Raw genomic sequence first — 133211 nt, 5'->3', positions numbered from 1 at the left:
GCTGCTCTCTCGCTCAGAGGAGGAGGGTTTGCTTTCTAAGCTTTGGGGGTTTGTTTGGTCACCTACGAGGCCCATGGCGGGGGACAGAGGGGGCGCCTTCTGCTGATGAGCTCCCTTTCTCCACGCAGAAGCGAGGCCTGGCTGGCCCGGACGGAGCAATGAAGGACAGAGAGGCCAGGAAAGGCCCCTCGCCCCCGAACATCTCCACCCCCGCGGACGGGGGCCCCGTGGGCGGCAGGCGTCGGTCCCCGGGGCACCTGGCCAGCCCGGCTGCCACGACTCACCCCGGTCCGGCTCGAACAAAGATTTCTTTGACGCGAGCACTGTCCTCGGATCACCTCCCAGCTGCAGGCCCTCGGGCGGCGGGCTCGCTGCTGCTTTGAGAGCCGCGTGAGAGAGGAGACCGTGACAGCGCCTGCCGCTCTGCGCACCCACTCCGCAGGTGGCCTGGCCCACGTCCCGGCAGCCGAGACCTGCCCGCCCGCCCCGCCCCCCACCGGGGCTGACTGCTCCCCAGACGGAGGGAAGAAAGAACCCGGGAATCCCGTGGCCCGTGTTCCGGCCACATCAGCCCCTTCTCAAGCGCCACCAACACGTCCGGGGTTTTCCAGGGCCTGGATGTCACTTAGCATTTGACGGGCGTCTCTAGCGGAAGCTTGGCGGAAGATAAAACTGTCCCATGCCTGCTGGCTTCTAGGCCAGGAATGTGATTTAGCTCAGCATCCAGTGCGAGTCCTGCTGCCCGGTCCCCGCAGACGCCCCTCCGCACACAGCCCGTTGGCCTGCATCGTCCGTGGGCGCTGCGCGGCGACTGCCAGCGACGGCCGCCTCCTCCTCCGCCCCAGCTCTGCCGCCCTGTGCCCAGCATTTGCCCCCCCCGAACCCCGCTTGGAGACAGGCGATTTCCAGGCTGCGTCCTCGGCCCTCGGCTCCCCTCTGGCCAAACTCCCTTTCTGCCTGTCATTTGCTACTGGGCAGCCCTCGTCCCGACCCCGCCTGGCGGCCGAGCTCTAGGCCTGTGCTCTCCGGCCTGCGGCGCTGGGTAGATTCGTCACAGCTGAGCACACGGGCACGTGGCGAGTGGCCGCCCTCTGGGGCGGCGCGGCTCAGGAGACAGTTCTACCCCTGCGGAGAGCCCGACAGGACAGTGCTGGGCGCGGGCCGGGCCCTGACCGTCTCCCGAACACCCCTCCACTCGGTCACAAGCCCTTGAGCCCCCAGTTAACTACCCGTCCCCACCCTACCTGCCTCTCTTGCTGCTGACAACTCGGGGCCCAGGCCTGACACCCGGGAGCCATCGGACCCCCACCTCTGTTACCTCTAATTTGCCACCAACCCTCCCGGAGGTCTCCTCTCCACCCCCTCGGCCCCGCCCCCTCTCCCTTCTCAGCCCTCGGGGGGGTCCCCTCCCCTCTCCCGTCACCAGGGCAGCCTCCAACACTGCAGACCCGACCTGCACCCTGACCTGCACCCTCGGCTCGGGGTTCCCAGGAACCAGGAGAGAGTTTAAAGCCCAAGCACCGCCGTCCCCACCCCGGGGCACGTGCTTTTCACTCCGGCCACCTGGAGCCACTCGAAGTCCCCAGCGCACGCCACAGGGGCTCGGGCTCTGTGTCGCTCTCCCACTGCCTCCTCCCACGCCCCCCCCCCCCCCGGAAGCTTCCTCCCCAGCGCCCAGCTGCTCTGTGGGGGTCGGCTTCCCCTCTAGGCCCCCTCGCAGACCGGGAGGCCCCTGCAAACGCCGGCCGGGCCTCACTTCCCACGCGGCTCCGGGGCCTGGTGCCTGCGCTGGACTCAGCTCAGTGCCACACGCACCTCTCAGCCGTCCCCGAGGGGCAGAACCGCCGTCTGAGAGGGGAGGACTTGGGGCCCCGCACTCTCCACTATGGCCTCAAGCCAGTGAGTCCCCAGCCCTCTCTAGCTCAGGGCGGGGGTGGCATGGGGGCGCGGGAGGGGGCAGAGGGACCCCGATGCGGCCACCCAGCCGTGTTTTCCTCAAACGCTCCTCTTATCTACACTCAGAAGATCCAGTGCTGTGGTTACCACCCACCGCCCCCACGAGCCAAGGTTACAGACCACCTAAACACCCTCCGGAACCAGCTGAATCAAACAAATCAGGGCACATCCCCACGACAGGAAGCTGAGAAACCCAGGCGGCGGACCAGGGTGGCAGAAGCGAACGCCCTCCCCTCGGGGATTGTCCGATTGTCCGTGGGGTGGTGCAACCGAGCGAGGGAGGGGCGGGGAAGGCGGGGAACCCGGAAGAGCGCTGAACACATAAGCAAACCACGCTGGGGGGAGGGGACGGTCTCCCGGCAACGCCGCTGTGCGTCAAATGACTGACGGCTTACCCACAGGAGAGGCCTTCGCAGACGGCGACGCGTGAAGACGCAGGTCGCAAACACACACGTGCGAATGCGTGTCCACACACACGCGCACACACACGCGCACACACACACACACGCGCGCACACACACACTCTCCACCACCGCGCGCCCGGAGGCCACCCACCTGGCTGCTAATAGGCATTATCTCCGGGCAGTGAAAACACGGCCCTTTGCCATTTTCTCGTTTGGGCTTCTCCGGGGTTTTGGCCCCGTAACAGCCACACATTTTTCCCCATTAAGTGCACATTATTTTCCACTTCGAAACAAATGACAAGCGGCCCCACCCTGGGACTGAGGGAGCGTCTGTTTATTCACGCAGTTGGACTCCATGCATAGGAAAGCAGGGGGGAGGGGCTTCAGGGGGTGGAGGGGGGTCCGGGACGAATCTGTGGCTCGAATGGAACCGGGTGGGACACAAATTCACGGAGTGCTGACGCCCCACATCCTTTCACGGGTGTTTATTGAGTGTCTACTATGGACCGAGCGGAAGGCCGGCTTCTAGAGACACGCAGAACAGGAAGACAGGCCCGGGGCAGCGGAAGTCCTGGTGTCACTGTGGACACCGCTTAGGCTGGGGAAGGCCACCTCGCCTGGACTAGACCCTGGCCATCCAGAGAGAGCATGCTTTCTGGAAGGAGAGGCGTTTGTCCTGTCTCTGACACAGCGCTCGCCGGAGGCACTCGCTGCTGGAGGAGGGGCCTGCGGCCAGGAAACAAGGTCAGGACCCAAAGCCTTGACCCCGACACCAGGAATTCTGCATCATGGCTGCACGTTACAGCCCAGACCAGTGCCCCCGTGTGTCAGAGGCTCCTTCTGACCAACCGCTGGCTCTATGTTCCCTATTGAGCTTGAGCCCTGTGACGCACCTCAATTTCTCAGATGAGCAAACAAGCTCAGAGTGAAGGAGCCCCAACCCCGAGCCCCGCAGTGTGTGTGTGTGGGGAGTGAGACCCAGGGGTGCTGGACAGCAAAGTGTCGTCCACTTCACCTCAAAGGGTTCCAGAAAGATGGCAGGGAGGACAGGCTCACCCCGCCAGCCCGCGGTCCAGAGGGCCCTCCCGGCCGCTGGGCGTCCACCTGCCTGGCCCACCTGATTATACCTAGAACAGCAGCGGCAGCATTTGGCTCTGAGGGACTCACCCACCGGCCAGGTCCTCGCATGCATGCATGCATGCATCCATCCATCCATTCATTCATTCATTCATGCATCCATCCATCCATCCATCCATCCGTTCATTCAACAGATTGCTGAGTGCCGACTCTCTCCCAGGCATGGCCTGGGGCACTGGGGATCCCTGGGAACTGTCCTTGTTGAAGCAAGGTGCTAACAGCTCTCCAGGGGGCCAGGCTGCCGGCATCTTAAAACTCACCACTGGAGCTTAATTCCTTTGGATTGAGGCACGCCTCACACAGACACCCCCCACACCACAAAATGTAGGGGCTTGGTCGGTGTGGCTGCTGAATGTGCGTTTGGGGGGGCACTGCTTTCGCGGGGTGCAGAGAAACCCAAATTAGCGAGCTCTGAAGGAAGGGGGGGGTCGTCTGCATAGTGTGACGGCGGCAGTGGAGGTGACCCGACCCCAGCGCCCTCTGCTGGGTGGAAGCCAGTGGGGACACGGCCTGGGGGTCCGCTTAGGTGCACCCCCCAGGGGAGGACAGAAGGGGCAGACAGGCGGCGGCCGGATGCCGACTCTGGCCGCCCCCTGGGCAGCCCGGCCTGGCTCTGCCCGGCCCGCAGGTGTCCTCCGCAGAGTCCCCTCCAGCTGGGACCTACGCCGACTCGCGGAACTGGGGGTCCTGCTCTCACGGCTGCACCTTCCTGTGGGAGCGGCCGCCGGGTGCCAGAGCCCCGCAGCCACCCCCAAACCCTCCCAGATCCACCCCACCCCCACCAGAACCCACGTGAGACTCTTCCCAAAGAGAAAGGGCCCTAGCATTTCCAACCATAGCCCAGTCCCCAGCTCCGGGAGCCCGCGGAGCAGATTCGCAGGGCCCAGCCCCGCCCGGCTCCCCGCCCTCACTGCCTGCAAGTCCACCGGGGCTGACGGCTTCCCAGGGCAGGGGGTGGCTGGTAACCAGGTGTCCCCACTCGAGGTGGGGGTGGAACCCAAGATGAAGGCTTTGGGACATTCCACCAGGTGTGGCTTCACCGGCGGCCAGCCGCACCACTGGCCCCAGCACGAGGCACCAAGGACCTGCCTTCGCCATGCCCGCCCGCCTGTCTGCCTGTCTGCCTGCCTTCCCTGCCCGCAGCCTCCTGCTCGGCTCTCTGGTTTCAAGGAAAATTCCTGCACGAGCCAGGGAGATGGTCAGACACCGGCCCGGCCTGGCCCGCAGCCGTCCTGACAGCCGTCCCGGAGAGAGCAGACGCCCCAGGAAGACGGTGCCAGTCCCGTCCACGACTGGAGAGGGGGTTGATTCCAGGGCTCCCCAAGGCACGCCGTGGACACCCCCAGGCAGTTGGGGGCCTCCGGCACCCTTGCCCGCAGCCATCCTGCCCTGAGCCCAGGTAAGACTGAGACACTTCACAGCATGCCGGGAGCCACATGCCTCCCGTTCCCCAGGGGCCTCTTGGCTGCGGCCTTGATGAGGACCCACAGATAAAATGTCCTCCAAAGGGCTCGAAAGCCCACACTCCTGCTCGCATCACTGAGCTTGTCCCCGAGAGGCAGGGGGACAGGGGTCAGAGGGCACGGGCCGCATCCACGGGAGTTTCATTGTGAGGCTTGGGGAGGAGAGAAGGAACCCCACTTCTGCACATCTGCGGACCCCAACACAGAGCCCTGGGCAGGAGCCCAGGAATCCCCAGTCCCGGGCCTCATGGGACCCGCTCTCTGGGCTGCACTGTGAAAGGAAGCACCTCGTACAGGCTTCGATGGGTCTCTAAGTGGGCAGAGGGTTCCTCGCTGTGGAGGGCTCGGGTAGATGCCCCGGGCTCTTGTCCAGGGAGCCGCCTTGTCTCATTTGACTTTAAGGCGATTTCAGCCGGCAGAGACAGGAAAAATATAATAACACTCGGCCCACACAGTGGTGAGGCCACCAAGGTGCAGACCCCTGGAAGGCCCCAATGAAATGCCTCTGGGTGCCCAGGGCAGGGCACTGAGGCTGCTTCTTTCCCTGGCGGATGGCAGAGGCGCCCCGGGCAGTCAGCGGAGCTTGGTCCCTGGGACCACGCTGTTCTTCCTGAGCAGTCATCCCCGCCCCTCCCCCACGGCTCAGAGCCTCAGCCGCCCCCAGCTCTAGGAACGGAGACCTGCAGAAGGGGCCAGCCCTGGAAGGCAGACGTGCAGTGGCAACCTCATGTTCAAGGGAAGACGCCCCGCAGCACAACCGTATCTACGAAATTCTTTTCATCTTTGTTTTGATGGGTGAAGTTCGATGCCAGAATATTTGGTTTGTGAGTCATGCTAATTACAGCTGGGGGGGGGGGGGCGAGGGCGAGAGGCACCAGGAAGAACAAGAGAAAGAAGCTTGTCCAAAAAGTCCACGCCGTGCTGGGCGCCCTGCACAGGGAGCTTCTGTCCCCGAAGCGAGGCGCCCGGGCCCTCCCTGGGGCCGCGCCGGCCTTCTCAGCGCCCACCCGCGTCACACGCGAGACCTGCCCGGGGGCTCCGTGCCCCTGGCCTGATGTCCGGGAGCACCCTCCTTGCATCACGAGAGACTGAGATGGGAGAAGGAGGCGAGGAGGAGCAGGAGCAGAGGGCGAGGGTCCCCGGGGAACAGAACACGGCCCTTTCCCTGTGGGCAGCCGGGAAGTAGAAATGTGGGAGCGCGAGATGCTCGGGGCTCCGGCCGCAGCGTGGAGAGCTGTGCGACCTCGAGCGAGTCATGTCCCCTCTCGGGGCAGAGATGCAAGTCTGAGGCTCAGGTCCTCCATCTACTGCCTCTGAGCCTCTCCAAGCTTTTAAGGCCTGAAAGCGCCATTGACAGAATTGCTGAGAAGTAATGTTTTGGTCGGGGCCTGCCGTGCAGGGGACGCGCACACGCACACACACTCGTGGCTAAGCGCCACTCAGCTCCCGGGTCAAGGGGCAGAGTGGGAGGGGGCGCGGGGGACATGTGCCTCCCATGTCCCTTCACCCGGGTTTCGTCCCTCCTCTCTCGTCTGCTGGAATATTGAGCAGGCGTCAGAAAGAATGAGCTTCCTGGCCACAGCAAGACCCCCCTCCCCGCCTCCCGTAGCACACACAGCAGTCCAGTGCATCTGTTTGTGACCTTGCACATGGGGCCAGCTGTGAGCTTTCCTGCACTATAAAAAGCGAAGGCCAGCAGCCTCTGAGGACCTCACATCCTCCCCCGGGGACCCAGGATATAGATGGCAGTTGAGAAAACTCCCTTTCTCAGGATTTTCCTCATTTTCAAAGCCTGGAAGGAGGGGACTCCATCCTCAGACACTGAGAACAAGTCCCAGAAGGGTGGCTCTCTCTGTCTCTTCCAGAGGACCCGGAGGGCCCGGGACGGCCCATGGCAGGAGCTGCCCGGGGGTTGGCACGGTGAACACAGTACAGGTCGCCGGGACAGGCAGGGGACATGCCCATGACGTGGGCATGCCTGGAAGAGCTGGGTGGCACTTGGGGTGCCCACGCAGAGAGGCGTGGGCAGTCCAGGGGCTGGGCCCTGGACCTGGGGGTCACTCTCAGCAGTGTGGGCCAGCAGGAGGGTCCCCAGGAAAGGGCCATTTTCTTCCTCATCCAGGCCGGATCCCCTCAGGAACACCAAGGCCATTAGATCCCGGGGCCCAAGTCAGCATTTCCTGTTCCATGCAGGGCCTAGGGGGCCACAGGAGGGCTGGGCAGACCTGGCTCGCAGGTGGTCCGGGCGGTATCGGGGTGGGGGCTCCCCAGAGGTGCAGAGGGGACTTTTCCTCTCACTCCCTCAGAAAAGCACCAGAGAAGAGTAAAGCAAGGTAAACGCCACACGAAACACAGGCGGTCCAGCTGCTCCTGACCCCCTGCTCCCAAGTCACAGAGGAGTGGGGGCCGGCCCTCCCTGGCGCCCCCGCCGAGAAGGGAGCCCCGGGAACGGGCACCTTCGCCCCTCTGCGGCTCCCCTGCCCCTTCCCATAGCCGCCAGCCGGGCCCCTCCCCCTGGGCTCCCCGCCCCGCCCGGCCACAGCTAAGGTGTCCGCCTGGCTCCGCTGTGCATGGGACGGAGCCAGGACACCGCTGGGTCCCGCCCGCCCCGCGGCTGTGGCACCGCCCGGCCACCTACCTCCAGCCGGCGCCCTCCCCGCGGCCTCTGGGCTCCCCCGGCACCGCCTCTTAGAGCATCTCCCGGCAGCGGGGCGTCCTCCGGGCCAGGTCGGGGGAAGGAGAGACTTGTCGGAGGAGGAGAGAGCGGGGAAGACGGAGAAAGTCCTCCGGGAAGGCGGCGCGGAGGGGGGCGGCCGGCGCGGGCACCTCGATCTCCTGGGCTCCGAGGTCTCTCCGGCCAGAAGCGGAAACGCGGTTTCTCCAAAGTCGGGGCAGGCCGAGGAAAGCCGGACGGAGCGCGAAGCGCGAACCCCGGCCAGATGTGAGCGGCCGCGAGCCTCCCTCGAGCGCTCCCAGCACATTTTTATCCAAACAGCAGCCTCCGAGGATTAACTGTGTGTGTGCCCGCGGGCAGGGAAGCTGGGGCTGCCCTCCCCGCCCCCCCGCCCCCCCGGGGGCGGCCCAGGCTGGGACCGGGGTGGCCCCTCCGAGGGTCTGGAAGCCTGCCCGGGAGGGGGGGCAGCTGAGAGCCCAGGAGGAGGAAGAGCCTTGGGAACCCCGAGTTGCTTGGTGGTGGGGGGATGGGATTCAAGGGGCCGAGGGGCACCTGTAGCCAACTTCGCGGGAGCAAGTCCCCAGACGGTGGCAGACTTGAGACATGCCTTCCATCAGGGCCTCCACCTGGGGTCCGAGGAGCTCGGACGGATTTGGGGAAATCTGTGAACCCCCAAACCAGATTGAGAAATCGTGCCGTGTGCCCACATGTGTGCGCATGTGCGTTTGGGACAGTGACAGTCTGTCGCTTGGGTCAGATTCTCAGATGGCTTCGTGAGCCAAAGGCTGGGAAACTCTGGGGGAGATTTTCCAGGGGACAGTGAGAAGCCGGGCGGGGGGGCAGGAGGGACTTCAGCCCTTCTCCGTCTCATTCCTCGTTCCGAGAATGGGGCATTTTCTCTATCTTACACAGAAGTTCTCACTAGACGAGTCCCTTGGCCCCTGCGCACGCCCGGTCAGCGGCCCCAGGCTGGTCCCCACCCTCTGAGCCAGACCGGCGTGTTCTGGAACTTTATCATATCAGAGAAAGGAGGGATCTGGCCGAGGAGCAAATGCTGCTGTGATGAGGAGGCTTTCTTCTCTGCCCCTTTCTTTCCGGAACCCCTGCTCGGACATCCCACCGGCACCCCTTGTGTCCTCATCCCTCCCCCGAGCCCCCTCTCTCTGGCCACGCCTGGACAGAGCATGTAGGGGCCTGGGGTACTGGTTTGGGGCGCTCGGGGCCAAGCCTTGCCACGGAATTTTCTCCCCACCTCTGCTCCCCCTGTGTCTGAGGAATCAAAGGGGAGCCGGGCGTATGCACGCCGAGCACCCAACATGCCGGGCACCCACCAGACATGCCGGGCCTGCTGAGCACCCACCAGGCACACCAGGGCACCCACCAGGCACGCCGGGGCAGGCCGAGAGCGCGAGACGAAAGGAGAGGGAGGCTCTGGGCGGTGGCTCCGCGGAGACCCGGCCGCCACCCCCGCAGTGCAAGCAAAGGTCCTGAGTGGCCCCGGGGGGTTCGCAGGCACTCTGGCAAGGTGAAGCAACCACATCCCCCAGCGGAGAGGCTGTTTCAGCTGACGCTGGAGGCTCGGGAGCGGCTCACGGCCTCTGGCACGTGCCTGCGGCTTGGCCGGACTTACACAGGAAAACCCAGAGATAAGCCCGATGTCTCTGTTCCTGTGCATGACGTGAGGACCTTCCCGTCAGCCGGACCCAGGCCCGGCTCGGGGACTGACCGTCCCGCAGTGTTCTGTCTTCAGACGGCCTTCGCGGCAGGAGACCGAGGTCACCAAACAGGAGAAGCCGGGACGCAGGTCGGCTGCATCTTCACGCAGCCCCTGGGGGACCTTCGTCCAGGACGCCTGAGGGTCTGGGGGCCTGGGACCGATGCCAAAGTCCAGTGCACACGAAGCCGGGCACACGGCCTGGAAGAGAAACCATGTAGAGACGGCGTCACAACTAGAAGATGGTTAGGAGCTGGGAGGCCCAGGACGGAGCGGAGCCCTGGAAAGACAGCCGATAACGACCGTCTCTTCCGGCCGCAGGCGGCCCTGTCCAACGGGCGGCTCCAGGTCCTCGGCTCGAGGCTGCTGCTGCCCAGCCTTGGCGGGCCTGACGGTTCCCTAACCTGAAAAGCAGAGAGAGGGCCACGGCTCTCTGATCTGGACCCCGTGGGACCTGATGTGTCCGGAGTAAGATGCAAATCACACGTAGAGGATGCCTGGTCCGTGGCCCTGGGGGGTCACCCCGTCACCAGGCACCTGTACTGCCCACGGCGGGAAACACGAAGGCCACTCGTCGTCTCGCAGTTCAAGTCACATCGTTCTGTCAAACTCGTGTGTGCCGGATTCAGGGGGAAACTGGGCTGTGAGAGCTTTTTGTATTCAGGGGGTTTGGGGAAGGGGATTACGAAGCTGCAGTTTCTCACGCAGTCGGGAAAGGGTCGAGGGAGCACGTTCGAAGTGGCAGAATGTGCCACAGCGACCGCTAACGATTGCAAACGCCGTCTTTTCCCGTCTCTCCTCACGGGTTGGGCCCCCACACCTCCCAAGAGATGAGAAAAGGGATTACTCATTTTCCTTGAAGCAGAAACGAGGGGGGCTGTTCGATGTGGCAATAAGAGCCGGGGTTTCCCAAGGCGCTCGTGTGAAAGCGAGGCTCGGAGGCGTGGGAAGCGCAGGGGAGCGGGCGTGGAGGTCCACGTGCGGCTCGGGCACTGTCGCCCCGGCCCACGGCGTGAGCCAACAGGCAAACGGGCGAAGAGCCCCCAAGGCCAGGCCCCCAAACAATGAAGCCAGCCTTCAGGAAAGGAAAGGAAATATGTCACCGAAACACAGGCCGGGCCAGGTCCCCAGCGCCCTCTGTCATCGGCTTCATTTACCGCTTTGACATTTTGAGGGAGAAGGATGGGAAGTGTGGCAGGCGGGGGGTGGGGAGGTGGGCGCCCTTGCGGGCAGCTGCCTTCTCTTCTGCGGCCGCCATGGCGCCTCCCCCAAGCAGCCAAGGGCGGAATCTTCCCAGTTCAGCAAAGATCATCTCATTGGACAGAGTCCTCACAGCACTAGGACAGGAGTCCCGGGGAAAGAAAAAAAAAAAGAAAACTCCCAAAAAACAAAAACAAAACAACCTCCCCCCCTCCCAGCATTAACAAATCAGAACCCAAAGCGCCTGGGGGAGAGTTCCTCAGCCCCATGATGGGTCAGAGGCCAGGGCCAACCAGACGAGGCCCCCATCCCAAAGGCCCCCACTCCCAGGAGCCCGGCCCTGCCCTGAAATTCCCTAGGCGCTCACACCTCCTACACAAAGGATGTCTGGGCCAACCCTCCAAGGCTTCCCGAAGATTCCCACGTGGCTCAGTCTTCTCAGACTCTCAGGCAAGGGCAGCCGGTGGGACGCAGAGCCCGGAGGCCCAGGGAGCATACGCTCTGGGCTTGATGCCCAGGAGGCAGCTCATTGTGTCCTCCCAGGTGTGCCAGTGGCTTCTCTCCCCGGGCATGTCACCGCTACCCACGAGGCCTGTGTTCTCAGCATTGCGGAAAACCATGTGACCTCGGTTACAGTCTGTCAGACGCTTGGTTCCAGATAAGCACAGCCTGTCATTTAGTGGCGCTGTGATTTTTCCCACCGTGGCCCTAATGTTCTGCCTCTCCCGGCTATTTTGGGCCGGGCTGCCCAGTCGTCCCACAAGGGCAGAGACCAGTATTGCAGACTTTTGAATTCCATTCCAAAGGGTAGCCGCAGGCAGGCTCAGATGGCAGGGTCCCACTGCCAAGGGGTGGGGGCGGGAGAGTCCCTGTGGACGTGTGGAGAAGGAGCTGGGATGGAAACTTGGCAGCCGGACCCGGCCTCCTGGCTGCCTGCCCACGCTCGTTGCTCCTGGATGGCGGTGCCCGTGGACACGAGGGCTCTGGGCAGGTGGGGCTCGCAGCTGGCAGCTGCGAGGACAGAACAGGCTGACGATCTGCTGCCTGACGCTCCTCACGCCTGGAGGAGACCCCAGTCCGAGCAGGAGGCACCTTTCCGTGGAAGCCCCTCTGCAATCTTGACGCAAAGACGGGCAAGTAGAGAAGAGGGAACCACAACCGCCGTCTCTGTTTTCACCGTTTCTGTGCTTTCTGACTCTAATCGAGCCATTTCCTGCCCTGGGCCTCAGTTTCTCTGTCTCTCGGTGTGTACATCCCTGTTTTGGAGATTCCTTCTCAGGGCTCTCAGTGAGACACAGACAGCCATAGAAGGGACGATTAGGCAACGTTTTACTCAAAAAATAAAATGGGGGGGCCCCCTAGTGGACCGCACGATTGTAAGCACTTGACTCGAATGATCAAACGAACAAGTGAGCACGTGAATGAATGACTACGGTGAAGCGTTTCTAGTCTTGTCTGCAGAGCCACAGGAACACAGGGAGAGGGTTTCCAGCAGAAGGCCGTGGCAACGTGTCCGTGTGTCCGAGGGGGCGAAGACGACGAGGAAGGGGAGCCTGGCTGCTGACGACAAGGGGTCTGTCTGCTCCCCGGAGGACGCAAACGCCCTTAGACATGGCAGTCTTGCTCCTGGGACTTTGTCCTACAGTTCTATCTATTTACAGTTGTGCCCAAGTGAGTAAGCCCAGGGAGGCGCCCCGAAGCACTGCTGTAAAGCAGAAAGGCCACAGATACCCCGAAAGGCACCATCAGAAGCCCCGTCAGATAAACGACCGCCCACCTACGCGACTACGGAACAAGCAATGTCGTGCAGCGAGAACTGCAAAATGTTGAAAAACATTTTTCTCGGAGGCCAAAGGACATGGAAAGGCAAACCGTGTACTTGGGTAGAAGCGTACAAACATCTCAGTTCTCTCCCAGTTAATCTACAGATTCAAAGCAATTCCATTCGAAATCCCAGAAGGTCGAGTAGGGGAGAGCAGTGGGGGGAGGAGGTGGGGGAATCGTCCTTACTTTAAAGAGGTAATCATGAAGACAGTGGTACGGGAGCAGATATGAAATATTATACCCACACGACATACCAGAAAGAGCCTCGTGTCCGTAAAACTTGACCTTTGGCAAAACTGGCATTGCACGCATATCAAGGGGAAAGGATGGATTCTTTTCTAAAAACAGCACTGAGATGTTGGGGCGCGTGCAGAAAAGGAAATATAGATGGCCGAAAGTATAAGTAAGATACACAGCCTCTCAGGAATCGGGCAGTGAGGAGACATTTCACGCCATCAGACCGGTAAAAGTAACGCACCTGACACTGTGTGAGCGGCAACGGGGGCTCTCACCCGTTGACTACAGTTTTATTTCGTTTTGGTAAAAATTATAACAGGCATATATGTTGTTTAGGGATGCAGACCCATTTGCTAAAATTACAAAATAAAGAACAAGAATGATTAAGACAACATTCAAGGTTGCAGTTCGCTCTTGGGGTGGGCAGGGACTGGGAGCAGGAAGGAGTCCCCAGAGCGCCTGCAGGATGACAGGATTCTTATTTTATTTTATTTTATTTTATTTTATTTTATTTTATTTTATTATATTTTTAAGTTGGGAGGCATACATAGATATAGATATCTCAGTAAAAGAAATTTTGAATAATTTTTTAAAATCATAGCGATACATGGTATATGGTTGGGACAAAGTTGAGCATGATGGGAACCATAAATGAATTCAAGAAAGATTTGTTCGCCCTCCTCCCAAACGCCGAGGCTTGCGTGCAGCACAATTCCACTTGGTTTTTAAAAAGGTAGTTTAATGTATGTGTTTATATGTATGCCATAAAATATTTCTAAAATGACAAGAAACTAGTAGTAATGGTTGCCTCCGGGGAGGACACGCAGAGCCGGGTGAGGCGGTTGGGCAGGTTAACCTCCACTGTGCACCATATACGGAACGTGAAATCTCCCTTGCGCTTCTGATAGAAGGCGTTGGAGACCTGGGTTTGCGTGCGTGCACGCAGAGGCTGAATGAAGGTGCGGACCAGGAGAACCAGGGCACCCTCCTCGCCGCGACCGTGTGACGCTACGCTACCGGCAGGCTTTCAAAATTATTTTATTTTTTCAGAATTTCTAAAATGAGCTTCATTGCAGGACTTGGGGGTGAGGGGCAGGGATGCCTTTTAACATATTCCGTTAAAATAACTGGGGTGGGGTTGGGGCGCGCCTGGGGCGGGGACTGGAGAAACGGGATGAATCAGAGACCCTCCTTTGCGAAGGGGTTTGTCGATTGCAAGTCAGGGGAACCCCCGCCCAGGTCGCTCCAGCCTGCAGGCCTGTGTGCAGATCTCTGCTCTCGACATTCCAACGTGGGCGATTACAAGGGCCAAGGGGAGGGGCTCTCTGAGAAGGAGAGGGGTCCGCGCCCCGCCGCCTCCCGGGCAACCACAAGGGCCGAGAGGACCAGGCAAGGCGCCCTATAATCTCAGCTATAACCCCCCCACCCCAGTAGCCTTCGCCTCCGCTCCGCTCCCACTTCAGCTTGGCCTACGTTCCAGAATGAACGCGGCGGAACGGGCTGCGGGGCGGGCAGCAAACACCCCTCGACCCCCGTCCTTCCCGGGCCCGCCGCGCCTCCTCCAGGGCCAGCTAGTCGAGCATCCAAAACTACGACTCCCAGCAGGCCCCGCGCGCGTCCGGCGCGCGGCCGCAGAGCAGAGGCTGCCGGGAGCGTGTTGCCCGAAGGCGGGGCGAGCGCGCCGGGCGGAAGTCGGCCGCCCGCTCGGTCCCGGCTCTGCCCGCAGCGAGGCCCCGACACCCGCGGGCCCCGGAGCCAGCCCGCACCGGGTGAGTGACGGCTGCGCCCAGGCCGCCCGCGCTCCTCCTCCCCGGCCCCTCCAACCCCTCCGCGGCCCGCCCCCTGGCCCCGCAACTTCCCTGCCTACCCGACGCGTCCTCGCCCCCTGACCCGCAGTTCAGCGCTCCCCTCTGACTGGGGCGGGACGCCTCCCCGTGACTCTGAGAAACCGTCCCCTGCTTCCGACTGGTGGCGGACACCAGCCCCGCCGCCCCCGGCCGATAAGACTCGGTCTCAGACTCGGGGACGCCTACCCCCTGCGACCCTAATGGACACATTCCCTTCGCGACCCTCTTCGCTGAGGACAGCCCTTTCCTGGCCCCCTCTGACTTGAGTGCCCCACTCCGACCTGTGCCGGGCCTCTCCCGAGGGTGAGGGAGCCCTGCCATCCGACCTGCGCCTTGTCACAGCGACAGCAGGCCAGCCTGCCCTGGCGCAACCCAGGCCTTCCTCCCTTCCTCTCAGCCCAGCTCACTTTCCCTCCTTCCTCCCCACACTGCCCACCCTCCCCTGTGCCCCCACCCCCACCCACCACCCATCGCTTTCATCCCTGGGTACCAGGGCCTCCTTGCCCTCTGCCTTCCTAGGCTTGGCAGGCATCTAGCACTGTGATCAGTTTTCTGTCTGCCAAGCACCCTACTGTCCCCCAGGAAACCAGTGTCTCTTAGGGAACCGGCCCCATCTCATTCCCGCCTCCGGGTATGTGCTTGACAGCACTTCCTGCCACGTTTCCAACACAGTGTAACTTTGGGAACACACCTCTGCTGGTCTCGCCGGCTCTCCAGCGTGAGGGCCACGGAAGGGCCCGTGGGAGGGACGAGGTGCTGCAGTCCCTCCAGCCGTGGAGTCTCCGCAGCCTCTCGTTCCTCTCCCGATGAGCTCTGCGGAGACAGATCTTCCAGGGTGGGCTGCAGACCTTCCTGCAGCCCCCAGTCCCTCCCCACCAGCCTCTCAGTGCAGGGGGTTTCTTCCCGAGCAGCCAGTGCCGCCTGGTGGCCCTCCGTGCTGGCCCACGCCTCGTGCCCCCCACCGAAAGGCACGTCCACAGGCCAGACTTCCTCCCTCTGGACGTTGTAGGGGTGTCCCAGCCCCGAGTGTTACCTGGGAGAGCCCTCAGGAGGAGCGTGGGTTTGTTCAGGCACTGTCACGAGGCTACCACAGCGGTCCAGGGACAGAGGATTCTCAGTCTTACTCTTCCTCTTGTCCAGATCAACCTGATGAAAGAGGGGCGATGGAGGAGGTCACGTGTTGGCAGGCATGGAGGTGCCACTTCGTGTCACCACATGATCCCTCAGCCGAGGCGCAAATCTGATCGCTAGCTAGAGTCTCCTTTCTTCCCCGCGGAGCTGCACCCCAAACGCAGTCCGTGCCATGTTTTCACAGCCCGTAGCAGTGCGGTAAACGTTTGCTCGCCAGCCTGACCAGCACCCGTTCTGCCATGTCGCCCAGCCCCAGAGGGGTGCAGCGGAAGCCGGCCTTGCTCTAGGGGTGTGTTCACCCCCACTCCCCGAAGGTGGCCTTTGGGGTGAGCGTGTGCGGGCTCCCACAGATACACACAGCCCCTTTCATCCGAGTCCCAGGACTCCTGGCAGCAGCGTGGCCATCGTCATGGCAACCGGGCAGGGTAGGGGAGGTGTATAAATGCTCTAGTGTTTTCTCCTTCAAAAACAATGTCTCAGATCTGGGAACGTGGTCCAGAGTCCAGAGGTGGGTCAGGAGCATGAAGTTATTTCCTTGCTGTACAAACATCTGTAGAACGGTGCCCGGAATACTGGAAAAAAATTTTTTCCTTCAGTAATCCTCTGGACCGTGGAGATTTCTGGAAAACTCTTATTAAATGCCAACATGAAGGGAATGTAAAAGGTTTATACTGATTATTTAGGACTTTTATGTTGTTTCGTTAGACTAAGATAATTGCTTAGGGAAAAGCCCTGTGATTGGAAAAATCTGGGGAGACGTTCGGTTTTCTGTTTTTGTCTGCACGTCTTTCGAATCCCACTTGTTCATCTGCAGTTAGTGAGGTCGTTAACTGGAACTTAGAGTTCCGGGTTCCCAAGCAGAGGACCCCGCATCTGTGCTGAGCCAGGGGACCATGCGCGAGACACGAGACGGTGTGTGTGTGCGTGGGCGCGCTGGGTGCAGTCCGGGCGAGTGCGGGGGTGAGCGTGAGGTTGAAGCCTGTCCACCATGGCTCCGAGGGGGCCTGCAGCGCTGGCCACTGTGTCCTGGGGCCCAGCACTGAGGAGCAGGCGAGAAGGTGGGACAGGCAGGCGCGTCCACCCCGTGGGAGCTGCCCCGGTTGGGCTGATGGCGGGGTTATCACAGCCCCTTGTCTCGAGCTCGCGGGAAAACAAGCCCCATGACATGGAGCGTTACTTGGGACGACACTTTCAGCCGGGCAGCCTTTCTCTGCACGCCTTCCAAGTGTGACGCCAACGGAGCAGATGACCCGTGCACAGCTCTCTGCCGCACCCTGCAGACAGCTGCGCCGCGGGTGCGGACCCGCCCGCGCCCACGGGCAAAGTGCGTTCCAGGGAGCAGAGGGAACTCTGGGCGTAAAGCAGCTGACCTTGGAGTAGGGACACCATCCTGGGCTACCTGGTGGGGCCCAGCGTGACCACAGGGTCCTTCAAAGTGGAGGAGGGAGGCAGAGGAGCGCCAGAGGGCGCGCCGGCGGAGGGCGCAGAGATGCTCGAAAGGTGGGGGAAGGGGCCTCGAGTCCGGGGGTGTGGGCGGGCGCTGGAAGCCGGATGATTCTCCCCTTGAGCCCCTGAAAGGGCCCTGAAAGGGCCGGCGGCTGATTTTAGCACAGTGAGTGTCACGTGGGGCTTCGGTCCTGAGGGCCGTGCAGGCTGTCCGTGGCGTCTGAGCTGCCGCGACGTGGCAGGAGCAGTGGTGAGGGGTGGTCACCTTCCAAACAGGACGGAAGCACGTTGTCCCACCCCGGCTTCGGCTTGATGCGCGAGCCGGTGTGCGTGCGTGCTGCGTGGGGCGATGCGGAGCTCCGCGGGACGTGGCGCTGGCGCTGGAGGCCCTTGGCCTCCGTCTGGCCTCTGAAGAGTCTGCAAGGTCGGCGGGTTTAGCTCTGTGCTTTCCAGCGGGAAGCGAACTTTGCAGGGAGCCTGTCCTCGTCCTGCTCTTTGGGACGTGCTGGTGTTGGGGGAGGCAGCCGCCCTGCTGCCAAGGGCCTGGGGAGGAGAGTGGCCGCCTCAGCGGGGGGCAGGGAGCTGGGACGGGCCTCCCTGTGAGCACACCGTGCTGTCCTGCCCTCCCTGGATCCCGAGAGGGGGGAGTTTCGCCCAGGCAGCGGTGTGAACGGTGTGAACGGTGTGAACGTGTTTGCTCTGCCAGCTGCCCGGACCACTCCTGCGGGAAGCGGAGACAGCTTGGCCGGTCGGGACTGCGGCCCCCTGTGTGGCCCGGGGGACGGGCTGGCAGGCCTGAGGGGGGCCGTGAAGGCAGGGGCCCTGAGCCTGCTCTCAATCCTGGGCGTGCTCTGGGACACGTGCTGCCCCCCCCCCCAAGTCTGGGACAGCTCCCTGGGTAGTGGACAGACACAGCCCCACACCTCCCTGTCCTTGGCCTGTAGTAAGGAAATACCGGTTTGTCAGGAACCGCAAATGCAGGTGTGTCATCAGCCCCGTCTGGGTCTACCCTGAAGCGGGGAGGGAGTTAGGGTTCGAGGGGAAGGGACAGTGGAGGTGTGGCTTACCGGGCCACATCCCGGACGCCTAAGGGTGCCACGTGGTCAGAGGAGCCCAGCACCCCAGGGGGAGAAGCGCCGTGCGCAGGGTTTGGTGCGGGGAATGGGGGTGCGGGGCGGGGGCGGGCGGGACTGAGGCTTTCTCCGCAGGGAGGAGCTTGTGCTGCAGCAGGACACGGGGTCGAGTAAAGAGTTTTAATCCAGATTCACTTTCTAGAAACTGTCCTGTCGCGTGTGGAGGGCGGGCCCCAGCGGGTCCGTGCCCAGAAGCACGCGTGGCTGTCCTGGGGTGCAGGGGCGGCCAGGCTCGCGGGCTGCAGCCCGTGGCGCCGCGGCCATGCCCAGCCAGCCACTCCCCATGGACTTCCCGTGAAGCCGGGCCCTGCACGCGGGTGGGCAGTCAGACAGAACGGGGCGGCGTGGCCCCCAGAAGTCGGCACTAGCCGAACTCCGCACACGAGGGGACTGAGGCCCAGAGCAGCCGGGTCATTTGTCCGAGGTCACACAGCCGGTGAGTGGCGGAGCTCCGATCGGACGTGGCAGGGCCAGATCAGCGGAGGCCAAGGCGGCCGGGGCCGGGCCAGGCCGGGAGGGCGGCGGCCGCGTGGGATGGCAGAAGACGAGAGGGTGATGCTGGCGGGTGACGCTGGCGGGTGACGCTGGAGGGTGACGCTGGCGGCACTGTCCGTGGCCCCTGCAGCTCTGGCAGCTCGAGCCGGGGGCCGGCTCCAGCGCTGGGGCTTCGCAGTGGGACGAGGGGCCGGGAATCGGAGGGGCCGTCGAGGGAGTCGGTGTGTTTTTCATTCCTTCCGCAAAGTGGCACGCCCGGCTGTCAGGCAGGAGCGTGAGCCGGAGCGGGCCGGCCGCTGCCCAGGGAGTGAGACAGCGTGGGCCTCATGACAGACGCCGCAAGGTGGGGGGCCCTGCACCTGGGGCTGTTCGCACCTGGGGGCCGTCTCTGAGGAGCCGACGTTATAGAAAAACCCTGAAAGGTGACGGGGAGGCGGGCGGGCCCTGCCCTGGGTGGACAAGGGCCGGCGGCCCGCGCGGAGCGGCAGGCTCGTGGCGTTGGGGCGGCCGGCAGCAACGAGGTCCGACGGAGCCGCTGGAGGCACCGGTGTCGCCGGCTGCGGGGAGAGGGGAAGAGGGGGGCCGTCCGTGTGGCCTGGGCGGGAAGGGGCCGTGGAAGCGGAGGGAGCCACCGCGGTGGAGGCGGCTGGCGGCGTGGAGGTCGAGGCCCGGCCTCGGGGTCGAGGTGCTGGTGGTTCGTACGTCGCGCACAGAGGGTCACACTCATACAGGAGGGTCCATCTCTCCCAGGCTTTCCGTGAAGTTTTGACCTGGGCACCTGCAAATACGGCGGTCCCATCGCCACCGCTCTTCCTGAGGGAGGGTTCAGGGCTGCGAGGGTTGAGGCGAGAGCCGAGTGTGACTTAGGTGTGAGATACCGCGTCCGGGTGGAGGCCCGAGCAGGAGGTGGGAAGGAGAATGCGGTGCGCCCGGTGGGGACTGTGGTCTCCCAGGGTCTCGGCCACCAGCTCTGAGGCCTCACAGGGGCTGCGTCCTGGGGGAGGAGGGTGCCCTGGGGACATGGGCCCCACTGCCTCGCTGGCCCCGGGAAGGCCGCTTCCCTGCACCTGACCCCATGGCCAGAACGAAGAATCTCTGAACGCGAGGGCGGTAGGGCCGGCCTGTCCATCCTCGGAGCTGGGGCTGGGCTGCCTGCATGGGGTGGCCCTGGCGTGGCACGCAGCCCCGAGCCCACACCCCTGCCCACCGGCGATGTGGAACATCAGGCCCTGATGTCCCGGTCATTTTGGGAGAGGTGACAAGCACCCATGGTCCTGGGAGGGGAGTGTCTTAGGCTGGGACTTACGGCTGAAGGACAGAGACCAGGAGCCACAGCCGAGCCGAGTGCTCCGTGTGAGCCGGCCCAGTGAACATGAGCAGCAGCCCCTGGCAGCCGCCACCGTCGGGGCCGTGCCGGGGAGCGGGCGGGGCCTGAGGCCAAGCGAGGTTCCGGGTGAGCTGGGCTTCTTGGGGACCGACGCGCTGCCCCGCTGGCCTCCAGGTCATTCGCATCAACAGAAGGTGCCAAGGGACAGGTGTTGCCAAAAACAGTGCTATTCCTGTTCTGCTTGAGTCTGTTTGTGCTTATATTTGAATACCATGGAAGCCTCTTCCAGGAGGAAGTACGGACTCGAGCAGGCGTCTGCTCCGTGCAGCGTCACGGGAACTGGGGACACAAAGGGACAAGCTGGTCGCTGTACGACGTGACGCCGAGGAAGGGCACGGCGGGTGCTGTCGGGAGCAGAGCCCTCAGGGAGGACGTCTGCCCCTCCCCCCGCCGCTGCCCAGGGAACACACAGGGCATCCCTCGCGCTGAGCTGTCCGTCTCGCCAGCCGGGGCAGAGGAGATGGAACGATGTTGCGCTGGAAAGACTTCTCACTTGCTGAATGAGAGGACGCAGATTTTGCTAGAGTCAGGGTTTAATTAAGCCGAGCAGTAGGAGTGACCTCGGGTGGTGGCCGGTGTCTCCTTGGACAAGGCCGCGCACCCTCGAGCACATGGGGAGCCACGGTGTTTTCCAGGTGGTCACCTCTCTCCCCTCTCTCCCCAGGCTGCAGGTCCCGCCTGCCCTTCAGTCTGATGCCCGTCCAGCCCTCCGAACCCCTGGAATGGAATGAGTCCATGCACGCCCTCCGGATAAGTGTGGGGGGCCTTCCCGTGCTGGCGTCCATGACCAAGGCCGCGGACCCCCGCTTCCGCCCCCGCTGGAAGGTCATCCTGCCGTCCTTCGTGGGCGCCGCTGTGCTGTGGCTGCTCTACTCCCACCACCCGGCCCCAGGCAGGGCCCCCCCGCCCAGCGCCCACAACTGGAGGCTCAGCCAGGCCCCCGCCGCCCGGTGCAATGACACCTACCCGCTGTCCGCCCCGCAGAGGACGCCGGGCGGGACCCGGTACCGGATCGCCGTGATCGCCGACCTGGACACGGCCTCCAGGGCCCAGGCCGAGAACACTTGGTTCAGTTACCTGAAGAAGGGCTATCTGACCCTGTCCGACAGCGGGGACAAGGTGACCGTGGAGTGGGACAAAGGCCACGAGGTCCTGGAGTCCCACCTGGCAGAGAAGGGCCGGGGCATGGAGCTGTCCGACCTGGTGGTCTTCAACGGGAGGCTGTACTCCGTGGACGACCGCACGGGGGTCGTGTACCAGATCGAAGGCACCAAGGCCGTGCCCTGGGTCATCCTCCCCGACGGCGACGGGACCGTGGGCAAGGGTGAGTCCGCCCGCCTGCCTGCGGGCTCATGCGAGGTGCTGGGGTGCAGCCCCGGTCCGCTGTCCCTGGCTCGGTTGGCACACGCCCAGGGTCAAGGATCTGCATGTCCAGGAGGAGGGGATGTTGGGGAGAGCCCGACCCCTCTGCTCTGGCCACGGTGCCCCAGCCCAGGAGCACAAGCCTTGCGGGACCTCAGACCCGCAAGAGCAGCCTCTAGAGGCATAAGCCCCGTAATTGGGGACTGCCGAGAAGGGGGCTCCTCCCAGGATGACTTTTAGGGTGCCGTCCCGTGCTGCTCTCAGCACCTCTGGAACGTGTCCCTTTTCATGTCTTAAAAGGTATCTTAAGAGCATGTTGGGCTTACACCCTCCAAGCGCCTTACCTGGGAAGCCATGGCGTCAGATTATTGTCACTTTGAACTGAGACTTTGGTGCAGAGGGCCGCCCGAACCTCCTTCCTGAGAACCCAGCAGAAGGAGGGTCTGTGTGACCCCACTTGAGTGGGAGCGACCTGTGAGACTGGCCGTGACCCGTGGCTCTGCTCTTTGCCGGAGACGGGTCGCCGCCTCAGTGGGCGGGCGGCAGGTGGGGAGGGGCCTGGTGGCCAGAGCCTTCAGCCGAGGAAGTGGCAGGGAGGCGTGAGGCGCCGGGACCCGCAGGGGCCCGCACTCTCCCTGTGTCTGCGCCTTCTAGAAAGCCAGTCTCCACTGCAGGCTGCCTAAGGCAACGGGAGGATCCATGAGAAATGGGGGGTTTGGGGACCAGAGGAGGTTCAGGTGGGGGGCTGGGCCTTTCGGGGCCGCAGGGAGGTGAGGCAGCAGTCTCGGGAGCCTGCATCGGCTTGACGGGGCGTCCCAGCAGTGTGCCGGCTTTGGAGTTGCCGAGGGCCCACTAGTCGCCCTGGAGGGTGGGGAGAGGGGGGCGGGGCAGATCGGCAGGAGCCCTGCATGAGCTGTCATGGGGTCTGTTCTAAAGAGAGGTGCTCACCTGCCGACCCTCCAGACTGTACTGTCCCCACTCTGGTCGCCGCCTGCAGTGCAGTCCAACTCAGTGACCTCTGACGCCCCAGGCTGCCAGACCCCACAGGGCCAGGCGAGCAGAGGGCTGGCCGTGGTCTCAGTCCTGCCCCTCTCATGTCCTCGTCCCCAGGGTTCAAGGCCGAGTGGCTGGCTGTGAAGGACGAGCATCTGTATGTGGGCGGCCTGGGCAAGGAGTGGACCACCACCACGGGGGAGGTGCTGAACGAGAACCCCGAGTGGGTGAAGGTGGTGGGCTGCGGGGGCAGCGTGCGCCATGAGAGCTGGGTGTCCAGCTACGGCGCTCTGCGGGCCGCCACTGGGATCCGACCCCCAGGTAAGAGCCGCGGCCGGGGCCCAGGGGGTTGGGGCCCAGGGGCTTGGGGCTGCACGGGGCTTGCTCCGCGGGCCGGCGCCGGCGCTGGCTCCCAGCACGGCCGGTCCCGTCCTGCTCCACTGTGACAATTCTGCTGTCTCTGACGGCTGCTCCCCTCCCCTCCGGCCAGTGGATTCTGGGGGTGGATGAGCGGTTTCCGCTCACTCGCCAGGTGGACCCCTGCCGTCTCAGGCATGCCCCACCAAGCTGTTCCGGCTGTCTCCCTGGGCAGGGCCTCCCAGGCACCTGACGCTGGAGGCAGGGTGGGCCAGGCATTGTTTCTGTCTCTCGCCTTCCAAGAGTCCAAGTGGTTTGTGGTGGGGGTGGTCGTGATGCTCAGGGCGGCCTGGGCAGCTCTAGGCTTGAAGGGGCAAGACCAAGGACCCCCAGGTGGGCCCCGTTTCCCACCCTGCCACGTGGAAGGCCCGGAGTTTCCGGGCAGCCTCCCACCCCCGTCGTCTCTGGCACGGGTCCAGCTTGCTGTGCCCCTTGGCGGCCGCCGACCTGGAGAAAAGACGGCGGTGACGCCGCCGCAGCATCGGGCCGCGTGCCGGGAAGGAGGCCTCCGTGTCAGGCAGCCGGGGCCCCGCGCCCGGGCGAGGGGCCTGCCGGGGGCGGGGCGCAGCGTCCTGTGGGTGGGGCGGGGGGCAGGCACTGGCCGCGCTGACCGCGGCGTCGCATAGGTGGGGCGGGGCGGGCGCTGACCGCGGAGTCCCGTGGGCGGGGCGGGGCGGGCGCTGACCGCGGTGTCCAGTGCGCGGGGCTGACGCGCGTCCCTGCGCCCAGGCTACCTCATCCACGAGTCCGCCTGCTGGAGCGAGACGCTGCAGCGCTGGTTCTTCCTGCCGCGCCGCGCCAGCCACGAGCGGTACAGCGAGAAGGAGGACGAGCGCAAGGGCACCAACCTGCTGCTCAGCGCCGCGCAGGACTTCCGCGACGTGTCCGTGCGCCGCGTCGGCGAGCTCGTCCCCACGCACGGCTTCTCGTCCTTCAAGTTCGTCCCCAACACCGACGACCAGATCATCGTGGCCCTCAAGTCCGAGGAGGACGGCGGCCGCGTGGCCACCTACATCACGGCCTTCACGCTCGATGGGCGCCTGCTCCTGCCCGAGGCCAGGATCGGAAGCGTGAAGTTCGAGGGGATAGAATTCATCTAAGCCCGGGGCGCCGCGCGAGGCCCGGGGCGGCGCCGTCCTGCCGCGCCAGGACGCACGTGTGGTAAATCCCGGGGACTGCTCTTCTCTGTGGCGTTTCGTTTTGTCCTGTTTCTGTTCAAGACTCCGAGGTGTAGGTGAGACTTAGCGCTGCCCTCCGGAGCCGGGGTCAGCCGCAGCCAGGGGTCAGCCGCAGCCAGGGGTCAGACGGAGCAGGGGTCAGGCAGAGCTGGGGGCAGTCGCCGCCCAGAGCAGGGCTGCGGCCGCACCGCGGGCCTCTGCGCTGCCCTCTGCTGGTCGCTGCGGGCATCGGCGCGGGCCGGCCTGCGATGCGGCCACGCCCTTCCTGCCCTGGCCTCCCTTCCTATTCGTTCTCTTCTTCAATAAACGTTTCTGAGGCTCCGACTGCCGTCAAGCGCTGCGCCCCCGCTGGGGACGTGCCAGTGAGTCTGAAGTACACCTGTCCGTCAGCAACTCCCAGGCCACCCCGTTTATTCCTCCTGAACCTCAGACGTTAAAGCCACCTGCCAGGTCCTTGGAAAGAACCCAGTTGCCCTGCAGGACGTCACCGGCCCGGCCGCAGTGCTACAGGAAAGGGGGTGGCCCTGCGTTCGTCCCCAAGCCTCAGCCCAGCAGTCTGCATTGCACGTGACCAGCTTCTTTTCCTCCCTTCAGGAAAATGCCGTGGCTACATAGCACTTTGAAGTTTTCATTATTAACTTATTTTAATTAAAGCGACTCCATTTCCGACAGAAGGGACCGCCCGTCTTATCACAGAGTCACAACCCCCAGGTCCCAGCCATTCTGGGCCCTGAGAGGGTGGTAACTGGCCCTTACAGAGGGCGAGGCCTTGGCCTGGAGGAAGCAAAGATAAAGGAAAGATGCCTCTGGCAGGAGAACTTGCCGTGCCTTAGGAGACCTCCTTGAACGACTTGAATCTCATTTCCCCTTGGAGGGACCTTGGCATCCACCCCTGGGCCCTCTGCGCTCCGGCCGCGGTGGGGGCTTCGGACAAGGGCAGCCTGGCCCTGCGCTGTCCCTGGCCCTTTTTCTCTCCTCTTCCCTCCGGGAGTTCTGCAGCCTCTTCCTCGTGGAAACTCTCCACGCAGACTGTGGCTTGTCTTAGTCCCTGTGGTCACATCTCCACGCTCCGGGGTTAAAGGCAGAGGGTTTGGGACACGGGTCAGCCAGGACCTCAGCTGGGAGGACCCCTCGCCCAGAAGCTACCTCGCCCTCGGGAGAACCAGAGGGAGCCACGACGGCCCGTGCAGGGCCGTCCTTTTGGCTCTGGCAGTTGCTGTGTGGACCCCGTCTCACAGACTCACCCTGCCATGAGGAGGCACCCCAGCGAGCACCCCCTCTTCCCTGCGCCGCTCGTCTGACAGACGGCGAGGCAGGGGAGAATGCTGGTACCTGTGACGCATCTCTAGAACCCGGCTCCTGCCGGCCTGGCCTTGTCCGGCCTTGCCCGCTGGGCTCCCTGCCCCGCCGCCCACAGACGGCACTGACCTGAGGGCGGTGTGATCTCAGAAGCACAGACATAAATAGGAAGGTCAGAGGACCGGGGACAGTCACCGAGGAGCGGGCTTTCCGAGGGCTAATGCTGGGGCCTCAGCTGTGGCCTGGGGACCCAGAGGTGGCATGTTCACATAATGGGGGGGGGGTCCCAAATATTTCAAAGCTAGACTTTGTCTCCTCTGTGTCTGCTGCTGTAAGCAAAATGATTGTGTCCTTGCTACGGGAGCCTTTGTTTTATAAACAATAAAGTGCCAGAGGGACTGTGAGTTCTTTGTCTCCTGGTGTTTGTCGGCTCCTCTCTGGGATGCTGGGGATGCTGGAAGGGGATTCGCACACCTGCCCCTCTGAAGGGTGCGCTCTGCACTGTCAGGTGGGGGAGAGGTTGGTCCTGGCAGAGAGCAAACAGGAAGAGCTCTTGGGACGGGATGGCCCATGCGCCCTGGAGTTCTGGGACAGGCCCCTCCCCAGGCGGGAAGACTTTCTGGAGGGCGGATCGGCCTGCCGCTCTGTAGGGGTGCTCCCGCCACCGTGGCTAAGCGTCGAGGCATGGACGTCCCTCCCAGGGTCCCGTCCTGGCCCTGGCCCTTTCACACTGCGTGGCCTTGGCCGGACTGTCTGACCTCTGCGCTTCAGGAAGGAAGGTAACGAGAGAGAATGAGTCCACACCGGTAGGGGCCCCAGGAAGCCAGCCCTGCTCAGCCCCGGGGCCGATCTCCCGAAGGTGGGCCTGGGACGGTCTGCCGAGTCCGCAGGAGCTCCGGGGCCACTGGGAGCACACGCAGAGTCCTGGACAGAGCCTCAGGGACACGGGGGACGGGTAAGGCAGGGGCCCGAGCCGGAGGAGGAGTGGCCGTCAGAGGTGGAGACCAGGAGAGTGCAGTGTCCCCCTCCCTCGTCTCTGCAGAGCCCCCCCTCCCCCCGGCGCCTTACGTCCCCAGAGGCCGACCTGAGTGAGGGAACCTCCACAGCGCCTCTGAGAGGGAAGAGAGGAGCGGGGAGCTAGGATCCCCGATTCCCACATGCACAGGGCAGCGCCCTCGACACCCTGTCCCCTGGCCTGGGCTCTGGTCACTGCTGCTGCCCTTGTCCCTTCTGGCCTGACGGTGGTCATAGCTCCAGATGCCACACCTTGTAAACAGTGCCCCTCTTAGAATATCTGCATTTAGGGCCATCAGTTTCCTGCTGGGAACCTAACCAGACCAGCGGGACGAGAGGGCAGGAGAGTCACTGTCCAGCGCTGCAGGGAGGTCAAGGAAGAAGGCCTGGAGGGCGTCCAGGGGCTGGGTGAGGAGGACGTGCTGTTCTTGGCAGTTCCCGGAGAGGGAGGCGGGGCGGGGCGGAGGCGGGACAGGAAGGGGACCGCAGATGAAGCCCCAGGGCACGGGAAGCAGCCTTGACCACCTCGGGACACCCTCATACGCTGACTCACACGGGAACGCGCGCCCACCTGGCACTCGTGTGTCCGGCGTGCAGGTCACCAGCAAAAAGAAAACCAAAAGTCATCTCGAAAGTAGGTGGAAAAAAGTAAGATTGATTTCTTTCCAAATGTTTACCCTGTCTTCTTGTGCACTTTAAATAGATAAAATTCAAGGTAAATTTATACCTTAATTAAATTGTTAAAAGGTTTAAGTAAACCAAAAATAAAAGATCTTCACACAAAGAAAATTCTAAGTCCAAATGGCTTTTACTGGCGAATTATACAAAACATTTAAGGAAGAAGAGACACCAAGCCCACGTGAAAACTTCCATGATCTGGGGGACTGGGGGCACTTCCCAGCTGAGGAAGCCACTGCCTCGATCCCCAAACCAGACAGACTTGTTACGAGAAAAGAAAAATACAGACCAGCTCCCCTCGTGAACACCAGTGCAGAACTCCGTGGCAAAATGCAGCCAGTCGAAACCAGCAACGTGGAAAAATGAAAATGGGTAACAACAAAGTCCGGTTTATTCCAGGAATACAAGGTTGGTTTAATATTCTGAAACCAATGTAATTCAGCAGGCGAAACGGGGAGAACCACATGATAATCTCAAAAGATACAGAAAAAGCGTCTGACAAAATCCAACACCCACTCATGACTTCGAAACAAAGAAACGAACAAAAAAAGCTCTTAACAAACTAGAAATAAAAGGAATTTCTCTACCCCGATAAAGAGCGCCTGTAAAGAACTCACGGCGAACTTCACACTTCACCGTGAAAGACTGTTTTCCTCCCAAAGCTGGGACCAAGGCAAGAGTGTCCGCCCGGCCCGCCGTGTGAGCTTTAACTCTGAAGTTGTTTTAAACCACGCGGAAGCCGTGCAGCTGGCGCAGCTGCGTCCCCTTCAGTGATAATGTCTTCCGGAAGCACTGCGCGGCCGTCAAACCCAGGAGAGTGACATCCCTTCCCCCCGGAACCAGTCTGCCTCCTGGAGGTAGGTAGAAAAGCCTAGGAAATCTTTTTTTTTTTTTTTTTTTTTTTAAAAAAGGCATTGGAATGCAGCGGTTGAGTTGAGCTGGGCCGCAGGAAACACAGCCACAAACAGAAACTACTTTCAATTCAACACACACCGAAGATGCAATTCCAGCGAACAATTGGAAAATTTCTAAAACAATTTTATTTAAAATAGCACCAAGAAATCACGAAGTAGGTATGAATCTAACAAAAAAATATGTGCAAGATCTATCTATATGCCGAAACCATAGAACACGGACGAAAGAAATCGAAGAAGGTCCCAATAAATGGAACACAACATGCAGGCTTCCCTGCCGGGAGACCCCGTTTCGAGAGAGTTGGAGGACTTACATGATCTGGCTTCTAGACGTGGCCTAAGGCCGTGGGTAGTCAGAGCCGTGTGGTGTTTGTTGGTCTAGGACTGGACGTGTGAATCAGTGGAACAGAAACGGCCCAGGAGACCCACGTGTGTGTAGACAATTGATTTTTCACAGAAGTTCCAGGGCCATTCGGTGGGGGGAAAGACTCTTTCCATAAGGGTTGGGACGTCTCTATTCGACGTGGAAGCAAACGCTGAACGCTCGCTCCCCCACTGTCCCCACGGTTCGTCCAGACTAGATCGTGGGCCTGCACGTAAGAGCTAAAGCCACAAAACTCCTAGAAGGGCACGTAGGGCGAAATCTTTGTGACCCGGAGTGAGGCAAAGGTTTCTGAGCCATAAAATCGGAAGAACTGCGCTTTATCCGAATGCGAAACCTTTGCCCTTTCAGAAAACACTGTTAAGAAAACGAAAGGGCAAGCTTTTCATTCAAAAAAGAATAATAATAATAATAATAATAATTGTGAATCATGTATCTGCCCAAGGACTTGTAACCAGAATGTATGACGAAGGGAGACGACTCAGTGGTAAGACGGTGGAAAGTGTGCGTGAGATCCACACACCCCGAAGATGCCGGGATGGCGGTGAGCGCGCGAGAAGACGCCCGACCTCGCCGGTCATTGAGACCACAGCGAGACCCCGCTCCGTACCCCTCGGGGGGGCACAAAGGGAAAGACCGACAGTCCCGAGTGCCGGCGAGGACGTGGAGCCAGCGAACAGTACAGGGACGCCGAAGGGTTCAGCCACCTTGGAAAACGGCCTCCTAAACTTAAATGCGTTCCCCTTACGACCCAGTAATCCTGTTCCTAGGCACGTCCATAAGATAAATAAAAATGTTCGTGCGCACAGAGACTGTCTCCAGATGTTCCCGCAGCTTTATTCAGAGCAGTCGGAAACGGAGTGACCCGGAGGTCCCCCCATGCGCTGGGCAGTCCCCGCAGTGGCCCCCGTGCAGCGGAAGGTGACGGGTGGCCGATCGCAGTGACATCAATGAACTTCAGAAGCTCCGTGCTGAGAGCAGCCAGATACAAGGTCACCGCCTGCACGTTTCCGTTCTGCGAGAAGTTCCGGGACAGGCAAAGCTGCAGTGGCAGGAAGCGGGTCTGCGGCTGCCTAGGGGCGGGGGGTGCGGAGGACGACTGCAGAGCCGTCGAGAACATCCGGGGACCTCGGAACTGTGCTGTATGCTGTGGCTGTGGCCGTGGGTACCGTCTGATCATTGGTCAAAGCTCATTAAATCAATACGTTCCATCGTGCACAAATTGCATCTCAAGCCAGTTTTTTAAACAGGAAAAGGCGGCCGCGGGTTTGACTCCCAGCTCTCCCCTTCAGCTCCACTGTCACAGCCGGGCCCAACCTTGGTGTGGCCTTTCCCAGCCTCCTTGTCACACTGTCACAGCCGGGCCACTCCTCTCTGGACCAGGCTGACAAGCTCTTGGCCCACATCCCTTTACAGGCTACAGGCTGAACGTCCTGCAGAGCCCTGGGGGGGGGGGGGAGGGGGGCGGAGCTTTGATCCCCGGATGGGGCCACAGTGCATTTTTCTCGCCTGGACACAAAGGACTTCCCGAGACTCTGGGCTGAAGTTTCGGCCAGTCGGGTTTTGAGCATTTGCACCAACAGCCCCCACAGCACCGCCTCTGCGTGTCTGTCCCGAGCCGGGCACTTGGGCAGTGGGGACACGGAGAGCCTTGCGTCCTGAGGTGGCGGTGCTGGAACTCGCCATGGTCCCATTCCCTTCAGCCACGTCCCCCCTGGGTCTTTACAGCCCGGGCAGGGAACTGGGTGGGCTGCGTGGTCCCCTCAGAGCTCACGTCCGGGCAGTCGTTGGCCCTCCGTCCTCGGGGCTGGCTTTCTTGGCCACAGGCTGCCCGGGAAATGGGGCGTCTCGCCCAGGGGCCTCCACCCCGGCTGCACCTTCGAGCCCCGTGGAGGGCTTCGAGATGCCAGCGTCAGTCCCCAATGCAGAGGCTGCGGCTCCGCGGTCTGGACCCGGGGAGTTCGCGAAGCTCCCAGGTGCTGCTCAGGCACAGACCAGGGTGAGAAGCGCTGGGCTGGGGACCGGGGCCTCTCCGGGGGGATAACTCTCATCCCAGCCCTCGGGGGGCAAGTGGGAGAAGCACGAGAGAGCGTTAACGGCCTCACCGACCACGAATCCCAGGGCTCGACCTTGACCGCAGGCCAGTGGCACCCGGAGGCTCGCGCCACAGCGTCGGGACCTGGCGTCCTCCGTCCCTCGGCGCTGCCCTCACCTCGGGTCAGCTGGGCTTCCTTCAGGGCCCCGGCTGGGGCTCCACGGGCACCAGCAGCTCGAGGCCACCTGCTCCCGACAGGGCCCCCTCTGTGAGGCTGGGGCTGACTCCTGGCTGCCGGGATCATGGGCCCTCCCTGACACCCTCCGTGTGGCCCAAGGGCCCGGCCTGCAGCGCCTGCTGCCCTCGGGCCCGCTCAGTGAGAGAGAGCTGCTTCCCCGGGGAGAAGTCGGGGTGCTGGTCGTTTGCCGGAGGAGAGGGAACGGGGTGAGGTGGGCAGAACAACTTACGCTCACTCCAGAGGTCCCGTCCGCCGCGTCACAGGGGGTGAGACTCTGGGAGAATGACCATTATTGGAGGCTGGCGGCCTACTCTGGTGACAAGCATCGGCTTGTTCAAGTCATTGCTGCGTGTGGGGTCCAGTGCTTCCACTCACCGGCTTCATACCTGGGCATGTCTGGGCGTGTCGGGGCCCAATGGGTCCGTGCGGCCTTATGGGGCGGAGCCCTCGGTCCAGGCAGGCATGTCAGAATCTTAAGCAAGGTGGACGCGTACCTGAGCGACCACCCCAGCTGGCCCGCTTGCTGGTCCAGGAAAAGGCCCAAGTTGCTCAGCAGGAGCCCCCCGGGGCACAGTCCGATGCAGACCCCACCTCCCCTGCGCCCTGCCCTGCCCTGTCCACGCCCTGGGCGGGCCCGGCTTGGATGTTTGTTTAAGCCCAGTGTCTCTATCAGCCACCTTGCTCTGGTTGTCGTCAGCTAGATGGCCTCCTTGGGCAGCTGTCGTCCCCAACGCCCACAGTCAGAGCCAAGAGAAAGGAGGGGGTTCTCCAGGAGCCTGTGGGGAGCCAATCCCAGAAGAAGTTTGCATCATGTGATTTCTGAAAATCGAAATTTCTGAAGCATTATCTGGGACCAGCCTGACCACGCTCCACCCTGGGAGTAGGTTCTCTGGCCTGAACTCAGTCTGCAGAGGGCCCTGCAGCAGGAAGCCAGGAAGCCGGAGGCCCCAGGGCCATTTTCAGGATCGTGTCAGGCAGGTAAGCTCTACGGCGTGCCCTCAAGTGCGTCCCTCTCATGTGGTGGGGCCCAGCCTCCCTGTTTGCACCCAGCTGGGCATTGGTGCTCCCCCGGGCCCAGGGGCCGTCACGGCTGCTCCCAGGTCCTCAGGGCTCTGTGGACAGTGGGCAAGGACACCGGGCGAAGGGGCGAGCAGGCTGAGAATTCGCCCAGGCCCCTCGCTCTGGTCCGTGTGCACCTGTCCCGGCCTGAACCCACCCGGAGGAGGAGCACCTTTTTCTGACTTGCACAAAGGCACCATACGGGCCACGGGCGGGCGGCCCTGTCCCAACTTCCCATGTGAGGGAGCCCGGCAAAAGCAGGCAGCCATGGTGACCCCAAGGGCAGCGACATTTGTATACCTGCACCGGGTGCGCGACTGGCCATTTCTCCAGGGCCTGAGCTCCTGTCCTGGGGCGAGGCTGTGGCTTCCTAAGGAGTACAAAGGCTGACCTACCGTCCTGGTTTGCCTGGGACTGGGGGTGTCTGTCCCAGGACGCAGGCCTGCCAGTGCCAAAACCCAGGCAGGACCCGGCACGCAGGGCTCTTGGTCGCCCGTCTCCAGAATTGCCTGGGGTGGGCACAGTGGAGAGAGGGCTGCCAACCTGCACCTGCCCTCACCAGGCGTGTGACAGGCCAGGGTCCCCGGGCTTCTGGGCATGTGACGGGCCAGGGCCCCTGGGCTTCCAGGCTCCTGTGCCCGCAAGGTGTTTCCTGAGACTCGGGCGAGGCGTCCGGAGCTGTGCATGTGGGCCTCCTGCACGGAAGCCATTCAGCCCCGGCTCCCCCAGCCAGTGTGCCCAGGAGCCCCGGGGGCATCAGTGCAGAGCCGGGGTGCTGCCTCGGGGTCGCCGGGCTCTGACCAGTAGGGGTGCCCACCACAGCGGCCTGTCCCCACACGCTGGCCCCCCGGGAGTGCTGCCGGGTCACGGGTTCCTACTAAGGGAGAAGAACAGGGGCTGCAGGATGTTGGGGGGGAGGGCGGGGGCGGGGGCGGGGGGTGGAGCCGGCAGCCCGAGTTGCACAGAGGGAAGCGCTCCAGGCAAAAGCTGTGAGGCTGCCCCCTGCTCCCCGCCCCAGGAAATCCTGACTGGCCGAGCGGCCTTGGTGACCCCAGCTTCTCCGAGCCTCTCAGGCACTGAGCTCCGAGGTGTCAGCACCAGGTGGGCACCGAGCCTGCTTAGCGCGTCCTCCCCACCCCCACCCAGCTGCACGGCCTGCCTCCCAGGGCTCTCCCTGGGCTGCCCAGGAGATGGAGCCCCGCCCTCAGGCCCTCTGCCCTCCCTCCCTCCTCCCTCCTCCCTCCTCCCTCCCCCCTCCCCTCTGCAGGCAGAGTCTGAAGAGTGCGGGGCAGACAGCCCTGGGCCTGTCAGGCTGGGCTCCCTGGCTCACTGATCCCTCCTTCTGCTGCAGGCCGAGGGGCTGCTGAGCCGGCCATGGCCCTCCCCGGGCTGCTTTGGATGTGGCTGCTATTCGCAGGGACTCGCGGTGAGCTGAGCCCCGGGATTGGCGGGCGTCCCGAAGGCAGCGTCAGGGTGGCTGTGGCCCCCGTGCCCTGCAGGCTGGACCCTGCCTCACGGGGACGCGGGCAGGGCCTTGTCCGGCGCAGGGCCGCCAGGGTGAGCTCTGGTTTCCTCTCCAGCTTGAAGCCCCGGTCGTCCCAAGTCCCGTGACCTTAGGTCCTAGGGGAGTACTAAGGGAGTCTCCATCCTGTCCAGTCCCAGAGGGCTGAGCTCCAGGGCCTTCAGGGGCCACTCGCTGGCACCCCCTAGGCATGGCCCAACTTCCAGAGTTTCTGACGCCTGTCCCTCTGCTCTATACCCCTCGGGGCCCAGGAGGCCTTCCTCTTCCCGGTGACCCCACAGAAACCTGCTGCGCCCCAACTGAGGATTGCCCGCTGCGCTGTCAGCTCTGGCAGGGGCTGGGCCAGGGGAGTCGGCGGGCTGAGTCCCTGCTCCCTCTCTGCACCTGGCGTAGTTGGCCTGTGTTTCTGGGGGTCCCTGAGCCCACTGCCCCAGGCGTTGCCTGCACTCCTCCCAGGGGTCCTCGCTGGGGTGCACAGGCTGCCCCCAGTGCAGACATGCTCAGGCGGCGTCTCTGGCCTCACCCCTCTCCTGTCCTTCCCTCTCTCAGGTGCTGGGGTCCCTCAGCGTTCCCCGCCCCTTCTCCGTGAATGGAGCGAAGGGCTCCAGCGTGAGGGGCAAGAACAGGCCCGTTTGCCTCTGGCTGCGGGGCAGTGGCGGGGAGGGGGGGGCGGGGGGGAGCGGGGGCGGGCTCTGTGTGCATCTCCCGCCCCTCCCCAGCGGGCAGCCCCGGGGGGATGGAGGGGGTGGTTCAGGGTGTTTATCCAGAAGTCACCCCTACTTGGGCGAGCTTGACTGACTGCCCCCACTTGAGCACATGGCTCCGGAGAAGTGTGGGGCTGTCGGGGCTGCTGCCCCGGGTGCAGGCCCAGGTACCGGCCCAGGTGCCCGACCCGCGCCCCTGCTCACTCTGTGTTCGCCCGGGAGCCCTGCAGGCGTGCAAGATGGGGACATGCGGCTGGCCGACGGGGACGCCGCCAACCAGGGCCGCGTGGAGATCTTCTACGGAGGCCAGTGGGGGACGGTGTGTGACAACCTGTGGGACCTGCTGGACGCCAGCGTCGTCTGCCGGGGCCTGGGGTTCAAGAACGCCACCGAGGCTCTGGGCGGAGCTGCCTTTGGGCCAGGTAGGCCTGCGGGTCCCCACCCCGGCCAGCCCCAGGAGGGGACTGTCGCCTGAGAGGTGTGCACGGCGTGCCCTCTGCCTCGTCCTGAGCGGCGCTGCAGCCTGTGCCGGCCGGCCAGGCTCTGCTGGCCCAGCTCACTCACGCAGGGCTGGGCGCGGTGAGCGGCCCCTGGGCCTGTGTCCCATGGAGGGAACACCCAGATTCTCAGCAGCTCGGCCCCGAAGCACAGGCCTTGTGGGAAGGCGGGCCAGTTCAGGGGACGAAGCTGCAATAATAAACCCGAGCCCCCACCCGAGAAGCCAGCCGATCGCATCTGGTTGCAGACACACACGCGCACCCACGCGGGAACACCCCCGGGGGGGCCGTGCGGAGCGAAGCCGCGCCAGGCAGGGCTGCCAGCCACAACGCCGGCCGTCCTCGCCGGCTCCTCGCGGGACAGCCCTGTTCGCAGCGCCGGCTCGCTGCGGCTGAGAGCCCCCGCCGCCCCCGCCCCAGTCTCCGGCCTCCCTGTCGTCCCTCCAGGATCGGGCCCTGTCATGCTGGACGAGGTGGAGTGCACGGGGACGGAGCCCTCGCTGGCCAACTGCACGTCCCTGGGCTGGCTGAAGAGCAACTGCAGACACAATCAGGACGCCGGCGTCGTCTGCAGCAACGGTGGGTGGGGCGTGTCCCGCCCCGGAGCCCCCGCCCTGCCCTGGCGCCAAGGTCCTGGGGTCCTGGGGGCCGATCCCCACGGGCCGGGCGGTAGTCACGCCCGCCCCCGGCCCCTCCCGGCGCACAAGCAGGTGACACACCTGAGCACAGGCGCGCAGGTGATGCACGCCGTTCGCCCCAACGACGGGCGCCGAGCCGCGCTCCGAACGCTCGCCGCAGCCGCAGGCTTCTCTCAGCTGCCCACGCCCTGTCGCTGCTCATCCCCCCCGCCCCCCCAACACAGTGCCCCACGTGCTCCGAGCGGACGTGCCGGGGGCGTTTCTCGATGGCAGGGGGGCCTGGTGACCAGCAGCCCAGCCCTCCCCTCGCCGCCGACCGAAGCCCGGCAGCTCTGGCCCTTCGGTCCTGCGTCCAGTGTTCCTGCTGTCCTTTGCTCTCACGTCCACTTCTGGTTTCTTCCTGGCCTCGCACAGAGGGCCTGGGCTGCGCCGGGGAATCAGGGGCTCGCACAAGGACAGCAGCGTGCGAAGGGCGTGTGCTGCGGAGGCTGGGTGCACCTGGGCTGGGGGTGGGGTGCAGGGCCGGGGCCGGGGTGCAGGGCCGGGGGTGGGGTGCAGGGCCGGGGCTGGGGTGCAGGGCCAGGTGCAGGGTTGGGGGCCCGGGTGCAGGGCCGGGGCCGGGGTGCAGGGCCGGGGCCCGGGTGCAGGGTCAGGAGCGGGGTGCAGGGCTGAGGTGCCTCTGGCAGGAGCCCGGTGGAGACGGTAGAGGCCCAGGAGGCTCCCGAGTCTGGGCTGGAACGGATGGGTTTAGTCCCCAGCGTGGCTTTGGGAGGGGGCAGAGGAGGGAATGTGTGTCCCTGTGAACCACCCCCATCACCTGAGAGGTCGCCGAGAACCCAGAGCTTAGCATTGCGTTGCCACAGCTCCCTCAATGCAGGGCGAAGGCTCGGGGTACAAAAGGCAGCATCTGGGTGATCAATCAATTGATTGTTCAGAATTTTAGAAGGACGGGGCCTCAGGCCCAGCAAGCCAGCGTCTCCAAACTCCTACCTGGAGTTGTTTCCTGAGTTTGGTAGAACCAATGAGCTAACCAGGGTTGCCTGATCGGTGTGGATTTGTGGGGGGGGCCCTCTGGGCCACGGAAGGACCAGGACACCCTGTCTTCCAGGGTAGTTCTTCCCTCGTCTTCCCAGGGGGCTTTCCGAGTAGATAAGGCAAGAACAGAGGCCATAATTTAAGGGAAGAAACTGACTCCAGGGAAAGAAAGTACTTCCGGGTCACAGCAAGTGAGCGGCTGGCCTGATGCAGGCCCATGAGCCTTGTCCCTCAATGTGGTGCCTCCCTCCGCCCCTTCTTAGAAACCAGAGGCGTCTACACCCTTGACCTGTCCAGCGAGATCCCCATGGCTCTCGAGCAGATCTTTGACAGCCAGAAGGGCTGTGACCTGTCCATCAGGGTGAAGGCGAAAGACAACGAGGACCTGAGCATCTGCAGCCACAGCCTGATCCTGTCCAGCAACCCCGAGGCCCAGGCCCTGTGGAGGGAGCCGGGCAGCACAGTCACCCTGGAGACGGACGCCGAGTGCCTGCCGCTTGTCAGAGACGTGATCAGGTGAGCATCCTCGGGGCCGGGGACTGGGGACTAGGCAGCATCCCCAGAGCTCGGTGCCAGACGGCCTGCCGGGGGTGTCCACCGAGTCACCACAGGGCCCCGGGGGGCTGGTGTTCTGAGAGCATCGGCGTAAGGAAAGAAAGTCGCGTGCTGGGAACTTCTTCATCATTCTCACGGCCCGGAGCTTTATCCCCCCGCGGGGACACTCGGGAGCACAGACGGCAATTAAAACAGATTAAAACGGTTTCTGTCCAGCCAAGTAGAAGAACCTGGCCGCTAGCCTGTGCCGTCCAGGTAGAGTTAGTTTCTGGGACGCGTCCTGGAGCGAGGCGGGTGCCCGGTCAGCCCCCCCGGCCCCGGCAAAGCCCAAGGTTGCGCCGGAGTGTCCACCTCGCGCTGGCTCGCGCTGTCTCTCTGTCTCTCTGTGTGGGCAGAGAGGCTGCCCCGAGCGGGGAGTCCTGGGCTCCTGCCCCCCGCCCCCAGGAGGCCTCAGGAGACCCCGCCCCATTGGAGCCACCCACCCCACAGTCCCTCCGCCCTCCCTCTGCCCGCCCGGGGGCCACAGGCAGCGCCTGCTGTCCGTCAGCCGCCGCCTGCTCCGCCGTTCCCGCGGCTTCTCTGGACCAGTAACTCCGGGCCTCCCTGACCGGCCGTTGGTCCTTTTCTCCACCTTTCAGGGTGTTTTCTCCCCTGAAGGTAGGCAGGGCCGAAGGACGATTGTGACCCCTGTTCCCACCCACTCGGGTGCCTGCCTGAGGTGGGAGGCGGGAGACCTGGCTGGGGTGGGGGCTGCACAGCCAGCAGCAGCCTGGAAACCTGACATGAGAATTAACAGCCGGTGACAGCATTCCACAGGACCCTCCCTCCTCCCGTCAGCCGCCACCTGCAGCCCTTGGCGCTGTGTCCCGGGGCGAGCCTCCCGGGCAAGCCTCCCGTGGTCAGTGGAAACGGACCCAGTGGGCAGCAGGCCGGAGGGCAGAGGTGCCCTTCATGTCCCCGAGTTCACGACTGACAGCGGGCGTCCCAGACGCGAGGGTTGGCTTCTGCGCGGCCGCTGAGGCCGCGGGGCAGGGTCCTGGCTCCGCTTCCGGACGGTCGTGGTGGGCGGCAGGCCCGGCACTCGAGGCGCCCCCGGCTCCGAGGCCCTGTGGCCGAGGGGAGGCTTCGGGTCCCTGACGGCGGACCCCTCCCCCCCCCGGGAGATGGCGGCCGGCCGGCTCCCGCCACACGCGTGTTCACGCAGCGGAGCCGTGCCTGGCGGTGTGCGGTCTCACGCGGCGAGCGACACAGACCGGGTGTCACCCGCATGGGCTCGGAGGGCAGGGGAGGCAGACAGGAAGTGGTGCTGGCACGGGACAGACGCTGAGGCTGCAGGGGCACCCGTGAGCACCCCGCAGGCGACCGAGGGGTCTGTCCAGGGGTGCGGTGGCGGGAAGGAGGGACCCGGCAGGTCCTGCAGCCCAGGCAGCAGGGGTTGGGCTCAGACACCAGCGAAGGCGAAGGCGATGACAATGACGACGATGATGATGACGACGATGACGGTGACGGTGACAGAGCTGGCGGGGCCCCCGCCCCCTGGCTGAGCGAGGAGCTGACCTCCGCGACCCTGGGACCCGCCTGGTTGTCGTCAGTGCATGTGGCTCTTGGCGAACTCGAGGTTGGATTGTGGGTTGACCAAAGATAAATTGGGGGTGGACGGCGTGTGACCGGACGCCCGGCTCTCGCCCTGGCCCCAGGTACTTCTACTCGCGAAGGATCGACATCTCGCTGTCGTCGGTGAAGTGTCTCCACAAGCTGGCCTCCGCCTACGGGGCCGAGCGGCTGCAGGGCTACTGCGCACACCTCTTTGCCATGCTCATCCCCCAGGACCTGTCCTTCCAGACGGCCCTGGACCTCCACGCCTACGCGCTGGCCACGCAGGACCCCAGGCTGGAGGCCATCTGCCTGCAGTTCCTGGCCTGGAACTTCGAGGCCCTGACGGGGGCCACGGCCTGGCCGAGCGTCACCCCCACCCTGCTCCAGGCCCTGCTGTCCAGGAGCGACCTGGCCGTGTCCAGCGAGCTGGTGCTGCTGAAGGCCGTGGAGGCCTGGAGCTGGGAGGAGCTCGCCACCCACAAGGAGATGGAGGGCTTGGTGGGGGCGGTCCGGTTCCCCATGATCCTGCCTGAGGACCTCTTCCAGCTGCAGTTCAACCTGTCTCTGTACCGGAGCCACCGGGCGCTCTTCCAGGAGAAGATCCTGCAGGCCCTGGAGTTCCACACTGTGCCCGCCCAGCTGCTGGCCCGGCACGGAGCCGTGAACTTCACCGAGGACGCCTACCAGCCCCGGCTCTACACTGCGCCGACCTGGAGCGCCTCCGTGACCAGGGACTATCGGGCCTCCTCCTACTACTGGTATGACCCCCGCCAGTCCTTCCAGACCCCGGCGCACCCCAGCTTCCTCTTCCAGGCCAAGCTGGTGTCCTGGACTCTCGCCTACCTGTCCTCCGTCCAGAGCTGCTGGAACTCTGGCTTCTCGTGCTCCTCGGACGAGCTCCCCATCCTGGGCCTCTCTAAGTCCGGCTACTCGGATGGCACCCTCGGCTACGAGAACAAAGCCCTGATGATCTGCGGGGGGCGCTTCGTGGCCCACGTGGCCACTTTCCGGGGCCCGAAGGCCATCATTCCCAGCGCCCTGGAAACCAACGGTTCCCGGAGCGCCTCCTTCTTCCCGTGCCCGGTGGGGTCCTTCGGCAGCTTCCGCGCGGTCATCCGCCCCTTCTACCTGACCAACTCCTCAGGCGTGGACTAGCCAGGAGGCTGGGGGGCCACGGCGGCAGGAGCACGGGGGAGGAAGGGGGCGCCTCCCCGCCAGCGGGAGCTGAGCCTCCCACGGCCGGCCACCAGATGTCCCCGCTGCTCCCATGGATCTCTCGAGCCCGAAGAAGCTGCTGGAAGGTTTCAGCGAGTGCTCACCCCGAGGCTGCGCAGCCCCGGCCGCCTCCCCCACCCAGCTGGCTCTGTCGGCCGTGAGCACAGCGGCCGCTGAGCTTCCCGAGCCGCCTCTCGCCTTCCCAGGCCTCTGTTGTCCCTTGTCGGAGATCATTAAAATTGCATTGTGGTTCCCCAGTCCCCTCGTTCATGCAGAAGGGGTGACTTAGCCCATTCTGAGGTCGGACGTCGGGTGGGCTGGGCCCTGAGCTCTGGCGGCCGAGCAGACACAGTCCCTGCCTGTCCCCACCAAGCCACAGTCTAACGGGCGGGACGGTGATCGCAAGTCAACACACACTGGGCGATTAAAACTGGGAGAGCGGGGGAGGGAGCCAGAGGCCGTGTGGGGGGGCGCACAGGCGGGAACGCCTCCAGCCGGGGCTCTGCGGGGAATGGAGACCGGGGCGCACAGGCCTGTGGCAGATGGGAGGGGGGCGTGTTCCGGGGGGGCAGGAGGAGCAGGTGAGCCTTGGACCTGCGCACAGGGACGGGGCAGATCGTCACGGCGGCGCCGCTCGTGAGAACGAGTCCTCGGAAGCAAGCTGATGCCCCGCCAGCAAGGTGCTCGACCACAAAAGACACCCACAGTGTCTTTCCAGGGAGAAGGCGAGTGTGCCAGAAGGATGCTCGGTGACCCACAGAACTGAGGCAGAGGCAGGAGGACCAAGCCTGGGGTCCCATGGGGACGCCCTGTAGGAAGGGCTCCCCCACCGAGGGCAGGGGCTGGAGTCAGCCGGCCTTGCTCCTCTGGATACACGATACACGCCCAGGCGCAGGGTCCCGGCAGAGGCGTCTGGTTGGCCGAGCGCAGGCCACGTGCCTGCCGCTCCTGGCCCTGGGCTGAGAGAACAAGCATCTGGACTGTTTTGGCCTCGGGCAGGGGAGGCGGCACAAGGCCGACCCGATGGGAGGGAGGTTCAGGCGCCGGGTGGCCCGGGCGGCAGCGGCCCGGCCACACACGCTTCTTCCCGCCCCCACTGCGGAAACAAAAGCCGGGACGGGAACCCTCCGCCCGACCCGGCCCAGCGTCGCCCCGTCCCGGAGGGAGCCCCAGGCCCCCCAGCCCCACACTCCACACCCGCCCCAGGCCCGGCCTCGCGCCTCTTCTGTGGGTGAAGGAAGAAAGCGAAAGGGTGTGTTCGCCCTGTTCAGAGATGCCGCAGACACCGCGAAGGCGACATCGCCGTCTCGCCGAAGCACGCAGTGTCCCTCCCGCCTGCTCCGAGGTCCCCGGCCCGCGGCACAGGCCCGGGGCCTGGCCAGAGAGCCAGCACCTTCCTTCCCGAGAGCCCGGGCCCTGCGCCCCCTGCCCAAGAGGGAGCTGTGCGGAGACGCCCCGAGGGACCGCTCGAGCGCCTTCCGTCCATCCTTCCATCCTTCCGCCCACCTGCACCTTCGAGCAGCAGCCCTGTCCCCCGACAGTCGGGGCCGGCCCGCCCACGCGGCCCTCACCCTTCCTTCTCTGCCCAGGGGCTTGGCCAAGGGTGCGGGACGCCCGACGGGCTAGCTGCCGGTCTCGGCCTCCGGTCTCGGCCTCCGGTCTCGGCCTCCAGCCGGCGGGCCGTGCAGGTGCCTCTTAGTGTAAAACCTCTTGGGTGTGCAACCTCTAAACCAGCAGGGCCCAGAGGGCCAGGCGCCGGAAGCGTGACGCCTGTCCCTGAGCGCCCGGACGTGCTGCCCGGCCTCCGCCCGCCCTGCTCTGCGTCCCGGCAGAGGAGGCCCACGCGAGCCTCGGGCGGAGGGCGGGGTTGGCTGGGCTACTGTTTGTCTGGGTCGTTTTGGGGGAGAGGGCATTAAACGGTTTATTAAGGACTCTGGAAATGGGGTGGTTCCAGGATTGCCTAATAGTCCATTGATGCAGGTCATTGTCAGCCAGGGCCGTAGGGTTCGTCCTATACGCAAGCCGCCCAGGTGTCGTGAGCTACGCAGTGAAGTCCGGGGCCTCGGCGCCTGCACGAGCTGGGGGCGGCCACCGTGAGTAGCATTGGGAGCCGGAGGGCGCCCGGCGAGGGCCACCCAAATCCACAGTAAGCGTCGATTCCTTGGGCAGAAGGCGTCACCACGAGCCACTGCCGTTGGGAGCCGCCTGCTCCCCCTGGGCGCCTCGAAGGGCCAGAGAAGGGCTCTTGAGGAGATGTCGGCTCACGTCGGCCTCGCAAAGCCGCCCTCCCCGCCACCAAGGCCCCCGGAGCTGGAGAGGGGCCAGAGTGACACTCCAGAGCAGCCTCCCTGACCCCCGCAGGGTGAGAGCCTGTGCTGCCGGGGGCTCCCTGGCGGACAGTCACGGGACCTCGGTGTCCTGGTCCACAGCGAGCATTCCAAGACGCCCATCTCGTCCTCTCCCCGAGTCTCGCTGTCACTCCTCCTCCGTCTGACCCCTTCCGTCCACGGCTCCCCCTCCTGCCCCAGTCACTCCTGTGCCCTTGTGCATTTTGAGCACCCCTGGGGGATCCCAGGGAGGCGCCAGGGGCCCCATCCTCTCTGCCACCGTTACTGTTTGGGGTGCACTTGGCTGGGGGCGAGGAGCCTGTGACCCGAGTCAGGGCTCCTGTTGGGGGAGGGAATTCGTGGGGGCCCTCACACACTGGAATCACTGTCCCTCGGGCCACGTGAGGTCTCCAGTGCCACTCCGCTCCCCGCCGCTCCGGTCCCCACGGCACCAACACGCCCCTGCCTCCCTGAAGTGCCGGTGACTCCAGGGGACCTCCTTGCACCCCACCCACGTGGCCCCAGCGAAGGTGGCCAGCCCTGGGCCTCAGTGAGAGCTGGACAGAGGAGGTCTGACATGGCAGCCGCTGACCTTCCGATCTGAAAGGATGTTTCTGGGGTGGGGGGTGGGGAGTGCCAGGAGCTCAGAGCCAAGCCTGTGGCGGCCCCAAAATGCAGGAAAGGTCGAGGACCTGGCCCCGCAGCTCCCAGCCCTGCGTGCGCCCTCGCCGGAGGCGTGCATCAGAGTTCACAGCCTCACGTGATCAGCTAAGTCACTGGCCACCCACTGGGGTCGCGGTGGGGCGGAGAGGTCCAAGATCCCAGCCGCGTGGGTGAGTCCTCTGGCCGCCAGCCCCCACCCAACAAGAGCCACGGCGTTAGCATGGCCAGGAGGGGTCATTACGCAAAGACGCCCATGTCACCCCAGTCACCCCAGTCACCGGGGAAGCCCGGAGGTTTCAGAGGCTCCCGTGCCGGGGACCAGGGAGAAAACCTCACACAGGCGTCTGAGGTGGCCCAGTCCGGGTGCCACAGCTCCATGCTGGCTCCCTGGACCCTGTCCCCTCTGGGCTGCGGTGGGGGTGGGGGGCGAGCGGGGGCTGGGCGGGAGAAGGCAGGCGTCTGAGCGGGTGGTCGCCACCGCTGGGGGCGGAGGCGGCCTGGCCTGCTTCTCGGGGACCTCGCCCGCAGGCAGGCGGGCCGGGCAGGGGTGCCGAGCGTGGGCGACTCATCGCGACCCTGTGTGTGTGGTGTGCAGAGCGGCCGTCCCGCATCACGCCAGCTCGAGCCCCTCCTACGAAGCCACGTGCAGGAGGCCTCGCCGCAGCCCCAGCAGACCCCGTGCAGGGCCGGGTAGCCGGAGCGTTGCCCTGGCAACACAAAGACTCAGGGGGCGTGATGGTGTGGCCAGGGCTGCCTCTGACCTCCGTCATCTCCTGGCGCTGGTGGCTCTCTCCTCTCCCTGCTTCGCCACTGGGGCCCTTTCCAAGCCTGGGAAGAGACGCGATTCTCAGGGGAGGCCTTCGTCGGCCTCCCTCGCACCCCCTCGTCGTGGAGGGCGGTTTGCCTACGAAATAAATTTCCCCAGGGGGCGCAGGGGAACCCCTTGCCCGGTGGAAAGCTCTTAAACCGACCGGGCCCTGCTCGCCCTGGGCTTACCCTGGAGCCCCCTCACCTGCTGGGCGCGCACAGCTACCGCCAGATAAGCAAGGGGACCGCAGCTCCAGGTGGATCTGACTCAAAAGGTGGTTCAGAGGGGACGGGAGGAGAACAGGGCCCGCCCACCGAGCCCAGCTACAGCCGGGCAGGCCCCAGCCGGGGCGGGACCGCACTGTCCTCCTCTGCAGCCTGGGACCTAGCCAGGAGGGCTTGCCGCTGACCACACAATCGGCTGGGCAGCTTCCCCTGACCTTGGCGGGTCTCTTGGGCAGCCTGCCTGGCCTCATGCAAAGTCAGAGGGTTTCTGAAATGCTGAGAAGCCTCAGCTCTTTCAGGAAGATTTTCTTCATTTTGGCACGGGGGCGGGGGGTGTTTCTGGGCTGTGGGGCGCCTGCGTGTGTTCACGCGGAGGGGACCCGGCCGGGAGGGCCTTGGCATGGTGCACCCTGAGAAGGCGGTCTCGGCATCTTCTCCAAGGAGGAAGAGGAGGCCAGCTAGGTATCCCCTCCACCAGAAAGTCAGGGTGGCCTGGCCACCACGACCCCAGAGCTGACCACCGAGGCAGTCCTCGGCCGGCTGGCCCTCGCCGTCCCTACCCCGACACCTGCCCTCCGCACTGGGGAGGCATCCAGGGGAGAGGCCCCCCCAGGCCCGGCAGGAGGGGTCCAGTGGCGCCCCTTTAAGAATCTGCACTGCTGGAGGAGAGAAATCGCAGCCCAGACCAGTGGTAAACATCCGGGGGCCGAGTAACGACTACCAGCTGTGCGAAGGGGCGCGGTGGGGAGGGCGTCCTTGCTTCCGAGGGTGGGACGGGCTGAGGTCAGCCTGGGTGGGGACCGGCCAAGAGGGAATGTAGGAAGGACAGCGGGCCCGAGCAGGGAGGGTCGTTGATGCAGAGGCAGTGGACAGTGGGCGAGCTGTGTGGCCACTGGGCCGAGAGGCTGCCACCTCCCCGGGGGGCCTTTTCTGAATCCGTGCGCGCTCCAGCCCCCACCGCAGCCGGACGGTGAGCACGCAGGAGAAGGAGGGTCCAGTCCCCGTGGCAGTGGAGCTGGGGAGAGGGACAGCCTGGAGTCGCGTCCGGCAGTGAATCGCGCATCCCGTTCATCACCCAGCCGAGGCCGCGTTAGTACCACCTGTCATACCGAGTGTGGCACCTGCGAACGGGCCCTCGGCCGTGCCCGACTCCAGACCGGCCGCCTGGACCCTCCCCTCCTCCTGCCCGGAAGTTTCGCTGCAGCCTCCTGAACGAATGGCCTCTGCGCCTCCCAGCTCTCCCCGGGCCTGTCCCGCGGAGCCACCAGCCTCGTGCTAAGCACCACCTCATCGAGACACTGTCCTCTGCTCGACACCGGACGGTGACTCCCTGTTAGTGGCAGTGGATGTATTAGCGAGGGTGCTTTTGGTCGTGAGTGACAAATCCGACTCAGAAAGGCTGCGGGTCTGGAGAGGGTGATTTCGTGCATGTCGCCTGGGAGTGCAGAAGCGGGCAGGCTGCGTGGACGGCCGAGCCAGCGGCCCGGCCGCGGCCCGAGGACCAGGTTCAGGGCCGCCCCTCCTTCCCACCTTCGGAAGCAGCCACTTTATCCTCGCGCAGGCTTGCCTCATGGCGCCAAGGCAGCTGCCGCGGCTCCGACCACCCGCCGTGACGTCTCGACGGCAGAGCGAACCTCTTTTCCAGAACTCCTGCTCTCGGGACCTACTTCTGTAGAACAAACCGCCCCCACACTTAGCGACTGCACCTTCTATGTTGCTTATAAATCTGCGATTTGGGCAGGATTCAGCAAGCACGGTTTATCCCTGCTCCACATGGCCTCACCAGCCGGGCCATCTCGCCTGGGGCCTGGAGGACCCATTTCAAGACGGCTACTCTACTGACCGCTCCGTAGCAAAGTTCAGGACTCCTGGTCCGCGGCGGAAGAAAGAAACTCGGCTGTGGAAACGCGTAGCCCGTTCGTCCTGGTTGCATTCCCAGCTGTGTCGTGTGCACGCGGCAATCCGATTGGAGGAAGGAGCAGAGGCACGAAGGCCCGGACCGGACATGGCCACGTCCGCTCTCGCCGGGGAGTCTGCAGTACGGGAGGCCAGTGGATCGACGTTGCCGCTTAAGACTGCGTGGGTTTGGTGCACAGTCACGTATAACGGCTTACCCGGTAGCAGGAGGCTATTGTGATAGTTTTCCCATTTCCTCATGGGGATCGTCTCTATGTCTGTCTACTTGATTAGACAACTTCGGAGCAGGGACCAGGCCTCGCGCCTTTCTCTGTCCCCGGGGCCTGGCACAAGCGATGGTCCATTTTTGTGGTCATTTGTTTTGAATCATACTTGGAGAGAAAAATGAACGAGACCAGGTGTAGCCGTTCTTCGATAACTCGTGGGTGTTTATACCATAAACCCCTCTCTCCTCTGCCGTCTTCCCTGGTGGCATTCATTCACCCCCTGATTTCAAAGCCCAAACGCAGAATCCACGTGCATCCCCCAAGATGCAGGTCTGTTGAAAGAAAGACAGGGAGAGAGGCAGGCGAGTCACTTTTTGCTGGAGCAGCCGGGCCGCGGCGGGGCCCCTGCGAGCCTTGGGGCCTTCGTGGCAAGCAGCGGTCCAGCCTCCGGCCGGAAGGAGGCGCACCTCGGGGCTTTATGCCATCAGCACATTTCACGGCGATGAACTCAGCCTCGTTCCTGCAAAAGCCTCAGCCCAGACACGCAGCCTTTCTCGTCTTCTTTGTTCAAGGTTAATTTTCCACAAGCACGATACCTCCCACGCGCCCAGTCCCGTGCGGGAGGCTCGGCACGTGCCGCTTTGCCGAGCACGATGAAAGACCCCCTCCAAAGAGCAGTAGATGTGCGTTCAGGAGTGTTTCCGGGGAAAGTGAGCCGGCCAGCTCGCTCCGCGCGGCCTTCCCGCCACGTCTGGCCCCTGGGCCCAGAGCCCTTTCTTCGGAGCAGCGGGCTGCAGCCCTAGTCCTAAGGCCAGTGCCCCCCAACGGTGGTGGGCACCCCTCCTCCCCTGTCTGTGAGAAAGGGGCAAAATGAGGGTGACGTAGTGACTTTTCTGGAAAGCTGGCCCGTGTTCTGACGTGGGATCTCTGCTGGATTTGCTTCCACTGCACCTGAAACACCAGCTTGACAGGTGTGAGGGAGGGAGGGATACGGTTTAAACGTCTCATCCCTGGGACCCGAGGCAGATCCCCGGGGCGTGCCGGCTCGGGGGTGCGGGGGGCCGCGCGGCCATCGGCAGGGGAGGCGGCTTCCTTGCTCACTGGCGCCCACGGTCTCCGGGATGTTCTCACCATCCTAGAACCTTCTTTACATTTCTCCTGGCTCTTGCGTCTGTCCCGGGCTGCCTCGCCAGAAAGCAACAGGGGTCGTCAGCCCGGATTCCGGTGATTCCTCTAGATGCTAAGCAGTGTCAGCAGACACGATTGCTGCACCTGGTACCTGTTCCTCTGAGGTGGTCGCCACGATACAGATCAATGCGGACAAACTGCTTGGCAAGAAGTTAAAAGCTTAACCCAAACTAAGCAGTGACTGTGATTTCTATAGAAGTAAAATCGTCTTTTCAAAAACGACTGGACAGGGTTTTGGGATGTGGGGTTGTGCGTTTAGGATGGTATGACCACAGATAGAGCCTGGCAGAGGGAGTCCCCAGCGCTAGCAGGTAGGGCTGAGGTCCGCGTGGGGGGAGCGCCCAGGAGGGGACACCTGGGAGGTGGCGCTGGTGACTCTCCGGTTCTCGCTGTGGACAGCGGGGGTGCGAGTGTGTTCACTTTTCAAGGCCGTATCGAGCTCGACCCTTAAGATTTGTGTTTGTGTTGAGCAAAAAGCGACTTCCGGCGTCTCTCTCGCAGGGTACCCGCGGTGGTCCCTTTAGGGGGTGGGTCCGCGCTGGGCACTCCTCCCCCAAGCAGCTGGGGCCTGGGGGTGGCCTGTCAGAGGAAGGAGTCAGTGTCACATCAAGGAGATCAACAGAGGTTTTGGACCTGCGTCCCAAGAGGAAGTCTGGGGACCACGGCGCTGATCTGTGGGTGAGCTCCTCAGCGCGGTGCAGCTCCGCGTGCGTGCGGGCAGGGGGCATGGGGTGCTCCTGCGTGGTACTGGGGTGGCCCGTTGTGAGGTCACGTCTCGGGGCGGCCATCTGTGTGCCCTCCTCTGGAACTTGGGCTGGCCCTGGAGCTCTCCGCCTTTGAGAGGCCGTCACTTCCTGTGTGGGACTTGCCGCCATCACACCAAGCTTCAGTAGATGCCTTATGGGGCAGAGTCAAACCGAGTGCTTCCTTCTATTTTTTGGTGGCCAAATCATGTGGATACAGCACATTTAGCTACAGTGAAGTGGCCGTTCACATCGGAGCCTTTACCAAGCTGCAGCAGGGCCGTGCATCATGATCTCTCCCTTTTCCCCACAAATACTACTACTAACTACCATCCGCCAAGCACCCACTATGTGCCACCCAAGCACCTACTATGTGCCAGGCTCCAAAGTGGGCTCTTGGGTCAACAGATGGACTTCTCGCTCACCGTGTATAGTTGATATTACTATCCGGTTTGGTGGATGTTGGCACTCAAGTCCAGAGAAGTGCAGAGACTGGCCAAGGTCACGTTGGAAATGGCCCTCGAACCCAGGTCTGTCTTGCAACAAAGTCCTCCCACCGTGTTTGCCTCATTTTTGGCACATAGCCCTTCTTTAACTGGGTTTTGCCTGTGTCGGGGTCTCCCCCAAATCGTTAGCCTCTTCAGGGAAGGGCCACACTTCACAGTTCATTAGTCTTGGCTCCACTCCCTGAGTAGACATTCCCTCTGCACCTATCTGTAGAGTTCCTGTTGGTTTGCGGTCGGGGGGTGGGGGGTGGGGCTCGATGCTTCTAGTCTGCTCAGCATCCCTTCCTTCAGCCTCCCCCTGGCTACAGGATGGGCATGTGGCTCAGACCTGGCCAATCAAAGCCCTCAATCCTGCCGGTCGCAGCGACTGGCTCGAGGATGGGCTATCCGCGCCTGGCCAATCAGAGCCGTCTTCGAGTGTTTTGCCATAGTAACGGCTGAGATCACCTGCTTGCTCTTTGGGACCGGGAGCTGTGAGGACCATCCAGGCTGGAGCTGCCATTGGCAACCGTTCTCCTGCCTCCTGGGGACCGCTTGCGCCAGGAACGCCATGCAGATGTTAAAAGCGGCGTTGCCAGAAGCGATGTAATGACATGGACAAGATGTGCATGACGCCTCCCTGAGTCAGAGGGAGCAAGCTACAAAACAGCCTTGCAAAATTATCTGCGTGTGTGTGTGTGTGTGTGTGTGTGCGTGCGTGCGTGCGTGCGTGCGTGTGTGTGTGCATGTGTGCGATTATACAAATTAAAAAACGGAGGCTGGATGCACATTATGAGTATGATTCTCTCTGTAGGAATATCGGTTATGTATTTTTTCTCCTCGTTTATCTGAACTTTCCAAACCTAACCTGGATTCTGTACTTTCAGAAGTTTTCGTTGTTTTTCTGTTTGTTTATTTTAAGCTAGAGCTCATGCCGTCTGCCTTAGGAGCTCGTTTCTAGCACATTCCTTTCGGGGAGTACGTCAGTTCAGCCTGAGTCATCTCGTCTGCCTTTTAAGAGCCTACACGTTTCCAACAACCCCATGGTCTGCCCCCCGGCCCAGGCCTCGCCCACCCTTGGCTCCTCTGCTCACCTGGCCCCGTCTTGGCCACCGGGGACCGGTCGCCCCACTGTGCCTGAGTGACGTCATCCCCAAGTACCTTCTGGGCTCTTGGAGGAAGGCAGGCCTCCCTCCCCTCACTCATCCTGCTGGGGGTTGTGTTTTCATTCTCAGCTCACAAGAAACCTACCAAAAATATTTTCTTTGGCAGCCGATTAGAGAGTAGCAGCCCCAGACATGCCTTCCGGGCGACGTCCAAGCCTGGAGTGGCCGCTTCCCTCCGCAGCTGCCAACAGACATGGGCATGGAGAAGGCCAGAGCTCGGGCTGCGTCCTCTCGATGCGGGCTCCTTCCCCCGTCGAGGTCTGAGAGGTCACAAGGGCTGGGGGTGGGCCCTACGGGACCCTTCGGGTGGACCGAGCCTCCCCAAAGCCGATGGCGCATGGCCATCACACCGGGGCGGGTGGCGGGCCCTCCGGAGGCCCGGACCCGGACTGCCTCCCCCCATTGCGGAGGGGCTCAAAGCGTACGAAGTTCTCATGGTCAGGCAGTCAAGGGCCCTACTGCCCCCCTACTCCACGGGACTCCTTGCGGGGACTCCGCCCTCCATCCCCTTCTGTGCCGGCCTGTCCTTCACACCCCAGGCCCTGACTATCCAGCTGGTGCCGCTGACCACGGCCGTGGATAGTCCCCTCCTCCCGACTGGCCCGTCATGTCTGCGCTCACGAGGATGTGGCCCCAGAGAAGGGTGACCTGGCGGAGGGGGCGTCTGAGCTAAGAGGGCTGGCAGGGGGCACGGCCAGGCTGGGCTGCGCAGACACGCAGAAAGCGTGAAGAGGAAGACAGAGAGAGGCGCGTGGCGGAGGCCAGACGTGCGGACGAGTCGGGGCAGCGCAAGGAGCTCGGGGAAGGCCGCCCGCGACTCTCCACTCCTGGCGCCCAGCCGCGCCTCGTGGGCGTCAGTCACGCGACATTCCCCAAATCCTTCGAGTGACACCCACTTTAAACCGCCTTGTCTGGGTGTTCACTCCCCTCAACTCAAAGACCCAGACGGGCTTACACCAACGGTACCTGTCCCCAGGTGGGAAGATCCGCCCTTACCTGCCTCGGCTCGTCCTCTCGCCTCCCGTTGGGTGGGAGACCCCCCTCTGCTGCTGCTCCTCATGGGCCTTGAGTTATTGAAGGAAATACTTTCCTGGGACCGGACATGTCTCCTGTGCTGATGTCCCAGGGGTGGGTTCAGGGCCGGGGACCCTCCGGATCACGACCGGAAGCCGCCGGGCAGCAGAGGTTGGGTGCCCCCTAAAACACATGCCGATTAGACACGTGGCTGCTGGGAAATGGTCACTGGTTGGGGGGCCGGCGCTGGGGGTTTGACTCCTGGCTCCGGCTGCTTCCTCGCCGTGCCACCTGCCGGGTTTCTTGGCCCCTCCGTAGCCACCATCGTCCGGCACCTGCCATGCGCTGCGCCCCTGCCTGCAAGTTCCCCTGGATCGCACCACGAGTGGGACCCTGTTTTACAAACAAGGAGGCCGAGCTATCACGCGCGAGAGACGCAGCTGGTGATGGGCGTCAGACCCCGGTTATCGGATCCTGGAGACTGGGTTTTTCCCTAAGGAAAAGGTCACGTGCTCAGATAAACCCTCATAAAATAAGGAACATCCTTCTGTACCCAGAAGAGGGTAAACCTTCAAAAAAAAAAAAACTGTTAGTTCAATATTTACATGGAACTTTGAGGTCTGGGATTTGCTTCAGAATAACCTGTTAGGGGCAGGAGTGGGTGAGACAGACTTACATGAGCCCACTGTTCTAGAAGTCGGACTCATAGGTGCACGAGTGAGCATCATTCTGTTCCCTCTCCCTGCAAATATGTGGACGTCTTCATAATAAAAAGTTGTTTTCAAAGTAGCGAGTAGGAACATGGCCAGAGTTGAGGAGCTCAAGGTGCAGACAGTGACAGGGTCCCCGGGGGGCCCGCCGCTGACCGCGCCCCACGCTGCTCCCCGGCAACAACCCCTCGGCTCTGAGTACCGGACCCACGCGGACATGTGTTCCCAATCACGCCGCCAGCAGTGAGTCACCGCCAGACAGCTGCGGCCTGTCTCGGTCCCCGCCACTCACCTTCGGATCCGCCAGGGCGTCGGCCGGGCCCCAATGCCCCGATGTGAGGAGTCAGAGGCGTCCAGGCAGCGCCCGGGGGGTGGGGTGCCATCTCGCCCCTCTTCAGGTGACCCCAGCTGGGAGCCTCCTAGGATGGAAATCAACCGTGAGCCAGCTGCAGCTGGCTGGCGGCTGCCTGGGGCAAGGTGAGGGGGGATCTGAGCCGAGCAGGCCCCGGGCGAGGGAGTGCTGGAGTGTGACCTGTCCTGTGGGGGGCGGGGGGGGGCTGCCAGCCGTCAGGCCACGTCGGGACACCCCCCGCCTGCGCCCAGGAGTCAGACCGCGGTCCGAGGAGATGGGGAGCACTGCGGGGCCCTCCACACCTGTGGGCAGCCAGGTGACAGCTGGGGCAGGAGGCTGAGCGGGAACTGGAGGGTACAGGGACAGCCATTGGCTTCGTTCCTGGGTCAGGGACAGAACCTGGGTTGTGCAGGACGAGCGAAGCCGTGGACCGGGCTAGGGCTGCTCACAGGGCCCCACTTCTCCCTGGGGGGCTGGGCGGGCCCAGGGGGACGCGGGCCCCCGGAGGGCACTGCCACCTTCCAGCCCTCCCGTGTGGAGCCGGGCAGCTGACTCCCAGCAGAGGAGAGGGAGCGAGGCCAAAACAGAGAGTCTGTGAGTCAGGCCGCAGGCTCCAAGGCCATCTGAGATGGCCGCAGGACTGATGGGTCCCTTGAGGGGGAGCCGAGCTTCCCCGGCCTTCCCGCGGCCCCGGTGCCTCCTGGTCTCTGCGTCCGTGACCGCAGCCCCCTACACCCTCCTCTTTCTGCTGCCTGGCATTTCAGCTCCAGGTCGAATGAGGGCCTTGAGGAACCCTGTCCCCTTACCCTCAGCCCGGACCCCCCCGGATGACGTCCGGGGACTGGGACCTGTTCCTCAGGCTCCACAGCTGGTCACAGAGCTGGGCTGGCATCTGAAGGTGACGAGAACCCCGCCCGGGGACCGAAGGAGCCTGGTGCTGCTGCCTGCAGGGCTGACCCCAGGGAACCGGAAACATCCCCAGAGAAGAGAGAGCCGGGGAGAGAGAAAGAGGGACGGAGAGGAGGCAGGGGCGGAGAGGGGAGCACAGGGCCGGGCGAGGGGGGAGAGCGAGCACATTCTCGGGCACAGTCCTAATCACAGGCTTGAAATGAAACGTCCTGCTGCGCTCAGCGTGGGCCTCCAGCCAGCGCCGCCAAACCAGCCCCCTTCTGTTTGGATTAGGGCGATGACATCATGCCCGTGGGCCCGTCACTCCCAACACTCAGGGAAGAGAATGGGCCGCGGGAAACCCGAGCCTCCTGCCGCTGGGCTTCCAGGGACGGGAACCTGAAACCTCGAAAACTCAGCCTCGACGAAGCCCTGCCGAGCTGGGCAGCCGGGACCCCCACGCCCCCCACCCCGGCGTCCCTCGCCCCTCGCTCCTGGCCAGGCCTGGGTCCCCGGAACGCAGCCGAGGCTGCTTCCTGGAAGCTGGGGACGGAGGAGCTAGGTCTCCCTCTCTGCTCCCTGGCCCTGCTCCCTAACCCACCCTTGAAAGGAAGCACATGACCACATGCCCAGGGCCAAGAGGAAACAGGCCGGGCATGAGAAGACGCACAGCGGCAGCCCGAAAGGGGCCGCTGCGCGCTCGTCTCTCATTGCTGTTTCTCCGAGGGGTGAAGGAGGCCCAGCGCGGGGAGACGCGGGAGGCAGACAGGTGGGGCAGCGGGAGCTGGCGGAGGGAGGCAGAGTCAGGTGTGCGTCCTCCTGGGAGTCGCGGAAGGGGTGGGGGCGCGTGCAGGGCAGAACCCTCTGAGTCACGGGGAGGCAGCCAGGGGAGGAGGGCAGCAAAGGCTTGCTCCCGGGGCCGGACCCGGCTGGGACCCGGCCGCGACCCCCGCTGCGACCCTGGCTGAGATCTCGGCTGGGACCCCGGCCACGACCCGGCTGAGATCCCAGCTGAGACCCCGGCCAAGACCCCGGCCGCAACTCCAGCCAAGACCCTGGCCGCAACCCAGGCTGAGATCCCCGCGGAGACCCGGCTGTCCCCGGGCCGCCTCCCTGGAGGTGTTTTGGCACTTTCAGTCTGGGCTGTCTGCTCCCAGATGTTTTAGATGCGGCCGTCTCTGCAGGCCGACTTCGTGGGCCTCCTGCATCCCCCAGGACAGCCTCCCTCCCTCCCTTCCTTCCGGGGCCACTCTAGACTGGAGCAGGGCAGCATGGGTGGCGTTGGGACTTTAGCCCAGCCTCCGATCACTGTGCTCCTCGTACTGTGGAGCCGGGCTGGGTATCCAAACAGGTTTGCAAGGTGGGGGCTCTGGCTCAAGGCTACCTTTGCCCCAGGGGTGCCTTCCTGGGAGGAGAGGAAGGGGTAGGTGACAGGTGCGTAGGCAGAGAGTGGCAGAGAGAGGCCAAGCCCCGCCTTCTTAAAAGTACGCTATGGGATGACAAATATGGCCATGGACGCAGCAAAAGAAACCCCGAAGGGAGGCGTGAGCCACGAGCAGCGTGGACGAGGGAATGAGGTCATTTGAAAGTCAACGCCAGGACAGACTTCACTAGCGCTAGACGGAAAGTATAGAGGGGCGGCCGCATTTCTGCCCCGGAGCGGTTTATTTTAGGGTCGAACCCGCGTCTGGAATGGTTTTCCCTGCAGGGAGGAGCAGGACGTGACCTGCGTCCTGCCGCTACGTTCCTGCCGCCCGCGGCCGCCGCACCGTCCGGTGGACACCTCTTAATACACGTTCGTATCTGTGCACGGCTAATGTCACCCAGATAAGCTATTACGCACACCACTTTTAAAACGCAGTTTTTAAAACGTTCCTTGCCTTTCCTCCCTCCCCTGAGAACAGAGGCGGACGGGTGGGTGCGCGCAGGCCACCCGCCGGTCCACGCACCCTCCCGAGTGCATTCACATCGGTCCGACCTCGCGACAGGAAATGGAACCGTGTTTACGCCTCTGCGTTCTGCATCTCTCAACGGTTCTGATCAGCGTCCCTCAGCGAGGGCTTGTCGGCCGGGGTGGTTTTGCCCCCCGCCGCTGGCCCACCCCCAGACGCGTTGGGCAACCTCTGGACACATGTGGAGTTGTCGCCACTTGGCATCCCGAGGGCGGAGGCCAGGGACGTTGCTCAACAGCCCTGTGGAGCGGTCGGGCCGAAGGGTCAGCCGAGGCTGAGGAGCCGGCCCTTGCTGGGGAGGATGAATGACGAAATTCACGAAGGGAAATGCAAATTGAAATGCGTGCTCTGCCTGGGGTGTCCACCGCCTGTGTGGACGGGGAGTGAACGGCGGCCCTGTGGGTGGGCCGGTCATTCCTGACTCCTGGTCACCTTCAGGATGTCCTGTGGTAAACAGCCCCGCCAGAGAACACTGGGGACAGATATCTGGGGTGGGCGGCACCATTTGTCTGCCGTGGCCTTGAGTCTGACGCCCAGAGTTGATGGTGGGTGGGGGAGATTGTGACCCCGAAGCCAGACGTCCATTCCTCTCGGAGGACCATGTATCACAAGCCACAGAAACCTCCGCACAGCCGGGCACGGGCACACCCCACCGCCCCCCACAGCCGCCCTCTCCCCGCCGCCCCCAGACCTGCCAGGACGTCCCCGCCAGCTTCCTGCGCGTGGGGCCAGCTTTCACGCCCGCACACCACAGAGCATCTGACCTGGCTCTCCGGAACCCGCCAGGAGGAAGGAGCGCGGGGCTCCAGCTCCACTCCGGCTGCCTCTAGGGCAGGAGCACCAGGAGGAAGTGGGCCTCTCCAGACTGGGGAGCGAGTCCGCCGGGAGGGGCTGTGCAGTGGAGCCGGGTCACTGGGGCCTCTTGCCCAGACCTATGCGGTCATCCGGCCTCTGTCTGCCCATGCAACTTTGCTCCAAGTCGCACACACACACAGGAGACGGTTTTTCACTATTTCCACACTGTCCAGTCCCATCTCTCAAGTCGGCACCACACGGTTTAGCGGGTAACGATTCTTCAGCTGCGACATTTTCCTCCCTTTACGTCTCTGGAGCTGGAGTGTAAGCATCCCGCAGGCAAGAGGGCAGTTCCGGCCATAAAGGCGCCCGCCCACCCCGGAGGGCGGGGCAGGCTCGGTGACAGGTAGCCGCGCTTCACCTGCCGGACACGCCTCTGGGATCCTCGCCCTTCCTGGAACGCTGGGTTGTTTTGGGGAGAGTCCTTCAGCTCCCACGTTTGTAGACTAAGGGAGGGAACCGCGAGCAGAGCCCAGTAAACGCCCTGATCCAATCCTGCCGCTTCCTGGGCTCCCGGGCCCACCCCCTGGCTCTCGACGGCCGCTCAAAATTACGGCCAGTTTATATAAAATCCTGTTTTGTTCGTAGTAGCCACTCCCCCTCCCATACCAACCAAAGTGACTAAGCGCACTTAAAATTCTAACGCCTCCATTTGAAAAAGGCATCCTTAGTAAGTTTCAAGAGGCCTCCCGCCCACAGGGGGCATGGGGGGGGGCCGCAGGGAGCGACCGCCGCCCCGGGGCACACGCCTCTTTTGCTCCACGCCTGGCTAGAATCGAAGGGACCCGGGAGGTGGGGGGACTCGTGCAGTATACGTCTCCAGTACCGAGCTGGTGGGTGGGCTGCCTGGTGCCCTGGGGGGGCGGGCTTCGAGCCCCAGTGCTGAGTCAGGGCTCTCTGGGCGCTGTCCGCTGCGCATCGCCCTCCGCCCCGACCTCTGGACATCTGGGAGGCTGCGGGGTGCGGTCCCGGGCGGTGGGAAGCCAGGTGCGCAGCGGCAGGCCCCCTAGGGTACAACAAAAGCCGGGTTCGGGGTACGGCGGGGGAGGCGCGGGCCGCGCGGGGGCGGGGCCGCCCGAGCTCCCGGAGCCCCATTGGCCGCCGGCCCCCCGGAGGCGGAGCCCGACGCCCGCGGCGGGCGATAAAGGGCGCGCCGGGGCCGGGGCCGCGGCGCACACAGCCGTGGAAGGCAGCGGAGGAGCCGGGCCGGCCGCGCGCGCGCGCCTCGCCGCCCCCCACCGCCTCCCTCTGCGCGCGTCAGCGGCTCCCCCGCCCCCGCCGCCGCCACCGCCATCGCCGCCGCGGTCCCCGTGCTGCCCCCGGACGCAGGCCACACAAAGTTTGTGCGGCCGAGTGCCGGCGGGTGCGCAGGGCGCGCGCCCCAGCCCGCGCAGAGGGGAGCGCCCCGAGCCCAGGCGTCGGCGGCCGCGCCCCGAGCCCGCGCCCCCGGCCCGCGCCCCCCGCCCGCCATGGGCGCCGCGGCCCGCAGCCTGCGGCTCGCGCTCGGCCTCCTGCTGCTGGGGGCGCTGCTCCGCCGGGCCGACGCCTGCAGCTGCTCCCCGGTGCACCCGCAACAGGCGTTTTGCAATGCAGATGTAGGTAAGGACGAGGACCCGCCCCGGCCCCCCGGTGCCCACCTCCCCCCCCGCGGGGCGCGGGCACCCCCGAGGGTGCGCACGCGCCCCGCCGGGCCGCGTCCTGCCGAGCGACCCAGCGCCTGCCGCCGGGCCCTCAGCGCCTTCTCGAATCCTGCAAGTTGACGCCAAAATCGCACTTTCTTTCCCCCCTTCCTCCTCTCCCTTTCTTTCCCTCTCCGCCGAGATGCTTCTCAACCTCAAAATTCCACCGAAATTCCGCTGCAGCTCCAGCCCCAGAGAAGGGAGCCAGGGAGCGGAGTGGGGTTTGGCAGGCGGAGGGCCCTGGGATGCCAGCGCGGGGGGGCGGGGAGAGTGGGGGACACGGCGTGTGTGCGCGCGGCGGGTGGGGTGGGGGGAGTCGGCCTGGTGGGCTGAGGGCTGGGGACCCCAGGAAGAAACTTTCACAGGTGAGACCCGCAGTTGGGCTCCTCTGGCCTTAGGGCTGGGCGGGGAAGGGCTTCTCTGTCTGGACCTCGCCCATCAGCCCCATTTGGGGGCTCACCAGATTGGGGGCTGACGAGATTGGAGGGGCAGGATGGAAGCTTCCTTTTCCTAGGCAGGCTCCCTGGCCCCGGAGAAAGGCCCGCAGAGCCCCAGGGCCAGCTCTGCCCCACAGGCAGCGCACACAGGGCGGGACAGGAAAGGAGGGTCCTTGTTAGGTTTGCTGCTGGTGACGACTTTTTCACTCAGGGAAACGCGAGACTTTGGTGACTGGAGGGGGCAGGTGGGGTCGTGGGGCTGCTTAGGTTCTCCAGAAATATCTACCACCCTCAGGACTTCTTGCTCCCCCTCCCCCCAAGGTGAGAGCTAGTGAGGGGCGAGGAACCCAGCGGTTGGTTCTGTCCACGATGGGGCTGCAGGAAGGGCTGGAACCAGCGGGGCCCCAGACACTTGCAGGCCTCCGCAGCCCGGGGGAAGGTCAGCCAGGTTGTCCTGGGCAGGTTCAGTTTAACTGGAAGGGCGGGTGCACCGCAGGGGGGCCTCGGTAGCCCCCCTCTGGCTTCTCAGCGGGTTTATTTTCTGCTCCTCTTCTCAGAAGAGCACCCTGTTCCCAGGCCAGAGGCGATGAGGCGGGCTGCGCTCACCTGTGCAGGCTCCTAGCCGGGGTTTCTGGGTTTCCCCTGTTGTCAGCCATGCTGCCTGGCTCTGCACCCCGCTGTGGTCCCGCGCCCCACTTGGCTCTTAAGCTGCCTCTGTTGCCGAGCCTGGGGGTCCTCAGGCGCGGCTACCTGTGGGCGTCACATGGCTCTGGCCACCTGGGCTTGCAGCTTGCTTGGGGAGTAGATTCTACAAAGCTCCAGTTGGGGGAAGCAAGGTCTATGCTGTGATTTGGTTTGGGGGCTCGGCAGGATTTAAGCGGGGTGTCCACGGGCCCCGGGCCTGCCCAGGCCCCTTTGCCGAGAGAGAAGCTATGCTTCTGACCAGCGAGTCGTGGGGCAGATTCAGGCCGAGGCCCAGAAGCACTGTGGCTCTTGAGACCCCGGGTGGGCAGGGTTCGGGCCTCGGGACCCCCGCACGCGCGCCCTGCGCCGGCTGGGGCTGCGGCTGCCCTGGGTTTGGGTCGGGTTAGGGTCGGGGGCTCCTTCCCGCTTCGTTTCACTCTCCTCCATCCGGACCCCCTGGCGTTTGTGTCCAGATGATTGCATCGAAATCATCACGGAGTCAAACCCCTTAACCCCCCGTCACAGTGCCGGCAGGACCCCAGATGCCGGAGGCGCAGGGCACAGCCCAGAGCGGGGGACCCCAGGGGGCTAAGAGCAGCAGGAAGCGATCCTCTCACAGTTAGGAGGTCTGGAGCCCGAAATCAAGGTGGGCAGGGCTGGCTCCCTCGCCGTCCACCACGGCCTCACCCTGCCTTCTGGTGGCTCCAGTGCCTCCTGGCCGTCCCTGCTCCTGTATGTGTCCACGGTCCCTCTTCCCATGAGGACCCCGGCCGCTGGCTCTGGGGCCCACCCACAGCCAGCGTGACCTCATCTTAACTGATCACATCTGCAAAGGCCTCATTCCCAAATAAGGCCCCATCCCGAGGGTCTAGGCGGACATGACTCTTGGGGGCGGGGGGGGGGGCTGCCATCTGAGCCAGGCCGTCCAGTCCCGTTCCACAGCCAGCCCTTCCATCTCTGGTTGGCTCGGGCGGGGTACAAAGCCGAGGCATTGTGGAGCAGGCCCCGGGTGGCCCGGCGTAAACCTCACGGGGAGGGCAGGACCGTCCCATGTCACTTCTCCCACGATGCAGGTTCATGGCTCCCTCTGACTCCCCAGTCTGGCTGAGGGCGGAATTTCCCGGGGTCTTTTAATGACCACTCAGGTCTTGGTCCCTTTGCAAATGTGGAGTCCGGCTCAGAGCTTGGCTTTTGTGGTTTAAAATCCCCACAGGTGATTTTGTGCCATCAGGACTATGGCCCTGGGTTCCGGCCTTTGGGGGATACTAGAGTCCGATCTTTAATGCAATGTGCTGGCCTTTAATTGCTGGCCGGATGCAGGTTTGTTAAGTGGCTGAGTGTCTGCAAGAGGCAATTGGCCTAAACATTTCTGCCTGCCTGAGCAGGGGCTTCTGGGAGGGGTCTCTCAGCCCTTGCGGCCACTGGGATTGGAACTGTGGTCTGCAAAGCGAGTGTACCCATGAGGTTATGAGATTTAGGACGAGAGGGGTGGTAAGAGGCGACTGGGCTCCTGGGAGTCTCTGCTCCCAGCCTTTCCTGGAAAGCGGGGACGAGCGGGCAGGCCTCTGTGTCTCAGGGCACGGCTCCTCCCTCTGTGTGATGGAGTCCCTCGCCGTCCACGCAGCTCCAGCCACCAACTGTGGGCTCCTCTTCGGGCCCCGCGGTTACTCAGCCCCATGGGCACCCCAGGCTGCTCGGACCTATTCCTGGACCCCTCCCCGCCTCCAGTCTGGGTAGTGATGCCCAAAGCCACATCGTCCCAGAAGGGCGCCTGTGACGCCGTCTTTCTCAGCACGTCTCTGTCTCCAGATGCTGCCTTCAGCAAACCCTCCGATGGTCGCCAGCGCCGGGGGAGAAGGGCTGGCAGCCAAGGCCACGTGCTGGCGCTGATGGGGCGAGCGCTCAGCAGTGGCTTTGTCCTCTGTCCCCAGACGTGTGGTCGGGAAGAGCAGGGCGGATGAGGGTCCTGGGGGTGGGTCCGGCCCTGGCGCACAGAGGCTGGGCGGGGCTGGCGACTGCTGCTGAGCGCACGGTTCATCTGTTTTGTGCGTCCTGGGTTTCGTATCGGGCTTCGTGTCCACAGCGGTTACTGGGGTGCTGACTGCCCCCCAAGTGACGTAAGGAACAAGCAGGGTGCCTTCCTTGCCCTCGAGAGGCAAGCGTTAGACACCAGTGCCAGGCGGTGGGGGGCCAGGTGGCAGGAGCCCTGCAGGGCCCCGCTTCCTGCCAGGTGTGGTATAAAGTAAGTCAGATCCAATGTGTTTTGGGCAAATCCTTAACAAAGTAGCTATGTGCCAAAGCGACATGCGTTCACGGGATCTGCATGCACGGGGTTCGGAGGGGAGACTGGGAAGGGGCCGTGGGGGGCTGGGCTGCCGAGGCTCAGCTTTGGACAGTATCCCTGGAAGGATGGCTCCTCCCCCGGGAGTGACTGGAACGTGAGTCACTGGCAGCTCTCGGGGTTGGGAGAGGGGACGTGGGGAGAGCCGTGTGCAGGGCACAGAGGCGTGTGGCGGGCGTGGCAGGTGGGTGCAAGGGGGCTCTCCCAATGCCACACGGCCTTCCCTATCTGTGACTGAGGACGCGGTGCCGGCCTGGGACCCACTCTGTCCTCCAGAATTTGCAGTCCGGTCCTGGCCAGTAGTCCACGAGCTGCAGATGGGCGTCCTCACCTGCCTTGTCTGTCCTCAGCTGGGTTGCTGGGCAGATCCCACTGGCATGGGCCACGTGGCCCAAATGTCACCCTTTGGTGACATTTGAGCACGTGGACAGCAGCGTGTAGGTGGCTCCCAGGTTTATGGAGCGGGGTGGGGGTGGGGGCTCAAAGCCACCCAAGTCCTGATGCAGCGTCACTGATCTGATGATGCCCAAGGGGCTGTGGATAGGGGCGAACCCCTTGGGATCAAAAATAGCTAAGAGATGACCTTGGAGCAGCACCCAGGGCAGCCCGGAGGATGGAAAAAAGAAGAAGGAAAAAAACCATCAGGAGAAGGGATAGGCATGGGGGGAGGTAAGGAGAGGGAAGGAGACAGGAACAGGAGGGCTAGAACGTGCCGGGTGCAAATGCCACACGTCTCCGCTGCCCTGCGCCCCCCGACGTGCACACACGCGCGCGCCCCAGCGGGGGCCCAAGGGCAGGTGGTCCCACGGCGAGGGACGTGGTTCTGGACATGGTTCTGGAGAGCAGAGCTGGGGAGGAAGGCCAGGCGCGTGAAGAACCCAGAGCTGGGGACAGAGCTGGGGAAACGTGTGCCAGACGTGGCTCGAGGCCACCGCTGACTGGCGGGAGCGCGGGGACGTGCACAGGCCAAGCGGGAGAGAGCTCTGGGTCCAGGGCCGGCCTGAGTGGGGGCCGGGGCCAGGGGGAAGGGAGATTTGGACCAAACGCTGCCGCTCTGGCTTATCGTGTGCCCGTCCCAGGGGCTCAAAGCGAGCCGTCGTGAGTCGGTCGCAGGTGACCACAGCGGGACTCGCCCGGGGGGTTTGCTGAAGTGCAGATTCCTGAACTGGGGTTCCAGATTGGGGCCTCGGGGCCCAGGGGCTGGGCCTCGGCATTTCACGGACCGTCCAGGTGATTCCGACGCGGGCCAAAGCTTGCCCTGAGCCGTCGTCTCCGAGGACAGCCTGGTGTTCCAGGTGTTTAGTACACAGGTGGACAGCTACGGTTGCGCCCACTTTTAAATGAACAGGGAGACGTTGAGAGCGCTTGGCCAGGCTTTCGTTTTGGTACTTAGAAGGTCTGCACATGAAGCGTGTACCCTGCAGGGACCACAGGGTGTCGCGGTGGGGGAGGGGACAGGCGAAACGCCCCAATGCAGGAAGAGAGGCAGCCAGTGGAAGGAGGCGGGCGGCTCCCCGAGGGGGGCTGGTGGGGAGCACCGGTGTCTCAGCAGGGGCTGGTGGGGAGGACTGACCCCCGGCCCGGACCTGGGACCCCCCCCACCGGGCCCACCCTCCTGGATCTTGGGCGCTTTGGTGTCCCCATCACGGCAAAGATGTGTGGCTCCAATATGCGGACACTCAAGGGAACCCCAGTTTGTAGCTGACAAAATCGAGCTGCTCCTGGGTCAGCTATGTCCAAATAGCTCAACCCTAGGTTAAGCCTCTGGGGATCCCCAGCAAGACAGGCCGGGCAGATATTTGCTCTGAAAAGCAAACCGGAGTGTCATCGTCATGAAGAAGGTTCTTAACCAGGGTGTAATGACTTCTGTGCAGAGATGGGGGTGGGGCGGGGTGGGGGAGGGGAGCCCTGAAACTGTAAGCAAAGCTGTATTCGCGTGCGTGCGTGTGTGTGCGCACGCGTGTGTGCCCATGTGCTCCTGTGGACAGGGCCTGTGGCTTCCACCAGCTTCTCAAAGGGGTATGAGAGCTCCTAGAAGAGTCGTCACCGCCGTTCAAAGTCTTCCTCAGGCCTGTAGGGCGGAGTGGAGGACTCCGTTACGGGAGCCAGGCCCCGGGGTCCTGGCAGCGGGACCCATGGGCGGCTTCGTGGCTCCTGCCATCTGTTGGCCGTGGGGCGGGGCGGGGCGGGGAACCAAGCCGCAGGGAGGCGAGCGGTTTTAAGAGGTTCTAGTCCAGGTGAGGCCGGCAGGTGCCTGCACTGGGGAGGGCTCGGGACAGAGGGCAGTTCTTGCAGCTGGGCTCGGGGGAGGCGAAGGGGTCCTGGACGCACTGGGGGTTTGACCTCAGTGCCGGGGGCCAAGTGTCCCCCAACGTGGCCCAGCGGTCCGGCAGGGTCGCATTCTCTGTTGAGTTCTGATGACATTGGAGTCTGAGCAAGAGGTTTCCGGCTGTGTGTGAGGGGACCTGAGAGGAAAGGGGGAGTGGAGGGTCTCGGGGGGACAGCGTCAGCGGGGAGCAGGGGGACCGACATTCATGGCCGGCGTGGTTAGGAGGCCGCGCTGCAGCCCCGGGCTCGGTCCAGGGGAGAGGTCACGGGCAAGGGCCCCCTGCCTCAATTCTGCCTCCTGCAAAAAGGCGACAATTTGCCTCCCCCCTCGGGTTGTGGGCAGAGAAGGGGCGGAGGGAAGAGGCTGCGGAGGGGCCACGGAGGCTGTGGAGGCTGGCGTGGGCAGTGGCTCCTTCCGTGCCAGACTCTGTGCTCCTCACCCAGCCCCGGGGCTGGCATGGTTTGCACACAGCTGGGACGTGTGGGGACATGCAAGCGGTGTCCCGGTGCCTCTGAGAGGTCGCCAGGGGCCAGGAGGGACTTGGGGGCAGTTCCGGGCAGGGAAAATGGTGGCAGCTGGCGTCGTTCCGTGCCAAGCACTTGGGACGGTCTTCCTGGCATTGACTCCGTTACTTCTCTGACATCATTCCCCATTCCGTAGACGATCAGACTGAGACGCCACGAGTAACTTGCTGAGGGTCGAGCTGTTGGTGAACAGTTGTAAAACGAGTGGAAGTGTTGACAGAGGCAGCAGCCCGTCCCCATTGGCTTGGAGGGGGTGGTCCCCGGGGAGCAGTGGTCGCCGCTCAGACGCATGAAGGACGGGGGGCGCGGAGCGAGAGACGCCCCAGAAGGCCGGCCCTGTCCGCAAGGCAGGGATGAGCTGAGTCGATGCAGTCATTTTGTTACATTTTGTTACAGTATCAGCGATCCGTGTTTATGACCTAGAAAAATGTTCGGAATGTATTCATTTAAAAAGCCTGTCAGAGTCAGGACACTTCTACATTTTAAACATTGTCTCTCTCCTAGTCTTAGTCCTGGGGCGGGGAGCACAGAGCCTGAGTGTACATTTTGAGAAAAAGTTGCCAAGGGGAGAGGGAGGTCAGGGAACTGTTACCACCAAACCTCCTGGTCCCAGCCCCCCATTTTCCTTAGAGGTAACCGTCGTCCCGGTTTGTATAACGACGGACAATCCCCTGGCCTTCCTCTATGTAGTTTTACTACTTCCATCTGAATCTACCTTTTTTTTTTTTTTTTTTTTAAGTACACACATTTACATGCATAAAGCAAGCTCCAGGAAGATGTCTGTCGGAATTCTAGGCAGTGGATGAGATCAGGGTGAATTTCATTTCTGTTTCTCATCCGCATTTCCTCAGTTTTCTGCGACGAACACGTATTCGTTCTGTCAGGATTTTCACGTTCGGACGCGTTGAGACTGGGACGGCATGGGAGACGGGCCGCCGTGCGTTCTGTCGGCTTCGTGGAGGTGTCACTCACCTGCGGTTGGTTCGCCCATCTCAGGCGTACAATCCAGGGCTTTGCAGCAGGTTCACGGAACCGGGCAACCGTCGTCACCCTGACTTTGCAGCATCCAGGGCTCCCCCGGGCGAGGTCCATCCGATGTATTCAAGACGAGACTCGGTGCATTTCTGCCTGGTCTTTAGCCGCCAGCCTGTGTCCTTCATGACGGGAGGCACACGATGGCCGTCGGCCTCCGAGACTTCGCCGGCCCTTCAGGGCTTGGCTGACGACGCCCAGGTCACGGGTCGCCTGTTGCCGTGGGCGCGGTTTAACCGGTGCGCAGCCGCTAGTCCGTGATGCAGTGTTTGACTTAGCCCGGGCCACATGTCTCACTCTCCGGCCCGTTGGGAAAACTTGTCCCGACCCCTGGGCTAAGCCGCGAGGACAGGTGTGCGCTTCCTGCTGCCGGCTCACCTCTCACCTGCTGCTGACTTTCCAGAGCAGGGCGACTCGAGAGGAGATGACGCCTGTGGGGGGGACCAGTCTCCAAACTGACCCCGAAGATGCCGTGATTCCACCCGCCTTTTCTGGGCCCTTGAGCCTGTGAGCAAAGTGGCCAAGAAGTGGGTTTCCTGGCCGCCCGTGAGGGTCGGGGCACCTTCTCAGACTCGGCTCAGCACGTGGGGGCTGCACCAGGCGGCGCGGTGATAACGGGAGGCCCCGGGGAGAGAGCCTGGGGACGGCCGGTTTCTTAACCCAGGACGGAACGAGAAACTGGACTGTAGCGAACAAAGACGAACCGGAAGGTTTGGGAGAAGCGGCCTGGGCTTCGGAGCCAGCCGGAGCTGGTCCTGAATCCAGACTCGCTGAGCCTCGGTTTCCCCTCCCGTCACAGCAGGGTGAAGCTTCTCGGGGTCATGCCGTAGTCAGCGCTGGGTGGGTGAGGTCCGCATCGCAGGCAGGGGGCTCGGCAGGTGCCGTCCCTCCCACCCCCACCACCCACCCCACGGCTAGAATTCTGAGCCCAGACGACACCTCTGAGGCTGCGGCTTAGCAACGAGTCTCCGCTTTGGTCAAGCATCTCTGCATCCAGGACTTTTTTCAGAGAGCAATGAGGACCCCAGCAAGCGTTCACCACAAGGACGGCCACCGCGGTCTTGTTCATCCCAGGGACATGTCATGCATGGCGGCAGCGGAGTGTTAGGGGTCGCGGAAGTCGCAGCCTCGGGTGCTCTGCCGGAACAGATGGCGTGGAGTTTTTCGATTGAGATGTAGAATGTTTCGGGTCAACGAGGGGAAATTAGACTTCTCTTTTGCAAGTGCGTGTTGTTTAAATTTTCCTGTGGCGAACCGGAATGGGAGGCATCGTGGTTCCGGTCAGCCTGCTGAAGTGCGCGTGGCCAGCAGCGCGGGCCCAGACATCGACAGCCAGGTTGGCCCCGCGTCGGTGGGGGGACCCGGGGGGGAAGCACTGTCGAGCAGAGCAGGTCATCGCAGAGGCGGCGGCTGCGTTCTGGGAGTCCCAGAGGCCGTGTCAGGAGGGCCTGGGCTCGGGACAAATGTCTTCGATCCACAACCAACCTGGAGAGGATGGAACATTCCGGAAGGCCATCAAAGGCCCGATGAGATGTAGATTTTGGCTGCCATGTTGTGCCCATCCCTTTGAACTTGGCCCTCGCTGGAGCGCGGGTGCACAAGAGCATGCTGACAGGCTGGTCTCCTTCCTGCCCGTGCCGGCTCAGGGACAGGGTGACCGCGCCAAGGGCCCGTCCGCCCCCACCAGCTCGTCTGAAACCCGCCTCCCCGAGACCCCCACGCGCCAGCCGAGGCCCCGCTGTCGGCTTTCCCGGGAAACCGACCCCGAGATCGGTTGCTTTGACTTCTTGGGGCCAGCACGCTCCCGCAAGCGACGTTTCTTCCTGGCCAGATTTGTGGAGGGCGCCGGAGGCCTGGACACGGGGCTGGGCATGTTTCTCATTTTACGTGGGTGGGTGGGTGACAGAGGGGCCCAGGCCGGGGCGCCGCTGCCTCCGCCGCACCTCCCGGCGGCCCCCGGAGGAGCACAGGTCGCTGGCTGGCTCGCGTGTGAGAGGATGGGTGGCAGACGTCGCCGGGGGTCCCTGACCTACAAATACGGCAGCTCAGGAGGCTGACGCCCTGGCTGGGGAAGGCAGGACCTTCCCACGGCCAGGCCCGGGCCCGGCCCTTTGCAGCGGCCCCTGTGCCGGCGGCCCCCGGCTCGCTGCCCCAGCTGCCCAAGCCGAGTGTCTGTGGTCGGTGGACCCGCCCCCGGCGCCCGGCCGGTGCTCACCCTCTGGCTGGCTCGTCGCTGCCCCTGACGTCACCCCTGTTCTGATGTCACAGCAGGCCTGGTTCCCGCGGCAGCGGCCCGGCCCCTTCACCAGCGGGCACTCCGGCCGCGGGGGAGGTGGGAGCTGCCGTTCCAGCCAGCTTGGTCAGTGCGCCCCGGGGCACCCCATGCGCACCGGCCAGGGCCGAGGTTCTCGCTGGGTCCGCCCCCAGCTCTGCCATGGCGGGGGGGGGGGGCTGGTTCTGTGCCTGGCCGGTGGGCGAGGCTCATGAGAGGGCCCTGGGGCGCGGGCCACCCGGGCCTTCATCCTCACGTCCAGAGGCTGGTGCGCAAGCCCCTGCTCCCTGGGGAGCTCCATACACGCTTTAATCTGGAAGGATGCTCCGTGGAAGCGGGGGTACGGGGTCGGGTGTGGATGGGGTCGCTCGGGGGGAGGCCATCGTGCAGCAGGACAGCCGTTGGCAGTGGGGACCCCAGCCTGTGCTGGCTACCTACCTGGGTCTGTGAGGTCTGAGGTGGCCGACATGGTCAAGAGACATTTAGGGAGCCGCTGGTTGGGTCAGGAGTGAGGGGCCCAGCCCGTAGGCCGGTGTCTCCCGTGAGTGTGGAGGAGCCTGTGCCTCAGTGTGTCTTTGTGAAGCTGGCCGAGGAGGCAGTGGCCACACGGTGAGGCCGAGCTGGTCCCCCAAGGCTGGCCGTGCACCTCAGCCTTCTAGATCTGTCGCGGTCCCAGCTGTGTGTCAGGAGATTCACCCAGGATGTTGGCGGAAACTGGCCAAGGGGCCTGGCCAGGACTCACGTCCTGCCGTGGCCGCCACCCTCCCCCAGGTGACCCTGATGCAGCCTGTCCAGCCGGCTTCAGAAACCACGACTCTGGAACTTAGCCGAGTCTGGACGTGGCCCAAAGCTCTGGGCAGCTCGCTGGGCATCCCAGAGTACAGTTTTAGAGGCTAAAATTCAGAGAAATGGAGCTTAAACTGTTTTTTGATGTTTGTTTTATCTGGGCGTGGCTTGCATGCCTCCAGTGATGGGTGTCTCACTATCTACCGGGTCAGCTCCATGATTTCAAGACACTCCCTCCCATAAGAGGTGCTTCTTTCCACCCGGCCAGTGTCCGCCACCCCGTGATATGCGCTCAGTGGTCTCGTTCAGTCATCTAGAGACGCACACAGTAAGTACCCCCGTCGCCCCCAGACGGTTCGCCGAGCGTGGGGCGTTTCCAGCAGCGAGGCTATTATCATTCCCACTCGACAGGTGAGCAAACTGAGGCTCCCGGAGCGAAGGAACTTGAGCCAGGTCACACGGTCAGTTAAGGCTCTTTCACGGCCACAGTCCGCTGTTCCGGACTTCCCTGTTACCTGCAAGGCCCCGCTCCCAACGTTCCCGGTTCCTGAGGCCGTTTCTCCCTCCGACGGGCTTTGTCTCTTCATCCGCTGAGCTCCGAGCTGCAGCTCCTCCTCTCCGGCCCCCGCACGGCACCGTTTCTGATTCCTGTCTGGGAAGACGCGTCCCTCCCTGGCTCAGACGGTCTCCTCATCTGTTGACGTTGCTGTCCTCGTTGGGAGTGCCTGTCTTGCTAGGTTAATTCCTGCGCATTTCAGTAGTTCCATTGGGAGGGTGGCACTTTCTTCCCACGACGCGGCCTCGTGGGGCATTGCCGGGTGTGGACGCCTGTCACCTTTTTCGGGTCACCTCGACACGCGTCTCACTGCCAGCCCGTTGCGCGTGGGCCCCGTCCGTCCTCCGTCGTCATGGTGCTGAGACCCTCGCTGAGCCTCCCTGTGAGGCCGGCGACGTTCCGAGTGCTTCCCGGGCCACGTGTGACGCTGACGGCGTCCCGTGGGGTGGGAGCCGGCGGGTGCTCCCCAGATGCTGCGGGTGCTCCCCGGATGCTGGCACACCTTGTCCAGCCCGGAAGGGCCAGGCGAGGTCTGACCAGCGCAGGGCCGGACCGGGCCAGACGTTGCCCATTCGTTCCAGGCGTTTCTGTCGATGCAGAGATCGCCTGGCTCTTTCGCTGACCCCGCCTCGGGGCCGCTGGTCTCCTCACTCCTTCGGACTTTGCACTGGAACGGTTGGCCTTGGGGCCCGCGTGTGAGCCATGGGTGTGTTTCCGTTGCGTTGGTCTCGTGAGAGTCGGCCGGGCAGTCGAGCCTGTTAAACATCCAAGCCCGGGGGTCACCTGTCACGCCTCCGCGGGGGGCCTGCGGGTGTCGCCTCTAGAACCGATGATGAGCTTCGATTCCATGGCTCACGGACTCGCCTCGCGGGAGGGCCCCTCGGCACCCCGCCTCCGTTTACTCGTACGTCAGGTGCAGTTTCAGCGAGCGGCTGTGTGTGGGCGCAGCCAGTCTGGGGCAGTTCAGAAGCTGTGTGAGGAAGGGGTGGGGTGCCATCGGACCTGCACGCGGGCGGACGGTCACAGCCGGGGAGGAGGACGCAGGAAGCTACAGAAGGTCGACTCACGAGCCCCGAGTTACATTCTGAGGTCATTCCGTTTAGAGGGACTCTGGTCCTATACATATCTTCCCCACCTCCCAACATCTTAAAAGCCTTTAGAAATTTCTTAAAGAGAGTCCTAAAGATAATCCAGTGTTTTCCAGAAAAGGTCAAATTATATCTATTCTACGTGCTCTCCGAGGACAGAGAAATAATTAACTTTACACACGAAAGCGTAAGCTTTAATTACCCGGACTGCCTTCTCTCTCGCCATGCCAGCTAAAGGGAGCCCTCCTATGTCTATTTTTAAGTTCCAAAGGAAAAACATGCTAAACCCTGTCACCCTTTGGAGCAAGGCCAGAGCAGCTTCCTTGTGGCTGCAGAGGTCAGGGGGCGTCCTGGGAGGAAGGAGGAACCGGACCTGGGCCGGGGAGAGGGGGCGGGGTTGGGGGAAGGCGTTCATTTGAGGAAGAAGAACCTCTGTGAGCACAGTTATGGCCCCGGACCCGGGTGGGGGCACCGGGTGGCGGGGAGCCATGCGGGAGTGGGGGCTGCCGGCTGTCGCCCCGCCTGCAGCGGAGGGGCCGGGCCTCGGGCATCTGTCTGCCCAGGGGTGCATCTTCGCTGCTCTGCTTGTGAGCTTGCGTGGCCTTAGGCGAGTCGTCTAACCTCTCTGAGACTCAGCTTCCCCATCAGAAGGTGCGGGGAGGAGCCGGGCTCGGCCCTGGCGCTGAGGTGGCCAGACAGCGTGAGGGCGTGCGCAGAGGGCGCGGACTGCGGGGGTGCGCGCCGCCCGCCAGAGCCCGTGGTTGTCAGCGCCACGTCCACAGCCAAGCCCTGCGGGGCCCTGTTTTCTTCGCTTCTTACCTTGCTCGGTTAAATGTCTCCGAAGTCACACATCGTCCCGGGACGCAAGTCGCGTTGTGGTGGGTTCCGGCCAAGAGCGTGGTGCGTGCGAGGCTGTCGGAGGCCTGGTCGGGGGACAAAAGCCGGTCGCTGCCCGCCGAGGCCCCAGCTCATGACCTGAGGAGGGGCGGCTTTGAGTCCCGTCGCCCCCGGAGGCCGGCGGGCTCGCCGACGCGACCCGTGTCTCGAGGGGTGTGACGTCTGTGTGCCGGTGACCGGTGAATCACGTGTGCTAGGCTAGGCGCGTGCACATCCTCCTGACTCCACCACGGGCGCCGCGATGTCTAGGGGATCCGCGACACCCTCGCAGCAAAGCCCCGTGACCGGAGGGCCCGGGTCATTGTCGCGGCCACCTCTGCGTGACCGTCCGCTGCAGGGAGGCCCGTGCTCCAGCCGTGTCATGCCTCAGTGGCCCTGGGTGGGCAGTGTGATGCCTCTTGCACAGCGAAGGAGCCAGAGGGCACTCGGGGTGACTGCCTGTCTGACGTGGAGCCCCAGGTGTGGGCGCTCCCCCTCCCGGGGTGAAGGGTGCCCTGGAGTCTCCTCTAAGGGGTGAGAAGGCAGGAGGACCCCGTGGGCCTGGCACTTCCTGCTCCCCATGGTGGGGGGGCCTTTCTCCAGCAGCCAGGGAGGGGGGTCTGCCATTGCTGACCCCCACCCGGGGCTTGCTCTGCGTGCTGGGGCCACAGAGGGCGGGAGACGACGGGCCTGGTGTCCGCTAGGTGCTGTGGGAGGCCCGATGGTGTCCACCCCACTGTTCCTGTCTGCTGCCCCGTGGGGCTTCTGCGGGGCCGGGGTGACTGTGGTTCCCCCGAGTGCTGGAAGCAGCTGCCACGGGGCCGCCCGCCCAGCTCTGGGAGCAGGATCTGAGGCTCAGGACACTCAGAACCCTGATCTCCCGCTAGCAAGGGGGCGGGGGTTAGAGGGGGCAGCAGAGGAGCGGGCTGGGGCGTCGAGGACTCACTGCCAGTTGTTGCAAGGACTTGGGCTCCTGAGCTGTGGCGCTGAAGGTGATTTCCTGGCCTTATCCTCAAGGTCTCTGTTTTCACGCTGGCTCTCGCATGTCTCCAGGAGGAACTGCCCAGCAGCACCATGGGGGTGGGGCCTGCCCCGGTGGGCCCGGCTCAGGAGGGACTGGGTGCTCGGGTGGGGGAGACTCATCCAGGGGTTACTAATGATCGCTGGTTATCAGATGGTGTGAGCCAGTGTCTCCGGGCCCAAAAACAGATCTTGGGGTGTGATTTGCCCCATTCCTCTTCTCGTATCTTTCAAGACAGACAGAAGGAGAGTCATGGCTGCTCAGATCTCTCCCCACCTGCTGGGACGCCCCTGTGGCCATCCCCAGGGGCGGGAAGAGCTCGGCCGGTGGCCTTTGCGATCCAGGCTCAGACCCAGCTCGTCGCTGGGAAGCACGGAGTTCATTCGCGCCCTCTGCGTCCGGTCGCTTTGTGTGACACGGGCTTGCTCTTCTCTAGGGTGGGTCGTGTGGTAGCGCTGCCTTCACCCCTTAGGGAGACCGCCGAGCTCTGTCCCCGCCAGCAGCGTGCGAGGGCTCGTGCCTCCACGTGCTCCCCAGCGCTGGCCGTTGCCCGTTTCGCGGTGGCCGTCTGACGTGGGCCGAGCGGGGGACGCCTGCCGCTTTGACTTGCATTTCCCCGATGACCGTTGGTGCCGAGCATCTTTACGTGCTTTGTCGGCCGTACGTGGACCTTCTCCGGTGAAGGTCACTTCCATTGTTTGCCCATGTTTAAATCGGATCACTTGTCTTCTAATCAGGTGGTAAGAGCTGTTTGTATATTCTGGATTCAAGTCTTTTGTTGGATATATGATTAGTTGATATTTCCTCCTGGTTTCTGCTTTGCGCTTTCACTTACGATGTCCTCGGAACTGCAAAGGTTTTCATTTCAATGATGCCCAGTTTATGGTTTTTTTTTTTATTATTGTTTCTGCTTTGGGTGTTGTCTACGAAATCTTTGTTTAATGCCACGTCTTGAAGCTACACTTCTTTTTCCTTCTAGGTATCTATAGTTTTAGACCTTATGGAAAGGCCTACGATCCGTTTTGAGCTAAGTTTTGTTGTCTATGGTGCGGTTAGGGTCTAAATTCATCTTCTTTGCACGGTTTGTTAGGGGGACAGTCCTACACTTCCCCCCGCCGCGTTGCCACGGCACCTTTGTCAAAAGTCTCACCCCTTATGTTCGATGTGCTGACTTTCCTCTCTCCTCGTGTCCATCGGTGGGGGGCAGACCACTCAAGTAGAATGTTAAACACCATTCCAAGCACGTAACTGCAAGGTCAGATTTACCGGAAGTGGCGGAGCACCAGCCGAGGTTGGTCACGGTCTCTGGGGTTGGCCTGAACAGCTGTGTGATCTGGGTCAAGGTTCTTTAACACAAAACAAAACAAAACAAAACAAAAAACCTTCCTGCCTCAGTTTCCCCACCTGTGACCCCAGGGCGATAATAGCTTCTTACCTCTAAGGTACTGTGAAAAGTGGCCGTCGTGCGGTTTGCTGATGGCCCCCGGCACCTGGGCTTCCGCAGCTCCGCCAGGCTCCGCCCAGACTAACGGGGGAGCAGGGAGGGGGCGCAGGTGAGGGGCCCACGGCGGAGCAGACGGCAGCTGTGCGGGAAGCAGCGCCACGGCCCACGGTCTGGCCGCCTCTGACGTCAGCTGTGAGTGGCAGCAGACGGGACGCCACACTCCCTGGTGCAGAGGCGCCTCCTCGCCCAGGCGGGCCTGGCAGGCGCGGGTCCGTCCCGATGCCAGAGCCTCCGCCTCTGATGACTGCACGAGGGAAGAGCTGGGAGTCGCGAAAGGGAAGCAAAACCAGCTCATCCGCCTCTCTGGTCGGCGTTGGATCCTAGCACTAAACATGCGCACCTGCAGACTCACCTGCGCACACGCATGTGCGTGCATGCTCGTGCACACATACACACACACCTCCCCTCTGCTCGCCCCTTCCCTGGCCCCCTGCCTGGCAGGCCCCTCCTCCACCCCCTCTCCCCCCTTTGTAAGCAGCCCTCCCTCCCCGCCTCCAGACGGCCAGTCCTTCGCACCTGTCCACAGCCACCTGAATCCTATTCTGTCCCTTGGGGCAGGGTCTCAGCCTTGGCACTGTAGACGTTTGGGTGGGGCCACTTCGTCAGGTCGCAGGCCTAGGCCGTCCCATGTGTAGCGGGGTGTCCAGCCGCATCCCTGGCCTCCCCCCCCACACACACACTAGATGCCAGTAGCACCTCCAGTTGTGACAGTGAAAAGTGTCTCCAGACACGGCCACGAGTTCCCTGGGAAGCAAAGCGCACCCCACCGAGAGGGGCTGCCCGGCTGGAGCATGGCGATGGTGCGGGACAGAAGTCGGGAGACGGACGGGCCCTGGGGGGCGGGAGGAGGGAGCGAGCGGAGGGACACGCGGGGGCCCGTCCACCCGTGCGCCTCGTCTCCAGGCTCTGGCCCGTGTCCTCCTGCTCTCGTAGGCTTGACGTGGCGTAGCGGTGGCACCTCGGCCCCCGGTCCCCCGACCCTCCGCTCCCGGCTCCCACGCGCGTCCCTCCGAAGCCCCGTCCACAGAGGTCTCCAGCATGAAAAGAAACGAGAGAGCCTCTCGCCTGTGTCCTGGTCCCGACGACGAAGCCTTGCTTTTGAGGCAGAAACACAGATTGCTGCAAGTCAGAGGGAAAGGGGACCTCCCCCTGCAGAGCAGACCGGACCCCCGGCAGTGGGACAACCCACAGCTCCAGCTCCTGGCTGAGGACTTGTGGGCCGAGTGGCGGGAGGCCCCGAGGCAGCAAGCCCAGGCCCTGGGGAGGCTGTACTTGACCCATCTGTTAGGTGTGGGAGGAGGACGGGCCCAGGACCAGGAACCCGGCTCGGAGGGGCCGGCTTGGCGAGCAGCGGCCTGGCCGCCTCGGGCCGGGGGGAAGCAGAGAGCAGTGGGCAGAGAGGACAAGAGTCGCAAAGAAGATCTGGTCAGACTGCAGACCTTGTGCGCCAAGGCCCAGCGGGGAGCGGCGGGCCCCGAGAAGAAGGGGTTCGGCAAAGCCGTGGGCCCTCCGCATCCTCCCTCGAGCCCCCCGGAGAAGAGCAAAGGCAAACGAGGGCCTTCGAGGAAGACCAGCGGTGGCCGCCGTCCCGCCGACCCTCGGGCGGGCAGGAGCCTGGACGTGGGGAAGCCCTGTGCGCCGGAGAGACCTGTGGCGGGGGAGACGGCGCCCGCGGAGGGCAGCGGGGAGGACGTCGGCCGGGGCGGGCGGCGGCAGCTGGGGCGCAGGACGGCTCGCCTCGTCCAGGGACTGAAAAACAACGGTCCAGGTCCGAGTCCCGGGGGCCAAGCCGATGACCCGGAACAGCCGCGGCCGGCCGGCTCGAGCCGCACGGAGGAAGCCGCGCCCCCGGAGTCGCCCCGCCAGCGCGGCAACAGGAGCCAGTGGAAGAGGGAGCTGGAGGTCGCCTTCGAAGAGCTGTTTGACACAAACAGGAGGCTGAAGAGTCACCTGAGCCTACACCTGGAGCCCCGGCCGGCGACGGGCGCGTGCCCCGGCGGAGAGCAGGACTGCTCGGAGGGGCAGGCGCGCAGAGGCCCCGCCTGCAGGGAGAAGGGGGCGGCGGACGCGGACATGGAGGTGCTGCCCTCCGGGGAGGCCGCGGGCCCGGTGGCGGTGGGCGCCCTCCCGGCGCCGCCCGAAACCAGCCTGCAGAAGCTGCTGAGCAGGCTCGAGAGCCAGAAGTGCCCGAGGGTGGGCAAGTCCACGTTCAGGGACGTGAGCAGACTGGCGTCGCCCGAGGCGGGGACGTGCGTGGATGAGCAGCTCGGCCCGTGCGGCGCAGACTGCGGCAGACCCGAGGCACCCGGGCCGGACACACTGTCCCGACTGCATCGCCCGCCTGCCCAGGCCGACAGAGCTGGCTCGATGGCACCAAGGCAGAAGCAGAGACCGGGGCTCGCGCGGGGGAGTCTCACGCAGCTGGAGCTGCTCGCGCTGGCCCGACCCCCGGAGACGAGCTCGGAAGCCCGCGGCCAGCCCGGGCCGACGGAGGAGACGGCGGAGCCCGCGAGAGCCCGCTGGGCTCCTTCCGACGCCTCCTGCTCAGACCAGGAGGAAGGAGGGTGTGATCTCAGTCCCTCGTCCCCCACGGCCGCCAGCATCTCCGACGACGACGGGCACAGTCAGATGATCCGTAACCTTCAGCAGCAGATTTTAGAGCAAAACAGGTTGCACAAGCAGTTCCTCGAAGAAGCCAGGAAACGCTTGCAGGAGTTTCAGAAGATATGAAAAATGCGCGCGTATCACCCGTGATAAATACACCGCCGATGAGTGGGCGTGATGCCGGCACTGGCACCGAAGTCTGAGGCCTGTGTGTGTGTGTGTGTGTCGTCTGCTCGGAAACCAGCCGGCCCCTTCGCTCCCCCCACCCCCCCCGCCCCCCCCAATCGTGCCTTTAGGACGAAGTCCTACTCGGGGAGGCGCCTTCGCACAGCACCCATGTGGGTGCGGCGACGGGGCTGGCCAGCGCCGCACAGAGGCGTCCCCCACGAGCGAAGACGGGACGTCCAGGTGAATTCAGCCCTTCACACGTCTTGGGCGGGTAAACCCTGGGCCCTCAGGGGCGCCCAGGGTCAGACAGGCACGGTTTCAAAAGATACCTCATCAGTCGTGTAGCTGCTGGGTGAGTCTTTGAGACGGACAAAACCAGCATCACTTAGTAGACATCACTTAGTAATGTTCTTGTAATGTCTATATTAACAAGTGGGGGAGGGGGAGAGAGAAGGGAAAAGGCTCCCAGGCACCGAGCCACAGCAGGGACCCTCTGCAGCTGGCAGCGGTGGGTGGTCCTAGGTGTCCGGTTAGTCTCCTACCTCCAGCTCTACCTCTGACCCAGCAGCCTCGACAGCTGCGGTGACCCCACACCGGGTAGAGTTTTATCCGCCAGTGGCATCCTTGGGGACTGGACAAAGCTTTTCTGCAAAGAGCCACATAGTAAATATTTTATTGGCTCTGCAGGCTGCAGTCTCCGTGACAACTGCTCAGCCCCTGTGTAGACAACACTGTGAACGGGTGTGGCCGGGTTCCAATAAGACTTTATTTATAAAAGCAGTTGGGGGCTGGACTTGGCCCTGAGCCACAGTCAGCTGACCGCTGGGCCAGCGTGGTTCTCCCCCGCCCCCTTCCAGGGACCTCAGACATGCTGGGCTGGGTCAGCCACCCGCAGTCATGGGACATTCGCATTGCTGGTGCATGAATGACCTTTTTTATCTTAGGGCGCATTTTGTAAACAGTATGAGGAACCACCGTGACCCCAGACCGGCCACGTTTGCTGAAAACCGCCTTCTGTCTGTCCCTTCCCTTTCCCGTGCACTGCTCCCCCTTAACTCTGCGCCTGCTGGCCGTGGGGTCAGCTCTGCATTTCATTACACCGGTACAGACGCTCTGAACGCTGTGGCTCAGCTTGAGCTTTATGAAGAGGACGCTACAGGGCGTGTGCTTCTGGAAGCTCGTCAGGGACCCAGCACGCTGGGCGCATCCGTGTCGCAGACGGGCGCCATTCACGTCGCCGCAGTGTCACGTCACGTGACTCGGCGAGCCTTCTTCCTGGGCTCGTAGCTGCTTCTCTGGTTTGTATCTGTTCCCGGAAAGGGAGCCACATCCCTAATTCTGGATCAAAGGACCGGGTATCAAAATGTGCTTCTGGAAGCCTCGAACACCACGCTGCGACAGGGGTGTGGGAAAGGCCCTATTAGTCCTTTTCTTCCCGTTTTCACCTCTCTTTTTTTTTTTTTTCCCCCTGGAAAATGTTGACTTGAAATTACAGTGTTTTTCCTTGACAAACACTGAGGGACAGACATTGCCCCGGTTACTGGAGATGAACAGTGAGTGAGGCACGTGGGAGTCATGGGGTTTAGGGCCCAGTGGAGGACGCAGGTAAGAAGTAAACGTCCCCTGAGACGACGGGATGGGATGTGCAGGGGGCCCTGGGTGACAGCGGTGGCAGGCACGTCCCCGAGGAACCCAGGCCCGGCGTCCCTGAGGGCACCTGCCCCCGGGAGCCGCAGACGGGCCGTGCGGGAGGCGCAGTGGCAGCCGCCTCCCGAGAGGTTTTCTGGGTTTCGTTTTTAAATCCATAGCTCGGGTGAAGAATCTTCCATCATCTCGAGTGTTTATCGTGCGAGTCCTCGCAGTCTGTGGCTTTCCCACCTGACGCGGAGAGAAACATTTGCTCCCAGCCCGGTGTCTTTCTGGCACCTGCTTCTGAATGGCGTGGGGCCGGGCTGCACACGCGCCCAGCAGTTTGGTCTAAGCCCGGCGTGATGAAGAAGCAGGTCCTGGCCACAGGAGGGCCGTTACACGAGCATTACCTGCGGGGGAGGATGCCGGCTTTTGTGGGTGTTCTCAGCCTTCTGTGTGCTCCGACATCGCCCGCAGCTGCTGCAGGAGAGGGCCCCGTGGGATCCCCGGGTTTGCAGCCGTGGCCGCGGTAGGACCCACACGTCGGGGAACGAGGCCGCCCCGACTCGGCCTGGAGGGTACAGTCTAGTGAGTGGACGAGTCCGCCACTGCGTGGGTTACCTTTGTGTCTGGTTTCAGAGGCGGAATTCGGGGCCCCTGCGCTCTAGGTGAGGAACTGCCCCTTCCTGGCAATACTCAAGCTAAAAGTAGGCGTGAGGGCCGGGCCCGCGAGACACAGTGCAGGGTGACTCATCTCTGCCCGGACAGTCACACCTACACTGTCCCCTGCAGCAGGGCGAGAGGCACCCTGCCCTTTGCCCAGGCCAGTGGGAGAGGGGGTGACACGGCCCTCCAGGACCCCTGCCCCGCCAACACGGCCCTCCAGATAGTCCCTGTGGACGTGCCTCAGGTGACGTCCATCTCGCAGTGTCACGTCACATGACCCTGCCTTGGTCACTTCTGCGTAGCTCGACCACGGTGCCCGGGGCCCTGGGCAGCATGGCTAGGTGACAGTGGGGACCCCTGACCCTGGCCGCGTGCGTCCTCATCCTCCCAAAGCACTTCGCAGGCCCTCCCCCACAAGCCCTCCCTCCTGTGTCTTCTGGAACTTTCCATGTGTTTCCTTTGTTTTTCTCTTCTGCTTCTGCATTCGGGGGCAGCTGGCCAGTTCCTGTCTCACTCTGCATTTGCTAGAACCTTTGTCGTGCGGTCACTCCCTTGCAGCCCTGCCCGTGAGCCTCCTCCCCAGATCCCAGGGACTCGGGAAGGCCTCCGTGGCCCACGGGTGGGGACAGGTCGCCCTGATGGTCCCAGGGGTTTGCAGGGAGCGGTGGTGTCGGGTGTGGGTGCTTCCGAGGCCCACTCACCGTAAGCAGGTGCAGGGCGGCGGGGTTGCCAGGCGGCTGGACGGGTCCAGCGGTGGACCCTGGGACGCAGTTCCACACCGCCCCCCCGCCCTCGCCAGGCCAGCGGGTCTCGGTGGTTTCAGACAGGACCCTGCACTCCGTGTGAGCCGCCCCATGTGCGGGTCCTCACACCCGTCCCCTCTCCTGCCATAACGTGTGTGACAACGTCCGGAACCTCCGAATTGTACGACAGTGGGAACAACAAGATTTTCAAAGCTGGGGGGAGACGGGGGTCCTCCCTGGCCTGCTGGAGTTCTCCCCGCGAGCGGGCGGCGGCCACCAGGCGTGGGCAGCCTCCGGCCTTCGCCCGCTCCGTCTGTAACGCGAGGACGAGCTGACTTCGAAGAGCAGTCACGGGTCCTGTCACGGCCCCGGCCACAGGCCGCGTCGCCCCCGGAGACGGTGACGGCGACGGCGAGGACTCGTGCGTGGCACCCCACGCCACCGGCTCCGGGGGCCGCGCTTGCGAGGCCGCACTAACGAACGCGGGGGAGCCACGGGGCTCGTCCCCTCCAGCGCGCCCGCACTGGGTTCCTTCCACGTCGAGACGCTGGGGTTCCTGCCTTCGCGCCCCCGCTTCCTGAGAAACGCAGCGGGTCGGGGGAGCCCACCGGCTCAGAGGCCCAGCCGCGTGTGCTGACGAGGCCTGAGCCACGGGCCTGGAACCTCGTGTGTCCACTCCCCAAAGCGAGGCACCCTGGAGAGGAGCAGAGACCGGCCTGAGGTCCCAGCCCGCCAGCCGCAGTGCGGGGACAGGCCCCTGGCCTGCTGGCCCTCGGTTCCGAGCCGTCTGCCCAGCCCGTCTGGGCCCCATCCTCGGCCTGTCGGGTGGGGAGGGCTGGCAGGGGGTGGCCGAGGAACCCCCCCCCGCCCCCCGGCGCCTCCTCGGCCCCGCGCCCTCCCTGCCCCGTCCTGCTCCGGCCCGCCGGGCTCCGGGCTCCGGGCTTGGCGTTCGCAGCGCTCAGCGCGGCTCCTCCCGGGGGTCTTGGCGGAGAAAGTGCCGAGCAGCAGTTCCCTCCACAAAGCCGCTCTGTTCTCAGCAAACCCTCCCGGCCGGCTGCATTTTTTTCAAATGATTCAGCAGCACGTGAATGGGAAGGGCTGAGCCCGGGGCTTGGGGAACGTGACCAAGGCCGCTGGCACGAGATCCCGCGGGGCCCGCATGGCGGAGGGCGGCGGGCGGCGGCACTGGGGTCGGGGTGGTGCCCGGGGCCTGGGGGGTCAGGGAGGGCAGCCGGCAGCTGGGCGGTGGTGCCGTAGCGTTTCTCTGCACAGTGCGGCTCAGAGGGAGACAGTTCCCTCCTGCGCCAGAGGGAGGGGCGGCAAAGCGAAGGGACAGGAAGTGGAGATGGGAGAGCCGGTCTCCATGGAGACGGGCATCCAGTGGACAGCGGCTCACGCGCATGCTGCACAGCACTGGGCGGACCTGGCAAAGCCCCAGGTGCCAGGCCCAGGGCCAGCGGGGGCTGGGGCTGCGCCGCCGCTTCCTGTTCTCCGTCCTGCACCCCATCACCCCCCCGCCCCACGCTCAGGCCCCCAAGACACATCTGCCCTGAGTAGTCGTCACTCCAGGCATTTCCAGCCCTGGCCCGAGTCACGCTGGCCAAGTCTGGCTCTCACCCTGGACAGGCACAGCCCCGCTGCCCCAGGGCTGGGGACATCTGTGGATCCTGGGGCTGGGGCGGCTTGGAGGGACTCAGAGGTGGAGCTGGGCTCTCACAGCTGCTGCAAAACACGCGAGCAGCCCTGGGCGCCCCCAGCAGCACAGGGCTGTTTTTAATTACTAAACGACGGCCCCCTTTTCTTCTTATTTCCCTAAAAGGAGCAGACTTGGAGGACGGCTGCTCCACTGCTGACCGAAAGGGGCCGGGCACTGAGGCCAGGGAGGGCAGGGCCAGGCGCTGGGACCGGCTGCCGAGGCGGGGGCTGGGCGGGCGGCGGGGCCGGATGCTCGCTCCCTCGGACTTCTAGACGCTGAGTCCGCGCTGACGCCGTGCATTCCTCCGACATCTGCAGGCCGCTCAGCCGTACCCCCTTTCCACGCTCAGTTCAGGGGCATGGCCTCAAAACTGGGGGCGTCCCAGCTGGTCTGCAGCCTGTGTGTGCAGGACCCCCTTTCTAGGTCACTCTCCAGCGTCGTCCCCCCCCCCGCAGCTGGGGAGGTCAGCCCACCCCCGGAGGAGACAGATGCAGTCCAATTGGAGAGGTGCAAAGGTATCTTTATGATGCCCCCCGAAGCCCCTGAGACAACTGAGTTACACAGAGGCCCTTAAAGACCCTCAGTAATCGTGGGGCCAGCCCCCCCTCCCCCGTCACCCCGAGTGGCAGGCATGTGTGAGGACTTTGGTGGCCCTGTGACTTGAGGGTGGAAGTGTCTAAATTCGCTGTGCCCCTTTTCTGGGGAGTGGAGACAAGTGTGGAACCCCCAGCCCTCCCCAAGCACCCCAGTAGAGTGGGGCACACGTGGAGAGCTTGGCCTGGAGCGAGGTGGGGGGCTGGGTTTCATCTGGGAGAAAATCACTTTTTCTGGATTCCTTGGAAATGGTTGGTGTGCAGATTCTGCCCAGAGACAAAAAAAATGGACCGAGTGACCCGGGGAGGACGTTCACCACTCCAGCTGGTCACGCCATTTGCATCTCAGAAACGCAGAGTCCTCTCCGCGGCCGGCCCCCCGCGACCGCACGCAGCTGTGTCGGCCTGGTGCCCACGGTGCGCTCGGCCCACTGCCACGCCGGCCACGGCACCGCCACCCGCCCGCTCTCGACCGGGGCCAAGGAGGGCCCTCGGCAAGTGTGCTCGCCAGCCGAAGGCCCCCGACTGCCCCTCCCCGCAGTGAGGGGTGCCAGGGGCATGTGTCAGTCCCCGGAAGGTCCCGAGGGCTGTGAGCAAGCTCCAAGAGCAGAGTGGCTCCGTCCCCGCTGACACCCGCCTCCCTGGGCACCCCTCCCAGGTCCGAGCGGGGCAGTGCAGTGGGTGGGCTGGGCTGACACTGAGCCAACCCTGCCGGTCTGAGTCAGTGCACACGGAAGGCTCAGGTGACCCGGGGCCGGATTTTGACCTTGTATCAGGCAGACGTTTTTCCGAATCCTGAGATTCTCACACCTCTTCCGGCCAAACGCGTGGTTTCTCCCTCCGCCAGTGCTCTGCTCAGCAGGGCTGGGGGCTGGGGGCTCAGAGTGTGTTGAGTGCCTGGGGACAAGGCCACGAACGACTGCAAGGCACGGCTGCGTCTCGGCAGGCGCACCCGTGCTCCGGGGCCGGGCGCCCGTGCCCCGCAGGGCCCACGCATGCACGTGGCGTTTGGGGTCTCCCTCCCGAGCGCGGGCGGCCCCACGGCAGGATGATACAGGAGGATTCAACGTGTGGGGAGCAGAGGAACTTCTTAGGGCGGTTCTCTTGTGGGGTCTGGTTCTCTCAGAGCCGGCGCTCACAGAAGTTCCCTGGGAACTTCCACAGACACCGCGGGACCCACAGGCGATGTGGATCTCAGCCTGGGCGGAGTGTGCCGGGCACCCCCCCCCCTCCACCGCCGCAGGCCGCAAGCCCCCTTCCGCCCCCGGTGGTGGGACCGGCCTCCGCCGGCCTCCCTGGGTGAGTGTCATTGCTCCCCGTCTGCATGTGGCCTGTGTTCTCTGGATCCTCGTCTGTGACCTTGACTTTCCACCCGCCTGGTTCTTTTCCATCCCGAATCGGGAGGCTGAGCCAGGGATTGTTTTTGCTGGCTCCGGTCAGGGGGAAGTGACATCATGCGGTGTCCGAGGCCCGGGGCGGGGGCGGGGCTCTGCGGTTGCGTGTGCTTTGAGTTAAGGGGACGGTTGTGCATTCCAGTAGCCAACATCTGGCGGTGAATTCGTCAGCCAGTGTGTCACCCTTGATCTCAAACCCAGATGTCGTGTGAGCGGCCGAGGGAAAGAAGGAAAAACAGCGTCCAAGCGGCCCAGGGAGAGGCCGTCGTCTTTGGGGAGCAAAACACTTAGAACGGGAGTCTTAATGGAGACTCTCCCTCCTCCTGCTGGTGCCCCGGTTCCTGCGGCCAGGGCGGGCGCTGGGGTGGAGCAGCCCGTTCCTGCGGGGAGGGGCAGGACAGGGCGAGCCCCTGCCCGGGCTGGCGCGTAGTAGGTGTTCAGGAAACCGGATTTTAATTTCTTCCCAGGCTCTTTGGGTCTGGTTTCTTTTCCCCGGCCCTGCTCCTTAAGTGGCCTGGGACCCAGGGAGGCCCATCCTCCACTTGGAGGGGCCTGGACTCTGGAGCTCACGGTGGTAGCCGTGACCTTGGGTGCAGGACGTGCGTTTCGGGAGGACTCTCCTCACCCTCCCTCCCTGCCTGCCGCTGGCGGTGCCGCTCGTCGTCCTGTCCCTCGTCCCTGTCCTCGCCCGGGCTGCGTGCTCCTCGAAGGCGAGGTCTGTTATGGAAGACCCGCCCCCATGGGGCCCACCTGTCCAGTTTCCCCTCAGGCCTCCGCCTGTCTTCACCGGGCCGGTGGGATCCTCTGGCTGTGATGAATCCATCTGCCAAAGCTTTGCGTGTGCTGTTCCCGCCCTCCCCCCTCCCCCGACGGTCCCTGCTGCCCTGGGCAGGTCGGCGGTGTTGACCCTGGCATCTTCGGGACAGGTGTGTGCCCAGCATCTCTTCTTCACGTTGATGCTTTGGGGAAGGTGTGCCTGGAACCTCCCGTGTCTGCCTCTTGAGCCTCGTTAGCTTTTGTTTTGCAAAGCAAGTAGCACATTCCCACCTAGAAGTCAGAGGAATTCAGGGAATCCTTCCCTGAAGGATCTGAATTCTCGTTCTGTGCAGACCAGCCCAGTGGGGGACCCTCCCGGTCCTCCCCGACTTCCGTGCAGGCCGCGCGGGTGGCCTCGGAGCCAGTTAGCGGTCTAGTCTTAGCCCCACGAGCCGCCCGGGCCTGGGACACCCCCAGTCTCTCCTGTCCAGACCAGGAGTGTGTTCCGTAGCTCCAAAGCAAAGCAAATGCATCAGAAAGGGGCATCGCACCCAGACTTGGGGTTCGCGGCCCCCCGGGACGGGCTCTCTGGCCTGAGCAGGGAGCGTGACGTAGCCTCACCCACGGGACGGGGAGCGGTCACACCAGCCCCCGCGGCACAGCCGTCTCGCGCGCTCGTCCCGAGCTGGACGTGTGCCGTGTGCCGTGTGCCTGGCACTGAGCCGCACACGCCACGGCTCCTGGTCCCCCGCACCGCCCGGTGGAGGCAGGCCCTGGTGCTGGTTTCTGCGTTTCAGGCCTGAGCGCTGTGTCTCCGTGAGGCCGGGGGACCTCCCCGAGACCACACAGCAGGGAGAGGGCTAAAGCAGACCCTGGCCTGGCTCAGCCCCTTTCGGATGAGGACTCCGGCCCCCGGGAGCCTCGGCGGCCTTCGTGGGAGAGACACACGGACCTCAGCGTGCGGAACGGAATGGGGCCTTTCGCCTGCTTCACGGTGGTTTTTGCTTATTTTTCTGAGCGTGGCTGGTGTGCTCATTGAGCACCTATTGTGTGTTGAGCAGTGTGCAGGTGAATGCCCCTCTGAAAAGCAGTTCCATAAAGTTCCAAAAAGCACGCGACATCAGGTGTGCCGTGGTGACATCTGGCAGCTTTGCCCCTTCCAGGCCGTTGTGTCCTTGAACATTTCTGGTCCATTTGACACGGTGAGCCGATGACGATGCTCAGAAGAGCAAACTTACAGCGATTAGCCGTGTACAATTACTGACTGGCGTGCGCCCTGTTCTGAGTAGTGTCACCTTAAAGCCTAGATCAGGCTGGCAGCGAGCGGGCCGGAGACAGACCCTCCTCGGCTGCCACCCCAAGTGTCTCCGTTCAGCTCAGCGAACATCTACTGATGTCTGAGCACTGCCTTCTGTGGTTACAATATAACCTCTGCCTGTTAGAAGCTGTCGTTACAATGTAACTTCTACCTGTTCTGCGAAGCCCGAGCAGACACGCGGCAAGATGTTTACTGAGCGTGGACCAGGGATGAGGGAAAGGGGGGTTTCCCAGAGGAAGACAAGAAAGCGCTGCTTTAGCTGGGTCTTGAAGGATGAATAGAAGTTCTCCAGGCAGGAAGGGGAGGATGACATTTGGGGCACCCCCAGGCAGGTAGGTTCAGGCTTAGGGGAATAGCGAGAGTGGGGACCGCCCAGGCGGCTGGAATAGCCGCCGACTGGCACCGGGTTGCAAAGCATTTTCTATTTCAGCCGAGGGTGGTGGGCAGCCAAGATAGGTGTTTAAGCGGGGAGCGGACAGCTGGTACCGGAGGCGGGCGGGTGGGTGGGGGTGAGAGGAGACGCTGGAGACTGGGCGACCCGTTACCGAGGGCAAAGCCCTCTCCTGGGAGGGGCCCCCTGGTGGCATTTCCTAGATGTGGCTTTGCACGTTGGGGCCCGGCTCAGCCTGGGAGACAGGAACCTACGGCCCGGACCCGTCATGACTCAGCTCCAACAGCAGAAGAAATAAGATGGGGTTTTGGACCGTGGTGGGGCCATGAGGCGGCGGGGGCGGGGCCTCTGGTACCAGACCAGATCTAGACAGTACTTCTGGGGTCCCGGGAGACGGGCCCCCTGCCCTGTGGGAGAAGACAGCCCTGGGCGGCCGTCTCTGAGGCCCGAGCCGCCCGCCCAGGGGCGGCAGTGGGAGGTGGCGTGACACTACCTGCTCCTTTTTCCTGTTTTGTTCACATCCGCGCTAATGTGACACCCAGAGCGACCCCGCACAGCCGCGCTAATGTGACACCCAGAGCGACCCCGCACAGCCGCGCTAATGTGACACCCAGAGCGACCCCGCACAGCCGCGCTAATGTGACACCCAGAGCGACCCCGCACAGCCGCGCTAATGTGACACCCAGAGCGACCCCGCACAGCCGCGCTAATGTGACACCCAGAGTGACCCCGCACAGCCGCGTTTCAGAGGGCAAAGCTTTTAAAGCCATTAAAACAGTTCGTGCCACCAGCCGATAAGCCTCAAAATGAAAAAAGGGAGGGCCCTGCCCAAGCGACAGCACTAAGTGCTGACCCGCGACATGTCAGGCTACGAGGCGGAGCCGCGTTTAGGCCTAATTGCTCGCAGCAAGCCCCGGGTGCCTGACTCAGGAGCAACCTTGGGCTCTGGGGAACGTTCCGGAGCCTTTTCAGCCTGCCCTCTTCCCCTACCCATCGTCTCGCAGCCTAGTCCACAATCATCTTCCTTCCCGTGTGGCCTCCCTCCTCGGCGTCTGTCCCTTAGGACTCCATGCGAACGCCACCTCGCCCGACACGATGTCCTTTGGGTTAAAACGCTCTGACCCTTGCTCTGCCGTGACCCGGAAAGAATTTGTGTTCTTTCCAAGACTCATTCTCAGGACGTTTTCCGGGGACACTTTTAGGACAGTTGAGGACTGCAGCAGGATGGACCTTTGAGATGCAGGACTCCCCAGACCCAAGCCTGATGGGCCTTTTCCCTCTGCCTTCGGCCGGAACCGGCGTTTGCCAGGGGGCTGGGGGTGGAGGGCGCGTGGGGCGGATGCCAGCGTCCTTAACCGCGTCGTCGGGATCGAGGCCACCCAGTCGCTCGTCGGCTCTCCCGGCCACCGCACAGGCACCGTGGAGAGGAGGGAAGAGGAGTTCCGAGGCCTCAGCACTCCGTTCGGACCGGGGGCTGCCGAGTGCCGGTCCCCGGGGGCTGGTGCTGCTCCGCCCTGGCTCCGGTCCACAGAGGGTTCTCTTTGAAGAGCCCTGGAACCAGGACTCTCGGTGTCACCTCGCTGCCTGCACCCCAACTTGCGTGGGGTCCAGGCGCGGCTGGAGTCTGGGGTCCCCTCGCCTGCCTCCTCGCCGCCGCCCCTTCCCCATCCTCGGCGCCTGAAGGTGCCGCGGGGACTCTGCTCACCTCCGTGTCTTTGTGTTTCGCAGTGATCAGGGCCAAAGTGGTCAGTGAGAAGGAGGTGGACTCCGGGAACGACATCTACGGCAACCCCATCAAGAGGATCCAGTACGAGATCAAGCAGATAAAGGTGGGGTGACCGTCGCCGGGCCACTCCACGGGGCAGAGCGCTGGGAGGGCTGGGAATGAGACGGGGTCCCCCAGAGGCGGGAGACCACACAGAGGCATCCCGTCTTCTCGAAGTGCCTCTGGGTCCCTGGACAAAGTCCGGCCGTCCGTGGAGTAGGCACGTGGGGCCTCAAGCCACAAGTCGATGGCTGGCAGGTCGCGTGGACCGGTACGGTCCCATCGGCTGGGTTCGTTCAGAGATGTGTTCTCTTCGTTTCGGTGGGTGACGACTCTGGGGCGCAGCCTCGGGTTCAGTCACCGAGTCCACTGCAGGTCTGTGGGACGTTCCTGTCCGTGCCTGCGCTGTGTGGGGTTCAAAGGCAGCGAGCGCTCGGCAGCCCCAAGTCCCCCAAACCGGCGTGGGGTCTAGCTTGCCTGCTTAGCCCCGAGTTCTCAGAGGAGGGGGATTTGGAGGAAGGTGGATTCCTGTGGCAGGTGGGGTGGGCAGGGCGGCTCCTGAAGCCGGAGGAGGTGACGGTGACAGTGCCGGGGAAGGTCCGCCAGGTGGCAGAGGGACGGGCGGCGTCCGGAGCTGCGGGCCGAGGGGCGGGAGGTGGGGTGTTAGATTTTCTTGAACGTCCGTGTTCAAGGGCACATGGCAAGGAGCCCACGTTTGGGAGGGAGGGAGGAGGAACTTGGGGGTCAGGGGGCACAGGACCAGCTCTGGCGGACAGTTACCATGAGCGCTAACTTGATCTACAAGAAGAAGGTTCTAGGCTCCGGCCGCAGGCACAGCTTTGTGGTGGGGTTTGTCGTGTTTAGCGGAAGGTCAGTGAAACACCTCGTGGCCGCATCCGCGTCACGCACGGGGGTGACCCGGTCTCTCAGGGCCCAGGCCTGTCTGTGACGGCGGGGGGGGGGGGGAGGGGACACCTGTGCCCCGCCGACCTCGGCGAGGGCTGAGGAGAGGCTGCTGCCGGCCCCCAGGCCTGCTGCCAGCTCTGGGGCGAGAGACGGCACTCGGGACGGCATGGCGTCGCCGCCGTCGTCACCTTCCTGGCGAGGGCTGGTGTGTCGCTCTTGCAGAGCTGGTTGTCGTGACGCGGGGGAGGACCCTGTCCCTGTGGGTTTGCTGGTCGAGGCGCCACGAGACCCGGAACACAGAGCAGTGCTCACATGCGGCTCGGCCACGGCAGGGGGCCCCGTGGGGCTCGCACGGAAGCGCAAAGCCCGCGTGTGCACGCTCTGCAGCCCAGTGCAGCCCCCTGTCCCGTGGGGTCACGCGGCGTGTGTGCCGTCCCCTCTCCATACACTCAGCTTCCATCGGCCAGCACCCCAAAACCGGGTGGAGCGCCAGGAACTCCCGGGCAGTGGGAACTCCCGGGCTGGGGGTTTCTCACTTCCTGCTGGGGTCCGGGAACAAACCCCCTTCTCCTGGGCGGTAGGTGTGTCCCAAAGGCTGTAAGTAAATCAGAGGTCGAGACGTCACACCCCAGAGCTACACCCTAACCATGGGCGCCCCTCTGCCCTGCGTCAAGTCAAGTCGCTGGTGCCGGATACACTTCCTGGAAGCGTACATGGGGGGCGGCCCCCCACGACGGGTCAGCTCGGGCGGGAGACTCTGAAACGACCTCGCGGGGGCCGGGAGAGCGCTGGCGTTGTCCCAGACGGGTCCCTCCGGGTGACAGGGTTCTGCCTGCCGACCCCCGCCACACTGAGCAATGCGCGAGCGACGCCCAAGAGTCACTTTGCGTCAGGAACGGTCGTCTTCTCCCAGTCTCCCTGGGACACTTCTGTCCCCCGTCCGCGCTGGCGGGACCCCTGGGGCAGGTCGGGCTGCCCACGTGTTCCCGGCCGGATCGGGATTCGCCGGCTGTGCAGCCGCCCCTGACATTTCCTCACCCTCGTTTTTTCCAGATGTTCAAAGGACCCGACAAGGACATAGAGTTTATCTACACGGCCCCCTCCTCGGCCATATGCGGGGTCTCGCTGGACGTCGGAGGAAAGAAGGAGTATCTCATCGCAGGTGTGTGCGCGGGTGTGGACGCGAACGCTCTTAGAGACTTGTCAGGGCTGTGTGTCCGGGGGCGGGCAGGCGGGGCGGAGGCTTACCGAGAAGAAACAAAGTCAACCAATAGTCATAGGAAATTCAAGGTCAGGCGACACACGGAGGTGAGAACTTTTGCCCTTGGATCCTGAAAGGGAGGCTTGGGCAAGGCTGGTCGGGAGGCGGGAAGGAGGCTAGAAACCTTGTTTTAAACCCGTTGATACTGTCAGCCCCTCTCCCTGGTTCCGCATCTCTTTTTCCGCTGAGGCAAAACACACATAACACAGACTCTGCCACCGTGACCATTGCTAAGTGCGCGGCTCTGTGACACTGAGAACAGTCACGGTGTTGTGCAGCCGTCACCACCACCCCCTCCCGGACTCTCTCGTCTTCCCAAGCTGAGCCTCCGCCCCATCGAACAGAGTCCCCGGCTCCCGCCCCAGCCCCCGGCGACCTCCGCTCCACTTTCCGTCTCTACAAATGTGACTGTTCCAGAGCCCTCATGGGAGTGGAATCGTAGAGTATTTGTGCTTTCGCGTAGTGTGATGATCTCTAGATCCATCCACATTGTAGCAGGCGTCAGAATTTCTTTTTTTTTAAGGCTGAATAATGTTCCGGTGTCTGGACGGACCGCGTTGTGTTTCTTGTTGGATCTCTCCTTTTGAACTGCGTTTGTAAATGAAGCATCTTCCTTTACTTCTTGCTCCTGCCTCTGTGGCCTGCCCAGCCGGGCGGCACCGCGGGAGTCCAGAGCCCGGTTCCTCGGCCTCAGTGCCGGTGACATTTGAGACGAGGTCATTTTTTGTCACGGGGGGGCTTTTCTACACATTGCGGGACATTTAGCTGCATTCCCGGCCTCTACCCACTCATCGCCAGAACATCCTCCCCACCAGCTGTGGGGTCTCTAGCCGTCACCTAACGTCCCCTTAGAGGGCAGAACTGCCCAGCCTCGAGACTGGCCCGGTGACCGTGGGAGTGCCCGACGCCTGTGTCGTCTAGCGTGACAGCCACACGAGGCCGTTGAGCCCAGGAGCCTGTGACTGCGGCTGATGCCGCCGAGACACTGGAGCTTTCCTTTTCCTTCATTTCAGTTGGTTTACGTGTAAATGTGGCCCGTCGTGCGGCTGGTGCCCACTGGACTGGGCAGCGCTTGTCGGTCAGCAGGGACGCTGCTGCCCTCTGTGTAGGGGAGGCGGGTGGGGGTCAGATCACAGACTCACAGGAAGAGTTGTCAGGAGGGACTGCTCCCCTAGACAGACCGTGTATTTTGCTCCACGGCCCAAATTTAATCGTGAAATTAAGTCCGAATCCAAACCTCCATGATTGGGGGGGATTTCCTTCTGGTGAGGTCATCTGTACCTTTTCCCCCTCCACTGAGAATATTCCAAAATCAACACATCTAGCAGGTGCCCGTGAGTGCCCAGCCGTGTGCTTGGTGCTTTGGGAGCTCAGGGGTTGGGGGCGGGGAGGCCCTGAGAAGCAAGCATGTGTTCCCACTGCGGGGCTGGGGGGGGGGGGACGAGGAGACAGGCTTTGTGTGGGAGCGGACGGAGTGGAGTGGGTGCTTAGAGGGTGCACAGAGAGAGAGGGGCCCTCGAAGGTGCAAGGATCCAGGCCGCGTGTCCAGAAAAGATGCCGACCTCGGCGTCGGGTGGGAGGCCCCTGCAGCGAGGACGGTGCCCTGGGCAGTGAGAGGGACGCGGAGACTTCGCGACCTCTCCTGGGTCATGCCGCCCTCCTCTCTCAGGTGCACGGCCACGCCCAGCGCCCGGTCCCTGGTTTCCTTGTCCCTCATTGAGACTTTTGTTCTCTCCTTGGGGATGAGGCGTTTTTTTCCTTCTTTCATAGGCACTTCTGAGCATCCTAAATTTTTCATTAAGAGCATCTGTTATTTTTAACAGTTTTGTTGTGACATAATTCATACACCATACAATTCACACACCGAAAGCGTAGAACTGGATGGTTCTGGAGAACTGGCAGAGGCGAGCACCCATCAGGGCAGTCCGGCCGCCAGCCCTCAGCCGCTCCCCTGCCGCCCCCGTTCTCCGCCCGCCCCTGGCTCTTAGCGACCCCTCCTCTCCTTCCTGACCCCTGGTCCACGCTTTCACGTTAGCGCCGTGTGGTCCTTCGTCCGGACCCCTCTTGCCCGCGCCGTTCCCCAGAGGACGCGCCACGGTTCTGCTCCGCGCGGTCACGTCTTGGCCCCCGGGGCCGGGTGCGCCGTTCGCCTGTTATGATGACGCCGCTGCGCCCGCTCGCGGACGAGGCCTCGCTTCCCCCGCACGGGCGCCCGGGAGCGAAGTCGCAGGACACACGGCGGCTCTGTGTTTAATCGTTGGAGGAGCTGCCAGACGGCTTCCCGAGGCGGCGGCGCCGTTTTTCCGTGCCCAGCACCCACTATTTTTGTAAGAAAAACTGCATCACACGGAGAGAGGGGTTCGCGGGCAGCGGCAAAGGTGGAGGGCTGCTGGGGGGGAGTGCGCGGGGCGCAGGGGCGGGGGGCGCAGGGGCGGGGGGCGGGGCAGGAGGGGCTTGGGCGCACGCGAAACAGGACGGAAGGAAGTCGTTGGCGTTAATTATGTCGCCTTTTTTCCTGCTTTCCTGTATTTGCTAAGTTCTGCAAATTATGACATCTGTTACTTCTATGATCCAAAAAATAAGCTCTGCAGGGAAGAGAAAGGAGCTGAAACCTCCCGTGGTGCAAGGACCTCGCAGCCCTGAGGAGCCAGCGGCCTCTGACTTTCTGTCCTCTTTTGGAGGGGCGGTTAGGGAGCCCCAGAAAGTGAGAGCTCGGGCTCCTCACATCGCCCCCTAGGGGCGATCTGGCCAAACTGCAGAGCTGCAGAGGCACTGTTTAAAGGAGTGCGGGGTGGGGGCCCCTCGGGGTGGGCGCTTCTCGCCACACCTCGGCCTGCAGCTCGCCGCGAGGGGGTAGTGCAGCCAGCACGTGACCCTGGTCTTCCCGACTGCCAGTCTCCTACACGCCCCTGTGGCTCCTTCGGTCCTGGCTTTACAAGCCCTGGTGCCCAAGCTCCAGCCCAGCGGCTCTCCGCCCGCTCTGCTCACTGCCCTGCCGCAGGGAGTTAGTTCGCAAGCATCCCGGGGCTCAGGCCAACCCCCGACCTAGTCCAGTGGTATCTCTGGGGCTGGGGCCTGGGCATCAGCATGTTTAAAGCTCCCCCAGGAAAGTCTGGCGTGCAGCCAGGACTGACAGCCTGCTTCTAGCGAGAACATTCCATGCTCTGGGTCAGAGGTAGACCTTTCATCTGAGAGGTGCCGAGCAGCCGGTGAGCTCGTACTCAGGAAGGCTGTGCCCAGCGGCCGAGGTCAGTCAGCTCCCTTGCAAAGGGGCTCTCTCGACGTCACCTTAATTTTCTGTGGCCCTTCGTGGTCAGTCACACCTGCCCCTCTCACACCCAGAGACCCTAAGGACCTTGGCACTGCCCTTGTTCCGTGAGATGGACGGTCCAGACGTCCAGGTTCCACAGTGGGACATCCCAGGAGACGGATTACGTCCAGTGGTCAGGAGCCCCGGCGTGCAGCACCTCTGTTGAGTGTGGGGCTCAAGTCCTATCCTCATCCCACGTACCCCAAAGAGCGTGGGGGAACTGCGGGGCTGCTCGGGAAGTGGGGGTCCGGGACGAGTGCGGAGGGCAGAGTTTGCACCACGGCTTCGTGGTGACCATTTCGCTGGTGGCTGCTGTGCTAGGAGAATCCGTTTGGCTCGACCTCTTGTCCGGAAGGGAGGGGCTTCCTTGTCCGGACGTAGCTCCGGGCATCTAGCGCAGAAAGCCTCATCGTTTTCGGTGCTCTCTGTGAGCGTCGATGTTTTCTCTCATACGGAAGCGTAATCGCTCACGTTTGCCATCAAAGGTTGCTTACCGTGTAACTCGTATGTGTCCTGTGCTGTTCCTGCACACGGGTCCATTAAACTGTCCCTAATCTGAATGGGAAGACAGTTCACTGTGCCAGTACCAGCAACGCCCAGTGGATGAGCTTGCTACAACTGAATCATCTAAATCGTAACTCCACGTGTAATAACATTTAAAGACGTTTAAAGGTACATTCGCTTGGTAACTGTGTGTCCATCATCTCAGCCTACCTCACATTTAACAGCAGCCGTGAGCAAGCAACATGGGGCGCATTTCGGTACCCTAACTGGGCACAGATAAGATCAGCGAAAGGCACTTCCCACGGTGGCCGGCTCACCCGCCACAGAGGAACCTGCCTGATCCGGCTTCTTCCCCAGGCTCAATGCCAGTAGCTCGGGTCCGATCTGGTGCTGACTTTCTGGAGTCGGGATGGGCTAACCAGAAATCACGGGGTGCAGTAAACCTCCCTGCCAGCACTGGCTGCCGCCCTGCGAGCGACCACACGGCCCGGGGCAGCCCACTCTTCTCGGGCTGATGACTCAGCGTCACATGCTGAGTTGGCCCCAGGAGACACTTGCGTGTTCAGGAATCTTTATGGAATTGGCCCTGTGGATTTATTCTACAGTCTTCTCTGCCAAAAGGGAACATAAACATACACTCTCAGTTTCAAATGTTAGTGAAATCCTATTTTTCCGTACCTAAGAACGACTTTGCTTTCTTTCCGAGGCAGACATGAGTAGAATGTTGAGACAGACGCTCACACTGAGTCTTAATTGTCTCCTAATGTTCCAAGATGCTACTCCATTTACGCGTGACGCCCGAAGTCCACGTGCGCCCGGGAACTAGGGCCGTGGACAAGGTGCGGCTTGCTGTTCATCGCCGCGTACCCACCTTTGCTTCCTCTCTGCGGGAGCTCGAACTGGCGGCGAAAAGGTCAGAAGCGAAGACAGCGGAGAAAGACGGATCGTGAAGCAGATTCTTAGAACGAATCCCTAGGTCATCGTCGGGGACCTTTTACTGAGCAGTTGCTGCTGCGAGTGAGGACTGTGGCCGAAGCAGGACAAAGACACGGCCCCCCTCCCCTTGTGCACATGAAGGGGCGAGATGCCTCAGGACTACGAGCAGGAGAAAGGGGGGGGGGGCCGAGGCCAGATGAGGGTACAGCAGACGTCGCTCGAGAAGGGCAGAGGGCAGAACCGGAACGGAGCTCAGCCCGTCTGCGCGGAATGTGAAGGCTGGGCACGGGGAGGGCAGCAAGACACCTGCACAGGTAGTGCATGCCGGAGGAATCCAGGATGTAGCAGCGAGTGACTTGCCATCTGAGCTCCTTCCTTAGCTGCCCTGAAGTCCCAGAAAATGGCTACAGGTCTGGAAGAAAAAGCCGAAGGTCTGTTTTTGACGTGTCGAAGGCCACGTAAACTTGTTAGTTCTTAGGATTCAGGTTCTCGTTAGTTCTTAGGATTCAGCATGAGTGCTGTGGTCGTAATCCCGCCCCTCCGTCCGTCGAATCCGTTTCCTCCCCGGAGTGTTGTACTAGCCCGGTCCAAGGAAAAACAGATCCGGGGAAGACTTCCTGCCGCCCGCCCGGCGCACACGACGTCACCCGTGCCCGACGCAGCCTCAGGCGGGCCGGTCTGTGTCTTCCAGCGACAGACCACGGTGCCGTCTGTGCGCGGCGGGGGCACGGGGCACGGGCCGTGTGGTGACTTCTCCAAGTGCGGGTCCCTCGGCGGATTCTCCTCTCCGGCGCGTTGCCTGAGGCCGGCCGGCTGGGTGCACTGAAGCCGCGTCACATTGGCGGGGTGGTGCTCGGGGGGCGGCCCAGGCTCCTGTCTGCCTCTGGGGTGCCTGGCGCCCCTCGCTCGCTGCCGGGCCCTGGTGCTCATCGCTAGCATTCGTGCCATCCTGGCAGGAAGGATGCGGCCGTGCACGACCTCCGTGGCCCTCGTCAGGTTCCGTCGCCCACCGGAACACACTCGTCCGTCTCATTCTCCTGCCGAGCTAATGACAAGGCTGTCACCAGCGTGAGCACTTCAGCAAAGGCGGGGCGGGGGGTGGGGTGGGCCAGGGAGCTAAGGTGGGAGAGATGATAGCACCTCGGCGTCCCCACGAATTCAGATCAGGTTTCCAGTTTTATAAAATTCCACGTTTTTGCTATTCGTAATGGAAAAACCCCAGAATGGAGAGTTTCTTCAACATCGAATGCAGGAAATGCTTGTGAATAAATACTTGATGAAAAATCATACAGGTAACAGTACAATCCACGCACAACGTGATCTTCCGCGTGTCGGTACAAGTGCATAAAAGAATATTAGGAAGTAGATCTAAGCGTCAGCTGCGGGTAAGGTAAACAGGGAGTTTTTTAAAGTTAACTTTGCTGCCTCTACGTTTCCTATGGTGAGCGTGCATTCTCTTAGGCTCAGAATAAACAGTCCGTGGTGTGTTGGTGAGCGTGGGCTCCTGTAACGAGACACCACGGACCGGGCGGCTTAAACCACAGCCGCTTCCGTCGCCACGGTCTGCAGGCCGGAAGTCCGAGGTCGCAGCGTCGGCAGGGTCGGCCCGCGGCGGCCTCTCGCCTCGGCTTGCAGACGGCCGTCTCCTGCCCGCGTCCGCACGGGGTCGTCCCGCCGTGTATCTGTGTCCTCGTCGCCTCGTAAGGGCACCTGGATCGGAGCTCACCCACCCCGACGACCGTATTTTAACTTAATCACCTCTTTAAAGGCCTTCTCCGCAAATACCAGCACGTCACGTGCTGGGCGCTCGGGCTTCATTATATGAATTTGGGGGAGACACAGCTCAGCCCGCAGCACACCGTATTGTCAGAATTAACCTCCGTCTGCTTGAGATGCACCACAATGTGGGAGGTGGGCAGAGTAGGGGAGGAACTTGTCACTTACTCTGAGCTTGGTGACCCCTGTCTCTCCTCAGGAAAGGCCGAAGGGAATGGCAAGATGTACATTACCCTCTGTGACTTCATCGTGCCCTGGGACACCCTGAGCACCACCCAGAAGAAGAGCCTGAACCACAGGTACCAGATGGGCTGCGAGTGCAAGGTAAGCTGGCATCGCCTCCTTCCAGGCTTCCCCTCATCACCGCCGCCTCCAGGGGGGCTGCCTGGGTTTATCCCCGGCCTTCCAAGGCCTCTCACTCCACAGGGTCCTGGCTTAGGACGGGGACAGAGCCTTCGGGCCCTGGTCCCTGCAGAGCCCTGAGGCGCGCCTCCGCCAGGGGTATCTGGCTGTGTGGCCCGTAGCTTCCAGGAAGAGGAAGTTCGTGGGGAGAACATGCCCCTGTGAGTGTTACTCTACAAACGTGCAGATGCGAAGACTTGTATGTTTTGTGAAAGCGTCCCAGGCGTGACGCTTTTGCCAACATCCTGGCCGTTTCCACCATGGGTCCTCGCAAACGTGGGGATCTGTGTGTGTCGACCACCTGAGACCCCAGCCCCGCCTCCTAAAAGCCGCCAGGGAGAGCCACGCTGGCACTTACAGGGCATAGGCGAGCTGTCCTCCACGGCCCCCAGGCTTGGAGTCTGTCACCTGACACCCTTCCGTCCCCGCCGTCCCCCGCCGCCAGCCCCAGCACCGGGAGCACTGCTGGGCGCCAGGCGCCCCTCTATGTCACCGGCTGGGTCCAGACGGTGCTGGGCCGGGGCAGCTGGGACTGGGAAGGGTCAGCGTGCGGCCCTCCCGTCCTCCCCGCGGGCGGCCGTCAGCCCAGCCCTGGCTCATTCGAAATGTGGATTCCAACCCACAGCTGCACGTGCGTTGAGCAAACTCCCCTGTGTCCAACGCGAAATTGGGAGCAAGTCCTGCCGGTTCCTGGGCGCGGCCGTGGCGGTCCCTGCTGCCGACTCGGGGTCCTTAGCCGTGCGCTGAGCCCCTCTGAGCCCCCGCGCGCTTGACGGTGCCGTCCCGCCCCTTTTACCTCACTCACACCTGTCTCGTTGTCTCCAGGAAATGGGAGCCTGTTGTTGTTGTTACTACTGCTAGACCCCCAGGAGGGCGCGGCGCAGCTAAAGCTCTTTTGCCCGCCTAGCAAAGGTAGACCAGCTGGCCCAAAGCGCCTAGCGACGGTAGACCAGCTGGCCCAAAGTGATGTGTTAGCTGTGGGGGGGCAGAGGCCCTGCACGGGGCTCCCCCAGGCTCCATCCCCCCTTGGGCAGGCCACCTACCCCTCGGGGCGCAGGAGGGGCTACTGATGGAGCAGGTCCGGCTCCAGGCCCAGCTCCCGCCCTCCCGGCTTCACGCGTCGGGTCACTCCTTCAACAAACGGCCCTGACCGCCCATGCCTGGCGCATTGCCGGGGTCTGGGGGTTGCCGCCGCACGGCCTCGGCCCTCCACCGAGTCCGCCTCGTGCCCCTCTTCCTAGATCACACGCTGCCCCATGATCCCCTGCTACATCTCCTCTCCGGACGAGTGCCTGTGGATGGACTGGGTCACCGAGAAGAACATCAACGGGCACCAGGCCAAGTTCTTCGCCTGCATCAAGAGGAGCGACGGCTCCTGCGCCTGGTACCGCGGGGCGGCGCCCCCCAAGCAGGAGTTTCTCGACATCGAGGACCCGTAAGCCAGCCGGCAGCACCCCTGTGGCCAACGGGAAAGCCTCCAAGAGTGTAGACTGGTCCAGCTCTGACATCCCTTCCTGGAAATAGCATGAATAAAACAGTCATCCAAGTGGGTCTAAATTAGTGTGATTCTCCTCCCCGCCCCGTTCTCCTTTGCTCCGTGGCTGTGGATCTAGAGGGAGAGGCTCGTCCGCACTGCACCCGCCGGCCTGGGCACTGTCTCAGCCTTCGGCCCCGGGGCGCGGGCAGGGGTAGCACATGCAGGCGCCCCTCCCAGGCTCGGCCTTGGCACTGTCACAGACGCTGAGCGGGCAGCACTTAGCGGTCCCCCTGGCCTGCTCAGAGCGGAGCCTGAAATGTGCATTTTGCAGAAACTCCTGAGGGTCGTTGCAAGACTGTGTAGCAGGCCTACCAGGTCCCTTTCATCTCGAGAGGGGCGCGTCCCTCGTTTACTGCAACTTCCGCACCTCTGGCCCTGGGGTGGCAGTCCCTGCCCTTTGCAAGTGCCCTACCCACCCCCCCCCCCAGTCTCCCTGTGCCGACCTGTGACTCTTGTATTCCAGAAGCATCCCGGACCAGTGGCTCATTCTCTGAGGAGCCCCCGTTAATCTTGTTCATCCGCAGAATAACAGTGGGTGCCTCCCTCTGGGGCCTTGTAGAAATGTGGGAGCAGCAAGCATCAGCCCGCTCGTTCCGGGGTCCCCCCCCCCACACACACATGTTCCCCAACCCCTAGGGGAATGTGCGATCCTCTGCCCTGAGGACGGATGTGTGGGGGACGCTTGGCTGCCCCTGCGGTTTATTCTCGAGCTTCTGAAGTCACTCACGCCTCCTCCTCCTCCTCCTCCTCCCAGCTTCGGATGTCTAGATGGAGTGACGGATTGGCTTTGCGGGGTGCCGTGTGTGGCCGGTGGCATGAGCTGACTGCGCTCTCTGTGTGCACATCCTGAGGACATCAAAAGCGGGGACCTGCTGTGTCCCCTCGCACACCTCGGAGCCCCACCTGAGCAGGTTTAGTGTGAACCCCCCGCTCGGAGGCTGACAGTCCCTGTGCTGTGCCTGCATTTCCGCGAGTTGGCTAAGTGTCTGCCTGGGGCGGGGGCCGCTTTGTGGCGGTAGGTGGCTTCAGAGAAACTCATTTCTTCCGGGGCCTCCAGGCCACTGGCCGGCTGGCTGTGTGAGACATCTCGTTTGTCTAGAGAGAGCACGTGAACCTGAGCTGCAGGCGTACCAACCCCTGCTTCTGTTCCTGATATTACAAAGATGTCTCCGTTAAGAAACTTCACAGGGAACTGGGGAACCTGTTTGTCCCCTAAACATAGTCTCTGATGCCAGCGAAACGGGGGTAAACACAGGCAGAAATTTCTCCGTAACAAGCAAGATACTCTCCTTTTCCTTCCTACTCGTGTGTAAAGGTAAACGTCTGAGTTTACCGTGCATGTGGCGTGAGCACGCACGTACGTGCACACGAAGGGAACCCGAGGTCTGTCAGCCTCCGAGCGGTCCTCCTGCAGCGCCTCCCACTCACCATCTCCTAAGCCCATGCCACTCTGCGGTGACCCCAAAGCACCTGTAGGACTCCTGACCCCCGGGCGGCACGCAGCCCCTCTGCGCGCCCAGGACCTGGTCAGCATAGATGTTGATGACTTCCCTTCCCAGGGCAGACGAGGAGAAGTCCAGGAATGGGCCCCGCCCAAGGGCGCTTTTGTGCTGTACCGTGATCAAAAGCCTGTGAGGTGTTGTAAGGGACCAGTCCGTGCGATTCCAGTGTATACGAGACCACCAGACCCTCCCACCAGTGTAACGGCCCGCCCCACCCCCGGATGGCGTCGGAATCTGTGACATTTACTCCTGTTTCCGCCGGTTTTTTAAGTGTTTCGGTTTGTCTCTGCGGTCAGTTGTAATCATTCCCGTGCCGTGTTTTTTATTACCCTCGGTAGGTGTTAGGCTCGCACTGTTTTTTCGTTAAAGGTTTCTGCATCGTGGACGTGTATGGCCCAGAGTGGAAAACGTGGCATGGTCCCAGCTCTGATGGCGGCCCCTCCAGCCCTTGGTTTGCGTTCTCCGAGCATCTTTGCTTTTCCCACCTCCACCAGTTAGTACCAAGTAAAGGATCTTTGAGTAGGTTGGGTCTAAAAGATGGCGGTTACAGTCCATCCACGCACGCCGGTCTGTTAGCCGTGCTGAGTCGAAAAAAGAGAAAAAAAATCAAAACAAAGTGCCCAGTGGCAGCCGGGAGAGAAAGCCACTCAAATGCCTTCGCAGTAAATGATTGCAATATATATATAGTTTAAGGAGGCTCTCCATTCGGCATTGTTTAATTTATATATTATATTCTAAGCACTGCGTGTCTCCCTCTAGTCTCGTCCTTCATGCAAGCAACTCGAAATATTTAAAATAAAGTTTACATTGTAGTGACTTTCAAATCTTTGCTTGATAAGTAATAAGAAATATCGGACTCGCCGCCATAATTTAAAGCTTTGTTAATTTCGTTTGTTTTTGTTTGGATACTTTTTTGTAGCGTTTGATTTTTTAACTTTGGGGCACTGTGTTTTTGCTGGAACATGAAGTCTGAGACCTTCCTGTGCTGGGAACACGAGAGCTGTTGAAAGCCGACAAGCAGACTGCGCATGTCTCTGACGCTTTGTATCATTCTTGAGTGATTGCTCGGTCAACGGACAATAAACAGTATTATCAAAGAGAACTGGGCTCCCTCCGTGTGGCTGTGTCCAGCGTCTGGAGCTGCTGCTTTCGGGCTGAGAAACGGAGGCAAACTCCTCGAAAGGAACCTGGGGTGGGGGCGGGGTGGGGGGAGGCGATCTGTCCCCGAGAGAAACAGGTCTTGGTGCTCTGCAGTGAACGCAGGTGCAGCAGAGAGGGGCAGACGCCGTGGACAGGACTTTTCTGAAATTGGCAAAGGAGAGGAGCGTTGGACAGGCCCCTCATTCGTGCAGCGCGGGAGGCTCACGTTCCTTTCACGCACACACGTGCGCGCGCGCGCGCACACACACACACACACGCAGAAAAGCCGAGCCCTGCACCCGCCTCACGTCTCTCCAACAGTGAGTGATTCACGCCGGCTGCTCCAGTCACCCTGCCCCAGATCGCAGGGAAGGGAAAATTCCAGACGTCGCAGTTTCACCTCTAAATGTGCTGGCGCACATCTCCGATAAATAATCACTGTTTAAAAACAGCCCCATAATACTTTTACCACACCTTAAGAACTTCGGAATCCACGAATGTCGCGGAACACCTGGCCAGGGTCCTGCCGCCTCTGACGGCCTCGTGCGCGCCTTCTGGCGGGTCATTGGTCTGAACCGGGATCCAGGTGAGCTGCGTACATCGCAATTGCTCCCTCGAGCCTCTTACTCTGCAGGTCCCCTGTCCCCACTCCGTCCCCCCTCTATCGCTTGTGCTGGGGAAGATGGATCCATCATAATCTAAACTTGAACCCAGTGTCATATTACCTCAAGTCACCACATGAAAATTCTTGAACGGTATGTTTGAACACCTGCCCTCTCCCCCCCTCCCACCGGCCCTTGTGTAGAATTTGTTATTTCAGGGATGTGGCAGAAGATGGTGGCCCGTTTTGCCTAATCCTCAAGACCAAACTCCCTGATGCTTTTCTGAAGCATAAAGCATTAATGGGACAAAGTTTGCACAGATCTCTCTGCCACAAAGCATTAAATGGCATCCATTTAATACCGCTGACTACAGAAATATTTGCATTGTTTTTTCCATATGGTGAAATATGCGGAGAAAATGGTTCACAGTGGCAAAGTTGAATAATAAGACGAAAACTTTCCATGTCACACAGATGGTCTCACTTAGCATTTGTGCCTGTCCCGACTTGCAGGGCACATTTGGGGTCTCGGCAAAGAATACAGCAGACAGTTACTACCCATTTTATTTAGTTTAGGTATTTAGGTCAAACGTAACTTTTTAGAAACACTTCTCTTTATGGACATGTTCAAATGTATACAAAAATGAGAGAATGATATAACAAACTCCACACGCCCATGATCCGGTTTAGACAATTATCCAAGTTTTCTTGATCTTTGCAAACAATTTGAAGTCAGTTCGAAGGCCCACATATGGGTTGACCAGATTGTTGGAGAAACTATTCTAGCAGACGCCATCGTTTGCCCCTCGGTCTTGCTCATTCTGTGAAAGAAAAGTGAATGGGACAACCGAGGACAGTCCGGCTCTCTGGTCAGGACACCCGACAGACACAGGTGGGTTCAAAGTGGAAACGCGGCGGAGGGCCTCGCGGGGCCCAGGGTGGAGGGGCCGCCGGAAGTGGGTGCGAGAGCGACCAGGACCGGCCGGAACCCTTTAGAAGGGTGTGTGACACCATCTTCCCCTCCTAACTTCTAACGGATATGTTTACCGGATCTAACTTAAAAAAATAAGCAACAACAGTGGAGTTACAGATACTTTGCTAGGGTCAGTTTTCTTACGGGTGATTTGCTGTTTTCGTAGGTTTTGCATTGAAACTTGGCAGTTCATGAGCAGGCCTACCCCCAGCCTCAGGTTCAAGCTGTGATGACCCACGGCGCACTTGGTCACGTGCAGGCGCCTCAAATCATCTCGTGGTGAAGGCCGGTGCTTTGATTTGGAGAAATCATTTAACTTTACTTGAAACAAATTGTGGGGAGAAAAAAAAAAAGACATTCAGAAACAGCGAGCTCAGTCTGGACGCTTTTCACGCTGCCGCAGCTGGGAGAAATGGTTTGTCCCAGTTAAAACCCAAACTTGAGACAGACCCAGACCGGAGTCTGCAGGTGGCGCTGTGGCAGGTCGCGGAGAGGGAGGGCGGGTGTTAGGAGGATTTGGGGATGGGACCCAGGACGAGGCGGGGCGCAGAGGTTTAAGTCTTGCGCTGCCCCTTCAAACGGAGTCGGGGGCGGGGCTCCACCGGGAGCAAGATTCCCGCTAGGGGGCTGGTTGGAGACTTGGCCCGGGGTTCTGATGGGCGCGGTTACACAGGCACCCTCGGGCCAGCAGGTGACACAGCTCCAGACTCCCGGAAGGAAAGCAGGTGTTCAGTATCATCACACCTTGAGGTACGCGAGCCGTTCCCACCAGGGGATGGGGGCCCCTCCCAAAATCTAACTTCCCAGACGCCGACCTACAGGCAGACCCTGTGAGCCGGCTTCCGGGGGAGCGCAGTCTCGGGCCTGCTGTGGCGAATCTTCGTCACATGCAAGTCTTGACCATTTCATGCTCTGTCCCCCAGCCGAGGGGACTCTGCTCCTAAGCTCCCACGGGCAGCCGCATAGGACCCTCAACACATCTAGTCATTCCAATTCTAGCTAACGCTTACCGCACAGGGGACTGGTGCTCAGGGTTTGACCTATGTTATCTCATTTGATGCTTAACAACGCTGAGAAATCGGTCCTTTATCTTTCCCATTTGACAGATAAGGAACCTGAGGTGTGGGAGGACCAGTTACCTGGCCACCAAGCCAGGGAGCCCTGGAGCTGGGATTTGAACCCCAGCAGGGGCACACTCCCAGGCCCATCTCTTCGGTGGCACCTGCTCCTGCCCTCCGTCCTTAGCACCTCTGAGGCCCCAGCCTGGCACAGAGATGCGGCTCGTGGGGAAGCAGTTTACCCACTGCAGATCAGATCGTCCCCCGCCCAGCGGCGGGCGGGACACTGCCTGACATTGCACACAGATGAATAAGATGTACAGCTGGCCCTGAAGAGTCCCGTGGGAGGGCGGGGAGTTCAGGTGAATGTTTCAGTGGAATGTGCGGGCCAGCCCAGGGCCACACCAACCTCACGGCAGGGATGGGCGGAATCCAGGAGGATTTCTCAGAGGAGGTGAGGCCAAAGGTGGTGGTTGAAGGGCCACTGGGGAGGGCGCTCAGATCTACTCTGCTGAAGGATCCAGGGCAGGGAGTGGCTGGCGATTCGGGGAGAAAGGCGGAAGGAGCCGCCCCCCAAGGGCCATTAGAGGCCAAGCTGAGGAGCTGGCTTTCCCATCAGCATGGGGGACAGGGGAGGGTTCCAGACATGAGAGGTGTAGGTAGTTCTTTTACCTGTATTATTCCATTTGACATTTTGGGCAATGGATTTGGCTATTCTAATAATGCAGGAAAAGATGGAGGGGGGCTTTACTTGGGCAATTGGATGAAGGGGAGGGAATAGTTTGGGGAATATTTGAGAGGTAAAATTAGCGAAATTAGTTCACTGGTGATTTACACAGGGTAAAGGAGAGAGAGGAGCCCAGAATGCTGGCCGGGAAAGTGGATGTTGGGGTTTCTATCAGTCCGGGTCCCACCAGGAACACCCGAACCACTCTGACAGCCTTCAACACGGGGGGTTAATGTGTGGGTGGTCATGTCCTGATGGAAATGAGAAAGAGAAAATTCTGAGGTGTTCTAAATTAAATCACAGCAGCTGGAGAGTGAGAGAGAGAGAGAGACAGAACTGTTAGTCTGTCAATGGCGGCGGGCCAGCTAGCGGATGGCTGCTCACATTCCCCGCACGTCTGCTGGAGGTTCGGAGTAATCCCCAGGTGGCTTTTTCCGCAGATTATCCCAGCCGGGCACCATAAACAAGGGGAGCCTCTGCCACAGGCGCGGACCTCTCTCCTCTCGGACTCGGCCACCCCAGAGCCGGCCCCGCTTCACCTTCTCCCGCCCCTTGACCTACAGCTCACGTAAACTCTCTCTGATGGCTCCTTTCTTTCTTCCCCCTCCCCCCTACTTGCAGTATGAAAATGCCTGCAAACTCCGAGAAGATGGACAGGAGTGCCTTCCGCCTGGCCATGCTGCATGCAGGTGGGTGGACTTGCCTTAAAACTGGTCTTTTTGGCTAGCATTTTTGGCTCAATAAAACCTTTCTTCCCATGTTTGACGTGGGGAGGCCGGGGCCGCGGTGCGCCCCTCTTGGGGGAGCAAGGGTTTGGTGTGAGTGCCGGCGCAGCAGCCCGAGTTGGCGAGGGGCTGAAGTGGAGAGGCAGCTTAGGGGAGGGCGGGGAGGCGCCCTCTCTGGGCATGGTGAGCTTGAGGTGCTCGTGGGGAGACGTCCAGGAGGCACTGCACTGGACCCACGATTCCGAAGATCAGGGAGAGAGATCTGCATCTGGCACATTTTGGAATTCGCCAGCCTGTGTGGTGACGGCAACGGATGTGCTCATAGGGTGAGTGCTTGTGTTACTGAAACATTCAAATTAGTTTCCGAAATGGTTGCATCGCCTTACACTCCCAGTCGTCTTACAAAGGGGCCGTATTCTCTCCAACATCTAGACGTCCGATTTTAGCTGTCCTAGAGGGTGTGAAATGTGCCTCGTGGTGGTTTTACTGTGCACGTCTCAGGTGGCCTTTGGTAGGACTTTTACGTGGCTCCAGGTGAGCATACTCCAGACAGTCCACTCTGAAGGCTTCTGTGAGGGAATCCGAAGGGGAAACCGGGTGGGACGGGAACATGGGTGGCCAAGGGCTCCTCCCAACATCTAGTCCTCAGCCTACATTCTCAAGCAGCATGCAGGCCTTTCAGGCAATGCCTTAGTCATCTCATAAGAATTTGTGGGTTACCTCCGAGGGCCTGAGCTGAAGGTGTGAACTGGGAGCTTGACAAAAACCTAGGTTTGAACCCTCCTCTGGTCACCACTTGCTTGCTGGCGTCTTGAACACTCAAGTTTTCTTCATCTGTACAACAGGAACAGGGTCTTTTTGTAGGACTGCCATGAAGATTCACCCAGATAACGTAGGTAAAGTGGCCAGCTCAGGATTTGGCACGTATGAGCTTAGCAACAGAAGCGCATGTCATTGGTTTTGTTATTGGGAGAATTAAATTGCTGGAGCTGGTCTCTATTTCGGATGAGGAACACGGGGTCTGAGTTAGTTAAGAGTCCCAAAAACCCTGCTAACTAGGACAGAGTTGGAATAAAACCCGTCTCCTCATCCTCCTGCCGGTCCCCATGGCCCGCCCGCCCCCACTTTTTTTTTAATCCCTCACAGTACATTGTATCAGGCCTGGAATGGGTACGGTCATTCTTGGAATCATTCGTTTAGGGCAGGAAGCCAACTCGCACAGGGACAAATCTCAATCTCAAGTTTAGTCGTGGATTCTCACAAGCAATAGGCTCCTACGGTTTTGTTTCTGTTCATTTGCTTTTTCAAAAACAAAAACAAAAAAAAACCAGGACCCACATAATAAACAAGGGGACTTTTGTTCCAATTACACCCATTCTCTCTCTCCATCCCCATTCCCCACTTGAAGGAGGGTGAGGAACAGGAAGACAGAGCCTCAGCAGACAGGGACCTGTGCACAGAGCTTTGCCTTTGGGGAAAAGTCACATTTCCACCCTTTGCTTCTGTGAGAATACCGGCAGAGGTCAGGCTAGGCACTGTGCTCTCTCCACCTGCGCGAAGCCAACAAAGCTGCTTCAGGTGGAAGGCATTTTAAAAAAATATTACAAAAGCGATGCTGTTTGCAAGCATTCGACCAGAGCCTTAACGGAGTCATCATGCGATGCCACTTGTGGGGGGAGTGGGCTGAGAATAGCGCAGAGCCCGCAGACACTTTTTGCTTGGTCTCGCGACTTTACTGCGTCGGCTGCCATCATAGCCTGCGGCCTATGTTTTGGTGACAAAAGGCCCTAGAGGGTGAGAACCAGCCCTCGGTGCCACTGCCTGACGGCAGGTGAAAATGAGGCGCAGTCACATGCCAACCCAGGTGCGCCGGCCGCCGGAGATCCGCGCGCAAGGCGGAAGTGCGCGCCTCACGTGCTCTGCAGGAACTGGCCCGGCGCCGGCCGAGGGGGCGGGGCGTCTCCGGCTCTGCGTGGTTGCGTCATCGCGTAAGCTGGCGGGGCCGCGGGATAGAGGTGACGTTTCCGGCGCGTAAAGGAGCTGTGGGCGGGCCCAGGGGTGGGGCTGGAGCCGGGCCCGCCTCTTAAAGCCACAGAGGCCTTTTTGAGTTCCGCAGCTCCGGCCTCTGGCCGCGGCGCCTTTAAGTGTCGCCGTGACACGTGTGTGAGGCGCCGAGGGCCCGGATGGTGAGTGTGCGGGGCCCGGGCCGAGCAGACGCCAGCGCCGCGGGCTGCAGCGGGCTGGCCGGGACCCGGTAGGCTGGGGCCGGGTCTGGACGGCGCGCTGCCCAGGAGGAGGCTTCGCGTCCAGCCGCGGGAAGGGCTTGCGCCGGGCCTGGGAAGAGGGAAGGTGCGGCTGGACGCGGGCGCACCCCGGGCCGCTTCAGGGAAACGTGGGCGCGTGTCCGTAGGGCTCCGGGGTTCACCGGGAGGGCTTAAGGGCACGGGAGCGGCTCGGGGGGCCTCGGGGAGGGCCCGGGGCCGCGCCGTCTGCCGTGGGTCCGGCGGTCCACGGGGAGGCCCAGGGGGAGTGCGCTCGGACCTGTCCTAGGTCGGCTGTGCTGCCCCCCGCGAACCCCGACCGGTGGTGGAGAGGAGAGCTGCTCCACTGGAGCCCAGGCCGCGGAGGGGCAGTGGTCTGTGTGGATGTTGGGTGCAGTCAGTCGTCACGCACAGAAGCAGCCTTTACGCAGGATCCAGACCTCTGGAATGGCCTAGGTCGAAATCAAGAACGGAGTGTTCTGTTTGGGACTGGAGCTGAGCTCGTGTTTCCGTTTAGTAAGCGCCGTGGGAAAGGCTCACCCCTGGAGAAGCTAACTTCCCTCATGGTCGTTGTCGCGGTCGTGGTAGATTTGAGTGGGTACCCGGGTACAAGATGCGAGTTTTTTAAATGCCCGTTGCTTTTGTGGGGCGCTGTTCCGTCTCCTCTAGATCCTAGGGGATGGAGCAGCGTCCTAAAACAGACTTCCTCTAGGGGATGCCGCGAATAGGTAGGTCTCCAAGCAGGGCACGCTCTGTTTGCTCTCTCCTGGATGGGGACTCTGCGCTGCGGAAGAGCCCGGAGGCCCCACTCTAAAAGCACCCCGGAGGCCCCAGCTCTGTCCATCTGAGGCTCCTCCCTCCAGCACGTGGTTGACCCTGTGAGTCTTTGGTGCAGTTTATCTTGGAAAGGGAGGAGGGAAAGAGAAAGTGCCTGAGTGGAAGGAACGGTATTCATTTCGAGGAACCTATGTTTGAGCACTCTCGGAGGTAGAAAAATACGTGGATGAGTGGAGCCTCCCCTGGACCATGAGGACTAGAACGGAGAGAGCATCCTTCCGGTCTTGACGAGTGTGTTATCAAGCGTGGGTGTCAAGGGCTTGCCGATGATGCAAGGCCATTTTTCTTTGGGTTTCTTCACCTCAGAGAGAAATCATTTTCAGGTTACTGCTTAATGTTTCAGGTGAAATTGGTGACATAGAGGTTGATCTCTGTCGGAGCAGGAAAAATTATGTTCAAAGTCTCCAACTCCACATGGAGGGAGGGATGGGCTGTGGGATAGGTATTATATAAGTTACGTATCTTGAATTAACTTGGATTAACTGTCCCAAATTCCGTTTATCCTCTGTCTGCTGGGTCCCCATGCGCCCTCCTGTGGGCCCTCGTCCTCACTGGTCCACAGCGAGGTGAGTCTTGCTGCAGCGGTGACATTGTAGGGAGTCCTGTTGTTGTTTGGGCGTTGATGAGCTTTTACTCGCGGATGTCGAGGTGTCTGACACTTGCTGTGAAGGGTGCGGCTCAGTCCCACACGGGGAGTACTGGCCCAGCAGAGGGAACCGTGTGGATCGCCGTGTCGTTCTCCCCACAGTGTGTAGGTTGGACATTGTCACAGCCAAACGCTTTAAAGTTCTCGAATTTTATGTAGTCATAGCGATTGCGGGCGGTAATTAAAGAAACAAGTCCACACTGAGCAAAGTGAACATTTGGCAGCTTTTATTGCTCCCTTGACTTTTTTTTTTGGGGGGGGGGGTGTTTACTGGTTTGTGAAATCTGAAAGTTGGAGATCATCAGTTGCCTCCTACTCTTCAGAATGCACTTGGGACTGGAGTTGATTGGAGAAATGGGGAGACTGGTGTTCACTGGCTTCGTCACTGGCGTGAAGGTTTGGATGTAGAGCAAATGGCCGTGTTTTCATGTCATGCCCGTTGCAATAATTTGTAGTTAATCAGCTCGGTTTCCTCCCAACTCTTCCCAGAAGCGCACGGTCCTTATTCTTTTGGCCGTAACGCCGGCTGCTCCCGGCAGAGTGGGGCGGATTTGGCCGTGGGAGGAGAGCTGGCTTCACGTGGTGCTCTGTTCACCCCACAGGTTTGACACCCAGTCTGGACGACACGCTCTCGGCTTCGGTGACCTCTCGGGCCACACCCGCGCGGTCTGACCGGGGCCGCGACCCCATGCTGCAGCAGCCCTGCACCCAAGTCCCCACGTCCCAGGTGAGCCGTGCGGGCTTCTGCGCGTCCGTTCGTCCCGGCAGTGAGTGTGCGGTGGCGGGAGCGCGTAGGTGATTCCTCCCAGGACAGGTGCATCTACATCCGCAAGTCAAAGAGCTCGTGCTCGCTTTTCAAAAATGAAGTTTACGTTTCTGTTCTTTACGGACATTTCTATAGACAAAGAAACTTGCCCTATGTGTGGAATTACATGCTTCATAACAATAAATTGGGTTTAATAGAAGGTGCGAAGGGGGTCTGTTCACTACAGCGCGGGTCTGGGGGCGCAGCTGACTAGTTGGTTCTCCTGTGGCAGGCTGGATGCTTGGTCCCCAGGGGAGCCATCATTTTTCTGATAAGAGTGAGCAATCTAAGGAACCTGGTTTTCTAACTGTGACTCAAATAGTCCTTGAGCTTTGGCTAGAGTGGCTGAGTTGAGAGGCAGTGGGTGGGGGAGAGGAGAGGCAGAGACGGCGTCGCCGGCGGAGGAGATGGGGGTTTCCCGTTGGTTGCAGTTTCTGCTCTGCACCCCCAGCCTCGGCCCTGTAGCCAGCACGCAGCACCCAGCACCCACCCCGTGCTCGTGCCCCCATCAATTCCACAACCGTCGACCTCTCAGCCACCGTGGGAGCCGTTCTCTGTCCGTATTTTACAGAGATCGGGAGACCCGTGACAGTCGCAGCGGTTGTCGCTGGCGTCCGTGTGTAGCCAGCAGCCGACGGGGCGGCGCAGGCCTGCCGCGCTCCGGGGACGGCTCGGGCCTGCCGCGCTCCGGGGACGGCTCGGGCCTGCCGCGCTCCGGGGCCCGGGCCGCCGCCGCCCCGCTTTGCCTCGGCCCAGGCGTCTCGTCCTGTCGCTGCCCCCTCCCGCCTCCCTCGCTCTTAAAAGCGATCTGTGTGTGCACCGTGCAGCAATGCAGGCCACACGTGTAACTTAGAATGTTACGGGGGCCACATTAAAAAGTAAAAAGCGGGAGAAATTAATTTTCACAGTCTGTTTTATTCACCCTGATATATGTGAAATATTTCAGCACGTAACCCGTCTAAAAACTACAGAGATCTTTAAAGTCCTCACCCTGAGCCTTCGAAGTCTGGCGCGTGCCCCGCGTTCCCAGCACCCCGCGGTCCGGACCAGCCTCCTCCTCGTGCTTTCAGTGCGGGGAGTGGGGGCCGGGACGGACGTCCACTCCTCCGCTGGCCGCACGGCCTCCGTCATTTCGTGAATTTGTGTGTGTGACCAGCATGTGTCCCGGGCATCGGCGTTTCCCGGTGTTGAGCACACGTTACGATCACGTGGTCACCTTTGGCCTAAAGTCTCAGCAGCATGATGCGCGCGGTCCCATCGGAGAGGGGCGTGCCGCAGGCCGACCTGCCTGTCCCCTGCCGTCCCGTCTGCCCGGCGCTGCTCGCGGCACGGGGGGTTTTTAAAGGAGCGGTGCGTTGTTCTGGGACCTGGTTACTCGCCGCTCTCTGTTCCTTCTTGTCCCCACAGTGATGCACCATGCCAATAGTCGATAAGTTAAAGGAAGCCCTGAAGCCCGGCCGCAAGGACTCGGCGGACGATGGCGAGCTGGGGAAGCTGCTGGCCGCCTCCGCCAAGAAGGTGCTCTTACAGAAGATCGAGTTCGAGCCGGCCAGCAGGAGCTTCTCCTATCAGCTGGAGTCCTTGAAGAGCAAATACGTGCTGCTGAACCCCAGGGCGGAGGGGCCCGGCCGCCACAGGGGCGGGGAGGAGCCCCAGGCCAGGAGACCGGGTACGGGCGCCCGGCCCGCTGGCGGAAAGGGCCTTGCTGTGTGGTCACCAAGCGGGCGGGCGAAACAAATGGTTAGCTGGGGCAAAACCAGACTGCGGTCAAGTGTGAGCTTTTTCTGGTGTCCGTGGACTTCAGTTGTCGGAGTAATGATACGGGGTTGGTCAGAAAGAGAGCTGCATCCCTAGGTGTCTTTGGCCGTGCGTGTTTCACAGGGTCAAAAGCAGGACTCGGGAACGAGAGGGGGGAGCGGCTGCGGGTGGCGGCTTCCTGCCGGGCTTGCTAGGAACCCCGGGGCAAGGGCGGCGGGTGCCCTTCCCTGCCGTGTCCTGAGCGGGTGCCCGCTGAGCGCGCCAGCCGGCGGTCGCTTCCCGTCGCCTGGCTGCGCGTAGACTCACGTCGCCCGCCTTGCCTCCCCGCCCCCCCTCTCAGGCGGCGAGCCCGTGCGCGAGGGCAGCGGCGATGGCGTCCCCGCCCCGCAGAAGGTGCTCTTCCCCCTGGAGCGGCTGTCCCTGAAGTGGGAGCGCGTGTACCGCGTGGGCGCCGGGCTGCACAACCTGGGCAACACGTGCTTCCTCAACTCCACCGTGCAGTGCCTGACCTACACGCCGCCCCTGGCCGGCTACCTGCTCTCCAGGGAGCACTCCCGCAGCTGTGAGTGCGCCCGCGCGCGGCACGGGGGGGGGGGGAGCCCTGTGTGCGGGGCGGGGAGCCACCCCGGTACACGGCCCCGCGCGCTCCTGGCGTCGCCGTCCTCCTCCTGGAGCAGGGTCGGGAGTGGCGTTCGTTACACGCAGTGACCCACGAACCCTAGGCCTGCGCTTCGCCCGCCGCGGGGCAGGCTGCAGCAGTGGCCGCACAGGCAGAGCGGTGGGCCCCAGACTCTCCCGAAAGTGTTTCCCCACGCAGGAAAAGGGACCTCAGAGGGACCCTCCTAAATCAGCATGTCAGTCATCACACACGCCCATCGTGCCGGCATTTTATGCACGTTGGGAAACAGGCCCCAAAGTAGAACTTTAAAATGGGTAAAATAAAGGTAAAGTAAAATATAACTTATCAAAACTGGAGGAAGTAGAAAAAAGTCTGAACAGGCCTTTCACTATTAAAGATGTTAAATCAGGGGTTCAGTCTCCCCACAAAGAACCAGCCGGGATGATAGGTGGGTGACTTCCGTGAAACTTGTAAGAAAGATCATCTCAATACTTCACAGACTCTCTCAGATGATAGAAAGCAGAGGAAACGGACCAGCTCATCCTCTCAGGGTTCTGTAGCTCAGACAGCAAACTAAGCGCCATGTGAGAAAGAAATGATGTTCCATCTTGTTCATGACGTAGACATAACAAACCTGCACCGAGCAGGATCCAGTCCAGACGCTCCGCCACCACGAGCCGCTGGCGATCGTGGGAGGATCGCAGGCGTGTTTGACGTCAGAAGCCTCCCGCGGGGCTGTACAGCGGGCGCGCGGTGGGGACGGGCCCCGCCCCGCGGGTCTGCACCCCGGCTCTGCCGCCCGTGGCACCCGTCCCTCCCACAGAGCCACTGTGCCGTCCCCTCCTGAGGGCTCGAGTGAGACCTGGCACCCTCGCTCACTGTCACTGCCCTAACGGGTTAAAAGGGAAAGGTTGCCTGGAGATAGATGTCCCCCCAAAATCTATGATGAACTCTTAGAAGAGCAGCAATGGAAGGGAGTTTTTTATCTCGATAAAGGGTGCCTGCCAGACACTGCAGAACAGCATCCTCAGAGGGGCCTTGGACGCGCTCCCTGTGAAATAAGGGATGGAATGGGGGGCCGCGGCCACCGCCGGTCACGCGACGGTCCTGGCCGGAGCAGCGACTCGCGAGGATAGGGTAGTGCGATCACCTGAAAATGGCGCCCCTGCCCGGAAAGGCAAAGGGCTCCACAGACAGATCAGAAAGTCGGCAGCATGGCTAGACGCGAGACATCAGTTGACAAAAAATCGCATTCCTTGCACCAAAGAGGACTCGTAGAAGTTTTTTTGCTATTATGAAACAACGTTTAAGAGCAGTAAGAACGATAAAGTATCTGGACCTAAATTTACCAAGGTGTACGTGGGGAACCGTGGTGGAAGGCCGTTAGCTGGTAACCTGCACACGTGGGGGGGGGGTCAGTGTTGTGAAGTGTCAGTTCTCCCCACATCAGAGGAGAGGGAAACGTGGTCCCAGCTGACTGTAACGTTTACATGGAAAAGCAAAGCAGGCGACCGAAAATCACCAGGACGGTTCTGAGGAAGAGTCCGAGAGGAGAGATGCTCCGCCAACCACGGTCTTCACGTGCGCTTGCAGGGGCCAAAGTGCCGTAGTGCCGGGTTGGGGACAGATGACCCCCGGACGAGAGCAGAGCCCAGAAACTGGCGTTTGGAAACAAGTGTCACGGACCAGTTTTTCACATACCCGTGTGTTTCCCGTTTTAAACAAACAACTTAAAATAACTCGGGTTTACTTACATAAAAAGGGAAATAGGATCCCCGTTTTGCAGCAGACACACACGTACGGGATTGAAAACTATCAAAAACAAAACCGCTTCTGTAGCCAAATGTCTCTCTGACTTTGGGATGGCAGGTTTCTTAAACCAGACTCAGAAAGTGCCGACCGTACAGAGAAAACTGGTAAATTCAGCTGTGTTCAAGTTAAAGACTCGTTCATGAAAAAAAAAACAAAATTAAAAGATGGTTGGGAGAAGAAAGCTGGGACACGCGGACGAGGGCCGGTGCCAAGAGTACGTGAGGAACCCCAACATGACGAGGAGGGGGCCGGAGCTGAAGACAGATGAGATCTCGGCTTTCCGCTGATGGGCCTCGCGGCCCGGGCCAGCAGGGCTGATGCTCAGCCTGCCGGTCGTGGTTTGGTGACCAGGGCAGGGCCATCAGGACCGTGCGGGCCCGTTTCCCGCTCTGTGATCAGTGAAGACAGAAGTCCGACACCACCGGCCGCCGGCGTGAGGAGGGTTGAGCGTCTCCGCGTGCCCTGGCCTGCCCTCGTGCGACACGCGGGTCCTGGAGCCAGAACCGCACCCTTTCCCGTGATGTCAGCGAGGCGCCCCAGGACCCGAACTCTCGTCCTGTCAGCCTGCCTGCCGGAAAGGGGTGTTGGTACGCCTCGTTCTTTTGCTTAGAGTCTCACGTCTTGATCACGTGGAAGACTCACTTTGGAAAACAATCTGACATCTTTCGAACCCACCCGGCAGTTCTACGGGAAAGCTCCGATGTGTGCGGGAAGCCCGCACTAGAGCGTCCACAGCTGAGCGTGTGAGCAGCGCTCCGCCCGCCCGCCGACCGGACGCGGGAACGGTGGCCAGGCCGGGGTGGGGCGCGGCCGCCACGCAGAGCGCAGACCGGGCACAGCTCCGAGCAGCCCCGGAGGGGTTCCCGCTGATCAAGACCGTCTCGTATTGGGCATGTGTGTATGTGATGAAGCTTAGACCATGATTTTTAAAAGTTGGTAAATGATTAAAAATCAGGAAGTCGGGACAGGAGCAGAGGTGGGGGGCGGGAGTAGCCCAGAGGACGGTCACCGAGCCGCTGCGGGCCTGGGCCTGCTCAGCCGCCCTCCGGGTCCCGCGCTGGCACGCGGCCTCCGGGGAGCGCAGCCTCCGGGGAGCGTGGCCTCTGGGGAGCGCGGCCTCCAGGGAGCGTGGCCCTCACCCCTGCCCGCCCCGCCCGCAGGCCGCCAGGGCAGCTTCTGCATGCTGTGCCTCATGCAGAACCACATCGTCCAGGCCTTCGCCAACAGCGGCAACGCCATCAAGCCCGTGTCCTTCATCCGGGACCTGAAAAGTAAGCGCGGGCCCCTCGCCGCCAGCTGCTGAATGTGAGACGAGCGGCAGGCGCCGGGAGTTGGTGGGGGGTGGGGGGTGTGAAGAGTCGGGAGCAGTCCTGGGAGCCCCAAGACTTTGTAGCACTGAGTGGTGTGTGTGGCAGCGCAGACTGGGGTGCGTGGTTGGGGACTGCGCTGGGCCGGGCTCCGGGCTCCATGGGAAAGGCCTCGTGGGGGGACCACTGTGAAGGAGCCGTGGGCGGGGCCAGCCTGAGGGTGTCGCAGGGGTCAGGGGAGCGTGACGGGAACGGGGTGCCGGCAGGGCGAGGAGTGGCACACAGGCTGGCGTCCCAGGAGCCGGCTTCCCTTCCCCTCGGCAGAGGCGCAGAGGCGCTAGGCCAGCTGCTGTCTGACACCCGCGACATCGTTGCGCTCACCAGCGCTCAGTGCCGGCCCCTGGAGACTAGCTCCTCAGTGGGCTTTGCGCTCCGGCGGGCGCTCCGAGGCGGGGCCGCTTTGCCGTTGAGTCCGGAGGGTCTCGCTGAGGACGGCGCTGCTGCGCGCAGTCACGAGTGGACAGAGGCAGTTTGCGCAGAGGCCGTGGCCACGTGGCGGAAGCCCACGTGGGGCGCTGGGTCAGCCGGCGGCGGCGGGAGCCCCTTCAGGTCTGACCCGGCTTCCTTCCCCTCCACCCTAGAGATCGCCCGGCACTTCCGCTTCGGGAGCCAGGAGGACGCGCACGAGTTCCTGCGGTACACCATCGACGCCATGCAGAAGGCCTGCCTGAGCGGCTGCGCCAGGTGCGGTGGCCGCGCCCCCCGCCGGGGAGGGGGCGCCTCCTGCCCCCTCCTCGCGTCCGGGGCAGTGGCAGCCACGCTCCGTCCCGGGACTCGCGAGGGACTCGCGGACAGAGGCTGTAGCCTCTCTGAGGGCCTCCGCTGCTGCCGTGGACGTTTCTCGCCGTTTCAGAGCCACCCTGTCACGTTGCTGCAGAGGCTGGGTCGGTAGGACCTGGCAGGCCTTACGAAGGCGCCTGAAAGCGTGCGGGAGGGTTTGCAGGCAGGAGGCGGCGATTTTGGTAGTTTCACTGCCCAGTTACCGTCCGTAATTCCGGGTTTGAAGTCACACATGCGTGGGACACGTTGACATCTTCGTGCCGAGGGTTCTGTTTTGTGAAGCAGTGGCCATCGGGAAGGTTTTTGTGTCGTTCCTGGGTTTGTGGGTTCAGACAGAAGAAGACAGGCAGGAAGTGCCCCCACCTCGTGGCCGCTGCCTGAGCGCCAAGTGGAGCTGAGCCCCCAGCTTCGTGAACAGCGCGTGCGGCTCGCGGAGCTGCGGTGGCGCTCGCGGGAGAGCCTGCCTCAGTGGACGTGGTCCTCAGAGATAAACCCGGGGGCTCTGGCCTGGTCACCCGTCCTCCCCTGTCCCTGCAGGGGCAGAGGCCTCCCTCCTGCCAGGCAGGTCCTGGCGCTGCCCCGCCCACCGCTGTCCCCACAGTCACTCACCCGTTGGGCGGGCGGACCAGCCCCTGGGGGAGGGTTAAGATGTGGCCCCTTAGTTTGAGGAGCGCAGAGTGTGACTGGGGTGGAGGGACATGCACGCGCCCGCGGGAGTGACCCAGGCTCAGAGCACGCGGAACGTGGCCGGGCCGCGTGGCCTGCAGAGGCAGGTGGTGTGGGCGTGTGACCTCCCCGCTCTGCAGGTGGCTGTGGCATGTCTCAGTGGTTCCCAGCCCTGGTCCAGGGCGGAGTCACCTGGGCGCCCTTAGGACAATGACTGACCCCGTGCCAGGCTGGTGAGCCACACTGGAGGTGGGAGGATTCGGGGGGGCGGGTGGAGTGGGTAAGTTTGGGTTTGGGCCTGAGGGAGGGGCGGAGCCCGGGTTCGTGGTCCGGGCAGGGTAGGTGGTGGCGGGCCATTCCTACAGGGCTCTGGGGCGGGCGGACGCCGGTCGAAGGGCGAGGGCGTCGGGCGGCAGGTGGGGCGGGCGCGGCCGGGCACAGTGCCGGACAGCGGGACGCTTGCTGGCCAGCTGCCCGGGGGACAGCTTTCCCTGGTCCGCAGTGACACGGGAGACGGTGGGCATGGTACGCGGGCCCGCCTCCCTCAGCAGCCTGTCAGTCTGCCGAGCGCGCTCCGCCTGTCTTCTCTGGCCCTGCTTCCTCTCGCTCCCCGGGGCTCCGCTGAGGGTGGCGTGTGCCCGTCACCTGCGTCCCCGGTGGCCGCCGCTTCAGGAAGGCGCTGTGGTCGGACACTCGAGGCCCTCTCACCTTGACTTGGTCGCTGTTACAAGGTGCCCTTTGTCGCGTGATGCTTTGGGGCTTGGGTTCCGCTGCGCCCCCGGCGGGGTGCGGCCTGCTCGCCGAGGTGCCCGCCGGCCGTCGCTCTGGGCCTGTCTCGGTTCCGTCCTGCTCTGCGAGCCAGGCCAGAGGCACGTTCAGCCCCTTCACACTCACCGTTACTGAAGTTTGGTCTGGACCGTGCCGAGTTGTTTCGTTTTGTAACTGTCGCGTAGAGCGTGTGTCTGGTCTCTGAGCTTTGGCTATTGTGACCTTCCGCGCCACGTCTGGGAAGACCCGCGGGCTCTCTGCAGGCACCCGCCACACACCCGTGGCCCTCGGTCTTCAGTGGTGCCCTTCGCCCCCTCCCTCCTTTCTGCTCTCGAATCTCGGTTGTGTTACTTCCTATTTTGTTGGGATATAACGAGATCTGTATTTTCTTTCCCCGCCTCTGCTTCCTTCTTAGCCCCAGACCGCCCTGGGCTGGGGGTGCTGGGTGTGGAAGCCCGAGGTGGCAGTGGACCTTTTTACCTCGGGGTCTTTTTAAAATCTTTAGAGTTTGATGGTTTCACCAAGAACGTCCTGGGTTAGGTTCCTTGGCCAGCACCCCCAGACACCAGCTCCCTGACCGATGACAGAGGCTGAATCACTGCGTAGATTGACGCTGGAGGTGTGTGGACGGAAGGGCACTCTCACCTGCGTGACCTTGGGGACGCACGTGGCTGTTAGTCCCTCTGCTTCTCATTAAAGGCCGTTTCTTAACCCCCGGAAGCCTTTCTCGCGTGCGAGTTGCAGTGTTGTTTGATTAGTACGCTTTATTTTTTCAGGGTCTTCAGTTCTTAGCTGTCTTCATTTCAGCTGCTTCCTCTCCGGCTCGTCTTGAGCCGGTGTCAGCCCCGGTTGACATCCACCTCGGCGCGCCCTCACCGCGTTTTTCTCTGAATCGCTCCTCGGTCGGGCGCCCTGTAATTGAGCCTTCACTCCCGAATGGATTATGTCTTTGTTTTCCACGTCTTCCCCGAGTTCCGTTACCCTTCTCTTTTTTGGCTCTATTTTTATTTTCGGTTTTAGACGTTCCCACTCACGGTGGTTTCTGCGTCCCCACGTGCTCGTCCAGGGGCCGGAATTCCGCCTGGAGTTTTGAGCTTCGCTTCTGCTTCTGCTTCTGCTGCTGTCCCGGGGGCCGACCTCCATCAGACGCGGTGTTCCGTTCTTGTTTGCCGTTTTCTCCTGTGAGCACCTTTGCAAGGATTTGCGCGGCTTTCGTTTATCTCCCAGATTTGGTGACTTGCCCAGTTCTTACCCCAGGCGTCCCCTTCTGGCGGCTGCACTTTTCACCAGATGCGAGGCTGGCGCACGTGACAGCCAGTGGAGAAATAGCGGTGACCGTGCAGGACCGAGGCGGGCCGAGCCGGAGAGGTGGCGGGGCGGGCGTCTGTCCTCGAGCGGGGAGCTGCTCAGGCCTTGTATTCCTGGGAAGTGGGGGCGAGGCTGCCGGCCGAGAGGCGCCGAGGGGCCGTGCGGGTGAGAGTGCTGTGGGGAGACCCCCAGGCGCTGCCGGGGTCCTGCCGAGACGCGGGGCGAGTGCGTCAGACGTGCGGCCCGGCGTCGCCGCGCCAGTAATGACGGGAGGGCCGCCGGGGGGTCGCTGGGCCCGCTTCGCTGAGTCCTGTCGTCTGCATGAAGGCTTGTGGCCTCCTTCCCAGGTTGGACCGTCAGACGCAGGCTACGACTTTGGTCCATCAAATTTTTGGCGGCTACCTCAGATCGCGTGGTAAGTGGAGACGTGCTCGCTGCCCCTGCTCGTGTCAAGGACCAGACTATTAACCGGGAAGTGCTAGGGAGTGGCCCAGGCCAGCGCCCTTCCCCGGGCCGGCCCACAGGCCTCGAGCCTGGGGGCCGACGAGCACCTGGCCCGTGCTCTGCCCGCTGGGCACAGCACCCCCGGCAGGAAGTTTGGAGCCTAGCGCCCGGCACGGGGGGAGTGAGGGCGGTGTTATATTTCCTCGGCCTGCCTTAGTCCCTCAGACGTGGCCGCGGGGCAGCACGTGGCTGTAGAGGCCGCGGGTCCGTCGGGGGAGGTGTCATCCGGGCAGCGTGGGTGGGGCGTGTTGCTCCTTGTGGACTCCAGGTGTCCGTGGCCTCGCTCCCGAGGCCGGACTCTCGGGGGCCTGGCTTGCTGAGAGTGACCTCCCAGCTCTAGGACGTGGTCACGGGGAGCGGCCTGGCTTGCTGAGAGTGACCTCCCAGCTCCAGGACGTGGTCACCGGGGCCAGGCCCACGGGACCCACAGCGCCCGCTCACTGCCTCTCTGTTCCGTTGCAGTGAAGTGCTCGGTGTGCAGGAGCGTCTCGGACACCTACGACCCCTACCTGGACGTGGCGCTGGAGATCCGGGTACAGACCGCGGCTGTGTTCGCGTTAGGATGGGGAGAGCAGAGGGCGAAAACCCCAAACCCCGGGAACCCAGGAGGCCGTGTTACCCAAACAGATGAGGAAAGAGATACTTAGACTCCCACTGCCTTGAAGTAGGAGCTACCGTTTTTGATTATTTCTTTCCTATGCATTTTCTTTTCATTTAAAAAGTAGAGATAAAATGCAGTTTGTGTCCTGAGGTAGTGAGTGACCCTGCAGCCTAGGGAGGTCATCGTAGCCTGTGGCTTAGTGCAGACCCAGCTGCAGCTGAGTCCTGCAGGCCTCCGTGTCCGTGACCCCCCCCACATCAGTGACGAAGGCCGACGGCCTGCCCCCCGTTTCTCTGTGATCTGTCTCAGCCCCAGAAGGTGGCGGCCAGTGGGGCGGTTTCGATGTGAGCGAGGTTTTGTGATTTGCTGCCTCAGCCCGAAAAAGCCCTTCCGTTCGGCATTTCTCGAGTCAGCATTTTTCTTCTGCTCTTTATCCTGCTCCCCGGTTTTGTCCTTCTCAGCAAGCTGCAAACATTGTGCGTGCGCTGGAGCTCTTCGTGAAGCCAGACGTCCTGAGCGGGGAGAACGCCTACATGTGCGCCAAGTACGTCCTGCTCGGCTCGCGGCGGCGGGGCCAGGAGGACGCAGGGCGGGCGGCACGGTCTGCACCCCCCCCCCCGTTCCCACGCCTCGGGCACCGGATCTGCGTCTTAACAGACGACCTCTGAACCACGCGCACGGGGTGTCGGCCGGCCGCGGCTCTTGCAGCCGACGCGTGCGGGCGCTCACGGTGCGCGGTCCCCGTCCCCGGTGCCTCACGGGCGCCCACTGGCGGAGCAGGTGTGGGCGCTGCGGGCACGTGCCCCGGCCGCCCTGCCGCGTAGACGGGCACGTTCTGCCGCCTCCGTTCCTTAGGTTTGCTGCTGCGCTCTCCACTTCTCAGATGCAGCTCTGACCTCGTTCTCCTCAGGGTTGCGCAGCATGAGTGTGTGGCGTGTTATTGTATGTTTAGGTCGTTTAGAGCTGAAGAGAATATTTCTCTTAATTGTACTTTTTAGGTTTATTATTCTATGCCCAATCACTACCTTTTACTCCTCCCTAACTTCATCCCCTGAGCTCTAGGAGCTGTCCCCGAGCCCGAGGAGCTGTCCCCGAGCCCGAGGAGCTGTTCCCCAGCCCGAGGAGCTGTCCGCTTGGCCCCGCCCCTGCCCTTTGTTGTGCCGTCTTTTGGCCTCCCTCACAGTGACTTCCTGCCTCTCTGTCACTTGGCCACATGAGCTCTAATCTGTTCTTTCCTCTGTAATCCCAAAGATGCTTTTCATGCATCTTGGTCTCTTCGCTGGGCAAGAACTTTGTTTTTGCTCTAGAATGCTCAGCTCTTCCCCCGTCTCTCCGCGATAGCTTTCCTCTCCTGCAGAGGTGTCGCCGTGACCGCTGGGGGTGCAGGGGCCGCAGATCGCCTTGCGGGAGCCCCCGTTGCCGGCGGCCCTGCTGTTACTAAGCCGGTGTGGGGACACTCCCTCGGAGCAGGAGCTGACGCCTTTCCCGCCCCCTTCCTCCCAGGTGCAAGAAGAAGGTCCCCGCCAGCAAGCGCTTCACCATCCACCGCACGTCCAACGTCCTCACGCTGTCCCTCAAGCGCTTTGCCAACTTCAGCGGGGGGAAGATCACCAAGGTACGTGCCGCCCGGCTGCCCTCTCGAGGGCGGCTTCCGCCCTCCCGGGGCCAGCACGTTCGCCGTGCAGGGCGGGGGCCCAGGGACGCGCATTCCCGTGCGATGCTCAGGTGTCCCGTCAAGAACTGTGGTCGTTCCGGCTTCTCCCCCAGCCTCTGCCTGGGCGTGGGGCGTGCCCGGTGCGGAAGGTCAGGGTTTCCCTGAGAGGAAATGCGACTGGCCGCGAGGCGCCCGTCCACCATGTCCTGCTCTCTGTGTGAGTCAGGTGCAGTTCCGTGCTGCGGCTTCTCGTGGAGCGCAGGTTGGAAGTGCGCTGTTGGCACAGTGGCCTTTGAACAGACGTCTCGTGTCACAGAGGTCCGGGGATCTGTTCTCAGGTGCCGGAGCCTCATTCTGTGGTTTGGGGCAGGGCGCCTGTCGGAGCCTCTGCTTCCCCACGGGCCGCGGTGCGGGCTGGCTTGGGTCGGCGTTTTTCCAGACCAGGGCTCCGCAGGGCGTCGGTGCTGCATCCGGGAACAAAGTGCTCCATGCTCGCCGGAGCTCGGGAACCGGCAAGCCGCGGTTCAGCGGTTTTCGTTGCGGGCCTTCTCAGAGCCTTTGTCTGTCTGTGCCGCGTCTGGATCTCCCAGAGGGGAGTGTATCGTGGAGAATTTTCAAACGTAATTGTTTGGAGAGTCATTCGTTCTTTGCTTTTAGTAATAGTTAACGAGCCCACGTTGCCCCGTGCCACACGAGGCACTGAGGGGTCCGTGGGACACCATCGGTAGCAAACATGACCACGTGGGCAGATCTGCCCCAGGGACTCACGCGTCACCCTGACGTCTCCTGGGACTGCTTTCCATCGGAGCAGTTTGAGGATCGCTGGTCTGGTTTGGGGGGCCCAGTGTGGCAAGATTGCCCCGAGGCTCGTGAGCCTGTTGGGTACATTGGCTTCTGAGATTCTGAGTTGGTCCGTGGAACGGAAAAGATACGTAGGTAAACATCGCAAGAAGCAGCCAGAAGCAGCCAGACGCAAGAGGTCCACGCTGGGTGACCCTGGTGCAGCGCTCAGGGACAGGCAGATCCAGTGAGCGGCGGTGGGAGTCAGCGGTGGCTACGCGGGGCGGGTGCTCCTGCGGGGACGTGAGGGCTTTTTCTGGGTCGATGCCTGCGTCTTGGTCTTGGTAGGGCTACGAGTCGCTGTCAGTGTGCACTCGTCAGGTTCATTAAACTTCACCTGGGAGTCGTGCGTTTCACTTTACGTAAATTGCACTTTATTAAAGAAACGAGACTGTGTGTACACAGGCAGAAATGCGGGTGGGTTATATCTCCTGCCGTCCCACAAAGGTAATTTTTGAAAAGAGTTTCCTATGAGAGATTGTCAGTTTCTGAAATGAACTTTGGCATGACCTTTGTCCTGACCCACTCCATAGAAAACGTAAATTACTCTGAGGGGTGGCCGTTCGGAGTCAGCACCTTTTTCCCTGAAGGCCTGAACCTGGCATTCTCCCCCCGTCCCCCCACCCCCGCCACGCTCCTGTGGGGGAGGGGAAGAAAGCGAGCCATCCCACTCACCTCGCACGCGGAGCGCGGGCGTGAGCGAGCCGACGGGGACGCATGGCGAAGGCAGGAGCAGACCGGCCGCGAGCCGCTCGACGGGGCCGCGCGGTGGCACCTGTGGGGGCCGATGTGGGCGAGGCCCCGTCTCTGCCTCTCGGCCCCGGCCGGGCCAGGCTGAGGGCCCGGGCGCCGCACACCGGTAGAGGGCCGGGCGTGTCCTTTCTGTGGTGTGGACGGAGAGCGCCAGCCGCCCCTCGCCTTCGAAGGTGACGTTGTTGCCGTGTCTTGGCTCCTCGTGCAGGACGTGGGCTACCCGGAGTTCCTGAACATCCGCCCGTACATGTCGCAGAGCAGCGGCGAGCCCGTCATGTACGGGCTGTACGCCGTCCTGGTCCACTCGGGCTACAGCTGCCACGCCGGACACTACTACTGCTACGTGAAGGTCAGTGGCGCCGGCCGCGGGGGGGCCGGTGTGCGCCAGTCCCGCTGTGGCCGCCGCCGCGCGGAGGGTCCGTGGGAAGCGGGCCACTCCGGGGAGCGTCGGGTGCCAGCGCCCCGGGCGAGCGGGGCCAGCAGCAGACTAGCGACGCTTCGTTTTTGAAAAGCGAGGGTCATGGGCGTTTGGTTGTCGTGTCTCCCAGGCGAGCAACGGGCAGTGGTACCAGATGAACGACTCCCTGGTCAACTCCAGCAGCATCAAGGTGGTGCTGAACCAGCAGGCCTACGTGCTCTTCTACCTGCGGTAAGTCGCGGTCCCCTCCGCCGTCCCCGCCGCCCTTCCCGCGTGCGTCCACCGTCCTTCACGGGAGAGGGTCGGGCTTCCGGGCGGGAAGCCAGCGGCCGCGGGAGTGGACCGGGGCGCGCCCTCTGAGACCGCGTCCGGCCGGCCGGCGTGTGGAAGCCGGAGCGGGCCGGGCAGGTCCGAGCAGCTCCCTCCGCCCCACGTCGCGGTGGCCGCACGCACGTGGGAAAGTCACACGTTATTTTGTCGTCTCCAAGCGCACGTGTGGGAAGGCAGCGCACCCCGTTCTGGGCAGAGCGGTGGCGGAGGGGACGGAGCGGGCACGAGGGCGGAGGCCGCGCAGGCGCCTCCGGAGGACGCCGTCTCCTGGGCCGGGCTGCCGCTGACCCGGGGGTTGGAGAGCTGGGGACGGGAGGCATCTTCGTGCCTCGTACGCTTTGTGTTGCGGCGTCTTTGGCTTCCTGGCAGATTGAGGATCCGTGACTCTGACTGTGGTTTTGCTCCACGTGTAATGAGCGAGTTCTGAGGCTGTGGAACAACTCGCCGCGGGTTTGAGGGCAAAGCGAGGCTTCAGAGAGGCCCGTCAGGGCGGTCGGGGTTTCTGCCGTGTGAACGTTTTTAACGGAGTCGTAACCTGGACTTTGTTCCGATTCCTTCTCATGCTCCGTTTCTGTAAAGCGTCCGTGGCTTTGGAGAGAGGATCCCCTGACCTGTCGTCTTCCTTGCACAGGATTCCAGGCTCCAAGAAGAGTCCCGAGGGCTCCGTGTCCAGGCCGGTCTCCTCCCTGTCCGGCCGCCCTGCTGTGGTTCCGGACCACGGCAGGAGGAGCGTCGCCAACGGGGCTGTTTCATCCCCGCTGGCTGGAAAGGTGCGTCTTTGAGAGGATCGGTGTTGACTGGGCAGACCCTCCGGGCCTGTGCCTGTCGGGGCCGTGCCCCGCCCCATCTCTTAGTGCCGGGGGCTCAGCCCGACGGCAGAGTGTAGACAGTTTGTCCCTTTCATTCCGTGTTCACTGTTAAATTGGCCGTCAGCTGACATCGGGTGAGCAGGACGAGGGGACGGCACCGAGAAAACCTGACCCAGCAAGTCAAGACTTTAAGTCGCGGTGGGCCCCTTAGACGAGCTGCCGTGCAGGAGTGCGGCAACCCGTTCACTGAGCAAACCCTCGACCTTACGCGTCTGGAAAAAAATATTTTTTCCTCATAGTTTAATGCTGAGTAGTTTGCATCAGTGTTAATTTCCTGATTTTGATCAGTCCTGAGAGCACGTTAAGAGAACGTTCTCGTTCTTTCTAAACACACAGATGTGTTCAGGGGTGAAAGGGTATCACATCCAAAGTTCACTCAAACGGTGAGAAAGAGATTGTCATGTATATAATGTAAAGTGTTAACAGGAAATATCCTTGAAGTTACTTTTGTGCGTTTTTGAAGTTTTCTACTAAAAGAGCTGAGCTCAGGTTTACTAAGTAATGAGCAGTTCCCTTATTGCGACACAATTTACAGTTCAAAAAGAGGCCGGTCCTCCTCTTGCCGCCCCTGTGATCCTTGTCCTACAATTGGAGATCAGATCCCAGCTCAGGCTGCCAGGGCTCTTCGTGGCCTGCAGGGGTCACTTATGCACGCCTGCCAGCATTTGAGAGACGGAGCTGACGTTGAAGCATTAGAGTCAGCGCGGCAACGAAAAGCCTGACCGCGTGTGGACCGAGGCCTAGACCAGGGCAGTCGGAGGCCTCGGGGCCTGCTCAGAGGATGTGGCCAGTGTCGTGCCTGCAGGTGACCGGGCCCCAGACAGGACCCCTGTGGCACCTACCACAAGGCCGCGTATCACATACATTTTCACTGCAAAATTAACTCTAACCGCAGTGTGGTCGCACAAGTCATTTTACTTGAAATGACGTCGTGTAAGTTCCATGTGCGTGGACGCCCAGCCACCGAAAGCTGTCACGGTGCAGTGGGAAGACATAAGCCCTTTAGAAAGAATGTGAAGGAATAAATTATTTTAAAACGTAGGGGAAAAACTATGGAAAATAGAAGCGAATTCTTAGTAAAACTCTGGAAGAAAGAAGACTCTAAGCTTAAAATTGAGAGATAAGAACAAATTAAAAGTTGTCTGAACTAAAAATTTGAATTTTTGTACGTGAACTATGACAAATAAACAATTTCTAAAAATATTTGCAACAAATTTAACAAAAAGTTAACATTTATAACATGTAAAGGACTCATTCGAGTAATTTAAAATCACATCATTGCCCGTGTAAAGGATATGAATGTTAGTGATGAGATCCCAAAATAGTACCAAATTAGCAAGTATTTTGAAAAAGAAATACTTGCTGATAAGAGTTTAGTAAATGCAGCATGTCAGTTTGCGTCAGAGTTCATGAAACTATTCATAGCCCAGTAATTCCATATTTTTTTAAATTAGATGAAATACTGATACAGAAAACAGTTTCATCTTTTTTGATTGTTCGTTTAACAAGTAGTTTTTAAAGAGGGACTCTGCAGAATCCCTAACTTGTTGGGAGGGCTGTAACCTTAGACAGTCCCCGTTCAGGCCCGGGGCATTTAAACGCAGAGCGATTGGTTTAGATGCGGTTGTAAGGAGCTCTGCCAGGGGGAGGATGAGGCCCTTAGCGTGGGACTGTCCCTGCCAGCGACAGCCAGAGGCAGTGTGGCTTCTGTAAACTTGCTACAAGAAGACGGTTGCTAGTCAGACTTCAAGACCTCCTCTGGGAGCTGCAACAAGAAAACGCTCTAGATGGTGGGGTTCAGGGGAAGCGGTTCCCCTGCGCCGGCCAAAACCAGCCCCGCGTCTGAAGGGGAAACAGGCCTTTGTTTGTCTGCAGTTCCATTTAAGTGATGGGAGTTCAGTAAATTTTTTTCCATTATACTTTTTTGTGTTTCTCAAATCTTGATGAAAACGTACTGTTTTCATAGCGAAGATTATAAAGACACGTACCCACACGTATGCGACTCACAGTCCCGAAGTTGTTCAGGGACGCGTCGGTGTCGTTACTGTGTGTCCACGCAGATCACACGCCCTGGGCCGCTCGGTGACCCTGCTGACAGTGCGCTCCGCCCTGTGGGAGAAGCGCCGGGCGCTCACTGTGTCCCCTGCTCTGCTGTCTTTCAGAGACCGGACCCTGCGACGACGAGGAAGCTGCAGACCACCGAAGAGATCGGCGTGCCCGTGCCCAGGAATGGTTCGGTGCTGGGCCTGAAGTCCCAGAACGGATACGGCCCTCCAAAGCCACCCTTGGGGTCCCCTTCCCCCAGACTCTCCAAAACCCCCACACACCTGCCGACTATTCTGGACGAGCCTGGAAAGAAAGTCAAGAAATCGGCTCCCCTACAGCACTTCTCCCCACCCCTCAAAGCTTCTCAGGGGCTCCATGGTGCCAGCGACCCGAGCAAGTGTGAGAGCCACAGGCCGGGCGCCATTACTACCTCGCCCAAGGTCCCGGCCGCAGTGACTGCCAATGGGCACGGGCCCAAGGGCGCCACCGAGAAGGGGGACTCCAGCAGCTCCAGCCCGGAGCGCTCCCCCAGCAGCGACCCCGCCCAGGCGCCCAAGAGCGGAGCCCGCGCCTGCGACCCTCAGGGACCCACCCCGTCCGCCGCCGGCCCCCCCAGAGCGCTGCCCAGTGGGGAGGACGCGAAGGCAGCGAAGCCGAGGGGCCCCGTCCTGAGCAGCACCGCCAGCGAGCCCGCGAGTGCCATGTCTCCTCCACCAGCCAAGAAGCTGGCCCTCTCTGCCAAGAAGGTGGGTGTGCGGGGGTTCCGCCGTTGGCCACGTGTCAGCAGGGTGTTGGTTTGGGGGAGCAGGAAGCTGGGCCTCCGCAGATCCAGAGGAGCGCTGTGTCAGGCCTTCCCGGGCCTCCGCAGGCGACGGGGGCTGTCCTGGGGTGAAGGTGGGGTTCAGGGAACTCTGACTACCTGGCGTCACCAGGTGTGGCCGCTGCCGGCTGGGGCGTGAGGGCAGGTCTCCCTAAAGGAGCCTCACGGGAGGCCTGGGCGGGGCGGCGGGCCTGGCGGGGGCTCGGCACGGGCTGCAGGACCCAGGCGGCGGGCGCCCCTACGTCCAGCACGGATTGGTTGTGCTGAGATTTTTGTTGAAATTTCCTTCCTTTTTTCCTTTTCGTTTCTAACCAAAAACACTTCTGATTCTTCTTCTACCATTCCCCACCCCTCGCTTTCCCTTTTTTTCTCCTTCTGCCCCCTCATCTGCTTTCTGGGCTCTTTTATTTATTTTTTTTATTTGTTTGTTTTGTTTTTTTGCGTTTACTTTCCCTCTTCACTCACGGCAACCTTTTTTAGACCACCAAGTTTTTATTTATGTCGATAACTGCAGGCCAGCACCCCGCGGAGGGCGGCCGGCAGTGACCTCCGTGCTCCTCCCCTCTCACCGCTCTCCGACCTCACCCACCCCAGGAAAGCCACCCACCCCACCGTCGCCTGCACCCGGCCTGTCAGCACAACCAGGTAAGCGCGGGCCCTCCCGGCCCCCACGCGCTCGGCCAGTGGAGAGCTGCAGGGTGGCCGCCCACGGGCCGGCCGGCAGCGTGGCATGTAGCTGGACAGGACAGGACAGGACCGGGGTGCGGCCCCGCACCGGGCCCTCCTCTCTGCACCGGGTCAGGGAGCCGGCCGCGCAGGGCCTGCTGGTCCCCCAGTGCTGACTCTTTCTTTTCCGTCTTTGTTTTCTGTCTCTTGCCACCTCCACGTGGTGACTGTGGGACGCTGTGAACGGACCTGCCCCGCGGCCGCGCCCCAGCCCCAGAGCAGGACCCCATAGTAGGAGAGAAGGGCGGGAGCTCCAGACAGACCCCGAGTGGGCTGCGGGGCCCGTGCGTTTGGCCAGGGGCGTCTGAGCGGAGCGGGCTCTGTCTCCTTCGCGCCCCGGAGCCGCCCTGCATGGGGGCTGTCCCTGGTGCCGGCTGTTTGCGCGGGCTTCTCTAGCAGGCCCACGGTTCAGGGGTGCTGTGGGGTCTCTGGCCTCCGGCGGACACCCTCCCCTGAGGGTCGGGCCCCCTCCCCGCGGCCGGGCAGGCCGTGCTGCGCTCACACCCCCCTTCGCATGTCGACCGGCAGACAGCCGAGGACTGACAGGCCGTCCGAGGGGCCGTCGAGGCCTCTGGCAGCCGGGGAGGAAGGCGGGAGATGGCGCAAGGCCAGCAGGAGCCGCGGGCGCGTCTGGTGTCGGCCGTGGGCGCCGACGTGCCCTCCCTGTGCCTCCCGCGCCCTGGGGGCGCTGCGGGCCCCAGGGCCCCCCACCCCGCGGCCCCGCCCCCTCACACTCGCACACCGATGTGCTGAGCCTGGAGCTTTCGCGCGTGGCAGGTCCTTAAGCGTCGAAGACGTTTGTTTTCTCTTTGCTTCTTTTACATACAGCCTTTTTCTTAATCCCAGAAAATGCAGGGTGATACGTTGTAGCAATGTGGCCATTGTAGCTGGTTCTGGTCTGGGCGATGATGTAGCAGTCCTGTGTGACTCAGTCACCCTTAGAGTGGGAGTTAATGTCAGTTATTCAGGAATAAGAGCGCCTCGGCGGAGTGGGTGGTTAACCTGCCCCAGGGCACACAGCCAGTGAGACTCAGGTCTGAGTCCCGCCCTGATTCATCTCTCCCTGCGCGATCTACTATGCGACCTGTTTCCCTGATTTCCCGGGACCTCCCCATTCAGAGGGAAATCAAGGGGAAACCCTGGTGGGGGGGTGCGGGCCCACACGTGCCCCCTGTCGAGGCCCCATGCTGAACACCAGGGTCTGAGTGGCGGCTGGGAATTTATTGCCGGCGAAGCCTTCCCCTCTTAACACGTCTGCACTGAGCATTACCAACGTCAGAGTTTGCAGCAGCACTCTGAACTGTAACAAGACGCTAAGGGACCTGTGACGGTTCCGTTAACTTTGACGTTAGCAGGTGCGAGTTTCCTGTTAGCCCGCCTTCCCTGATGGGTGTGGTGCGTGCGTCTGGGATTCACAGGGGAGGGGAGCCGAGGGCAGTTCCGAGCGCTGCCTGGGCTGACGCCTGATTGTCTCCACAGGGCTCTTTCTCCTGCTCCCCGATCATCCGGCCATCTGAAGCCCCCCCTCAGCCTCCACTCTGTGACAGTGCCCAGTAGCCCCCAGCCTCTCAGGACAGCAGGCCCACGGAACCCCTTCACCTCTGCCCCCCTGCCTCAGGTCAATGGGGGCTTCAGGGCCCCCACACACCAGCCGCCCGAGGCCGATGAGCCTCCCCGGAGCCTGTGCAAAAAGAGGAAGAGGAAGCGCTCGGCGGAGCCGCGGGGGCAGGGCTCGGAGGCGGAGGAGGCGGCCGCCCCTCCTGGGAGGCGGAGGAGGAAGAGGAGGAAGCGCCCAGGAGACACAGACACCGCCCCCCCACAGGAGGGGCAGCCACAGGGGCAGCACCGGGGCCCCGAGCGCAGGAGCGAGGGCCGGGCGCAGCCGGCGGAGGAGGGCGGACAGCCACCAGCGGACGGCCAGTGCCTAGGGGGCGGCCGGCAGGCGGGCTGCGGGGCGGACGGCCCCCACGTGAGCCCCAGGAAGAGGAGGCGGAAGGGAGCGGAGGGCCCGGGCCTCCACCAGGACCCACCGTGGCACAGGTGAGGCGGCCCTGCCCCGCCGACACCGGCGCTCCCCGGCGGGTGTCGCCTGGGTGCCATGTGCCCGCCGGCCTCGAGATGGCGAGCGTGTCGCGGCGTGCCTCGGCGGGATGGCGAGAGGGAGGCAGTGTTCCGGGCCAGCACCGTGCGTGCAGGGCGGCCACCCACCCCAGGCCGGGCTCCGCGGCCACGGCGCCCAGTTTGTGGCCCGCGACAGGGTCAGGATTAGAAGGGCGGCCGTGCTCGTCCCGCTGGCCTCGCTCGAGCCTGGCCGTGGCCGGCCCGCGAGCTCCAGCCTGCGGGTTCGGGCGGCCGTTGCCAGGCTGGCCCCTCCGCAGGGTCGGTGCGTGTGCCCACGGGGCGGGGCGTCTCGCCTCTGTGCTTGGCGCTGACCGTCGAGCCTGGTCTCCCAGCAGCGGCTCTCCCTCGGACGTCACGGAGCCGGAGGCCACTGCCGCGTCTCCACGGAAAAAGAGGAGGAGAAGCCGGAAGCAGGAGCCCCGGCGGGAAGCAGCCGGGGCCGCGCGTGCCGACGCCTCGAGGGGCGAGGGGCAGGAGGGCCCTGCCGTCCCGGGAGGCAGCCCCCCGCCCACAGCGAACGGCCGGAGTCCCGGGGACTGCGCAGGTGAGCACCGGTGGGGGGGCGCCCGGGCAGGGGCTGGCGGTGAACGCGGCGCCCGTCAGGCCTGGAGGGGCCCGCTTCACGCCCCGCCGAAGCGTTCCGCGGGCGGGTTCTGGACGGCGGCCGGGGGCGAGGCGCGCGCCATCCTTCCCGCGGCGCCACCTCCACTCGCCTGTGCGTGCTTGTCCGGCAGGCCTGGAGCACAGCCCTCTGGCGCGCTGGAGCAGGGAGCCGGGGTCCAACGTGGTCCAGGAGCTGCTCAGACACGCGTCCGATCGCGCTTACGGCAAGGAAGGTGCGGTCGTGAGGGCGCGGGTCCCCCCCCACCCCGGGAGCCTCAGCGGGAAAGACGGGGACGGGATCTGGAGACGGCGGCCCTCCCTGGCCCCCACAGCCACTGCACCGGGCTCCGGGACCCGTCCGTGTGGGTGGCTTTCCTCTGCAGAAGGACCCAGGACACCTCCCTGGGCCCGGGCAGGGGCGAGAGCAGCCCGGGCAGCTCTCGGGGGGCAGGGCGTGGCCGGGGGGGGCGCCGAGCCCCTGGGCCAGGCCTCAGGCATGAGTTCCCCCTGGGGCATCATTTTTACAATTCAGACTGGGAGGGAACCTGGGTCCGTTTCTCAGACGAGGGTTGTGGGTTCAGAGAACTAAGCCTTGGGTAGTGATCCGGGGTTCCCAGTGCTCGCTCTGAGGCGACACAGTTGTGGGCTGCCCGGAGGCCCTGCGTCCTCCCCCCCCGCCCTCCGCACACCCATTCTCACCGAAAGGCGGCACTCGGGAGCCGCGGCCGGCGGGTGCTGACGCCCGCGCGTGTGTTGCAGTGCTGACGTGGGACGGGGCGGTGTCTGCTGTGAGTCGGGACGCCATCCGGGACAGCGCAGTGGCCCGCAGCGCCACCGTGCTTGACGACTGGGACGACACGTTCGATCGCGGGAAGGTGAGGCGGGGGCCCTCGCCACACCGCGCAGCCGGCTGGGGGCGCAGTCGGGAGGACGCGGCCTCTCTGGGCAGTCCGAGGTGGCAGCAGCGTTGTGCAGTGGCCAAGGACCAGTCACCCGGTTCAGGCGCTGCTCGGCCACTGTGAACGTCGTGTGGCCGCCGGCGAGGCAGTGGCGCCCGGTGGCTTCTGTGGGGACGGCGGGGACGGCGGGCACCTCCGCAGGCGGCCTGAGCAGTGGGTCTGTGGGTCCCGCAGGGCAGGGAGGGTCACGCCCGCACGCGGGACCAGGCGGCCCTTTTCGGGAATTGTGACACCTGTGATTCTTCGTACAGGAAAAGAAAATTAAAAAGTTTAAGAGAGAGAAGAAAAGAAACTTCAACGCCTTCCAGAAACTTCAGAGTAGACGGAACTTTTGGTCTGCGACTCATCCAGCCAAGGCCGCCAGCCTCAGCTACCGCCGCTGAGTCCCTGCCACTGAGCTAGGTCGGTTTGGAGTGAGCGTGAGTGTCGTGCGTGTGTGAGAATGTCACGTGAGTGGAGTGTGTGGAGTGTGTGCAACATACGATGTGTGTGGTGTGTCCGGTGGATGATGTGGAGTGTGCGTGTGTGTGTGCTGTGCGATGCGGAGTGCGTGGTGGATGACGTGGAGCGCGAGGCGTGTGCGTGGAGTGTGTGGTGTGCGTGTGCGTGTGACACGCGGTGTGGAGTGTGTGAGGCGTGTGCGTGGAGTGTGTGGGGTGTGTGTGCGTGTGACACGCGGTGTGGAGTGTGTGAGGCGTGTGCGTGGAGTGTGTGTGCGTGTGAGGGGTGTGTGTGGTGTGCGTGTGCGTGTGACACGCGGGGTGGAGTGTGTGGAGTGTGTGTGGCGTGTGAGGGGTGTGTGTGGCGTGTGAGGGGTGTGTGTGGTGTGCGTGTGCGTGTGACACGCGGTGTGGAGTGTGTGGGGCGTAGGGCGTGGAGCGCGAGGCGTGTGTGAACCAGGTGCGGAGTGTCCCGGTGCCGTGGGGTGTGGGGTGCGCGCATGGCAGTCGCCTGCACAGAGGACGTGCCGCCCCAGCTCCATCTGTGTCCCCCGCCCTGGGTGCCGGGCCTCTCGGGGCCTCTTCACTGGTACACTGTCGTTTGCCCCACAGGCTCCTGGAGACGCGGCGCCCCTCCCTGGGGACTGTCCGGCTGGCCTGAAGAGCATGTCACCTCCGGGACCCGTGCTGTGAGCCGCCGTGGGCGGGCCCCCGGCCGAGGCTCCGGCACCCGGGGACTGGGAGCCCTGGTGACGCAGCACGCACCGTGACACCACAGGGACATGCAGCGCGGGAGGCTGCGGTAGCGTCCGGCCCGGGGAGGACGGTGGCCGCGCCTCCCCGAGTGTCCTCCGGCGCCCTGAGGGCGGCGTGTGCAGCTGGCTGCCCTTCTTGCAGACCGCCCACCGCCGGCTCCTGGTGGCCGGGCCGTGTCTGGCCCTGCCCCTCCCTGTCCCCACGGGCGGGGCTCTGTATGCCTTACTGTCCGCCCTCCCCGAGAGGGGCGAGAGGGGCGAGGGGCGGCCCTGCCTGCGCTTCTCCCTGTGAGAAACCGGATGTCTCTGAGCAGGCGGCTCCCTGGGCCGGGCTCAGGGCGTGAACTGCTGTGGACCCACCCGCCGTGCAGGCTGAGGAACCTGGCCCCGCAGCCTCAGCGAGCCGTGGGTCTTTCTCTCAGCGGCGGTCTTGGGGTGGAGCCCTCCTCTCGTTCTGCTGCCTCCCGTAAACCAGAGGGTCCTGGCCAGGCCGCGGCTTCCATCAGCAATGCATCCCCTGCCCCTGATACGCACATACTGGCTTCGTTTGCTCTTTTTCCGTGAGTGCTTTTGAATTTAGATGACTGTATAACTCGAGAAGATAACTTTTTTATCTTGCTCAAGCTGTGCCTACGAACTTGTAATTTAATAATTATGGGGAATTTTCAGTTAAGGTGATATTTTCCAGGAAAACAAACGACTCCCACAATAGAAGGTTTAGAAGTAAATCTGAAAATTATTCTTCCCAGTATGCCTCCGCCTCCTTCCTCTGTGCACGTCACACGGGATGGACCGAGGTCTGCGTGCACCTGTCCGCCGAGTGGCTCTCAGCCCGAGGCCGCCGACACCCGCCGGCGCCCTGTGCCCCCTGTGCCCCGACTGCCGCTCCGGGGTCTCGGGTGCCCCTGGCGGAGTTGGTCAAAGCCTTGGGTTTTCTGTTTGGGGAGATGTGTCTGTTTTCCACGTGGGTACTTATTTTCAGGTTTTCGTCCCATTTTTATTTTTATTATTCAAAACTGAGGAGGTGCTGACGCCTGCAGCCCGCACTGGGTCCGCTCCTGGCCCTGGTGGACGGGGCTTGGCGCGCGCCGGGCAGGGCACCTCTGCCAACGTTTCGGCCTCGTTTCTGTGTGCCAAGCACACGTGCTCAGAGACGCGGGGCCCAGCCCAGCGCTCCGTGGCTTTGTCATTCGTCACCTGCAGAGGGAGGGCAAAGGTTTCCCCTTTCGAAGTGACGTGCGGACATTCTTTTCTGTACAGACCGTTTCCCCAGCCATGTTTTTCTGTAACGTTCTGTGGTTGAAAAAGAAAAACTCGTCTGCCAACACAGAATCTCTCCTTCCTTTCCGTCCCTCCTCTGCGGAGTCATAAAACCTTTCCCCGAGACCCGAGTGCTCCTTGGCCCTTGGGCAGGGCTGAGCCCAGGGGACTTTGCACAGCGTTTATCACCACGGGGCAGAGGGGGCCCTCCCCTCCCACAGAGTCATTGAGCCATCCGAGCAGGGGCAGGATGGGCCCAGAGCACCAGTCCAAATCCTAGGTGACATGTACATATGCAAACCTACATGAACAGCTACAGCTTTTATGATAGCGGCTTCCCGGTCGACTCAGCATCCGGGTTCAGTTTAACTCTGTTCAGAGTGGAGGGCGGGGGCTTGTAGAAGGGGCCACCACTCCCGGGGTCCCATGTCGTCCCCCTCACCCGCCATCACCTCCATGTGCGTGGAGATCTCGGCCCCCTACTCTGCACCTTCGCCCCCGGGCCAAGGAGCCCCGATGGTGCCAAGACCTTGGTGGAATAAAATCACACCCTTTTTGTGAGTCCTGCCTGTCTTGGTTCCTTTTCCTCTGGTTTTTAAACAGGTGCATCCCAGCCCCCAGTCTGTTTTCCAGGTTTGAGAGGTGGTCCTCGTGCACCCCGAGGTGCCCAGCAGCCTGCCGCTGGCCCTCCTGCAGAATACAAGGGGACAAAGAGACTTGTTCAAGTGCAGTAATAGTCACATCTGCTTAAACTAGGAGGATGGGACTCCTCGGACGGGTGGCCTCCAGCAGGGCTAT

General features: G+C 62.5%; 7 protein-coding genes and 1 long non-coding RNA gene across 19 annotated transcripts in view; 5 read left to right on the top strand and 3 right to left on the bottom strand.

The window, feature by feature from the left end:
• The window catches only part of C1QTNF1 (C1q and TNF related 1), an 18801-nt gene extending 10819 nt beyond the window's left edge, over window positions 1-7982 (bottom strand). The window contains exon 1 of one of the 2 annotated variants that reach the window (XM_016143253.2): window positions 7599-7982. In XM_016143253.2, the coding sequence (XP_015998739.1) occupies window positions 7599-7941 (343 nt within the window). In that variant the 5' untranslated portion in view covers window positions 7942-7982. The remainder of the gene's footprint in view (window positions 1-7598) is intronic. The other variant, XM_016143254.2, reaches the window with a different exon arrangement.
• Window positions 7983-14265: 6283 nt separating this feature from the next.
• On the top strand, window positions 14266-25701 carry CANT1 (calcium activated nucleotidase 1). 3 transcript variants are annotated; one of them, XM_036222929.1, is made up of 5 exons: window positions 14266-14378; window positions 20713-21372; window positions 22521-22724; window positions 23550-23939; window positions 23970-25701. In XM_036222929.1, exons 2-4 carry the CDS (start codon window positions 20742-20744, stop codon window positions 23918-23920), a joined length of 1206 nt encoding a protein of 401 aa, XP_036078822.1. In that variant the 5' UTR covers window positions 14266-14378; window positions 20713-20741; the 3' UTR covers window positions 23921-23939; window positions 23970-25701. The 3 variants fall into 3 exon arrangements, with proteins under 3 accessions (XP_036078822.1, XP_015998738.2, XP_036078823.1); XM_016143252.2 differs by having other exon boundaries at window positions 23550-25701; XM_036222930.1 differs by lacking the exon at window positions 14266-14378 and adding an exon at window positions 15839-15913 and having other exon boundaries at window positions 23550-25701.
• A 5620-nt stretch (window positions 25702-31321) lies between these two features.
• Window positions 31322-39636, top strand: LOC107510070 (galectin 3 binding protein). 3 transcript variants are annotated; one of them, XM_016143250.2, is made up of 7 exons: window positions 31322-31536; window positions 32636-32718; window positions 32969-33043; window positions 34074-34265; window positions 34788-34919; window positions 36277-36529; window positions 38266-39636. In XM_016143250.2, the coding sequence occupies exons 3-7, from the start codon at window positions 32992-32994 to the stop codon at window positions 39317-39319; spliced, it is 1683 nt and encodes a 560-aa protein (XP_015998736.2). In that variant the 5' UTR covers window positions 31322-31536; window positions 32636-32718; window positions 32969-32991; the 3' UTR covers window positions 39320-39636. The 3 variants fall into 3 exon arrangements, with proteins under 3 accessions (XP_015998736.2, XP_015998735.2, XP_015998737.2); XM_016143249.2 differs by lacking the exon at window positions 32636-32718; XM_016143251.2 differs by lacking the exon at window positions 32636-32718 and having other exon boundaries at window positions 32885-33043.
• Window positions 39637-41303: 1667 nt separating this feature from the next.
• LOC118603982 (atherin-like) lies at window positions 41304-51612 on the bottom strand. Of its 5 annotated transcripts, XM_036223568.1 has the most exons (4): window positions 51123-51612; window positions 50103-50303; window positions 49192-49366; window positions 41304-43197 (listed from the first exon to the last, which is right to left on the bottom strand). In XM_036223568.1, exons 2-4 carry the CDS (start codon window positions 50164-50166, stop codon window positions 42702-42704), a joined length of 735 nt encoding a protein of 244 aa, XP_036079461.1. In that variant the 5' UTR covers window positions 50167-50303; window positions 51123-51612; the 3' UTR covers window positions 41304-42701. The 5 variants fall into 5 exon arrangements, 2 of the variants coding, with proteins under 2 accessions (XP_036079461.1, XP_036079460.1); XR_004951563.1 differs by having other exon boundaries at window positions 41304-49287; XR_004951564.1 differs by lacking the exon at window positions 49192-49366.
• A 4500-nt stretch (window positions 51613-56112) lies between these two features.
• TIMP2 (TIMP metallopeptidase inhibitor 2) lies at window positions 56113-98965 on the top strand. The gene is made up of 5 exons (XM_016143248.2): window positions 56113-56476; window positions 85693-85793; window positions 87689-87797; window positions 94622-94746; window positions 96066-98965. Exons 1-5 carry the CDS (start codon window positions 56347-56349, stop codon window positions 96261-96263), a joined length of 663 nt encoding a protein of 220 aa, XP_015998734.1. The 5' UTR covers window positions 56113-56346; the 3' UTR covers window positions 96264-98965.
• On the top strand, window positions 62539-74877 carry CEP295NL (CEP295 N-terminal like). The gene is made up of 2 exons (XM_016143246.2): window positions 62539-67289; window positions 72940-74877. The coding sequence occupies exon 2, from the start codon at window positions 73045-73047 to the stop codon at window positions 74734-74736; it is 1692 nt and encodes a 563-aa protein (XP_015998732.2). The 5' UTR covers window positions 62539-67289; window positions 72940-73044; the 3' UTR covers window positions 74737-74877.
• LOC118603795 lies at window positions 67097-71983 on the bottom strand. The gene is made up of 2 exons (XR_004951274.1): window positions 69425-71983; window positions 67097-68487 (listed from the first exon to the last, which is right to left on the bottom strand). It is a non-coding gene; the product is annotated as an uncharacterized LOC118603795 (long non-coding RNA).
• A 6271-nt stretch (window positions 98966-105236) lies between the features above and the next one.
• USP36 (ubiquitin specific peptidase 36) lies at window positions 105237-132974 on the top strand. 3 transcript variants are annotated; one of them, XM_036222210.1, is made up of 21 exons: window positions 105237-105341; window positions 107434-107558; window positions 109044-109305; window positions 109735-109956; window positions 112986-113096; window positions 113774-113876; window positions 117062-117129; window positions 117681-117751; window positions 118281-118363; window positions 119323-119434; window positions 121275-121415; window positions 121615-121715; window positions 122446-122584; window positions 124846-125475; window positions 126064-126194; window positions 127755-128315; window positions 128732-128940; window positions 129131-129232; window positions 129759-129874; window positions 130210-130360; window positions 131011-132974. In XM_036222210.1, the coding sequence occupies exons 3-20, from the start codon at window positions 109053-109055 to the stop codon at window positions 130339-130341; spliced, it is 3285 nt and encodes a 1094-aa protein (XP_036078103.1). In that variant the 5' UTR covers window positions 105237-105341; window positions 107434-107558; window positions 109044-109052; the 3' UTR covers window positions 130342-130360; window positions 131011-132974. The 3 variants fall into 3 exon arrangements, with proteins under 3 accessions (XP_036078103.1, XP_036078102.1, XP_036078101.1); XM_036222209.1 differs by having other exon boundaries at window positions 128729-128940; XM_036222208.1 differs by lacking the exons at window positions 130210-130360; window positions 131011-132974 and having other exon boundaries at window positions 129131-129868.
• Window positions 132975-133211: the final 237 nt, after the last annotated feature.

Source organism: Rousettus aegyptiacus, unplaced genomic scaffold, assembly GCF_014176215.1.
Source record: "Rousettus aegyptiacus isolate mRouAeg1 unplaced genomic scaffold, mRouAeg1.p scaffold_m13_p_6, whole genome shotgun sequence".
NCBI classification, from domain to species: Eukaryota; Metazoa; Chordata; class Mammalia; order Chiroptera; family Pteropodidae; genus Rousettus; species Rousettus aegyptiacus.
Note: the sequence above shows the minus strand (reverse complement) of the source record. Positions and strands in the feature narration are given on the sequence as shown.

What these genes read in the sequence shown, in the direction of transcription:
- CANT1 (XM_036222929.1), top strand. Translation starts at nt 20,742, where the DNA reads ATGCCCGTCCAGCCCTCCGAACCCCTGGAATGGAATGAGTCCATGCAC. An exon ending in CGACGGGACCGTGGGCAAGG is followed by an intron (nt 21,373 to 22,520) that starts GTGAGTCCGCCC and finishes CCTCGTCCCCAG; the next exon opens with GGTTCAAGGCCGAGTGGCTG. An exon ending in CACTGGGATCCGACCCCCAG is followed by an intron (nt 22,725 to 23,549) that starts GTAAGAGCCGCG and finishes CCCTGCGCCCAG; the next exon opens with GCTACCTCATCCACGAGTCC.
- LOC107510070 (XM_016143249.2), top strand. Translation starts at nt 32,992, where the DNA reads ATGGCCCTCCCCGGGCTGCTTTGGATGTGGCTGCTATTCGCAGGGACT. An exon ending in CGGAGCTGCCTTTGGGCCAG is followed by an intron (nt 34,266 to 34,787) that starts GTAGGCCTGCGG and finishes TCGTCCCTCCAG; the next exon opens with GATCGGGCCCTGTCATGCTG. An exon ending in CTTGTCAGAGACGTGATCAG is followed by an intron (nt 36,530 to 38,265) that starts GTGAGCATCCTC and finishes CCCTGGCCCCAG; the next exon opens with GTACTTCTACTCGCGAAGGA.
- LOC118603982 (XM_036223567.1), bottom strand. Translation starts at nt 49,451, where the DNA reads ATGGCCATGCGCCATCGGCTTTGGGGAGGCTCGGTCCACCCGAAGGGT. An exon ending in TGCCAAAGAAAATATTTTTG is followed by an intron (nt 43,198 to 49,191) that starts GTAGGTTTCTTG and finishes GTCTCTTCCCAG; the next exon opens with GCTTGGAAAGGGCCCCAGTG.
- TIMP2 (XM_016143248.2), top strand. Translation starts at nt 56,347, where the DNA reads ATGGGCGCCGCGGCCCGCAGCCTGCGGCTCGCGCTCGGCCTCCTGCTG. An exon ending in GAAGGAGTATCTCATCGCAG is followed by an intron (nt 87,798 to 94,621) that starts GTGTGTGCGCGG and finishes GTCTCTCCTCAG; the next exon opens with GAAAGGCCGAAGGGAATGGC. An exon ending in AGATGGGCTGCGAGTGCAAG is followed by an intron (nt 94,747 to 96,065) that starts GTAAGCTGGCAT and finishes CCCTCTTCCTAG; the next exon opens with ATCACACGCTGCCCCATGAT.
- CEP295NL (XM_016143246.2), top strand. Translation starts at nt 73,045, where the DNA reads ATGAAAAGAAACGAGAGAGCCTCTCGCCTGTGTCCTGGTCCCGACGAC.
- USP36 (XM_036222208.1), top strand. Translation starts at nt 109,053, where the DNA reads ATGCCAATAGTCGATAAGTTAAAGGAAGCCCTGAAGCCCGGCCGCAAG. An exon ending in ACGTGGCGCTGGAGATCCGG is followed by an intron (nt 117,752 to 118,280) that starts GTACAGACCGCG and finishes TGTCCTTCTCAG; the next exon opens with CAAGCTGCAAACATTGTGCG. An exon ending in GAGTCCCGGGGACTGCGCAG is followed by an intron (nt 128,941 to 129,130) that starts GTGAGCACCGGT and finishes CTTGTCCGGCAG; the next exon opens with GCCTGGAGCACAGCCCTCTG.